This window comes from Macaca nemestrina, chromosome 5 (genome assembly GCF_043159975.1).
Source record: "Macaca nemestrina isolate mMacNem1 chromosome 5, mMacNem.hap1, whole genome shotgun sequence".
NCBI classification, from domain to species: domain Eukaryota; kingdom Metazoa; phylum Chordata; class Mammalia; order Primates; family Cercopithecidae; genus Macaca; species Macaca nemestrina.
In genome coordinates this window covers 11,777,143-11,899,917 of record NC_092129.1, presented here as the reverse complement: position 1 = coordinate 11,899,917, position 122,775 = coordinate 11,777,143, and the positions used below count along the sequence as shown (strand labels likewise).

At 43.7% G+C, this 122,775-nt stretch overlaps 5 protein-coding genes, 3 non-coding genes and 2 pseudogenes across 16 annotated transcripts; 4 read left to right on the top strand and 6 right to left on the bottom strand.

Annotated features, from left to right (window-relative positions):
- Positions 1–3,002: 3,002 nt before the first annotated feature.
- On the bottom strand, positions 3,003–38,002 carry LOC105492024 (heterogeneous nuclear ribonucleoprotein H2-like; annotated as a pseudogene).
- Positions 13,332–13,455, bottom strand: LOC112428525 (U4atac minor spliceosomal RNA). The gene has a single exon (XR_003020509.1). It is a non-coding gene; the product is annotated as a U4atac minor spliceosomal RNA (small nuclear RNA).
- Positions 20,353–50,003, top strand: WTA (WT1 associated protein). Of its 5 annotated transcripts, none has more exons than XM_011758850.3 (8): positions 20,353–20,570; positions 29,387–29,424; positions 31,799–31,854; positions 34,856–34,914; positions 36,437–36,564; positions 41,286–41,464; positions 46,509–46,663; positions 48,730–50,003. In XM_011758850.3, the coding sequence occupies exons 2-8, from the start codon at positions 29,395–29,397 to the stop codon at positions 49,311–49,313; spliced, it is 1,191 nt and encodes a 396-aa protein (XP_011757152.1). In that variant the 5' UTR covers positions 20,353–20,570; positions 29,387–29,394; the 3' UTR covers positions 49,314–50,003. The 5 variants fall into 5 exon arrangements, with proteins under 5 accessions (XP_011757152.1, XP_011757154.1, XP_011757153.1 ...); XM_011758851.2 differs by lacking the exon at positions 20,353–20,570 and adding an exon at positions 20,728–20,926; XM_011758852.3 differs by lacking the exons at positions 46,509–46,663; positions 48,730–50,003 and adding an exon at positions 41,684–42,513.
- Positions 50,004–55,481: 5,478 nt separating this feature from the next.
- Positions 55,482–69,834, top strand: LOC105492020 (acetyl-CoA acetyltransferase 2). The gene is made up of 9 exons (XM_011758847.3): positions 55,482–55,637; positions 56,414–56,548; positions 60,000–60,181; positions 61,431–61,548; positions 65,917–66,060; positions 66,898–67,020; positions 68,085–68,239; positions 68,962–69,072; positions 69,444–69,834. Exons 1-9 carry the CDS (start codon positions 55,583–55,585, stop codon positions 69,612–69,614), a joined length of 1,194 nt encoding a protein of 397 aa, XP_011757149.1. The 5' UTR covers positions 55,482–55,582; the 3' UTR covers positions 69,615–69,834.
- On the bottom strand, positions 69,284–80,479 carry LOC105492021 (t-complex 1). The gene is made up of 12 exons (XM_011758848.3): positions 80,234–80,479; positions 78,904–78,989; positions 78,588–78,716; positions 76,736–76,833; positions 76,228–76,338; positions 75,524–75,705; positions 74,813–74,939; positions 71,755–71,930; positions 71,253–71,376; positions 70,701–70,893; positions 70,435–70,598; positions 69,284–70,044 (listed from the first exon to the last, which is right to left on the bottom strand). The coding sequence occupies exons 1-12, from the start codon at positions 80,295–80,297 to the stop codon at positions 69,828–69,830; spliced, it is 1,671 nt and encodes a 556-aa protein (XP_011757150.1). The 5' UTR covers positions 80,298–80,479; the 3' UTR covers positions 69,284–69,827.
- LOC112428521 (small nucleolar RNA SNORA20) lies at positions 71,060–71,191 on the bottom strand. Its single transcript, XR_003020506.2, has one exon. It is a non-coding gene; the product is annotated as a small nucleolar RNA SNORA20 (small nucleolar RNA).
- LOC112428522 (small nucleolar RNA SNORA29) lies at positions 76,429–76,568 on the bottom strand. The gene has a single exon (XR_003020507.1). It is a non-coding gene; the product is annotated as a small nucleolar RNA SNORA29 (small nucleolar RNA).
- A 330-nt stretch (positions 80,480–80,809) lies between the features above and the next one.
- On the top strand, positions 80,810–86,482 carry LOC105492019 (mitochondrial ribosomal protein L18). Of its 2 annotated transcripts, none has more exons than XM_071096249.1 (4): positions 80,810–81,459; positions 81,760–81,946; positions 85,333–85,595; positions 86,097–86,482. In XM_071096249.1, the coding sequence occupies exons 1-3, from the start codon at positions 81,411–81,413 to the stop codon at positions 85,589–85,591; spliced, it is 495 nt and encodes a 164-aa protein (XP_070952350.1). In that variant the 5' UTR covers positions 80,810–81,410; the 3' UTR covers positions 85,592–85,595; positions 86,097–86,482. The 2 variants fall into 2 exon arrangements, with proteins under 2 accessions (XP_070952350.1, XP_011757148.2); XM_011758846.3 differs by having other exon boundaries at positions 80,833–81,459; positions 85,333–85,564.
- A 1,824-nt stretch (positions 86,483–88,306) lies between these two features.
- Positions 88,307–115,412, top strand: LOC105492017 (PARN like ribonuclease domain containing exonuclease 1). Of its 4 annotated transcripts, none has more exons than XR_011623276.1 (20): positions 88,307–88,430; positions 88,735–88,891; positions 89,170–89,243; positions 91,418–91,457; positions 92,488–92,611; positions 93,071–93,159; positions 94,505–94,605; positions 97,251–97,327; positions 97,525–97,668; positions 98,548–98,617; positions 100,572–100,657; positions 102,588–102,643; positions 104,941–105,005; positions 105,491–105,544; positions 106,015–106,057; positions 107,644–107,743; positions 108,035–108,210; positions 108,343–108,441; positions 109,524–109,638; positions 114,463–115,412. XR_011623276.1 is itself a non-coding variant. In XM_071096248.1 (19 exons), the coding sequence occupies exons 1-19, from the start codon at positions 88,355–88,357 to the stop codon at positions 109,585–109,587; spliced, it is 1,695 nt and encodes a 564-aa protein (XP_070952349.1). In that variant the 5' UTR covers positions 88,307–88,354; the 3' UTR covers positions 109,588–109,770. The 4 variants fall into 4 exon arrangements, 2 of the variants coding, with proteins under 2 accessions (XP_070952349.1, XP_011757146.2); XR_011623277.1 differs by having other exon boundaries at positions 88,309–88,430; positions 88,834–88,891; XM_071096248.1 differs by lacking the exon at positions 114,463–115,412 and having other exon boundaries at positions 109,524–109,770.
- On the bottom strand, positions 114,906–115,321 carry LOC139363273 (protein FAM136A pseudogene; annotated as a pseudogene).
- Positions 115,413–122,775: the final 7,363 nt, after the last annotated feature.

Sequence of the window (122,775 nt, the reverse complement as noted above, 5' to 3'; positions counted from 1 at the left end):
AGAATGAATCTGAAGTTTTATTCAAAATAAATTATTAAAACATTTAATAGTAGTTTAAAATTAATTAATTTTAAATACCTGACATTATTTCTCAGCATGTCAGCTGCTAGATTACTGCAGAGGTCATTGCAGAACTATTAGATGAAGTGTAAGTGTTGTATGTATTATTGCAAGGGCACAATCCCATAATATTTATAGTGATTGTGAAACTTTTATTTTTTCTATTTTTAAATATTAACCATTATACAATCATGGCTGAAAGTTAATTTTAATAATTAGGTTTTATGTACAAAGATAATTATTATGAAATTTTAAAAAACCCAAATAGGGCCAGGCATGGTGGCTCATGGCTGTGATCCCAGCACTTTGGAAGGCTAAGGCGGGTGGATCACTTGAGGTATGGAGTTCAAGACCAGCCTAGCCAACATGGTGAAACCCCATCTCTATTAAAAATACAAAAAAATGTCTGGGCGTGCTGGCTCACGACTGTAATCCCAGCAATTTGGGAGGCTGAGGTGGGCGGATCACCTGAGGTCGGGAGTTCAAGACCAGCCTGACCAACATGGTGAAACCCCATCTCTACTAAAAATATAAAAATTAGCCGGGCATGGTGGTAGGCGCCTGTAACCCCAGCTACTCAGGAGGCTGAGGCAGGAGAATTGCTTGAACCCGGGAGGTGGAGGTTGCAGTGAGCCAAGACTGCGCCACTGCACTCCAGCCTGGGCAACAAGAGTTACACTCCATCTCAAAAAAAAAAACCAAAAAACAAAAAAAACAAAAAATACAAAACAATTAGCCAGGAGTGGTGGTGCACGCCTGTAGTCCCAGCTACTCGGGAGGCTGAGGCAGGAGAATTGCTTGAGGCTGGGAGGCAGAGGTTGCAGTGAGCCAACATCACATTACTGCACTCTAGACTGAGCAACAGAACAAGACTTGGTCTCAAAAAAAAAAAAAAAAACCAAAAAAACCTAAATAGGCTGGGCATGATGGCTCATGCCTGTATTTCAAGTGCTTTTGGTGGCTGAGGTGGGAGGACCGCCTGAGGCCAGGAGTTCAAAACTAGCCTGGGCAACATAGCAAGACTCCATTTCTACAAGAAATAAAAATTAGTCAGACATGGTGGTACTCTCCTGTATTCCTAGCTACTCGGGAGGCTGGGATGGAAGGATCCCTTCAGCCAGGAGTTAGAGGCTGCAGTAAGCTATGATCATTCCACTGCCCTCCAGCCTGGGTGATGGAGTGAGACTCTGCTCTCTTTAAAAAAAATTAAAAAGCTAAGTGCAGTGGAAAGTTAATAAAGGCCATTAAAAGAGTACGTTATTAGCCAGATAACTTTAGAAAGACCATTATGTCCTTTTGAATCAACAAATGTGTATACGAAGATAAATGATATTAATCAGAATGAGATGTATTTAGCTCATTTAAAGTTATTGCATAGTATATACACATTTATATTTTAACTGACAGAATTTCACTGAATATAGAACTTAAGAATATTTTCACCCTACACTATATCTATTGACTATCTAGACATTGATATAATACAAATGGCATGGCATGTTCATATGACTGATGATGTTAGCCTGGTTGAATATGATGGTAACCTATGCTGTTACATAATCGCTCATCTAGCACAAGGTCAGGGACAGCCCAAATGACATTAAAATTATCACTTGACTCCAGCTTTCCAAAAGTCAAGGCTGAAGTTACATAGATTTTAGAAAACTACCTAGGTCAAAGCTATGCCATGGTTTATCCTTAAAACACTTATTAAATATATATTATCTTTTCTGTGCCTTCTAGTAAGATTCCTGTATAGAGTAGGCACACCTATCTGCTGACATTTATCCTGTGTATCTTGCTCACTCCCTAATTTCAGTGTTTGAGGCCCCCGAACATGCCCTGGCCCTTGCCAATCCCTTCTTTTGGGGCCAGATTCGTGTCTGTGTCCTAGCTTTCACTTACAGTCCTAGATGGAATATAACCAGCTGGTGTGCCACACAGTTCCACCTCCTGCACTCTCACTGCTGAGCCCTGCTCGGAGAATGGACCTCTGGAAACATTTGTTTGCCCGAAACATGCCTAAGTTTTCCCTGCCTTCTGGCCATAGCCTTAGACAGCCCAGTTTTCCTTATTAAGGAATCCTCTGGGGCCCTGATCATCTCCACAGCAGCTTCTTTTAGCCGCCTCCTACCCAAATCTGCCCTCATTACCATGTGCTCATTCCCGTCAGGGGCAGTGGTACTACTCAAACTTACTGGATCATTTGGCTAATGAAGCATTTTTTTTTTCTCTCACTTTTTCCTAGAGAACAAGAACAAAATGTCCTTGCCCTGTATCTAAGGTTTTTTCTACTGAGAGGGAGACTTGTTGTTCAGTTCAAAGGTTTATGGGCATAAAATAAGGATGTCCCAAATAAGGGACCTTACTTTTATCATATCAGTCTGATAAGCTTACACATACTTTAGATTACATTCTCTGAAGCTAAGTTGTGCCTTTATGCTGCTAAGCATTTGTAGTGGCTAACACCTGTAATCCCGGTGCTTTGGGAGGCTGAGGTGGGAGGATCCCTTGAAGCCAGGAGTTCAATACCAGCCTGGGCAGCAAAGCGAGACCCTGTCTGTATAAACAATTTTTTTTTATTTTTTTGAGACTGAGTCTTACTCTTGTTGCCCAGGCTGGAGTGCAGTGGTGCAATCTCGGTTCACTGCAACCTCTGCCTCCCGGGTTCAAGCGATTCTTGTGCCTCAGCCTCCCAAGGAGCTGGGACTACAGGTGTGCACCACCACAGCTGGCTAATTTCTGTGTTTTAAGTAGATGGGGTTTCACCATGTTGGCCAGGCTGGTCTCAACCTCCCAACCTCAGATGATCTGCCCACCTCCTCAGCCTCCCAAAGTGCTGGGATTACAGGTGTAAGCCACCCCGCCACACCTGTTAAAAAAAAAAATATATATATATATATATATGTGTGTGTGTGTGTGTGTATTTTGTTTATTGTTTATAAAAAAATTTTTTTTTTTTAAATCAGCCAGCAGCAATACAGGGAGACCCCATCCCTCCAAAAAAGAAAATAGCCAGGTCTCGTGGTGTGCGCCTGTAGTCCCAGTTACTGAGGTTGAGGTGGGAGGATCACTTGAGCCCAGGAGATAGAGGCTGCAGTGTGTTGTGATGGTACCACTGCACTCCAGCCTGGGCAACAGAGTGAGATCCTATCTCAAAAAAAAAAAAAAAAAAAAATCCAGGTGTTGTGGTATTTGCCTATAGTCCCAGCTACTCAGGAAGCTAAGGTAGGATTGCTCAAGCCCTGGGGTTCAAGGCTGCAGTGAGCTCTGACTGCACCACTGCACTCCAGTCTGGCGAACAGTGAGACCTCATCTTTGAAAAAAAGGGCTTCTAGCCGGGCGTAGTGGCTCACACCTGTAATCCCAGCACTTTGGGAGGCCAAGGCGGGTGGATCACCTGAAGTTGGGAGTTCAGGACCAGCCTGACCAACATGGAGAAACCCTGTCTCTACAAAAAATACAATATAGCCAGGCGTGGTGGTGCATGCCTGTAATCCCAGCTACTTGGGAGGCTGAAGCAGAAGAATAGCTTGAACCTGGGAGGTGGAGGTTGCAGTGGGCCGAGATTGCACCACTGCACTCCAGCCTGGGCAACAAGTGCAAAGGGCTTCTGTTTTTGTATGTACATATGGAAATTCTGTTGTGTGTGTTTCAAGGAGTGGACTTGAAAGCAGCTTACTTCATCCAAGTTGAGGCTTTACCTTTTTTTTTTTTTTAAAGGAAGATTTAACAAGTTTCACTTAGTACATTACTTCTAAATGGAAATCACAAGGAAAGATTTAAACGAAAGCCTCAGAATTCCATACAAATGACATGACAAAACTCCTAAAGTATTAGTATTACATCTTAAAATTGTCCCATATCTTAAAAAAAAAAGTAAAATTATACACTCAAGTGTACACTCACATGCCTTAGAGGATATTAAACCAAAAAGCTAAAATTTACAAACATGCCGAATGTTTTCATTTTGAATCGTATACACAGCCTCTATATTTGAGTTTTACAGAAAAGCATGTTTCTCAACGTGTCTCCAAAATTTTCAATGTATTTGTGGTATAAGAGCAACATTTAATATAAGTGAAACTGCATCAACCTAAATATGCCTACTGCTTAGGTACACTCCTACAACATAACTAACTTGAGGAAAGCTGAAAATTATTTCAATAGTTATGGTCAATACTGAACTTATTGTTATGTCATAGATGAATGTTTCAGTGTTCAGTGTTCAAAACTACTGAGCTCAAAGTTTTAAAATAATCTTCCACTTTTACAGTAAGCATGTAGTGTCACAAGCCTGTAATGCAAAACTGGTAAATTTTGCTTGTTTTCTTTAAAAGGAGAGGCTGGGCGCAGTGGCTCACGCCTGTAATCCCACCACTTTGGAAGGCCGAGGCGGGTGGATCACAAGGTCAAGAGATCGAGATCATCCTGGCCAACATGGTGAAACCCCGTCTCTACTAAAAATACAAAAATTGGCTGGGCGTGGTGGCGAGTGCCTGTATTCCCAGCTACTCGGGAAGCTGAGGCAGGAGAATCGCTTAAACCTGGGAGGCAGAGGCTGCAGTGAGCCAAGATCGTGCCACTGCATTCCAGCCTGGCGACACAGAGAGGCTCCATCTCAAAAAAAAAAGAGAAAGAAAGAAGACAAAGAGAAGCTGACTAAGAATAAATTATATTTCCCATTTATCCATCACACTGGATATACTAGATGTCTCTCCCATTCTATTCAACTCCCATAAATGCACATCTTTTATATCTGGAGTAGCTCTTTAGTGCTCCTTCTCTATCTGAGCAAGGTTTGACTGACAGTCACTGGGGTTTTCCTCCAGAACGTGATCATATCCACTCATATTGCTCTGACCACCATAACCACCACTCACACTGCTCTGACCACCATAACCACCTTCATAACCACCACTCACACTGCTCTGACCACCATAACCGCCTCTATAACCACCACTCACATTGCTCTGATCACCATAACCACCTCCATCACCACCACTCAGCTGCTCTGACCACCATGACCACCTCCATCACCACGAATCGCACTGCTCTGACCACAATCACCACCACTCATACTGCTCTGATCACCATAACCACCACTCAGCTGCTCTGACCACCATAACCACCTTCATAACCACCACTCACACTGCTCTGACCACCATAACCACCTTCATAACCACCACTCACACTACTCTGACCACCATAACCACCTTCATAACCACCACTCACACTGCTCTGACCATCATAACCACCTTCATAACCACCACTCACACTGCTCTGACCACCATAACCACCCGCATAACCACCACTTAGCTGTATAACTAGACTGGTTGGATAAGCCCTTCCCTCCCATCATTTAGCTACCATAAGCACAACCACTTGCCCCCGCTGTAGAATTCAAAAAAAGTTCTACAGGCTGGGTGGGGTGGCTCACACCTGTAATCCCAGCACTTTGGGAGGCCGAGGTGGGCGGATCACGAGGTCAGGAGATCAAGACCATCCTGGCTAACATGGTGAAACCCTGTCTCTACTAAAAATACAAAAAAGTAGCCAGGCGTGGTGGCAGGCACCTGTAGTCCCAGCTACTCGGGAGGCTGAGGCAGGAGAATGGCATGAATCCAGGAGGCGGAGCTTGCAGTGAGCCAAGATCGCGCCACTGCACTCCAGCCTGGGTGACAGAGCAAGACTCCATCTCAAAAAAAAAAAAAAAAAAAAAAAAAAAGGTTCTACATAGCTGTGACCATAACCCCCCCTACTCCTTCCTGCAGCATTTAAAAAGATCTCCACATATCTGAGCTGCCTATTAGCTTTGTCTTTTGCCATAGCTGCGACAGCATTCTCATGAGCAGCAAACTCAACATCTGCCCTACCAGTAAACTCTGTCATTGAGTCCAATTTCAATATGTACTCTCACGGGGTTAAGAGGTGAACAGAAATTATATCATTCTCAGTGGCTCTGTAAGGTAACCCCCTAGTGTGTACACAGTGCCCTGTGGTGCTCTGGAAACTGGACCCACCATCTCCACATCCATGATCAGACATTCCTGAAAAACAGTAAATGCAGTCTTTTCCAAATCTATCAGACCTACAGCCACATCTATCATTACAGCCACGATAGTCATCATAGCCTCTATACCCTCCACCATAGGGACCCTGCCTCATCCTTTCAAACCCAGCTCCTCTGCCAATGCTATTATATCCTCGGCCAGCCCCTGGCCTATCATTGGGACACGGCCACTGCACAGCCATGAGCTTGTGAGGGGGATCATAGTAGGTCTGAACTTCAGCTTGGCTATTCTAGACGATTTCAATGTACCTGTGCCCTGTTCTTTGCCTGTGTTTCTTCAAGGCCTTCTCAGCTACCTCCTGCAAAGCAAACTGCAAAAAGGCTTCCCCTGAAAGTCCACTCGCAGTGTTAATCCATTTGGCACAATTTCCAACCCTGAAAAGAAATGAACAATCTCTTCCTTGCTACAGCCAAACGGAAGTCCCCTAAGCCAGACGAAGCCATCACTGGCAGTATCAGGGCTATTCAGACCTGTGTGCTTCAATACCCAATCCATTTCAACACTGTTAGACTTGAATACTTCAGCGTATCTGTGTCCCATAGTTTCTCTGTCTTCAAAGCCAATTTCGCTTCATCTGCAGATTCAAGTTTAACAAATGCCTCACCACTTGGTCTGCCTTCTCTGATGTAGATGAAACAAATATCTGATGTGCCATTTTGTATTTTGCAATCAGGGAAGTGCATCACTTCATTGGCTGAGCAGGACCAGGGTAGGCCCCTGACCTTTACCACGAACCCCTCCCTGCCTTCCATGCTCAGCATCGTGGCGACTGTTCAGCTCTTGGTGGCAAGTTTGGCTGAGTGCAATTTTGGTGTAGTGGGCAATTTTCCTCCTTCTGCCTTCAAATGGGCTATAGTGAGATGACAACCAGAACTATTTATGCTCACATAAGCAAGTGATCACATGAGCACACCAGCTTTACCTCTTATCTGTGCTGCCATCTAACTTCTCTGTGCCTCTGCTGTCCCATCTGTCACACGAGACTAATGCAGGCCCTCACTTCCCTAGATGTTGGGTTGTGAGGACCAAAGAAACATTATTCCCCATCTCTTTCTCTGCCTATACCTTTTCCTCTATTCTTTTTCCCCTCCAGAAACCCAATGACCTTGGACTTCCCTGAGTCCCGCACTGGTTGACACATTACACACTGATTCTTCCCTCTTAGGGAAGATGAGCCTAGCTTCCATCGGGAACAGACCAGCACATTCCATCAGTCCCTTCTCCTGACTGTACATTCCCTACTTCACTCCCAGGCTCAGCAGCACAGCCTCTAGATGTTTTGTTCTTGTTTCATCACCAGGCGGTGCTCTTTCCCACAGTACTATAAAGCAATTCCTATTTTTCACTTTGCTGAAAAGGTGTGCCAAATGACTGCAATTCTGTGTGCCCAGATTATGATAAGCCTACCTTGGTGTCCTGCCTAATTAATCACATCACAGCCCACTGGCATTTTCATCAGGAGCCTTTGCTTGAGTGGATGGGAGTAGGCTACAGATTCTTCTCTGTTGTCTGGCTGGAGTAGAGCAGTTACTGTCTAGAGGTTTTCTGTCTTGGTAGACTGCCTCCTTTCCTGGACCTTTAGTTATACATAAGAGGCTTTTGCTGGGGGCTGTTTTTGGTCTATGCTTGTTGACGTTTACAGATTGCTGGCTTCTGGGATATATGAAGCAAAAACAAACACAGGGAGTCACTCCTGTGTCAGTCCTTGGATCCTGAAATCCATAGCCAGTTTGCCTTTTAGTCTTCTTCTGCTTGTTTTACATATAATACTCAGGATTTTCAGCCGTACTTGGTGAGAGGAACATGACAAAGTATGTCTACTTCATTTTCCCAGGAGTGGAAATCTCCCAGAACTGTGCTTAGAAAAGGCTTGTTGTGTAGGAGACAGTTTTGATGGGAAGCAAAGATGGGTGGCAGAGGACCAACTAGGGGGCGACTGTTAGTCAACAAGAAAAGCTGAAGACCTGGATTGGCCAGTAGCACTGGGAGAAAACTATTTAGAGGTTAACAAAGACAGGGAAGAGCAACAAAAACAAGCCTAACAGGCAGTCAATGTGGTCCACAGTAGAACCATTGCTTAAGGCAGAATTCCTCTGGCAGAAATACGGATTTGCAGTTTGTCAACAGGCACGTAGTTTTTGAATGGACTGTCTCCTGTTCTAGTGGGTCTTTAATTTGTGGGGAACAAAACACTGTCCTTTTAAAAACTGAAGAGATTTGACTGAGTGTTCGACCAAACAAGATCTTACTGTTGCATCCATAAGGTTAAACATAATTAGCAAGCATCAGAGGCAAACAGAATAGCATTTTGAAAAGTTCTGAAAATAGGCCAGGCATGGTGGCTCATGCCTGTAATCTTAACACTTTGGGAGGTGAGCCCAGGAGTTTGAGACCAGCCTGGGCAACATAGTGAGACGCCTGTTTCCACAAAAAATGCAAATTGAGCTGGGTGTGGTAGGTCACACCTGTAGTCCCAGCTACTTGGGGGGCTGAGGTGGGAGTGTTGCTTGAGCCCAGGAGGTGAAGGCTGCAGTGAACCGAGATCATACCACCAGACTGCAGTCTGGGTAACAGAGTTAGACCCTGTCTCAAGAAAAAAAAAAAAAAAGTTCTGAAAATAAAATGCTTCAAGACTCTTATATTTTTATTGTAGCTAGCTTTTTGTCTTATAAAAGTTTGGTTTTCTGGAAATGAATAATGACTTCTAAATTTTTGCTTTATTAAATTATAAAACAAGGGCTATGTACATCATAATGTAAAAACAACAACAATAAAGCAAAGTGTCACAGAAAAACCTAGTTTTGCTGGCACCTCTCCATTTTATTTCACCTGTTTATCATATAAATGCCCTTCCTAACTAAGTTAGAATGTGTTTGGCTACGGGTAACAGGAATCCTGATGAACAGGGTTTTAAATATAAGGACATATCTGTTTTACCTAATAAAAAGCCCAAGAACTGGCAGTCCCTTGGTGAGATTGGAAGATTAACAGGGTCATCGAGGATCCAGGGACTTTCCATTCTTGACGCTGAATTCCCAGCAGCCTGCTTTCATTTTCCAACTTGTTGCCTCATCATCATAAGATGGTTTCTATAGGTGCAAGCATCACAGCCTCTCACAGCCTAGTAAGAGACAAGGAAGGGAGGGAGGGGGAAAACATTTCATCTTGTGTGCCTCTCTCTTCTCAGGAAGGAAAATTTTTCTCAGAAACCCCGAGAGATTTCCTCTGATCCCAGTCAGAACTGCTCAACTGTCCAACTCTGCCTGCAAGAAGACTGAGCACCACCACTATTTGGTAAAGACCATGATAGCCATGCTTACCTTAGACCACGGGTTCTCATCAAGGGTATGATGGGAGGGGGCAGTATTGAAAATATAGAAAGGGACACTTTCAGTTGTCACATAAACAGAGAGGTGCTATTGGTATCTAGTGGGTTGGTCTAGGGATGCTAAATGTCCACAAAATACTTTTCACACACACACAAATTGTCTTGTCCAAAAACAACAGCACACTTGTTGAGAAACACTGGCTTACAACGGCCGTAATTCATCTCCTGGCCTGAAGACACTATGACTCAAACACAATTTAGAAGTTCCTAGATTGTGCAAGAGGAGGAACATGGCTCCCAGTAGTGTGTACTGGGATGTTGGAAGGAGTACAGCAATGCCTAGTCATTCTGGCAAGCTAAATCCTTTTCAGAAAGCTGCTGTTATTTGTACCGAATGGGCAACCAGGAAAGAATTACAGGGATCAGGACAGGGAAATTCCATGCAAAGTGTGCCTTTATTTTTCCCAGTAAAGGGATTTTTTTCCAGTAGCTGGACAAGCCTGTTTCCAAGAATAATTGACTCTGAGTTACCCATACCTCTGTTACCTCTGTTGACTAACGGATGCTCCTCATTCCCACCAAGGAGTTCAGAATGTTTAAAACCTAATTCTATATTTATTTTTTTACTATTATTATTTTAGAATTAGAGACAGAGTATAAATTTATAAAATAATTTATAGTCATAATATTATTTTTAATGGACACATAATAACTGTACATATTCTGGAGTATACTGTGATGTTTCCATACATGTATACAATGTGTAGTGATGAAATCAGGGTAATTGGCACATCTATCACTTCAAATACCTATTATTTCTTTGTTTGAAAATATTCAAAATCTGCTCTTCTATTTGAAAATATACAATAAATTGCTGGTTATTATAGTTACCCTATAGTGCTGTAAAACACTAGTACTTATTCCTCCCATCTAGCTGTACTCTTGTATCTGTTAATAACCTCTGGCTGTCCCCTCCCTACCCCCACCCTTTCCAGCCTCTAGTAACCACTATTCTACTTTCTACTTCTATGAGATCAACTTTTTTAGCTTTCAATTATCAGTGAGAACATGCAGTATTTCTGTGTTTGGCTTATTTCACTTAATATAATGTCTTCCTGTGGCTAAATAGTATTCTTACATATATACATGGATATGTACATGTATATATATACACACCACATTTTCTTTTTCTTTTTCTCTCCTTTTCTCTTTCTTTCTGGGATAGGGTCTCTCCCCTCTGTCACCCAGGCTGGAATGCAGAGGTGCATTCATAGCTCACTACAGCCTTGAACTCCTGGGCTCATGAAATCTTCTCACCTCAGCATCCCAAGTAGCTGGGACTATAGGCACACACCACCATGCCTGGCTAATTTTTATTTTTTTTTTAGAGATGGGGTCTTACTTTGTTGCCCAGGCTGGTCTCAAACCCTCCTTGAGCAATTCTCCCACTTCAGCCTCCTAAAGTGCTGGGATTACAGAAATGAGCCACCATGCCTGGCCATATATACCACATTTTCCTTATCCATTCATCTGTTGATGGACACTTAGACTGAGTCTTTATCTTGACTATTGTGAATGGTACTGCAACATACACGAGAACGCAGATATCTCATCAACATATGAATTTCTGAAATAGTATTTTAATAATAGCCTAGTAAAAATTATAAAAACCTACTTATTTTTTTTAAAAAAAAACTTAGAATGTCAGAAGTCTTTGTCGTCTGCAGAGAAAATGAAGACTAAACATTATTAGCTTTAATTATAATTTAAAAGATCTAAATGTTCACTAAATCTGAAAGATTAGATACATTGGGTTGATATGCTGCATTGCTGCTCACAGTAAAATCGCATAAGTCAGTGTAAAATCCGCTAGATTAGAAAAAGAAGACTAGGAAGTTTGGTTTGCCTTCCCTATCTGTAAAACCACAAATCTCTATGCTTGACACAAACTAAGGTAAATAAATAATGTTTCTTAGGCTAATTGCTAATGGTGAATAGGAGATAACCTGGCATAGAAGAGTAGAAAGAGCATTCCAGACAGAAAGAATGGACCCAACAGAGGTACTAACTGGTGAAACAGCATGACATGGTCATAGTCATACCAGATGTGAGTTCTTGAGAGCACTGTGGATTAACATTAATGTTTTTAACCAACAACTCTGATCTCTCCAGGATCCCTGGATTTCTGGGTGCCAATACCAAAAGCTAGACTTACTGCAAATTTTTTTTTTCCTCTGTACTTCTGCAATAGATGGAATGTTTGCATCCACCCAAAATTCATGTTGAAATCTTAATCCCTAATGTGGAGGTAGGTGGTGAGGCCCTTGGAAGGTGATTAGGTCATGAAGGTAGGGCCTTCAGGAATGAGATCAGTGCCTTTATAAAAGGGATCTCATACAGCTCTCTTTTCCTGTTTTCACCACATAAGAGATAAGAGAAGTCAGCTGGCGCGGTGGCCCATGCCTGCAATCCCAGCACTTTGGGAGGCCGAGGCAGGTGGATCACGAGGTCAGGAGCTCAAGACCGGCCTGGCCAACATGGTGAAACTCTGTCTCTACTGTCTCTACCCATGTCTCTAGCCGAGCATGGTGGCACATGCCTGTAATCCCAGCTACTCAGGAGGCTGAGGTGGGAAAATCGTTTGAACCAAGGAGGCAGAGGTTGTAGTGAGCCCAGATCTGGAGAGGTGGCTTGCGCCTGTGGTCCAAGCTACTGGAGAGGCTGAGACAGGAGGATCACCTGAGCAAAGGAGGCGGAGTCTGCAGTGAGCCAAGATCATGCTCCCTCACTTCGGCCTGGGCAACAGAGCAAGATCCTTTCTCAAAAAAAAAAAAAAAAGTTATAGGCTAAGTATTAGGCTTAAGGCAAAGAAGTGGCCAATTCACTTAATCTCAATCTAACTCAGTATTATGTTTTGTTTTGTTTTTTGAGACAGAGTCTTGTTCTGTCCCCCAGGTTGGAGTACAGTCACGCGATCTCAGCTCACTGAAACCTCCATTTCCTGGGTTCTAGAGAGTCTCCTGCCTCGGCATCCCAAGTAGTTGGGATTACAGGCGTGCGCCACCACACCCGGCTAATTTTTGTATTTTTAATAGAGACAGGGTTTCACCATGTTAGCCAGGCTGGTCTCGAACTCCTGACCTCAAGTGATCCACCCACCTTGGCCTCCCAAAGTACTGGGATTACAGGCGTGAGACACGATGCCCAGCCTTGTTTTTTCTTTTCTTTTTTGGGGTGGTGGCGGGGGGACAGAGTCTCGCTCCCTCTCCCAGGCTGGAGTGCAGTGGCACAATCTCGGCTCACTGCAACCTCTACCTCCCGGGTTCAAGTGAATCTCCTGTCTCAGTCTCCGGAGTAGCTGGGATTACAGGCGCCCACCACCACGTCCGGCTAATTTTGTGTGTGTGTGTGTGTGTGTGTGTATACATATATATATGTAGCCTGTAGAATGATACTTTGATGGCATTTCCCAGCAATCTTTCATCTAAAGGTTTTAAAGTCCATTGACAGTCCTTGTCTGAGTCAATTATTTCATTAAGGTTTACATCATGGTTATTTTCTAATTCTATATTTTATTCTATACTTATTAGCTGGCATCCTATACTAGAGTTTTTCTTCATCAACTGGGGATAAACCACATTTTTTATTTTTAAAAAATGTAAATATATGTATATATATATTTAGTAGAGACCGAGTTTCACCATGTTGGCCAGGCTGGTCATGAACTCTTGACCTCAAATGATCCACCTACCTCAGCCTCCTAGAGTGTTGGGATTACAGACGTGAGCCACCGTGCCCAGCCTGTATGTACTTTTTAATACACTAATATGTAAATAACTTTGTGTGTGTATGGGAAAGCGGTTTCTCATTTTCCCAAAAATTGCACTAAGGTAAAGCAAAGCTCTAGTTGATTTCAATGTTGTGCAGGAGTTAGTGGTACTGCCCTCACTAGGCACTCATTGAACAGTAGCACAAACCCAAGAAATGGATGGTTGTAAGTAACTTTCATCATGTACTGATATTTCATTCGAAATGGTGACTTGAAGCTGGTTAGATATTGAAACTGAGACTATAGTATGCCTAACTCAGCTGCTCAATATTTATTGCTTATAGTCTTATGACTTTTTTTTGAATAATTATCTTTGCTAGTACTATTAGATTTGCATGACAACCCTTTCTCTTGTATTTTCTGTAAACTGGAAGTTGTCCCACTATTACTGATACTAAATTTGATGGGTTGGTTCAAATGGTGACCACCAGATGGCTCCACTATACAGGTGTATTTTATCTTTTTTTTTTTGAGAGTCTTGCCCTGTCGCCCAGGCTGTAGTGCAATGGCGCGATCTTGGCTCAGTGCAACCTCCGCTCCTGGGTTCAAGTGATTCTCCTACTTCAGCCTCCCGAGGAGCTGGAACTACAGGCGCATGCCCCTGCGCCCAACTAATTTTTTTTTGTATTTTTATTTTAATTTACTTTTTAATTATTTATATTTATTTTTTTTGAGACGGAGTCTCACTCTGTCACCTAGGCTGGAGTGCAGTGGCACAAGCTCGGCTCGCTGCAAGCTCTGCTTCCCGGGTTCATGCCATTCTCCCGCCTCAGCCTTCCAAGCAGCTGGGACCACAGGCGCCCGCCATCACGCCCAGCAGATTTTTTGTATTTTTAGTAGAGACGGGGTTTCACCGTGTTAGCCAGGATGGTCTCAATCTCCTGACCTCGTGATCTGCCCACCTCCGCCTCCCAAAGTGCTGGGATTACAGGCATGAGCCACTGCGCCTAGCCTTTTTATTTATTTATTTATTTATTTATTTATTTATTTATTTTTGAGGTGGAGTTTTGCTCTCGTTGCCCAGGCTGGAGTGCAATGGCGCGATCTTGGCTCACCACAACCTCTGCCTCCCGAGTTCAAGCGATTCTCCTGCCTCAGCCTCCCGAGTAGTAGCTGGGAGTATAGGCATGCGCCACCACGCCCGGCTAATTTTGTATTTTTAGTAGAGATGGGGTTTCTCCATGTTGGTCAGGCTGGTCTCAAACTCCCAACCTCAGGTAAGCCGCCTGCCTTGGCCTCCCAAAGTGCTGGGATTACAAAGTTGAGCCACTGTGGCCTTTTTTTTTTTTTTGTATTTTTAGTAGAGATGGGGGTTTCACTACGTTGGCCAGGTTGGTCTGGAACTCCTGACCTCGTGATCTGCCTGCCTCGGCCTCCCAAAGTGCTGGGATTACAGGCGTAAGCCAGCACACCCAGCCTGTAATTTCTTTTACAATTAGGTAAGTAGCCTGTAGAATGATACTTTGATGGCATTTCCCAGCAGTCTTTCATCTAAAGGTTTTAAAGTCCATTGATAGTCCTTGTCTGAGTCAATTATTTCATTAAGGTTTGCATCATGGTTATTTTCTAATTCTATATTTTATTCTATACTTATTAGCTGGCATCCTATAGTAGAGTTTTTCCTCATCAACTGGGGATAAACCACATTCTTTATTAAAAAAAAAAAAAAAAAAAAAAAAAAAAAAACAGGGTAGGTTGGGAGCAGTGGCTCATGTCTGTACTCCCAATGCTTTGGGAGGTTGAGGTGGGAGCAACACTTGAGCCCAGGAGTTCAATACCAGCCTGGGCAACATAGCAAGACCCTATCTCTAAAAAAAATCAAAAAAAAGCAAAAACACTTAGCCAGGTATGATGGTGAGCACCTGTAGTCCCAGCTTCTGAGGAGGAAGGAGGATCACTTGAGACCAGGAGGTCAAGGCTACAGTGAGCCATGTTCGTGCCACTGCACTCCAGTCTGGATGACAGAGCAAGACTCTGTCTTAAAAACAAAAACAAATGAAACAAAAAACAAACAGGGTAAATGCTATCTCCCTTTAATAACTAATTTTCAGAGTATCGAATTGATGTAATGGACACTACTAATGAGGGAAAAATAGTTTCCCTCTTCTTATTTTCTCTTCTCTGTACTAGATAGCAGATTTTTATTTATTTAGTATTTGCAATCAATTGTATTTATTTTCTTTTTGACGCTAAAACTGCCCTAAATTTGGCCTGTGGGAGATCCTTCAAGCTGGCTCCCATGTCTCTAAAATTTATTTTTGAGAGACTGAAAATACAAATGGAAAATGGCCAGAATATACATAAAAGCAGAATTCTGACCCATTACCTGCAACAACTAGCCCAGTAAACCAACCACCTATCTACCATAAGTGCTGTCCTCCCAGCCTGAAAGCCAAACCTGCTATCAACCAGACTTGTAGGAAATCAGACTCTATCTCTGGTATCTCTGGATTGCTATCTCTGGTAGCAATTCAGGAAGCTAAATAATAACTTCTATGACAATCAGCTCAAAATGGCCAGGACTTGATTAAAAATTGACAGCTTCCCTAATTTTTGTCCCCATTTCTAGCTTATGACCATTCACAGAAAACCAAATATCCTCCTTTAACCAAGCCCATAGGATGCCAACTTGTAGTTAGCTTCCAGCTTCCCCATGCCAACAACTTCCAATCAGGCATACCTGTGAAACCTTTCCTTTTGTCCACTGTAAAGCTTTCCCACTCCTCTGCATGCCTTTGAACCTCTGCCAAAACATAAGGGATGGTGGCTGACTCCCTTGCTATGGCAAGTTCTCAACAGACTTTGCTTTTCTCATTTGGTTTGCAATAAAATGCATCCTATATAGTGACACAATTTGATGAATTTTGACAGATGTATACATCCCCGTTAACCATGACACAGAACATTTCCATCACCCCCAAAAGTTCTCCCATTTTCCTTTCCAGTCAATTCCTTCTCTCTTCCCCTCCTAGTCAACCACTGATCTGCTGTCTTTCGCTATGGATTAGTTTTGTTTGTTCTCCTAAATACAGCTGGCATAGCCTCATTGGTCTAAGCACTTCCTTTGCATTCAGGCACAATGAAATACTTGGCTCATCTTGTACTTTTCCCATCCCAGAGCTGGAATCAGCCAATTCTCCAAAGGAGCTCTGGATCTTTTTAGTGGGAAATGGAATTTAGAAACCAAGATCTGGGTGTTAGATGTGCTCACTGTTACTGTAGGGTGACCATGCCTGTACATCCTGGTTCACCTGGGACTCTTCCAGTTTTAACCGAAAGTCCAGCATCCAGAGAAAACCCCTCTGTCTGTGGCAAACTGGAACAACTGGTCACCCTAGTGCTTCTAGGCCCTTTCAGTCCACAGAACTAGGACATTATTTTTTTTTTTGCAGTTTAACTTTTTTTTCCTTTTTCTTTTCTTTTTTTTTTTTTCTTTTTGATAGGGTCTATTGCCCAAGCTGGAGTGCAATGGTGATATCACAGCTCACTGTAACTTTAAACTCCTGGGTTCAATTGGGCCCCTCGCCTTAGCCTCCCAAGTAGCTAGGCCTATAGGCACAGGCTACCACCCCTGGCTATTTTATTATTTTGTATTTTGTAGAGACAAGATCTCACTGTGTTGCCCAGGCTGGTCTTGAACTCCTAGGCCACTTTGGCTTCCCAAAGCACTGGGATTCAAGGTATGTGCCACTGCACCCAGCCCTCCAGTTTAAACTCAATATTACAGACTTTTTTTTTCTGAACTTCTTAAAATTCTTTTTTTTTTTTTTTTTTGAGACGGAGTCTCGCTCTGTCGCCCAGGCTGGAGCACAGTGGCCGGATCTCAGCTCACTGCAAGCTCCGCCTCCCGGGTTTACGCCATTCTCCTGCCTCAGCCTCCCGAGTAGCTGGGACTACAGGCGCCCCCCACCTCGCCCGGCTAGTTTTTTGTATTTTTTTAGTAGAGACGGGGTTTCACCGTGTTAGCCAGGATGGTCTCGATCTCCTGACCTCATGATCCGCCCATCTTGGCCTCCCAAAGTGCTGGGATTACAGGCTTGAGCCACCGCGTCCGGCCTAAAATTCTTTATATTAATTTTCTTCCCCCCGAGGATCAATGAAATTCTTAAAAATTGTTTAAAATTTTTTTAAAAAGGAGACAGATCTCGCTACGTTGCCCAGGCTGGTCTTAAACTCCTGGACTCTTACCATCTTCCCACCTTGGCCTACCAAAGTGCTGGGATTACAGGCATCAGACACCCGGCCCTTTTCTGAACTTCTTTGATCTTGCATTTGTATCTCATTTTCTCATACACTGCAAGTCTTTGTACACAGTAACATTAAAATACTTATGTTATCCTACCATATGCAGTACAGTTTCAAAACCACAGTAACAATGTTACCATTAATCATAAATCAGTGAAGCTGAAAGCTCCTTTGCACTTTTTTCATCCTTAGGATACACAGTTGACCCTTGAATAACACTAGTTTGAACTGCCAGGGTCCACTTATATGTGGATTTCTTTTTACCCAAACACAGTGGGGCCAGGGACGGTGACTCACACCTACAATCCTGGCATTTTAGGAGGCTAGGTGGGAGGATCACTTGAGCCCAGGAGTTCAAGACCAGCCTAGGCAACATAGCGCTCTACAAAAAAACAGAAAAAAATTACCTAGATGTGGTGGCACATGCCTGTGGTCCCAGCTACTCGGGAGGCTGAGATGGGAGGACTGCTTGAGCCCAGGAAGTCAAAGCTGTAGTGAGCCGTGATCGTACCACTGCACTCCAGCCTGGATGACAGTCAGACCCTGTTCTCAAAAAAGAAAAAAAAAGAAAAGCAAGGGAAGGAAAGGAAGAAAGGGAAGGAGGGAGGGAGAGAGGGAGGGAGGGAAGGAGGGCGGGAAGAAGAGAGGGAGAGAAAGAAAAAAGAAAAGAAATGAAAGAGAAGGAAGGAAGAAAACAAAGCAGAAGTACAGCAGGATGCAAAACACGCCTATACAAAGAACCAACTTTCCCTATGCTCAGGTCTGGGACTTTAGTATGCAGATTTCTGTATAGGCTCCCAGAAGGTCCTAGATGTAATCTCCTGCATATAAGGAAAGACTACACTATCTCAACACAGATACACTACTAGAGTACTGTGTTCAAAAGCTCGGAGGCGCCAGTGGTGGTGGCTCGCGCCTGTAATCCCAACACTTTGGGAGACCAAGGCAGGCAGATCACCTGAGGTCGGGAGTTTGAGACCAGTCTGGCCAACATGGTGAAACCCCATCTCTACTAAAAATACAAAAATCAGCAGGGCATGATGGCACATGCCTATAATCCCAGCTACTCAGGAGGCTGAGGTGGGAGAATCGCTTGAACCCAGGAGGCAGAGGTTGCAGTGAGCTGAGATTACACCACTGCACTCCAGCCTGGGCAACACAGTGAGACTGTCTCAAAAAAAAAAAAAAAAAAAAAAGCCCCAAAGAATAATTATTTTTTCTGTGTATCGCTAGTTGTATTAGTTAAGTTCATTTGTTTCTATTTGCTTTCAACCTTAGGATTTATTTTGTTTTCTTTTTTATTTACTTTTTGGCTATGTAAAACGAAAAATTCAAAGTAGAGAAGTCTTGTCTCCCCTCCACTCTTTCCCACCACTCTTTATAGGTAACTATTTTAAGTTTCAAGGATATCCTTCCAATTCCTCCCCCAAAATAAGTATATATATATAAATATTCATATTAAATATATTTTTTATATATTTAAGTAAATAAAAGCATATATGCTTATTTTTGCTTTTGAATAAAGTGAATACTTAATATACTTAAGTATTTAAGTGAATACTTGATATAACCTGAGACTCATTTCAAAGCAACACGATTATTTTATGAATCTTTTTAATGGCTGCACTGTATTCTACTGTATGGATGCACCATTCCCAATCAGTTCTCTATTAACGGATATTTGGGTTATCCCTAACTTTTGCTATGACAGCACTGCAATAACCTTGTGTACCTATTGTTTCCACGTGTGGAGCTGTACCTTCAGAATAAGGTTACGGTTAGAAGTATAACTTCAAGGTATAAGAAAAAACACAAGTAATTTTGAACTCGACAGAACTTGAACCATTTTTCCCCCACCAGGAAAGGCAATTTCAATGTGTATTTCCATTGTAAGTGAGGTGGAGCGACTTTCTATGTTCATGAGGAACATAGAATTACATAGAACATAAAAAATGACTATTTTTTCTGAGAATCATCTGTTCATGTGCTTCCCCATTTTCCCCTTTGGCTTTTGGACTTTTTGTTTTCAATTTTTGAGAGCGTTTGTGATACAAGTTGCAAAGATTTTCTCCAGACTGATCTGATTCACTGGGAACACACTATGGCCATCTGGAATGTACTTTAATCTTATCCTAATAGATCACCCTACTACAAGACACTCCTTTGGGGATGAACAGGTTCGAGAAAGCCGGCTAAGGACAGACCAATCAAAAGAATTACGTACTCCTCTAGTAAGTGTTTAGAGACTGCTTCTTCAGGTAACACCGCCCTTACTCGGCGGTCCAGATGGCAGTCTTGCTTCAGGGAGTCTACTCCACTTGCAGGACCTCTTTGGTTGGGTTCACTAAACCTCACAGGGCCGCCTTCCCCACGTTCGAGTTAGCAAGGAGCCCTCAGCCCCGCGGACACAGCGCAACCTCCGACTCCGGAGAACAATAGCTCCTTGATGCGTCTCCAGAGATGTCAAGGAGGAACGAACCCAGCGGCCAGAAGGCTGCGCCTCACGACTGAAGAGAGGGAGGACATCGGATTCTAAGTTCCCAAAACTTACAGGTGAGCTTCTGCTAAGAGAAAAGGCCCGCGGCTCGCCGCCCACCGCTTCCCTCCTGAGGTGGCACCTGGTTCTCCGGCACGCGGAAGCATCACGGATGAGCGTCGCGAACACAAAGCGGCCAATCACGCGCCGCCTTCGCCCAGATCCCTCCGCACGAGGCCGCCCCCGCAGCCGCAGGTGGCCCCGGCGAGTACGTCCACCTTCCCTTCCCGTGATGCCCTGGGGCTGACCTCCGACCTCGCTGGCCCGCCCCTCCCTTCGGCCGCTTCCCTTACCGCGCTAGCTGAGCTCCGGCGCCCGCGGAGCTCGCGCCAGGCTCCTGGGAAAGGACGGGGCGTATTACCGGGGAGCAGCTGCTCCATTGCGCCTCGAGGCCCCGATCGGGCTAGGCTGGCGGCCTCCCTCCCTTCACCTTTCCTCTCCTGGCAGGGCCCGGCGGCGGGCGAGTGACTGCGGCCACGCCTGAAAGGCGACTCTTCTGTGAGTGGGCCAGAACGCGAACATGGCGGAGCGGGGAGGCTGGCGGGAGGCGGGAGGCAGTGGCGCTGGCCTGCGGCGAGTTTGGGCCGGCTGTGGGGCGGGGCAGGGCGGAGCGGAGCCCGGTGGCGGGGCGGGGCCGGGCGGCGGGTCCTGGTTTCCTCCCTCAGCGCCATTTTGTGGCAGCGAGACCCACAAATAAAGGGGAGCGCTGGGGTTGCGGCGGGACTAGGAGTGCGGCGGGGCAGGCGCCAGAGCTGTCCGGCTGCGCGGGGGCCCGGGGGGCCCGGGCGGCAGGGCAAGCAGCGCGGCCTCGGCCTATGCGACTGGCGGCGCCGGCGCGGCTTCTGCCTGAAGAGGTAGGTGCGGGCCGGCTGGCGGGAGCGGCCGCGGGGGACCTCCGGGGCTGAGGGTTGGGGCGCAGCCGCCCCCGGCCGGTAAGAGGCTGGCAGGGCCCGAAAGGCCACTCGGGCCCGGCGCGGCACCAGTCTCGTTATCCGCTCTACCTTCCCGCCAGCGGGGAACACTTCCGCCGCGTCGAGGCCATTTTATCTCCGTCCTCCGTCCCCAGGGCCCGGGGTGAGAGGGGTGCTCCGGCGGCCGGAGAGACCGGCCACTCACGGAGGTCGGAGGATGCCCTCCGCGGGCTGAGCGGCGGCGCTCGTTTTTTCCTCACCTCGGTGTTGCTCCCTCCACCTCCCTTGGGCCTCTCCCGAGTTCAGCAAGGAAAAAAAGAAACGTTCGTTCCCTACATTTCATGTCACGCAGTAGGATGTTACTGCAGCTGCGTTCTCTTGTAGACTTCCATTTTTAAATGAGTGCATGCATTCTGAGGAAAGAAACTGAATTATTTGCAGATTTTTGTGAAATCCAAGTCTTACGTTGGATCCCTGTGAGACAGTTACTACATTATTTTTTTAACCTTTTTTCATAAGTCAGTGTACACGTAGTGGAAAAGGCCAAGTTCTTGTTTTGATAAGGAAGTCACTTGGTTGGTTGATCCCAAAGGACTAGCTTAACATTATCAAGGACTAGCATAGCTGATTATGTTAAAAAAAAAAAAAAAAAAAAACTGTTTAGTTTGGTAGGGAAATACTTCGATTAGTATGTTACAGTTAGAAGTTGTATTTGTGCCTATTTTATCTAGTTTTAGTTAATTCCATTGCTTCGGAAGATAAGTGGACGTCATAGATCCGTCACACGGTCTCGTTTTTTGGATTTTAAAATTTTGACCATTAAGTTTTCTACGATAAACATGTTGTGGTCATTTAAAACCGTAATTTAAAATTATGAGCGAAAAATCTTGTCAAGGTGGATACATTTTAATTCATTCAAGTAGCATCTGATTAGGCAAGTCCGCAGGTTGGCTTGTGATAAGGTTGAGGTTACATTTTACAGGTTTGGATAGGTGTGTTTCTTACAGTGCTTTTAGATCTTAAGGTATCTTAAGCAGACACATAGTTTAAAAGTTCACTATTTTTCGTACTTTTTCAGTGGCAGAATTTGTACAAGCTACCAGAATGTCTAACTCCTAAAGGATAAAAGTAATAATAATAGGGTGTCCCAGGCACAGCTTATTTTTACATGGCTCTTTTATGTGTAGCTTTTCCAATTCAACGTTGAGTCATGTTTGCTGAAAATATTTTTGTGTATTGTTTGTCAGAAATAAGCTGGTAGAGATGAAACAGAAAATATGTAAAAGCCCTATGATGTGGAGATGAGCATTGTCACAATTTGTACAGTACAGTAAAGCGTTCAAGGTCCCCTGTGGTCTTGTATGTAGTATTGAATCCCTTTGAATATATTGTTTAGCAGTTTAGATCATTATATATTTGTTTCTTGCTCGTCAAAATTGTATGTTAGTAGGTCCTTCAGCAAAACAAGACTAAGATAGTGTTTTTAATTTTTTTAGTTGTCTCCAACTTTGCCTCTAAATATTTTGTTTCTTGTAGTTACTAAGCTTAACACAGAAAAACTTCTCAGTATCTCCACAATAGTATACTTCATTGTGTGTAACGGTATTCCATCTAACTAGAATATAGTGCTATAAATATTTTCTGCCTTTGAAGATACAGTTAGTAGAATTTAATCTTTTCTAAGTGCACGTTGAAGTTGCCTTTTATGTTCATATTATGTTCATATTTTGTTTGAAAAATCTATTTGTAGCATTTTTATTGTGCTGAAAGCATTAATATTTGCAGCACTTTGTGAGGCAGGCAAAATTATCTTTTTGCTGACTTGAAACTGCAAGAGTTAAAAGACTTGCTTGGAATCACATATGGCAGATAGAGGGTAAGGAAAAGATGGCCTTTCAGTTCCTCATCAGTACCTTGCTCCTACAGTGTCTGAAGATTGATTTCTTACATTCAGCTATGATTTGTTTCACCAAGGTACTGTGTCTTCTTACTGAAGTTGTGTTGGCTGGCGCCTGCCTCTGTTCAGAGGGAACTGAGTTACCTGACTTTATGATGCTGAGAGCCAGGAAGGTACTGGGATCTGGGATCTTAGGCACCTAACCAGTCAAGACTGAACTCCATACTAAGCTGTTTTTCTATGTTAAGACATCAAGAGTAGATGGTTGTCCTGATATTCTGAGATATATTATCTCTGAATTATCTACATAAATAACTGAAACCTTTTCGTGTTATAAAACTAGTCAATCATGTTACCACCTTTTTGGGTGGCACCAAATTTGAGACCCTTACCCCAATTTATTAATAGTTGTTTTAATCACCTAATAGCTAATCACCTAATGACTCACAGTCATTTTCATCCTGGAAAATGGGAACTAACTTTGACTTTGAAAAGTGCTGTTATTCAATGTGTGACTCATAAGAACTGAGCATATTTTATTATTTTCCTTCAGGATTCAATTTTAATTGACTCCAAATGATGTTATGGTCATTCTGTTTTTCTGATGTGACAGTAGATTGTTCTGAAAACCTGGAATATTCATTGTCTTTATGAATCTAGAATTGACTTTAAATGGTAATTGTTTTTGTCATTTGCGCTTAAAAAAAAAAAAAAAATTGCCCTGGGGAATACCAAACTTCTCAGTACATTCTTGTGGTGTGAAAGTCAAAATTGCCAATTAGGTTCTGTTTTGACCAAATAGTTGAATGTTGTTAGATAGTTGTAAATTTTGAACCTGTTCTAATTTGATTTTGCCAGATGGTGCATTTAACTTTGTGACATATCATGGACTTTCAAGGAACGATTTACTTTTCATCAGATTAAAGTTGAGAAAGGATTTTCTTTCTAAATGCCGAGGCTCTGAATTTCCCAAGTTGGATACCCCAAACAGCTGGAGTGATCTTAAAAGGGACTCTGAGAATTGACTTAGGAAGCATACACATTTATCCAAAACCTGTATTTACTCCTGACTTACATTACAAATACAGAATTTTATTTTTAGAGAAAATTTCAGTAAAAATCTCCATTTAATTAAAATCTACTCAACATCAAACTTTTTAAAAAGAATGTAAGCCAATGTCAAGTTCGAGACCAGCCTGGCCAACATAGTGAAATAATGTCTCTACTTAAAAAAAAAAAAAATTAGCTGGGCATGGTGGCGCGCGCCTGTAGTCCCAGCTCCACAGGAGGCTGAGGCAGTAGAGTCGCTTGAACCCAGGAGGCGGAGGTTGCAGTGAGCCAAGGTCATACCCCTGCACTCCATCCTGGGCAACAGAGAGAGACTCCGTCTCAAAACAAAAAAAAAAAGAAAAGAAATTTCAATAACTGTAGGCTGGGCATAGTGGCTCACAACTGTAATTCCAGCACTTTTGGAGGTCCAAACAGGAGGATCACTTGAGCCCAGGAGTTCAAGACCAGCCTGGGCAACATAGCAAGACCTCATCTCTACTAACAAGAAAAAAAAATTAACTGGGCGTGGTGGTGCACACCTGTGATCCCAGCTACACAGGAGGCTGAGGCAAGAGAATCAGTTGAGCCCAAGAGATAGAGGCTGTAGTGACCCATAATCGAGTCACACTGCACTCCAGCCTGGGCGACAGAGTGAGACACTGTCTCAAAGAAAGGGAGAGAAAAAGAAAATTTAAGTAACTTCTGTTTAGAATTCTAAATATTGGAGATGCCAAGAATTCTGCAGTAAGTGTTAGAAACAGTCAGGATGACAGTATGACTATTATCTGCAACCTGTGAATTATCTTTTCAGGTGTTTCAAGAAACACTGAGTCTGTGTTTTTGATGGGGAGAAGGAAACTAATTATTAAATGCCCATTTTGTTCCAGTTACCATGCTAAAGATTAATGTCTGTCTTCAGAAATAGCACAGTATTTGGACCCTGGTTGCAGTAATTCTCTTTGAGGTGGGGAAACTGAGGTGCAGAGATTTTGCTACTTTTGTATTTGCAAAGTTGACACCCTGTTTTAGAATACCAAGGTTATCAGAACTGTCTTCATGTGTTTCTCAGTCCTTTTAATGCCCTTTAAAAACAGATTATCATCTCGTTGCTAACTAAGCTTACAGTTAATTTTATTTTAATGGAATAAGAATATGGATACCTGTCTTTAAGAAGAGGGTAAGCAAGTAAACTTTATGAAGAAGCAAGTAAACTTTAAGAAGAGAGTAAGCAAGTAACTTCATGATGCTGAGAGCCGGAAGGTAGTGGGATCCGGGAAGTATCAGGTTGTAGAAACATACGCAGACAATCCTTGCCAAAATCCTGGCAAAGGAATTTGAACCCTGGTGTATGAAAAGTCTGCCCTTTGCATACTCAGGTTTCGCATGCCATGAATGCTGTATTTTTGATCCGCGTACTGTATTTTTTATCTGAGTTTGATTGAAAAAGATCCACATATAAGTGGACCCATACAGCTAAAGCCTGGGTTGTTCAAGGGCCAACTATAATAACTTTCATAAACTGGAATTTATATTGAATAACATCAATGATACTTTAGTATTACAACTAAAATTGTACATACTGAGTAGGTAGGATACCAAGTAACTAGATAAAAGGTATACCACCTAGCCTTAGTGATAAATACAGCTGTTTTCAAACTGTCACTCTCTTACCACAGTACCTGTTATATGAAGTTCCTGGTTGGTTCTCAAAATTTTGTGTTTGCATATACATAGATACAGATACTGATATACTGGTTAAATATGTACAGCTAAAATAGCTAAAATTGTCTTTTAAGATTTTTTAAATTAAAAATATTGGCCGGGCATGGTGGCTCACGCCTGTAATCCCAACACTTTGGGAGGCCAAGGCAGGCGATCACCTGAGGTCAGGAGTTCGAGACCAGACTGGTCAACATGGTGAAACTAAAAATACAAAAATTAGCTGAAAGTGGTGGTGGGCCCCTGTAATCTCAGCTACTCAGGAGGCTGAGGCAGGAAAATCGCTTGAACCCAGACTGCGGAGGTTGCAGTGAGCCGAGATCGCACCATTGCACTCCAGCCTGGGCAACAAAGACTCCGGGGTGGGTGGGTGTGTAAAATTAATATTTCGCTCTAGAAAAATTAGAAGGAAATGCCATTTTTGATATCTGAGTTCTAAGACTTCTCAGTCTAATGGAGTGGATGCGCGTGTCATGCTAAAATAGAAGTAGTTAGACATGTGGAGTTAAATATGGTGATGGTTTCTCAAATGATTAAAATGACTGCCACCAGGTTAAAGTAGTTACAAAGCAGCTTTCTATAATAGCAGCAGAGATTAAAAACTGGGCAACAAGGGTCATAAAGTAGGCAGGAACCAATTTAAAGAAAAAATATACATTTTATTCATAGTACGGTTTACGTCTTCATAGGACAGAGTGACTTGCTCAGTGAAACAGACTGTATACATTTAGCTCAGAAACAAATAATATACTGAGGTTTTTATCAGTTTACTATATCCCTTGAGAAAGATTAAAGAGGGAAGGCAGGGTGCAGTGGCTCACACCTGTAATGCCAGCACTTTGGAAGGCAGAGGCAGTTGGATTGCTTGAGCCCAGGAGTTCGATACCAGCCTGGGCAGCATGGTGAAATCCCGTCTCTACCAAAAAGTACAAAAATTAGCTGAGTGTGGTGGCACATGCCTGTAGTCCCAGGTACTCAGGAGACTGAGGCTGGGAGGATCACTTGAGCCTGGGAGGTCAAGATTGCAGTGAGCCATGATCGCACCACTGAACTCTGGTCTGGGTGACAGAGCAAGACTGTCTTTTAAAAAAAAAGCCTGGCACAGTGGCTCACGCCTGTAGTCCCAGCACTTTGGGAGGCCGAGGTGGGCAGATCACCTGAGGTCGGGATTTCAGGACCAACATGGAGAAACCCTGTCTCTACTAAAAATACAAAAAATTAGCCGCGCGTGGTGGCGCATGCCTGTGATCCCAGCTACTTGGGAGGCTGAGGCAGGAGAATCACTTGAACCCAGGAGGTGGAGGTTGCGGTGAGCCAAGATTGCGCCATTGCACTCCAGCCTGGGCAACAAGAGTGAAACTCCATCTCCAAAAAAAAAAAGATTAAAAGAGAGAAAGAAGCAAGCCAGTAACCTAGATCAATTTATGATTTTTTCCTCTGAATTCTGCTTTCTTCAACACAATTTACTTAATCTGAAAACCAGGATTTAATAACAGTATGTTTAGAATGTTTCATTTATAAAGTAGAGTTGAGATTGTACATAGTATAAAAAATGCTGTTGGATGGTTATCTCCTTTTGAGGAATCTCAAAATCAAGTGGGAGAAATCAAGTAGTTTTGGTGTGTGTGTGTTTTGTTTGTTTTAATGAGAGACAGGGTCTTACCACATTGCCCAGGCTCGTTTCAAACTCCTAGGCTCAAGCAGCTCTCCTGTCCCAGCCTCCCAAAATGTTGGGATTACAGGTGTTAGCCACCACACCAGCCTCAAGTAGCTTTCGAGATGGCGCCACAGCACTCCAGCCTGGCAACAGAGTGAGACTCCATCTCAGGAAAAAAAAAAAAAATTCAGTTTAACATACCAAGCTTTTGGTCAAAGTTCTAGTAGTTTAGAATTTGTAGTAAGTATGGGTAAGTAAAATAAACCATAAATACTGTAAAGTAAAGGAACATTCGTGACTGTGCTATTAGAAATAATAACTAGGGCTGGGCATGATCCTTGCATGAATAGTCTTAGCTACTTGGGAGCCTGAGGTGAGAAGATGACTTAAGAGTTCAAGACTATCCTGGGCACTCTGGTGGGTCCCTATCTCTTAAGAAAGAAAGAATGAGAATAACTAGTGTAAGAACTAATTTCTTAATTTGTATAAATTATTAATATGCTGGTTGCAATTTAGATGCTTTTTCAAAAGATCACTGGTACTCAGAACCTGATTCAATTTTTTAATCCTCATAGAATTTTTATATAAAGATTTTATGTTTGTCAGGTTAGCGCTTCATGTTGTATGCTTCTTTTTTCCGACCTTGTATTTTAATGTGATGCTTAAGGTACGTTTATTACACATCTTTTCTTTGTCTTTTTTATATTGTGTGGATTTGTAGAGTTTAATGAATAATAGCTGCTATTAGCATTCATTCTAAAAAATAGCATAATAAAGTGTTCTCTACTTGAATTCATTAACCTATCTTTGAAATGGGGTTAAGTGAATTTTGTATAATAAAGAAGCTAATTTTGAGATGCAAAATATTTGGCATAAAATTAAATACTGTAGGAATATTTTTATTAAGGTGTGACATACCTGTGTATGTGAATTTTTGTTGTTTGTTTGTTTGAGATGGAGTCTCTGTTGCCCAGGCTGGAATGCAGTGGCGTGCCATCTCGGCTCACTGCAACCTCCACCTCCCGGGTTCGGGCAATTCTCCTGCCTCAGTCTCCCTAGTAGCTGGGATTATAGGCGTGTGCCACTACTCCCAGCTAATTTTTTTGTTTTTAGTAGAGACCGGGTTTCACCATGTTGGCCAGGCTTGTCTTGAACCTCTGACCTCAAGTGATCCACCCACCAGCCTCCCAAAATGCTGGGATTACAGGCGTGAGCCATCACACCCAGCATATACATATATTTCAAAATATAGGCCGGGCGTGGTGGCTTATGCCTGTAATCCTAGCACTTTGGGAGGCCAAGGCCGGCAGATCGCAAGGTCAGAAGTTCGAGACCAGCCTAACCAACAGGGTGAAACCCCATCTCTACTAAAAATACAAAAACTAGCCAGGTATGGTGGCTCGCACCTGTAGTCCCAGCTACTTGCGGGGCCGAGGCAAGAGAATTGCTTGAACCCAGGAGGCGGAGGTTGCAGTGAGCCGAGATAGCACCACTGCACTTCATCCTGGGCGACACAGTGAGACTGTGTCTCAAAAAAATAAAAATATATAATATATCTAAAAAAAAACTATTGGGCAGTAGTAAATTATGACTGTGGTAGGTACTGCCTTGCTTTAACAACCTAATGCTATAAAAGGAAGACTTAAGCTGGTATTACCCTTTAATAGCCCTTTAGCAACATGGCTAGGATACTACTTGAGGTCAGTATCACGTCTGTGACGAGACTTTCATAGGGGGATTGTAATAGTGTGATGAGAAATTATATTTCACTTGACCCTTTATGGCGACATCAAATGATTTGAATGGCTGATCAGCTTTTTTATGAGGGAATTTGTAAAAACTACCCAATAACTATAATAATGGAAGATGTTAACAGAGGAAGATCTGGGTGTAGAGTATATAGGAACTCTGTAATATCTTTGCCACTTTTTGTAAATCTAAAACTATTTTTAAATTATTTAAATTGTAATTACTCGACAGTAATTTAGTTCACTAATTGATTTGAAAGAGTCAGTATTTTTTGTTCCTACTTTCACTGAAGAAAATCAATTGAACTTGTTTTCCTCAACTTTTTTTTTAGGATTCAAGATGACCAACGAAGAACCTCTTCCCAAGAAGGTATGGGTTTTGGTTTTGGGTTTTTTGTTTTGTTTTGTTTTGGGTTCTGTTTTGTTTTTTTAAGCAGTTGTAAGCACTTTTTTTTAAAAAATAGACTTGAAGGATTATCATTGTTTGCTTATTTCTCATTTCTTTGCCTTTATAACAATAATAGCATTGGAGCTGTACAATGTGCTAGATATTGTATCTTATATCCAGTATATTTTTAGAATATTTTCAGATTTTGGAAAACTTTAGTTATAATAATATTCCCATGGTCTACTCTTAACGTTCATTATGTGAATATTTCCAGCTACATATATACAAATAACGTCAAAAATGGAAATCATGAGTATATTATTCTTTTCCTAGTGTAAATCCCTTTGATTAAAATTAAAAACTACTTTATTTTTAAAAAATGGTTATAGCTAGTTTTCAAATTCTACTTTTTTCTCTGAAATTTTGTTGTCTAGTCTCAATCTCTCCCTGCTGTGCATTCCTACCTCGAGTTTACTCTTACATACACACACAGTGGACGTTATAAAAGAGCAACATAGTCTCTAGGAGGAATTTGTGATTCAATTGGGAAAGCAGGGCATGTGCTTAACTAAACTGAATATTTAAGTGAATAGATACTACAGAAGTTTCCTGTTGTGGAGTGAAATTACTCATAAAATGAGTAAAGGATTGTACTATACTTTCATAATCTGAGAATTACTACGTGTTCCCTCTGGTAGCCTTTGATTTTCCTCCCTTGGAACAGGGTCTTGCTCTGTTGCCCAGGCTGGAGTGCAGTGGTGCAGTCTCAGCTCACTGCAGTCTCCGCCTCCTGGGCTCAAGTGATCATCCCACCTCAGCCTCCTGAGTATCTGGGGACTACAAGTACGTGCCACCACACCCAGCTAATTTTTGTGTTTCTTGTAGAGATGGGGTTTTGCCATGTTGCCCAGGCTGGTCTCGAACTCCTGGGTTCCAGAGATAGCCACCTGCCTCTGCTTTCCAAAGTGCTGGAATAATAAGCGTGAGCTGCCTTTGGCAGCCTTTTAATATATTACACTACGATAGTCTCCCCCATTCTATTTTATGGTAATACTATTTTACTGGTTAGTATTACAATTTGAAACATTTTTAAGGAAAAAAAATTAAGTGAAATAAGGAAAATACTAATAAAATAAGGAAATACTAATAAAGCCTTTATTTTCTTTTTATTTTTTATTTTCTAAGACAGGGTCTCACTCTGTCGCACATGCTGGAGTACAGTCGTACAATCTTGGCTCATTGTGGCCTCATACCCCAGCTTATGCAATCCTCCCACCTCTGCCCCCCCAAAGTAGCTCAGACTACAGGTGTGCTGCTACGCCTGACTAATTTTTGTATTTTTTGGTAGAGATGGAGTTTTGCCATGTTACCCAGGGTGATCTTGAACTCCTGAGTTTCAAGATATCCTCCTGCCTCAGTCTCCCAAAGTGCAGGAGGCATGAGCCACAATGCCCACCAAAGCCTTAATTTTATACTGAAGTAGGAGAGGTATCTCACCTTTACAGCCTTTATTTGGTATAGTGAATATACTGTTTCTTAATTTTTGAAGCATGTCAGCTTATGCCCTTGTTTCAACTTTTTATTTCCAAATAATTATAGATTCACAGGAAGTTGCAAATAAATGTCCAGAGAGGTTCTGTGCAGCTTTCACTGAGCCTCCTTCATTGTTAACATCTTGCATGACTAGCAGACATCTCTAATAACTGAAAATCAGGGAATTGACATTGGTACAATCCACAGAGCTTATGCACATTTCACGTTATACTTGTACTGTTTGTGGGGGGAGTGGGGAAGAGCTATATGCAATTTTATCATGTCTAGCTTTGTGTAACCATCATTAATCGAGATACATATCTGAACTATTAGCATAAAACTTCATTGAGTTATTCTTTTGTAGCCACATCTACCCCCTCCTTCCCCATGCCTGACCCCTGGCAACCACTAGTTTATCTCTATTTCTATAATTGTTATTTCAGAGTGTTTATATAAACGACATCATGTAGTGTATATCTTTTTGAGACCGTTTTACATTCTCACCTGCAGTGTAGGAAACTTCAATTTCTCTGAATCCTCACCAGCATTTGGTGTTGCCGCTAATTTTTATTTTAGCCATTCTAATCAGTGCGTGGTGATACCTAGGATTTTAATGTGCATATTCCTAATGATGATGCCCATTGTTAAGATAACAAATAGTTTACCTTAAAAAAAAAAAAATTTTGTAATGAAATAATCTTTTTTTAGTGATAAGTATGTACTGAGCTGTTTAAATCTCACACTCAGGAGATGTTTCATAGGTCTCATAGAGCTTTATGTCTTCAGGAAGATCACTCAATTCATATTGTAATTCTCTTTATAGGTTCGACTGAGTGAAACAGACTTCAAAGTTATGGCAAGAGATGAGTTAATTCTAAGGTAAAATGTTATTTGTTCAAAAATAAAATCTTTGTATAGAACATTGTATTATGCCTCTACACTGTAATTGTCTTTGTGCCAGATACTGTTTTTAATGTTGTTACATCCTCAAATAATTTAATGTACTTTTTGAACATACTATGACCTATTTCTTATATTAACACTGAGGAAAACGTAACACTTTAGAGAACTACTAGGAAGCTATAAATTTAACAAATATATGGCTTGTTTTGTGTAGTTTTTCTTTTCGTGTTTAACATTTGAAAAAAAAAGTAATCCTAAAAGATAAACTTATATTTGTGGAAGAAATACATAATTTACTAATGAAGTGAGGTTACTTTTTCTTATTAGCGTGACCAGCTCATTTAACTTCATACTCTTCATTTTCTCATCTGTAAGTTGAAGGGGTTGGGTTAAGTTATTTTTAAAGGTGACTTCCAGTTCTGAATTTCTGTGGTTATCTTATAAATGTCTTACAAAAGCAGATTGTCAGGTACAGCATATAATCTTTATAGATTGTGTAAGAAATCAGGAAGTAGGATGTTCTATGTTTTATAGCTTTGATAACTTTTAGATAAAAATAAAATGAGTATTTTAACAAGCTGAAAGCCGGGGAGAGAAAAGATGTTTTGTGAGATAGAGTAACAGATTTTGTTGTTTCCTACAGTGTGACAATTTCCTACTTTGACCTTTGCACAGCTACTGTATTATGAACACTTTATCTTTTTTTTTTTTTTTTTTTTTTGCCATAATCTCATACATAGGACAGTTTCCATTGCATACCTTTGTCTTCTTGCACATAAAATTTAAATTGTTGGTATTCTAAAACACTCTGTCTTACGCTGAAGTAGATACTTAAGATACACTACTACTCAATGCTGGGTTTTTTGTTTGTTTAACTATTAAAACAACAACACATATGTTAAAACAACATATATACATATATATAATGTACATATAAATTATAATAGAGGTGAGGTGTTGCTCAGGCTAGTCTTGAACGCCTGGCCTGAAGTGATTTTCTCACCTTGGCCTCCTGAAGTGCTGGAATTACAGGCATGGGCCACCATGCCCGGCCATGATTTTTTTTTCCCCTACCTCTGGCATTGTACACTTCTTTTTATGCCTTCTTACATAATTGCTCTGGTTAGTCTTTGCAGTCATTTTCTTGATTTAACTGTAGGAGGGGAAAAGTCAGTAATCTTAATAAAGAATCATAGAAATGTTGTATTTTAAGATACCTTTAAGGTTTCTAAATTATATGCAGTGTTATTACCTTGCAGTCAGTTTAACATCTTTCCTTAGGGAGTTCTCATGTAAGACTTTTAGGTGGATTTTTTCCTCTTTAATTTCCTTGGTGATTTTAAACCAGCTGCTACTTATTTAACTAGTCTATACCTTCTGTCCTTGTGATATACATGTTCTTGCATCAGTTTTTATATTTTTCTGTTCTTCTAAAATAAATTGTTCTTTTATAGTCTCCACTGAGACGTTTCTCTTATACATCCCCAAATATTTGGTAAACTGTACGTGTCCTAGGTTGTAAGTGCCGTAAAAACAAAGCATGACCTTAGCTTAACAGTAGTGTTTATATAGAAAGTGGATTAGTTTGGTATTAAGAAGGTTTTTCTTTTTTTGAGACAGAGTCTCGCTCTGTCGCCAGGCTGGAATGCAATGGTGCAATCACAGTTCACTGCAACTGCCGCCTCCAGTCAAGTGATTCTCCTGCCTCAGCCTCCCAAGTAGCTGGGACTCCAGGCATGCGCCACCATGCCCTGCTAATTTTTTTGTATTTTCAGTAGAGACGGAATTTCACTGTGTTGGCCAGGATGGTCTCGATTTCTTGACCTCATGATCCGCCCGCCTTGGCCTCCCAAAAAATCCCCTGTTGGGATTACAGGCGTGAGCCTTTTTGTTCATTATGTTGTAACATTATTAACTCATGGCAAGCCTGTTTTTAAGATTATAAAATGGTTTTCTAAAGCCAAATTTTAATTAACTGTACCTGAAGAGCAGCTTGAAAACATGGCTCTTAAGTATGCAGGAGAACAGACATTCAGGGCAGGGTACTTTCCATTAGGAACTGCCTAATAAGTCTAGGAAAAATCTTTATTGCTAAGAGGACTTAGCAGTGTATATATTCAGGGTAGAGAAGTATAATGAAGAAAAACGGTGCCCTTGTATTCCGATAGCGTGTGGCATGCAGGTTTCTGCCAGTTAGATGTGATTGTTAAATTACAGTCTTGAAAAATGTTGTATTCTCCCCCTGTGTTTACAGGCAGAAATGGATATTACCTTGAGAAGAGTCACATGGTATTTTCACAAAAGAGCCAAAAAACCTTCAATTCTACATAATTAGGCACATTTCTGATATGCCTTTTGTTCTAAGGGGACAACATATGAAAGTAGCAGTAGGATTTTTTTTCTATAATCCAGGATTATCCTGAACATCACCAGTGATACCAAAGTATCAAACCAAATCTGGAGTTTGATCTCACCCAGAGCACGCTTGGCATGTTCTCAGCAGAAAACACCTTCTCTATATATCTCCTTTTACCTGTTTCCTGTAAAATGGGAAGGAATAATGAGTGGACTACTTTATTATCAGTTAAACTAGATTTGGGCCAGGATGTGGTGACTAAGGCCTGTAATTTCAGCAGTTTGGGAGGCCAAGGTGTGAGGATCATTTGAGCCCAGGAGTTCAAGACCAGCCTGGGCAACAGTGAGACCCCCTCTCTACAAAAAATTAGCCATGTGCCTTTGGTCCCAGCTCTACAGGAAGCTGAGGCAGGGATATCGCTTGAGCCCAGACCCTGTTTGTGCCACTGCACTCCAGCCTGGGGGACAGAGCGAGACTCTGTCTAAGAAAAGGATTTAAAATGAAAAATCATCCAGCAGAATGCTCAGTATTACTAAAATCTGTGAGTTTATAGATATCTTCTAGTTTATTTAATAAAAGCTATTTTATTATAACAACTCATGTATGGATTTTTTTTATTAGATGGAAACAATATGAAGCATATGTACAAGCTTTGGAGGGCAAGTACACAGATCTTAACTGTAAGTTTGAGTTTTAGCTTCTTAAAGACTGAATAATCTCCTTTTGATCGTTGTTACAATCAAAAGGGTAATTGGTTTTATTAAAGCAAATGTAATTTTTCTGGTGTTTTATTATAAGAACTATACAGAGGCACTTTTGGGTGCAAGAAAATATAAAGGTGAATGAGACATAGTCATTGGAGAAGACAGACATGTAATACTCATGTAATGGCGTGACTTAGCAAAATTATATGCAAGGTTCTGAGTATAGATACAGTAACTCAGAACTACTTGAAACTTTTCTTACCTGTCCCTAACCCCTTCTACATAGGAATTTGACTTGAAGCGTGAGTTACTAGTCTAGAAGAGAAATAAATAGAAGCAACTAGTAACAGATTTATGACAGGTTAAATTAATATGTATAACTTAATTATATGTAATATATATTTACAAATTTTTTAAATCTGCTGAAAATAACAAAGTTTATCATTTTAAGCCATTTTAGTCTCAGTTTTTACTGTTTGAACCACATACTATTTGTTGAGTATAAAAACCAATATATATTGTTTTCTAACTTCAGAAGGGTTAATACCCTGAAATTCTAATTTTACGTGACTGTGTTATCCAAAGAAATCATGAACATTATGAACGATTAAGGCTGGGCACAGTGGCTCACACCTATAATCCCAGCGCTTTGAGAGGCCAGGGTGGGAAGATACTTGAGCCCAGGAGTTTGAGACCAGCATAGGCAGCATAGGGAGACCTTGTCTCTACCAAAAAAAAAAAATGAGTCAGGAGGATCACTTGAGCCTGAGAGGTCAAGGCTACAGTGAGCCCTGATTGTGCCACTGGACTCCTGTCTGGGTAACAGAATAAGATCCTGCCTCAAAGTTTAAAATACAAATTGTCCAGCAGTTACTATCATATTATTTATTTGTTTGTTTATTTGAGACAATCTCGCACCATCGCCCAGACTGGAATGCAGTGGCACAATTTGGACTTAGTGCAACCTCCACCTCCCAGATTCAAGTCATTCGCCTGCCCCAGCCTCCCAAGTGGCTGGGATTACAGACATGCACCACCACGACCGGCTAATTTTGTATTTTTAGTAGAGATGGTGTTTCACCATGTTGGTCAGGCTGGTCTCAAACTCCTGGCCTCAGGTGATCTACCCGCCTCGCCTCCCAAAGTGCTGGGATTACGGGCGTGAGCCACTGTGCCCAGACAGCATTTTTATATTAAATAGGTTAAAACATACTCATCAGGATTTTGTGCATACTGTAAAACACAAATGTTTCCTGTCTTCTGTTGGGAATAGATGAAACTATGAAAACATAATTCAGTTGGTAGTCATGGAGCACTATGACACCTTGCCTTCTAAATGAGCTGTCATGACCAGGAAATAATTTGCTTGTTATAAAAGTAGTTAGGATGGAAATTAAAGACTTGATTAATTTTTTGACCCTAGTTTTTAATTGTTCTTGACAGAAGTATTTGAACTTGATCTTAAAATTATATTTATAATTATTTTTTAAATCATCAGCTAATGATGTAACTGGCCTAAGAGAGTCTGAAGAAAAACTAAAGCAACAACAGCAGGAGTCTGCACGCAGGGAAAACATCCTTGTAATGCGACTAGCAACCAAGGAACAAGAGATGCAAGAGTGTACTGTAAGTATTTCAAGTTATATAAATGTCTTTAGTTGAGGAATTGGTTTTTAGTCTGCCTTATTGCTTGTTAATTTTAAACACCTAATACTAAATATAAGAGGTTTTTTTTATAGGTATGTACACTTAGAGCTTTAAGTATACCAGGTGAAAAATTTTGATAATGTCTCTTCATTTAAACAAATTTTTTTTTTGGCCAAGAAGGCAATAGTTTTAAGTTGTGTTTTGAAATTTTCATGCATTGTGAATATTAGTTCATCAATTCCAGACATTTTTCAGATATCCTGGTGTCTGAGGGTATAATCAATAAAAGAGCATTTGCTCCTTAATGCTTTACTTTCACTGGTTAGGAAAGCCATCTGATGACTTTACCTCTGCTCTCTTGTCCCCTCTATGTATAGAACTGTTTTTCTTAGTGCCAGCAACTTCTTCAACGTGTCCTTTTTAATTGTTAGAACTTTGATGTGTACTGTGTAGTATTTACTATGTCTATGTAGATCTGAAATCTAGTGACATAATTGATCATCCAGCTCTGGTAGTTTAGACTCAATCTTACAGTGTAATTATACAAAATAATTAGAGGCAGCTGTATCCTTGTTTCTGATTTTAAAATCTGAATGTTTCTTCAATTCTTTGGGTACTCTCCATTCATTTGATACATATTGAAGTCTTTTAATGTGTTATTAAAATTTTCTAAGGTAGTATTCTGATCACTGGAGACACCAAAAATCTATGGGCACAGTCCTTTTCCTGTTTGTTTTACCAATAGAGTGTTCCTTAAGGCTCAGTCACAGTCCTTTTACTTCCTGTACAGAGATTGTTTAAATTTCCACAAAAGTACCTATTTACTCTTTCACTTTTTACTAAATGACTTCTTTACATTTTGCTTTGCTAAAGGCTGGCTTTTATCATTTTCTTTCCTTTTTTTTTTTTTTTTGTTTGTTTTTGTTTTTGTTGTTGTTTTAGTTTGTTGTTATTTCCCCCTTTTCTTGAGACAGGGCCTCTTATCCATGCTGAAGTGCAGTGGTATAATCATAGCTCACTTCAGCTTCCTGAGTAACTGGGACTATAGTCACGTGCCACCAAGCCTAGCTAATTTTTTAATTTTTGTAGAGATGGGGTCTTCCCTATGTTGCCCAGGTTGAACTCCTGGCCTTTGGCAATCCTTACTCCTTGGCCTCCCAAAACTGTTGGGATTATAGGTGTGAGCCATCACACCTGGCCCATTATCATTTTCTCTACCTTCTCACCACATTTTGTTCTTCTGTTTCTGTCAGTTTTGTTGTAATTCTCACACCACTGATACTTTTTTCTCCAGTTACTTATGAATGTTTTTTAACAAATTTCCCTTTTCACGAAAAATGGATCTTACCTTTAGACTGCTAGCACTTGGGAGATTGTGAATAGATGGTGTTGATGGTAATATCTCGTAGGATCGGAATGTCTTTTTCCTTTTCTGTTCCAGATTCCTACTCTTGACATCATAGTTGATGTGTGCACATCACAGTGTGTGTGCTATTCATGCATCTCTGATTCTCCATCTGTCCTATATACACTGGCGGTTTTGATCATATTATGCCTGGTCAGGGCCTTTGGTGATACCTCATCACTCTTGTCTGCTTGACCTGGAATTTTTTTTTTTTTTTTTTTTTTTTTTTTTTGAGACAGAGTCTCGCTCTGTCGCCCAGGCTGGAGTGCAGTGGCCGGATCTCAGCTCACTGCAAGCTCCGCCTCCCGGGTTCACGCCATTCTCTTGCCTCAGCCTCCCGAGCAGCTGCGACTACAGGCGCCCGCCACCTCGCCCGGCTAGTTTTTTGTATTTTTTAGTAGAGACGGGGTTTCACTGTGTTAGCCAGGATGGTCTCGATCTCCTGACCTCGTGATCTGCCCGTCTCGGCCTCCCAAAGTGCTGGGATTACAGGCTTGAGCCACCGCGCCCGACCGACCTGGATTTTAAGGTTATTTCAACTATAATGGAATCTAACCTTTTCCAGGTTTTTTTTTTTTTTTTTCTTTAAACAGCTGTCACCTGCACAGGCCAGCTGAACAACTTCCTATTCTTCCAGTTATAATACAAGTGAGGTTTTGCAGACAGGGCAGGGCAGCAGGAGCAAAATCACAAGGAAAGGGCAAGATTTTATATATGGCAGATGAGGATGAAGTTTCAGGTGAGAGTGAAAAAACATGAGATCAGGCCTGGAATCTTGGGTATTCTAGAAGAGAGGGGGCCACTGAAGAATTTTTGAGCAAGAGATGTATGTGAGGGTCAGATTTAGATTCACATTTTAGGTAGATCACTCTGGCTTGAGTATGAAAGATGGATTTGAGTGGAACAGGACTTTAAGCAAGAAAACCAATTGCGAGGCTATTAAAATAGTCCAGATGAAATAAATTAAGCCACTGGTAATAGCAGACAGGACAGAGTAGGTGTTTTGGAGGCACAGTCAATAGGAATTGTTTAGTTTGGATGCTGTTGTGGAAGGAATGAAAAAAATCTAGGGAGGAATCACAGCTTCAGGCTTGTCTCGTTTGAGTAACAGTGCACTAGGATAGAGCCTACAAAGATCAAATTTTAAAAGAAGAGTAGTGTGTGGTGTTAGGAAAACTGAGGAAATCCAGCATTCCCTCCTCCTTCCCCAAAATATAAAGTGATTAAAACAAAGGCGTACATAAAGTTCTGTACAATACGAATTTAAAATTGTTCGTTAGATTTGGCAGTTAAGAGGTTGTTGGCCAAGGATGCCAAAAGATTGGATACCCCTGCTCTAGAGGTACTGTCAAGTGGGAAGTGAGAGAAACTGAATTTAAAGAGTAGAAAGAATGAGAGTTGTGTACTATAGGAGGTAGGAGGGAATAGGTTAAGCAAATGGTTGAAAGGATTGGCCCTGAGAAGGAAGGTTTCTTACCCTCTTGCGAGTGAAAAATAGTGGAAAGGTTTGTATTAGGTACTTATCCTTTAAAACAGAGCTGCTGCTTTTACTCTTGGTGTTTCAAATTAAGCTAAGCTTAGAAAAAATAAAATACATCCTCAGGAGTCAATTTGTTTTTGTAGATCTTTTGTTTGTCCAGCATACTAAATCATCTATTTGATTGTCTATGTGCAGTCTTTGCCAAGTACATCAGTAGTCAGTTTTCAGTGTAAGGCATAAGTTAGCCACATAGTTACTATAGTCTTAACTATATACTGTGTTCTTAACTATATTCTATTTTGTTGGTAAGTAAAATCTATCATTTTTGTTCACCTCAGTGGTATTTCTATTTTTCATTTAGTCTTTTGCCAACCAACGCAAAATAGATTTAGGAATAAAACTAACTTTGAAAACACTTTACTCAGTGTTCTCTTCTGTAGAACATGGAATTTATTCTAGTCAGATTCACCTCTCTTTTCATGATTGAAAGTGTTGACTATTGGGCCTTTGTAAAGCTAAATAGTAACTGAGTCTCAGTCAGTGTTGTAGACTGTTTTAATCAGTCCTGTCAGTACGTGGAGTGCACTGTAAGTCATGGTTTATTCTTGCTCTCTTAAGTTATCTTAGCAGCTGGTTTCACATTGACTATGCAGTTGTAGTAGATTTTTGCTCAATGGAACAAATATATTCCCAAACTACTTAGTATATTTGTTCCTTTACTAAATTTATATTAGAAAATTTCAACTGTAATTCTGTTTAAGCCTTAGTATGGAGTTAGATCTTGGGCCAGATCTACTTTGAGTATGAAGAAAATGATGAATTTAATGCTAATAACTATATTTCATATTTTAGAAATGTATTTTTAGTGTTCTAGTAAATAGTACAACTGAAGTCGAAATTGAAGGTTTCATATGTAAGTAGAAGGGTTCCGGTGTGATGGAAAAAGCTCTAGACTGGGAATCAGAAGGCTGGAGAACTAGAGTTCTTGTCCCAGCTATGGCACTGAACTAAACAGTTGGGTTATTTAATCTCAAAATAAGCAGTTTGGGTTAGGTTAGTTACTTTCCAGCTTTACAATTCTATGATTCAAATCTATTCAGAGGGAGAAAAAATATGAATTATACTTTATTTTGGCTTAAGGTCTTATAGTTTTGCTTTTATAAAGTTGTAACGGCAACTCTTGTAGCTATGAGTACTGTATATTTTTTCCTTTAGAAATGCAAATGTGTATTTTAAGTTATAATCTTTCACCTGATGTATTTTTAGGGGACTTTACATAGAATAATTTCCATAGGCAAAAAATTAAAATAAGCAAACCAAAAGACTTCATTAACTCTTAGGTAATTAATATTTTAAACTTTGCTTTTTTCCAGTGGGTTGTCAGCATTTTTAGTAAATATAATGTTGATTTTTGTTTGTTTTTTTGGTAATTTTGGATTGTAAAGTAAAATGTATGTAGCCCCTTTAAGATCCAGATTTGGAGACGTAATCAAATGGCCTCAATTCCTAAATGAATAACCTTAGTTATTTTTTAATTGACAAATAATTTTTGTACATATTCTAAGGACTACTAGTGATGTTTCAATACATATAATGTGTAGTGATCAGATTGGGGTAATTAGCATATTCATCAAATAGTTTTTAATCTGTACTTTTTCGAGAAAGTTTTAAGATTTTTCTAGAGAATTTCAGGATCAAAGAGGGGAGGACTTAATGAAAGAGTTGGTAAATCAAGTGAATGGAGGGAGTTTTCCCCCACCTTCTTATGTATGTTTCCTTTGATTTGGTCGTAATTGTTTCTTTTGCTTTGCACAGACTCAAATCCAGTACCTCAAGCAAGTCCAGCAGCCGAGCGTTGCCCAACTGAGATCAACAATGGTAGACCCAGCGATCAACTTGTTTTTCCTAAAAATGAAAGGTGAACTGGAACAGACTAAAGACAAACTGGAACAAGCCCAAAATGAACTGAGTGCCTGGAAGTTTACGCCTGATAGGTAAACAAATCATACTCCCCAGTCAAGACTTCCCTGACAGTCCCACTACGAGAAAGCTGTGGTGGGACAGCCAAGTACTCGTTTCCACACCAAGACTCAGACTTTTTGAGCCAAAAAAAGCCACATTCTTACACTGTCCAGCTTGTAATGGTTAATGTAAAACTTACCAGATGAACCTTGTGTTTCAGCTTTTTTCTTTTCCCCTTCCCCTTGCTTCAGAGGCCTGATGGCGTCGGACTATTCCGAAGAAGTGGCCACCTCCGAAAAATTCCCCTTCTAGAACATGTAGACACTTGAGAAATGTTTCTGTTTGAAGAAAATAGAGGGAGAAACAGAAGTCTTAAGTCTGTGGCACACTGTGTCTTCAGACAGTTTGAAGGAATGAAAACCTAGAGATTTTAAATCATGAATTGAACATGTAAAATTCCAGTAAAATGTAAAAATGGAATATGCATCGCTCTTAACCTTGAGCATAGTGACTTAGAGACACTGTGTATCAGTTTTGCCAATAAGACTGTGGACTTCATGATTGTTGTTGAACTTCTGGGTCAAAACTCAAATGAGGTGAATTTTGCCTTTAAAGGGTTTATTTGCTGAGAACCAACTTCTAATAGTCACGAGAGAATCAAATAATAGATGTCCGTACAAGTAGCGCATATATTTAACCATTTAGTTTGGGGCTCTATATTACTTGCTTGAGCCTTAATCAATGTGGTTTTATTCAATGGTTTGTTCTTTGAATGGTTGCAAAACTGTAGATTATCTTACTGAGGACTGTACAAACGTGAAGGTGTGGTATCAAACTTCAGGTTGAAACTGTTTGAAGCATTATAAACATTCATTTCACAACTAGATTGTATAAGGATATTAGCTGTGATGAGACTCACTGCATTATTTTTTTAGTGAATTTTATGAAATCCCCATTACATTCAACAGGCACATGTTTAAAAGAGCATTGTCGTTGGTGTTAATGGGGGAATGTGTTCCTTCATTGTATTTGGGCCTTTTGTATTGCACTCTTGATATTAAATTAAATGTGCCTTGAAATAGTTGGTTTTTTTTTTTTTAAGTTCAAAGAATATTATGATGATTTTGTTGTACTCTAACATTTTAATTTGGGGGGGGCCTGTGGAGAGCAGATTCATTTTGGAAATACTGTTGCTGTGCTCTTCAAAGTGAAGGAAAAGGCGCTGTGCCTCATTTTTAAAAGACCTACATAAAAGACAAGGAGACTTGACACTGGTTACTTTTATGACACTTTGTCCCAGGGTACTGCAGTAGAAAGTAATTGCGGGACAGCTTCACAGGGTGCCTGCCAGAAGATAATGTGTTGGAACTGTGGGCTGGCCTAAGTAAGACATTTTGTGAATTGAAAAAAGGTATAGTGATCATTTCTAGTAAATTCATTTAATCATTTAGATAAATGAGGCATTATTTTCTTCATGCTTCCATCCAATCCTGGAGGTGAATTTTTTCCGTCAGATCATTCTATAAGTCACCAATTCAAATTTTCGCTTGGTGATAATGGAGTCTAAGATGAGTGGAAGATAAATGTTCCAGCTTGTCCCAACGTTTAAGTGCAGTTTTAACAAGGGTGACTTAAGTTCTCTCTTAATCATTCAAATCAATTGTAAGTATCTTATATATGTTTGTGCTTTAGGGAACTGATTGTGGGGCAGAGGGTGGGTTGAAGAAGTGGTTTGTGTGACTTTTCAGCAAGAAACCTGCTTCTAAAATTCTCACTATTTGTGAGGGTTGGAGGGTAAGTAACCGGATCTGTTTGAAATTAGCTTATGTGATTGCATTAACGCTTTTGTATATATTTTATGCCATTTTAAGTTCACAGTAGAAATGGCCTAAGTATCTTTTTAGTAGAATTTAGTAGAAAAGTAATTCATAAAATGTATTATTAACATGTACTCAAATTTAGCAGGCATCTTTCTTTGCCACTTAGATAACAGTCATGAGTTCTATGGGTTTTTTTCTTGTCATTGTTAAAATTTTCTCTTTTAATAATAAGATAATACATGCTTGTATATAAAATTGAAATACTATAGAGAAAGGGGGAGATGAAAAGTGAGTGTCACTCTCTGATGTTACCTGGACATCCTCATTCTGTTCTCCAGGAGCAGTAACTGCTATTACTTTTTCTTGGGTATCATCAAGATAATTTCTATGCATATACAGTCATTTTATGTATATTATTTTAAACAAATGTGATCATACCATAAACACAGATGAGTTGCACCTTTTTTTTTAGTTGGTCTCTTCGGCATTTTTCCATTTTTTAGTGTATCTAGACTACTACATTTTTAATGGTTGCATAGTGTATTTCCATTATATTAAGGAATCATAATTTATTTAAATCACTTATAAATTGATTTTTTTCTGTAAAATTGGCTGTAAGCCAGAGTATATCAGGTACTATAAATACATCACTAATTTGAAACAAATAATGGCTCAGGCAATCCCCTGTCTGGAATATTTCCAGTAGTGGAATGGGTTTTGCTTTGGGGTGTGTGCGTGCGCACGTGTGTCTTCGCTTTACTGTTTTTTTTGTTTTAATTTTGAGGAGGAAAGATTCTCAGAAATAACCTGTCCAGTTCAGTTAAAATATTTCATTCATGTGAGAATGCACACATTTTAGAGTGTTTAGAGGTATATCTTTCAACGTGCTTTCTATTATGTGTGTGGGTTAATTGATTTTAGGAATGGGTTTTTTTGTTTGTAATTTTAAAAAATTATTTCAGAAACAATTACTTGTAATTAAATTATTTTTTCAAAACTGTGGTTTTGTTAAAATTTATTTCAGTAATCACTAGTTTTAAATGTGATACGATTATCTTAGCTTAGACATTTATTTATTAAAAGGTATGACTTTTTAAACGAACCCCTTTTTTGCATTAGAATTTGTGACATTTTTATATGGGGTTAAGTCAGGTCACAAATTAATGTCTCTTATAGTTGTCTTTTTCCACTCTTTAAAATTCATATAATAAGAAGGTTAGTTGTAAACACCAATGAAATAGATATAGTTTGCAAGAAGATAGTTTTGAGCGCATAGGCAGGAATTCCATCGCTTTTGACAATCTTGCATATCTCTCATTTTCCCACTGTTTAATTTCTAAGTGGATGTTCAGTGGAGGCTAACGCCTGAGAGTGCTTATGGGAAATGGTGGAAATCTGGAGCTACAGTTGCAACGAACAAGAACACCAGCTAATAATGTTATGAAAGAATAAAGCCTTTACCACATGCTCACTGGTGACCTTTCACCCTTCGGCTCCTCTGAGCAGTAGTAACCCAGGTTTAACTCTTCACATATTTTCTGGAAGAAAGCTTAATTACAAACTTCCTTGAATTACATTAGGTTAGAAAACATGAGGCCAGGCACGGTGGCTCATACCTGTAATCCCAACACTTTGGAAGGCTGAGGTAGGCAGATCACTTGAGCTTAGGAGTTTGAGACCAGCCTGGGCAACATGGTGAAACCCCATCTCTACTAAAACTCCAAAAATTAGCTGGGGGTGCTGGTGCACACCTATCGTCCCAGCTACTCTTGAGGCTGAGGTGGGAGGATCATTTGAGCCTGGGGACATCAAGGCTCCAGTGAGCTGAGATCACGCCACTGCACTCCAGTCTGGGCAACACAGTGAGACCCCCATCTCAAAAAAAAAAATTATGCTGTAGGTGAAAGAACCGTGCAACACTTCTTCAAAGACTGACAATTATTTACAAAATGCTCTCATTTTTAAAGTTCTAAGGCATACTGAAGTAGTGTGTCAGGCAAGTGAAAGCCTCACTAGGAGAAGGAAAGACTAGAATTTAAAAAACATTTTAACCAATAAGGTCATTCTGAACTTACCCCAAGGACAAGAATGTCACACTGTCTTTATCCAAGTCTCAAAGGTAAATATCACAATTATTAGATCCCTTTAAAAGTGATCATTTTTTTCTTCTTGTCTTCATAAATAATTACAAGAACAAGCAAATAATTTCTCCTTTTATTGCTGAGGCTAAAGAAAAGCAGTAAAATTTTATTGGGAAACATTTGAGCTTTTCATTACATATTTGCAATTGCTCTGTATGTGCACATAGGTTCCACTAGCATTTGGAACTAATTTGTGGAAAGTGTGACACTCCTAGATTGGCAGATATTTGCATGTTTGAATTGTGGTACGTGACCACTGGTCTTATTTTTGTGTCAAAAGGATGATCTTTTCTGTTAATAAAGTCTTAAAAAAAAAAAACTTAATTGTTGAATGTGCCTCAATTAATATAATAGATATATTCTTGAGAGTTATGGAAGATGGATGTACCATAAACTTCCCTCTTTCCTCCTCTTTTTTGAGACAGGGTCCCTGTTTCCCAGGCTGGAATGCAGTGGCATGGTCACAGCATCAACCACTTGGGCTTAAGCAATCCTCTCACCTCAGCCTTTCCAGAGGCTGGCACTACAAGCATGTGTGCCTGGCTAATTTTTTAAAAAAAATTTTTGTAGAGTTGGGGTCTCACTATGTTGCCCATGCTGGAGGACTTCCTGTTAAGGAAAATCCTTATTAAATTTTTTTTCTAGCAAGAATAAATACACTCTCATGCATTTTTATTTGTAGGTACTGATTTTCATAGAGAAGCATTTGTGATTGATGTTGCATGTACCTTTTCAAGAACTTTTCTGATAAAGCACTAGATTCCTTAGTGTAATAATATTGGTATAGCCAAGGTGTGTGTTAAAACTGGCTTTGTTTCCATTTCAGATGATAATTTGAGATGAAAACAGATGGATTTCAGAATTGATTATTGATATAATAGAAACAAGGTGTAGCTGTTTGGGCACTTTTTGTTTAGGGTTTATTTTTGCTGCTGTGTTGGCAAAATACTGAAATGCAGAAGATGGATGTGTCCCAGAAAAGAAGATGGTAATTATGGGGAAGCATCTGCTGTGATATAGTTATGTTTGTATGTGTGACATCTATCACTGTAATAATTGTAAGCAAAGACAGAGTTTTGTCTTCATTTTGTGATGGATGGCTCTTTCCTTTGTAGCCAAACAGGGAAAAAGTTAATGGCGAAGTGTCGAATGCTTATCCAGGAGAATCAAGAGCTTGGAAGGCAGCTGTCCCAGGGACGTATTGCACAACTTGAAGCAGAGTTGGCTTTACAGAAGAAATATAGTGAGGAGCTTAAAAGCAGTCAGGATGGTAAGGGTTTTTTTGTTGTGTTTTGTTTTGTTTTGTTGAAAAGTTCTCTTTGCATTGGCTTTTTAAAACTGCCAGTCATGAATATTATAGGTTAGATTCTCTACATTGTTAACCTCTGCCTGTGATTGTATATTATTGTGAATGAAACATTTTTAGTTGAGTCAGCAAAAAAAGCCATATAATTTTATTGTGTTTATCCCCACCCTCCTAATTCTTTATTGTTCAAAATTTCTTAAGTTTTTGTTTTTAGTCGGGGGTAGGAGTTGGTAAAAGATAAAAGGGTGTTGTATTATTTAACAAGATGGATAAATTTGTATTCAGTGTTTGAAAGGAAGATATATCTTTAACCATTTCTCATTAATTGTGAATCTTAGAAACATGGGCAGTTTTCAGCGATCTGAAAGTAATATAGTTGATTGTATCTGTGAAGATTTTATTAGTGAATAAGAGATTTAATCTTTAAATTTGCTGAGATAAACAAAACTTGTCAGCCTCCATCCTTTTTAGTGCAAGTGTAGCTGCATCTCTCCTGTTTCTCCTCTCTGTGTTTTTTTTTGTTGTTTTTTTTTTTTTTTTTTAAGACAGGGTCTCACTCTGTGTTACCCAGGCTGGAGTGCAGTGGCGTGACCTCAGCTCACTGCTACCTCCACCTCCCGGGTTCAAGCAATCCTCCTGCCTCAGCCTCCCAAGTAGCTGGGATTACAGGCGCCCGCCACTGCTCCCGACTAATTTTTTGTATTTTTAGTAGAGATGGGGTTTCACTATGTTGGCCAGGATGGTCTCGAACTCCTGACCTCAGGTGGTCTGCCCGCCTCGGTCTCCCAAAGTGCTGGGATTACAGGCGTGAGCCACCGCACCCAGCCTCTCCTCTCTGTAAGGTGCATTATTAGTAAGGAAAATATCCAGATTCTTTGAAATTTTAAATTGAAAATTAGTGTCTCAGGTTAATTGCAAAGATGATCAGTAGCCAAGTAATTTCTTCTAAACCACCTACCTTTTCAAAATCTTCAGGAATTATTTCCTGTGACTTTTGTCCTTATATGTATAACAGTCCTTGGTTGAGAACATGGGCCTCTTTGGAGTGTTATAGAGGACCACGCTGTCCTTAAGGGCCAGAGCTGCATGGAACTAAGGCACTGGGTCAGGAATATGGGGACTGGCCATAGTGGGTCCATAGGTAAACGTGAGTCAAACTTTGGGGCTGTAATCAGGCATATGGCAAGATGGACTAAAACAATTTTAACTTGGTTGCTTAATACAGTTGCCCTCGGTATCCATGGTGGATTGGTATCAGGACCTCCCACAGATAAGCCCCTCATATAAAATGATGTCGTATTTACATACAAACCGATGTACATCTTCCCATTTGAGCCATCTCTAAATTACTTAACAGTACCTAATGCAATCTAAATGCTATGAAAATAGTTGTTTTACTGTATTGTTTTGGGGATAATGACAAGAAAAAAAAAATCTGTACATGTTCAGTATAGACCCAGTTTTTTCTTCCTTGAATATTTTCCTTCTGCAGTTGGTTGAATCCATGGGTGCATGTGGAGGGCCAACTGTGTATTATTTTAAGTATCTGACTTCCCTCAAAACAAACTCAGTCATATTTTAAGATTCCAAGCAAAATTGTTAAATGTAGTGCGATTTTAAAATTGTATTTGTTGGCCAGGCGCAGTGGCTTAAGCCTGTAATCCCAGCACTTGGGGAGGCCGAGATGGGCGGATCACGAAGTCAGGAGATCGAGACCATCCTGGCTAACATGGTGAAACCCCGTCTCTACTAAAAAATACAAAAAACTAGCCGGGCGAGGTGGCGGGCGCCTGTAGTCCCAGCTACTCAGGAGGCTGAGGCACGAGAATGGCATAAACCCAGCTGAGATCCGGCCACTGCACTCTAGCCTGGGTGACAGAGCGAGACTCCGTCTCAAAGAAAAAAAAAAAAAAGAATTGTATTTGTTTACTTAGGCATTTATTGACTGCCTTGCTTTGTGGCAGGCACTAAAGAAACATTTTTCAATGTTATAAGCGATATTAAACTTGGTTTGACTCTCCTTTGCACAGAACTGAATGACTTCATCATCCAGCTTGATGAAGAAGTAGAGGGTATGCAGAGTACCATTCTCGTTCTGCAGCAGCAGCTGAAGGAGACACGCCAGCAGTTGGCTCAGTACCAGCAGCAGCAGTCTCAGGCCTCTGCCCCAAGTACCAGCAGGACTACAGCTTCTGAACCTGTAGAACAGTTGGAGGCCACAAGTAAAGACTGCAGTCGTCTGACAAACGGACCAAGTAATGGTAGCTCCTCCCGCCAGAGGACGTCTGGGTCTGGATTTCACAGGGAGGGCAACACAACCGAAGATGACTTTCCTTCTTCTCCAGGGAATGGTAATAAGTCCTCCAACAGCTCAGAGGAGAGAACTGGCAGAGGAGGTAGTGGTTACGTAAATCAACTCAGTGCGGGGTATGAAAGTGTAGACTCTCCCACGGGCAGTGAAAACTCTCTCACACACCAATCAAATGACACAGACTCCAATCATGACCCTCAAGAGGAGAAAGCAGTGAGTGGGAAAGGTAACCGAACTGTGGGTTCCCGCCACGTTCAGAATGGCTTGGACTCAAGTGTAAATGTACAGGGTTCAGTTTTGTAATATTTTTTCAGCAAATTTTTATACAGTGTCATTTAATTTGGGAGAGGATACTGTCCAGAAAATTAATGCAAACTTTTGTCACAATTTGCCTTTTTGTGGGTGTACGTTTTGGTTTTTTGTTGTTGTTTTCTCTTTGTTTTTTCTTTTATTTTTTCTTTTTTTTGCTTCAATACCTCTGCCACTTTGGAAATTGTAACAGTTAATTACTTTGAATGTTGCTAAAAGAACATTTTGTGTAGGGTCAAGTTATTTTTATATGAGTTAATGTGAAATTGTAAATGGAAATTTTTCCTTAAAATATAACACAATGACGTCTGTATAAATCTATGTCTGTTTAGAACCTGTGCTGTGTAAGGGCATTCTTCCTCATGCTGTTACTGTACTTATGCACCATTCAGACTTGTTAGAGTAGATGTGGGTTTATGACTGCCAAGTTTGCCCAGTACAGTAGTTTTTTATCACTAAAAGTTGGACTCATTGATGGAGTCCTGTAGTAGTTTCAGTGTTAGATACAGTTTTTTCCACCATACATCTGTGCATTTTCTCTTTAGGTGACTGAATGTTTAAGAAATTTGTGTGCATAGTTACTCAGTTTTTATGAACTGTTGTATCCTGTTAATGCATATTGCTCTGTGACTCCAGTATATCTTACCTGTACTGACCAAACCTAAATAAAGATTTTTATTGTAACTCCTTAATTAGCGTTTTTGTTTTGTTTTGGGTGTCTGTTTAGCATTTGTCATTGATTTTCACTGAGTCACTGAATTTCTACTCATTATCTTTCAAGTACTACAACAGTGAAACTTAAGACTAAGCATCGATTTTGATTTTGCACTTAATTTTTAATGTATGCCTTATTTTGCAAAATGGAGCTGGAGTTTAGGTCTACACTTAAAATTTTTTCTTGACTTATAATTGTTACAAAATATTTGAAAATACAGAGAAGTATAAAGAAAATAGTCATCCAAATATTTCTTAGGGGTTTTTTAATTTTTATTTATTTATTTTAAATTGAGACAGGGTCTCACTTTGTCACCCAGACTCAAGTGCAGTGGTGCAGTCATGGCTCACTGCAGCCTCCAAGTCCTAGGCTCAAGTGATCCTCCCACCTCAGCCTTCTGAGTACATGGGACTATAGGCATACACTACCACACCCAGCTACATTTATTTTATTTTTAGTAGAGACAAAGTCTTGCTGTGTTGCACATGCTGGCCTCAAGGGATCCTTCTGCCTTGGCCTCCCAACGTGTTGGGATTGCAGGAGTGAGCCACAGCTCCTGGCCCTTTTTGAGTTTTAATTGAAAAGCAGGATTTGTTTTTTGTGACCTGATTTTAAGTAGAGGATCTTTGTAGTCAGTGATGTTTGTTTTAAAACACTTGCCAGTACTACTGATTTTTACTAACAACATACCTGGTAATATTACATGAGTAAGGGGTGTTAGAATGTAGGTAGGAGAGAATGTTTTTAAGGTGGAAGAATCTCAAAGTTTGCTCCATTTTCTCAGAGGTAATTAAGTATAAAGTCTATGATATTGAATGGCCTTAAAAATGTGTAGCTTTCATATATGGTTGAAATAAAATTCCATTTCTGCTAAAAGAAAAAAGTATTGTTTTAGACATAAAAAGTATTGTTATGTCTAAAACATAAAAAGTATTGTTTTAGACATAACTTGTAATACAATCCAGGAACCCTAGAAGTGGAATTATAATACTTGAAAACTGAGGTACAACTTATTTGAAAGTAACTGCTGCTTTTGCTTGTTTAGCTGATACAGGTATGTCCAGTCTTCAGAAGTATATTAAATACTGTACTGTCTCTTGATTAACCTTTTCTTTTCTGTTTTTTGTTTTTTGTTTTTTGCAACAGAGTCTTGCTCTGCCACCCAGGCTAGAGTGCAGTGGCACCATCGCGGCTCACTGCAACCTCCGCCTCTCGGATTCAAGCAATTCTGCCTCAGACTCCTGAGTAGCTGGGATTACAGGCACATGCCACCATGCTTGGCTTATTTTTGTATTTTTAGTAGAGACGGGGTTTCACCATGTTGGCCAGGCTGGTCTCAAACTCCTGACCTCGTGAGCCACCGTGCCCTGCCTTGATTAACCTTTTCTACAATGTGCTCGAGTGCGTAAAAAATCCTGTATTTGCATATGATTAAACATTTTGGTGTTTGATATATCAAATATTGTGGCTTTTGTTATGTACATCCTTCAACTTGACCAATTTAAACAAAAATGGAATTTCTCTGCCCTGTTGGTGTAATCATGAGTTGTGACAGGAAATTAAATTTTTCAACAGTGATATAATTTTATGACTGAATTTAATATTGACCTGTTAATGTGACATTTTCATGTTTCTGTTGAGTCTGCCTTGATGAATAACTCAGAGCACTTATGCTGTGGTACATAGTATTTCTCATTTCTGGAATTGGATGCTTTATTTTCTGGTATGACTATGATAAGAGAGGTGATAGAGTGGCTTCTGCATCTAATTGGTTTGAATCCTGGCATTACACTGATTTGTGGCTCGATGTTTTGTTCTTCTCCCCTGTAAGAGCACTTACTACTGTCTTAGCTCGGGCGGCTATTGGGAAAAAAAAAAGACTGGGTGGCTTTTACACACTCATTCCTCACTATTTTTGGAGCCTGGGAAGTCTAAGATCACAGTGCCCCAATTGGTGCCCCAGTTTGGTTCCTGGTAGGAGTCTTCATTCAGAGAGTGCAATAGATGTCAGTTTCCTTGGCTCCTCAGCTGTATTGGATTCAACTAACTACTCCAGTTTTTGAGACACTTTTGCAAAACGATGTAAAGCCATTCCTTCTGACAACTTTGTCTCTCGGATGTTCCCTCTTTTCATGAGTAGTTATGCCCTGTACTCAATCATTGCCTGCTGCTCTACAACACTGTCTTGGGAGTTCACCTATCCCTGTAGTTACAGTGAACCTTTCATAGCCCCAGGTAATGTCATTAACTCTGATCTGGACCCACCATGGGGTGGCTGTGCTGAGGCAGTGTTGAGCCACCCCTAGTGGTAAGGAGCACATTGCTGACCTCCATCCTATGGCAAATCCAATTTGGTGATTCACTGTTTCCTTCATGGAGACCAAGGAGGAATTTGCTACATGGTAGGTTGGTGAATCCAGCCTCTGGCTAAGACCTGGCCTGGACTCCTGCAACTCTTTATGAAACTTAACCAAGAATGACTGCATCTTTACACGGGGCGGAGGGGGAAGATGCTGAGAAGGCCCCTTCAGGATAAACTGGCTCCATAGCTCTGCTATAATGGTGGCTCCTCATGAGTAAGCACTTGGAGATTTTTGTGGCTTCCTGCCCACTCACCCTGCTCACCAGTCCAGGTATTTATGATTCGAGATCTAGACATAATTTTTTTTTTTTTTTGAGACGGAGTTTCACTCCTGTTGCCCAGGCTGGAGTGCAATGGCGCAATCTCGGCTCACTGCAACCTCCACCTCCCGGGTTCAAGTGATTCTCCTGCCTCAGCCTCCTGAGTAGCTGGGATTACAGGCATGTGCCACCACGCCCAGCTAATTTTGTATTTTTAGTAGAGACGGGGTTTCTCCATATTGGTCAGGCTGGTCTCGAACTCACAACCTCAGGTGATCTGCCTGCCTCGGCCTCCCAAAGTGCTGGGATTACAGGTGTGGGCCACCGCACCCAGCCAAGACGTAATTTTTAAAATTACCTTCCAGCTGGCTGGGCGCGGTGGTTCACACCTGTAATCCCAGCACTTTGGGAGGTGGGCAGACCACAAGGTCAAGAGTTTGAGACCAGCCTGACCAACATGGTGAAACCCCGTCTTTACTAAAAATACAAAAATTAGCTGGTCATAGTGGCACAGGCCTGTAATCCCAGCTACTCGGGAGGCTGAGGCAGAAGAATCACTTGAACCTGGGAGGTGGAGGTTGCGGTGAACCAAGATCGTGCCACTGTACTCCAGCTTGGGCGACAGAGTGAGACTCCCATCTCAAAAGAAAAAAAAAAATTCCTCTTCTTTCCTTTATTCGTTATTCTTAGCCCCCATCTAGCCCATATAAGTAGGTAATAATATGAGTAGCTATAATGAGGACCCCTCAGGGAACAGATGCTGTTTGGCCACTCAACAGAAGCATGCAATTACCTTCTCAAGATTTGCTCCTAAACTTACTCTACATAGAGCCTTGAGGCAGGAAACAATATATTTCTTGTCTCCAGAAGAATATATTCATACTCATTCAAATGTGCTAGGCACTGGCCATAAAGAATGTATTGGTGTTCATTCATAATAAAGCAGTGTAACAGGATCATCTTGCAAAGCTTATATAGTCTGGTAGAGGAGACAGATAAACGAGGAATTATATGGTAAGTTGAAAGAGGAAGTTAGGGGTAAGATGCTGCACCAAATCCAGGAGATTGGAAGGTTTTTCTAGAAGAAGTAATGTTTAAGAGGAGTTTCAAAGGTAAATTTCTGGCTTGGTTAACAGAGAATAGTTACACTGCTCACTGAGATTAGAGAAGAAACAGGCTGGAAGAGTTTGGTTTCAATGTCAAATTTGAGGTGCTTATAGGAAATTTTATTTGTTTGTTTATTTATGAGACACGGTTTCTCTCTGTCGCCCAGGCTGGAGTGCAGTGGTGTGATCTCGGCTCACTGAAACCTCTGCCTCCCAGGTTCAAGCGATTCTCCTATATCAGCCTCCCCAGTAGCTGGGATTACAGGCGCACGCCACCATGCCCGGCTAATTTTTGCATTTTATGGTAGAAATGGGATATCACCATGTTCGCCAGGCTGGTCTCAAACTGCTGATCTCAAATGATCCGCCCTCCTCGGCCTCCCAAAGTGCTGGGATTACAGGTGTGAGCCAGGGTGCCCGACCTGCTGCGCTTGTAAGAATTTAAATGAAGAGGGTCAGTTTAGGAGACTAGGTTAGATGTAAAGATTTCAGACTTGTCAGTATACAGGTGGTGACTGATGCTGTGGGAAGGACTGGTATTACCCAGGGAGCTGGTGCAAAGTAGGAGCCTTGGGGAACATGTTAAGGGGATGTCAGAGTAACCCCACAAAGCCTCAGAAGTGGCCAGAGAGTAAGGGGAAAATGGGATAGAATAGAGCAAAAGCCACGGGAGGCATTCCTTGAATTCCTTGGACTCAGATATGTTAGGGGACAGGAAACACATTCAAGATAACTGAAAAGAAGAGACTTAAGTATGCTGCTGAGTTCTTAGCAGGGGAGGCAGCTGATTTCACCACTATTCCAGACCCTAAAGATTTCTCCTGAAATTGCACTGTTATGCAACTTTTTTCCTTCTCTATTGCCCCACCTCTGGGGCGTACACTCTAGTTTATCTTCTCTGATTTATCTGACTCATCCACATATCTCTGCAAAGTCTTAATGTAGGTTTCCAGGATTTAATGATTCTTTCAATCTACTTTAAAGTTCTTCAGGAAGATTCTCCAGGTCCGTCAACAGTTTTCCCCTTCATGACTTTGTGACCAAGTTTTCTTGTTCCACTATCCAGGTGTTCCCAACAAGTTGCTGTAACGGTGGCCCTGATAAGCTTGCCTAGAACCCTAGAAAGCTCAGAAAAATTATGAACTTTGCCCAGTAAGAGGCTGGGAAGTCAGCAAGGGTTTTAAACAAAACTGACCCCACTTGTTATATGCTTTCACTGTCCAAACGTCAACCAAGGTAACTTTTCACTGTGGGAGGTTAAGACGCTGCCGGCGTCCTCACCCCTTCACCGCCAGAGCTGATCTTCGAAGGCCAGAGGGCGCCAGACCCACGGGGGCTCGCACCGAGACGCTCCCAGCAAGCCCCGCACGGGCCGGGCTCTCACTCGAGATTCTCGCCCGTGGGATTCCAGTCCTGGGCTGAACGAGAGTGAGTCTTTTGTCACACCCCACTCTTTACTGTTTCGAAAAACTCTAAGGTTAAAACAAAAAAGCCCAAAACGTCAAGACGGGGGACTCCAACACTGGGGTGTCTAGAAACACTGGGGTCTTCAGAAGCTCTGCACATGCGTCCGAGGTCCCCGGTTCTGCCCGCAGCCCCAGACCCCAACCTCACTTCCGCACTGCGCCCCTCGAGCCTCGGCCCGCCCTGGCTCTGGCCTTGCGCCTGCGCACAGTGGGATGCGCGAGGAGGTGGGGGGCAGGGGGCGGGGCTACCTCAGGTCCCGCCCGTGGCGCGGCCTGTGGGCTGCGAGGAGGAGCCTTGCCTAACTTGCAGGCAGCGCAGGGCAGACGGCGGCAGGAGAAGCGGTCGTGGGCAGGATGAATGCAGGCTCAGATCCCGTGGTCATCGTCTCGGCGGCGCGGACCATCATAGGTGAGCGGCCGGCGGGCCTCGCGCAGAGTCCAAGGCGCCTGCTGCTTCGGCAGGAGCGCCGAGGGCCGGACTTGTGTAGGAGAGGAGCGTATGTGGAGGAAGCCGCTCAGGCCAAGCCTGGAGGACCTGCGGGATCCTTGGAACCCCGGGCCTCCCGCGTTCCCTGACCTGGCGCGACAGCCCCACCTTCTCCTCTCCCGATGTGCGCACTCCGTCCCTCGTGCTCTGATTGGCTCCCAGGGTAGAGCCATCGCATGGCCTGCGCCTCCCATTGGTTGGCGTAGGAAGGCGTTCTTCTGCGGGTCCCCTGATTGGCCGACTCCGGGAGGCGCCATCGGTAATGCCTGTGGCAGGGGCGGAACTGCTAGGTGGTCTGAGCCGGGCTTTGGGCTGGGGTCGGGCTGCCACACAATGGCTGGAAGTCGCGACTTCGTCTCCTTCGTGCCACATGGTTTTCAAAGCCCTTGATCCGCCAGTTCCTTTTGTTTGGGAACCATGGGGCCGCATCCAGTCCTTCGGATTTGGGGAAATAGAAGGGGTACAGCGGCGTCCCTAGGCCGTTCCGAAGGTCGCTTGTCTGGCCCTCGGCCACTGCGAGTCCTGGCACCCACCTTGACCTTTGCTCAGACCAGCAGGTGTGGGAACGTGTGGGAGGAGGGGCACTGCCTCCTCGCGGTGGCCTTGCCAAACAGCGTCATGAGGCCCCGCTGCTCCTCGGTGGTTTCTACATTACCCACAGGTTTGTGATGTCGGCGCTCTCCGCCTTTCTACTGCAGGTTCCTTCAATGGTGCCTTAGCTACTGTTCCTGTCCAGGACCTGGGCGCAACTGTCATCAAAGAAGTCTTGAAGAGGGCCACTGTGGTTCCAGAAGATGTGTCTGAGGTCATCTTTGGACATGTTTTGGCAGCAGGTAACTCTCCGTGATTCCAGGAGAAGTCAAGCTTATTAGAAACAGCCCATAAACGCGCACACACACACACACACACACACACACACACACACACACACACTCTCACTCAAGTTCTTGCCTCCATGCTTTTGCTCAGAGTTCCCTCTGTTAAGATTCCTCTTGTGGCCCCTTCTTCCAGCCCTGTCAGTAGCTTCTATCCAGTTTGAGACTCAGCTTCTTGGCCAGGCAGGGTGGCTCCCACCTGTAATCCCAGCACTTTGGGAGGCCGAGGAGGAAGGATCACTTGAGGCCAGAAGTTTGAGATCAGCCTGGGCAACAAAGCAAGACCCTGTCTCTACAAAAAATAAAATAATTAGCCAGGCATGATGGTCTGTGCCTCCCAACTACTGGAGAGGCTGAGGTGGGAGGATCACTTGAGCCCAGGAGTTTGAAGCTGCAGTGATTGTGTCACTCACTGCATTCCATCCTGGGTGACAGACTGAGACCCTTTCTCTAAACAAACAAAAAGACTTCGCTTCATTAATATGCTTTTTGTGAATGAACTTAGACCACTGACCTATACTGCCTTTTCATTCTTAAGACGCAGGGCCAGCCAGGCATGGTGGCTCATGCCTGTAATCCCAGCACTTTGGGAGGCCAAGGCGGGTGGACCATGAGGTCAGGAGATCAAGACCATCGTGGCTAACACGGTGAAACCCTGTGTCTACTAAAAATACAAAAAATTGGCCGGGCGTGGTGGCGGGTGCCTGTAGTCTCAGCTACTCGGGAGGCTGAGACAGGAGAATGGCGTGAACCCGGGAGGCAGAGCTTGCACTGAGCTGAGATTGTGCCCCTGCACTGCAGTCTGGGTGACACAGTGAGACTCCGTCTCAAAAAAAAAAAAAAAAAAAAAAAAAAAAAAAGCAGGGCCAGCCTGATGCATTGGAAAGTATGCCTGCTCCTCCTTATTACCTCAGAGTGTCAGTCATTCACCAAAAACTTATTCAGTTCCTCCTGTGTGCCCCATATTGTGCTTAGTGCTGGGAGTATGGCTCCAACAATACAGGTAAGTTCCCTGCCCCTCTTAGGACTCAGTTCTGAGCTTGGAAAATAGGTGCCACATCATGCCCCTTGCAAATGGGGCATAATACTCCCTAGAGGAATATAACTGAGTCCTGAGAGTGCCCCCATCTTCTGATTCTTTGGGTTTCAACACTCCTAATTAATTATTATTATTATTTAAAGAGACAGGGTCTTACTCTGTCATTGAGGCTGGAATGCAGTGGTGTAATAAATCAGAGCCCACTATAACCTCAAACTCCTGGACTCAAGGTATCCTCCCACCTGAGCCTCTGGAATAGCCTGGATTACAAGAGCAGGCCACCACACCTGGTTAATTTTTAAAATTATTTTGTAGAAGTGGAGTCTCTGTCTGTTGCCAAGGCACGTGTGCAGTGGCTGTTCACAGGCACAATCATGGTGCACCATGGCCTTGAACTTCTGAGCTAACTGGGACTACCGGTGCATGTCTACTAAGTTTAAGGCTTTTAAAGCACTGTGCTGAGTGCTTTCCTTTCATTACCTCATTTAATCTTCCCCACAAGTCTGTTATATCCTATTATCTTCATTTTACAAATGAATAAATGAGAGTTTGAGAGGTTAAATGACTTACCAGGGTTGCAGTTTGAAGTGGAGCTAGCACTTGAACTTAGATCAGTCTTATTCCTTAAGCCAGATACCTTCTACAATCATGTAACAAATGTTTATTGAGCACCTACTTTGTGCCAGGCACTATTTTAGCAGCTGGAGATAAGCAGTGCTCATATCAGACAGAAATTCTCATTCTCATGAAGCTCATAGTATGCTAAATGTTAGCATTATTAATTATGTTAGCACCTCATTTTTTTTTTTTTGAGATGGAGTCACGCTCTGTCGCCTAAGCTGGTGGAGTGTAGCCGTACGATCTTAGCTCACTGCAACCTCCGTCTCTCAGGTTCAAACAATTCTCCTGCCTCAGCCTCCTGAGTAGCTGGGATTACAGGCATTTACCACCATGCCCAGCTAATTTTTGTATTTGTAGTAGAGACGGGTTTCACCATGTTGGCCAGGCTGGTCTTGAACTCCTGACCTCAAGTAATCTGCCCCGGTTGGCCACCCAATGTGCCGGGATTACAGGCGTGAGCCACTGCTCCCAGCCTAAGGCACTGCGCCCGGCCTGTCTTTTTAATATGTATGTGATCCCGCATATATTTTCAGTCTCAAGTAACCTTACCTGTTTTTAGTTTCCAGCCTAATCCCAGATTGATAACATTGTGATGAATATAATCTCTAAGTTTTTGTCAGTAACTTATATGCTAGTTCTTCCCCACAAACTCACCAAGGAAGGGTGGTAGGTATGAATATATCTGAAACTTGGAATAGAGTAATCACTGTATAGACATTTACCGTTGACTCTGATAACAGACAATGGTGATTGAGAATATTTGAAACTTTTAACTCCATTCTATTCTGTGCTACTTTAAGTAAATTATGTATTTTTTCCCAACTAAATGAAGTCCCGTAGTTGAATTATAAAAAGGTATTTGTGTTTCAGTACTCAGAATAAGAAAAAAAAGGTATTTGTGAATTCTGAGTTTGTATATATCTTGTTATATAACCATTTAAGCATAGTGTGATGGATACTAAGCAAGAACAGAACTGCTTATTGTCAAAGGTTTTCCTTTTTAAGTAACCTCTTTTCTTCTCAAGTGTCTTAAGCCATGATCCTGGGAGCAAATGGCGCTAGTTAGAAACACTGATAATGCCTAGGTTATATCCTGTGTTTATTAGACATAGGTTTGATAATGCTTATTTAAGCCCTATCTTTTTTTTTTTTTTCCTTTTTTTAAGACGGAGTTTCACTCTTGTTGCCCAGGTTGGAGTGCAGTGGCGCAATCTCGGCTCACCACAACCTCCGCCTACCGGGTTCAAGCAATTCTCCTGCCTCAGCCTCCCAAGTAACTGAGATTACAGGCATGCGCCACCACGCCTGGCTAATTTTGTATTTTTAGTAGAAACAGAGTTTCTCCATGTTGGTCAGGCTGGTCTCGAACTCGCGACCTCAGGTGATCTGCCCTCCTTGGCCTCCCAAAGTGCTGGGATTACAGGCGTGAGCCACTGCGCCTGGCTATTTAAACCCTATCAAAAGATGAGGATGACACCTCTTTCTTAAGGTATTAATGACTTCTTTATGGAGGAGAAAGCCTACATCTATGAAATACCTACAGAGCAGCACAAGACAGTATATATTCAAGGGCTAGAGTATGACAGGTGGAGATTGTAGACAGGCCTTTTTGCCTCCAGTGGGCACTTACCTGACCTGTAGGCTTTCAGAAGTGGCAGGTAACCCAACTGGTAATTTTACACACACTTTCACTGTGACATTTTGTCTTTCTCCCTGATTGCTAAGAGTTCTCTGTGTTCCTCTTTCTAGGCTGTGGGCAGAATCCTGTTAGACAAGCCAGTGTGGGTGCAGGAATTCCCTACTCTGTGCCAGCATGGAGCTGCCAGATGATCTGTGGGTCAGGCCTAAAAGCTGTGTGCCTTGCAGCCCAGTCAATAGGGATAGGAGACTCCAGCATTGTGGTTGCCGGAGGCATGGAAAATATGAGCAAGGTAAGGCCTCTCTGATGAGATGGCTTTCACTGACCTCACACCAAGAAACTCATGTCTGTGCCAGAACAGAGTAAACTGATGCGTATCAAAGCTGGAACCAGTGAACAAATGCACAGAAATGACAACCTTGATCCCTACTTGAATGTGAATTATTCTTCAGTTTGGGTGGGAAGTCTAGGTTAATGAAAAAGTTTATCAACCAGTGTGATTGGAACCCAATATACTTTTTCTAAACTATTAATGAAGCATATAATATTTTCTGAATTAAATTCATAATATTAGTTGCTTGATGTCCTTGGTTTTAAATTTCTTTCCCATTGTGAGTAAAAGGCAAAACACAAATGTTGCCACTTACCTTCTTGGTGCCCTTCTCCAGTAGGTTTGCCAGGCACGATTTGTTTCACCAAGTTCCATACCTCAAACTGGCATAGCGGTTGAAAGAAAAAGTATATTCCCTCCGTCCTACTGAGGCAGCTCAGGGGCTGAGCAGCACATTCCCTAGATAGAAGCTGATTCAGCCCAGCCATTGCTGAGGTTCAGGAGGAGGCAGGCTAATGGTAGCAAAAATCATCGGAATGATTTTGATGGGATGAAACTGACATCTGTGTAGCACTTTACCAGGTGCTCTTGTACATGTATTCACAACAGCCCCACATAGGGTAGATGATATCATTCCCAGTTTACAGGTTAGGAAACTGAGGCCCAGAGCCAGCATTCAAATACAACTCTTCCAACTGGAAGTCCCATCAATAACTCTTTCCATTCTAATATACCTGCGATTGAGTTGGTGAGAGTTAAGACTGGCCGCTACTCAGAAATCCCTCCCCATCATTTAGTTAGGCAGCCTGATTATTCTCACTGTAGATATCATATCATCCATTAAAATGGGAAACACATTGCTGGCTTTACTTAAGCCCTTAGAAGGTTTCTTCATTTAACAGATAATTAATTGCCTCGATGGAAAGAATAAATGGGACTCTTAAGGAAACAGGACACAGAATGGGTAGTTTTGAGGGAGAATTGGAAATGGGTAGGTAGGAGACTAATGGTTCCCAACAACAGGAAAGATGAAGTCTGCTAACTCCAGGGGTCTTTAGACCCTGGCCTGGCTGAGAACCTGGAACTGGGGAGAAGCGCTGCAAAGGGGCCTAGATGAAGACTTAGGAAATATTAGATAGTTTTGAGTTGTGGTCTGGGGAAAAGACTAATTACAACTAAGCCTAAATCCATTTTTATTTCTGACTTCTAGGCTCCTCACTTGGCTCACTTGAGAACAGGAGTAAAGATAGGTGACATGCCGCTGACTGACAGCATACTCTGTGACGGTCTTACAGATGCATTTCACAACTATCATATGGGTATTACAGGTAAGGCAGACATAGCTGAAACTTTATTCACTTTGAAAAGGTTAAAAAGACCATATAATCATCTGCTTCTTAGGTGCTTTCATCCTTATCGCCAGAGACTGTCTTAAGGATTTTTGTATCTCTTCTTTGATTAACTGAAGTGAAGTGAGTATTCTCTTCTTTGTGAACCCTTGATTATCAGAGAATGTTAGAAGTGGGAAGTACCTCAGAGTTCTTCTGGATCACCCCGTCATTTTACCAAATGAAGGAACAGGGCCCACAAATAGTGAGAGGTAGTAACAGAGATAAACCAGTTTTTGTTTTTGTTTTTGTTTTTTTGATACCTAACTGTATTTTTTGTACTATACAGTTGGGTTATTGGTCATTCATGTTGAAGGGTCCTGTGGTCTAGGTTTAAGGCAAAGCAACTGGGAAATCAAAGGAACTCATTTCTTTAGTATACATGTAAAAGTTAGGAAACAGAATAGACATTTTAGAGTTAAAGAATCCAACCCTGAGAACTTAAGCACCTTGCTCCAATGCTTGCAGCAGTGGTTCTGGTTCCATGTAACATATAAATACGTGAAAAAGGTAATAGGGAAAAGTACAAGATTCCAAGAAGAGGGAACTGTGTGCATGAATGCAAGGAAGGAAGGAAGGGCTTAGAGATATGGGAAGCAGTGAGAAGCTCAAGGCATCTTGGCCACTTCTCAATTTAGAGCCACAACAGAGAAGGCTATAAGAACACAAGCAGACCATGGAAGATACTGTGTGACCAACTGCCTCAACCATAACTAGAGGTGGTCATTAAAAATGCTGATCCCGAGCCCTTTCCAAGGTGTACTGTGGATTGAATTGTACTCTTCCAGCCTCCAGAACTGTGAGAAAATAAATTGCTCGTTTAGAAAAAAAAAAAAAGCGGCCGGGCGCGGTGGCTCAAGCCTGTAATCCCAGCACTTTGGGAGGCCGAGACGGGCGGATCACAAGGTCAGGAGATCGAGACCACAGTGAAACCCCGTCTCTACTAAAAATACAAAAAATTAGCCGGGCGCGGTGGCGGGCGCCTGTAGTCCTAGCTACTCAGGAGGCTGAGGCAGGAGAATGGCGTGAACCCAGGAGGCGGAGCTTGCAGTGAGCCGAGATCGCGCCACTGCACTCCAGCCTGGGCAACAGCGTGAGACTCCGTCTCAAAAAAAAAAAAAAAAAAAAAAGAAAAAAAAAAAAGCTCAGGTCATGATGGAGTAATTGACAAAGATTAGACTTCCTACTATAAACAAGTATAAAATTTGTGAAAATATATGAAGCCACTGCTTTCAGGTTTTGACTAATACTCATGTAAGACCGAGATCTTGAGAGAAAGGAAAACCCCACGGTCACTGTCTCTACCTGGGACACTTCCCAAACTCATGGAGAGGCAGAGCCTGAGCTGGGAACAGCGGTCTCCGTGACCTGAAGAGGCAGAGAATTTGAGGCTTCTGAGATGGCTGGAGTTTGTGGGGCAGAATAAGAGGGAGAAGAAAAAAAGAACCCCAGAAATCTGCAGAAGGGTCCCCTTAAGTCTTTGATCAAATACTAAACTTGTAGATAACAGCTTATAAGGCCTAGTAGAAAAGAGCTACAAGGGAGAGGTGAACTGGAGATTTTATAGATGATAGCTTTTATAGGGTGCAGTGGCAGGTGCCTATAGTCCCAGCTACTAGGGAGGCTGTGGTGGGAGGATCACTTGAGGCCAGCAGTTTGAGGTTGTGTAGTATACTATGATTTTGCCTGTTAGTAGCTGCTACACTCCAGCCTGGTCAACATAGTGAGTCCTCATCCAAAAAAAAAAAAAAAAGAGGAAGAATAGCTTGGTAAGTAAAAACAAGACATGGAACGCAAAGCAATAACTTTTTTATTTTTTGGTGGAGACAGGGGTCTCACTCTGTCACCCAGATTGAAGTGCAGTTGCTCAATGTTGGCTCACTGCAACCCCCTGAGCCACCTCAGCCTCCTGAGTAGCTGGGACCACAGGTGCACACCACCATGCCTGGCTAATTTTTTGTACTTTTTGTAGAAATAGGGTTTCACCATGCTGCCCAGGCTGGCCTCAAACTCCTGAGCTCAAGGGATCCTCCTGCCTCAGGCTCCCAAAGTGCTAGGATTACAGGTGTGACCCACCACACCTGACCAATTCTCACATTTGTAGAAGAGAGTTACAAATATGGAAAGAGAGAAGAATGTAGCTTGTGGTGTGAGGTTGCATTTTGGAGAACTCAAAATGCAGTATGAACTCAAGGTGAGTGTGTGTGCATATGTAAAATTATAAATTACACATATGGAAGTTTCTACTGAAGAGACCTAGAAACAATGACAAACCATTCACAACAAGCGGTCCTGACACCCAGATCTTCTAAAAACATTTCTCCACTAAAAGGAACTAAGGTTGTTTGGAGAAATGACCAAATTTTCCAAGGCTGGGGAAAAAATGCTAAAAAATTAAGGACATGCTCGGGGACATGTCGAAAGTACACAGGAGGTGGCCTACAGGGCTTCCACTTTCCTGTAGTGGAATTTTGAACAATGTGAGCATCAAAGTCAGTAATGATAGTAATGGGTTATAACTGCCCAAATTTTGAACAATTTCAGCATCAAAGTAAGTAATGATAGTAATGAGTTATAACTTGTTCAATAAAATGAAAATGTATGAGTCCATCCTGATATAAATAACTGAATAAATGGGAGAAAAGGAACAGCTTTTTTTTATGGTAAAATGCAATTAATACCTTACCAATAGAAGGAATGTTGGAGTTAGAAAATCATGAATGAATGCTAAAACTAGTGGGTGAAAATATGATGGGGAAGAATATATTTTGATAATCTAAAAAGAGCCTCCCATAAATTATTGATTACTTATAAATGAAAAAATGGTACCTTTAAAAGCTAGAAACCTGGTGAATACCAAACTGTTTTAACCAAGTGATCAAAGATGACATCACCTGGGATAAACTGATTGTCATTTATGTCCTAATAAGATTCACTGAGAAGGCCAGGCGCGGTGGCTTAAGCCTGTAATCCCAGCACTTTGGGAGGCCGACACGGGCGGATCACGAGGTCAGGAGATCGAGACCATCCTGGCTAACGCGGTGAAACCCTGTCTTGACTAAAAATAAAAAAATTAGCCAGGCCTGGTGGCGGGCGCCTGTAGTCCCAGCTACTCAGGAGGCTGAGGCAGGAGAATGGTGTGAACCCGGGAGGTGGAGCTTGCAGTGAGTGGAGATCGCGCCACTGCACTCCAGCCTGGGTGACAGAGCCAGACTCTGTCTCAAAAAAAAAAAAAAAAAAAAAAGATTCACTGAGAAAAAGCATACTATCATTCAGTGGTATACCTCCCTTTTGGCAGAATCTTAATCTAATCCTGAGGAAACATCAGACAAATCAAAATTGATATCCTTAACAAAAGAACTGGTCCATGTTCTTCAAAAATATCAATCTTAGGAAGCATAGTCTGAAGAACTGTTACAGATAAAAGCAAACTAGAGAGATTGGTAGTTGAGTACAATGCATGCTTCTTTATTGGCTCCTGGACTGAACAAATAAAGGAGCTAGAAGGACATTACTGGGATAATAGGTGAAATTTGAATGTGGACCAAAGATTAGATAATAGTGTTTGATTCATGTTAAATTTCCTGATTTTTGTTTTGTTTTGTGAGACGGGGTCACCCAGGCTGGAGTACAGAGGTGCGATCATGGCTTGCTGCAGCTTTGAACTCCTAGGCCCAAGTGATCCTCCTGCCTTAGCCTCCCAAGCAGCTAGGACGGCTAGCTACATGGCACACACACCGTGCCCAGATAAGTTTATTTTTAATGGAGACAGAGTCTCACCGTGCCCAGGCTGGTCTCAAACTCCTGGGCTCAAGTGATCCTACTGCCTCAGCCTCCCAAAGTGCTGGGATTACAGGTGTGACCCACCACACTTCGCCCAATTTCCTGAGTTTTATAACTGTGCTTATGTAAAAAAGTGGCCTTGTTTTGGGGAAGTATACACTGAAATTAAAATTTAAGAGTAAAAAGGCATTGTATCTCCAACTTTCTCTCAAATGATTCAGAAAGAAAATGTTAAAGCAAATGGAGGGGAAATATACCTGGTGACTCTAGGTGAAGGAAATGTCTGTTAAGTTTACAATTATATAGAAAGGGAAGGAGAGAAGTATGACTCCTGAGAGTCTCTGCAACACTTCTAGACCCACTGTCGGTGGCAGGCAGGGCCACCCCACACAGAGCATTGCACAGGCCACCATGAGCCTGCTAGCATGTGTGGTCAGTCAGCGCTTGGTCAAATATGGGCAACTTGATCTATCAAATGCCAGTTCATGAAAATGTTGGTTTTTTGCTCTTTTTCTCCTTTCCCAGCTGAAAATGTAGCCAAAAAATGGCAAGTGAGTAGAGAAGATCAGGACAAGGTTGCAGTTCTGTCTCAGAATAGGACAGAGAATGCACAGAAAGCTGGCCATTTTGACAAAGAGATTGTACCAGTTTTGGTGTCATCTAGAAAAGGTGAGTATATCATAATGGTTTAATTAAACATCAACCTATTTATAGGTAAGAGTAACATCTAAAAGAGTAATACGTAGGAATCTTTAGAAATTATATCTTAGTTATATTTTTCAGGTTGCAAAGATATGTCCTGGATACATGAAGGTAGGGAGGGGGTATGCTGGGTTTACAGGACACGGTAACATGGGAACTGTGTCAGCGCTCAGGCACCCTTGGTTCCAGAGTGTCCATGACTGCTGTGCACGTACAGCAGGTTTCATGAGACACTGGAGCACTGGCTCATGGTTGTTAGGAGGCACCAGCTGACCTGTTTCCTGTATAGGCTCAACCTCCTCAGAAGTGGACACCCATTACTTCTCGCTGCTTCTGTGTGATCTCCCTTTCCCATTTCTAAAGGGTGGATCTTTTGGGGTCACTTGCTATTTTCTAATACAGAGTGCTTCCATCAAGCTCCCTTATTGATAACTGACATCTCTTATGTCCAGCCAGCAGTGCAGGATTGACTTTGAGACTCCCTGATCCACTCACTTGTAACCAGTCAAGTACTATGACCCAAACCATAGCAGAATTTGGCACAAACAGGTCCCTGGTAGCTACTTTCCTCAGGAAGGCCTATGGATTTGGAAAACACAGGTGTCTTATAAGGACATACTCATACATTGTTTTCATGTACAATAATTCTTGTGTGTACTTTCCTCCTGTTGTAATCAAAGTGGTTATATATTAAAACTTTTCTGCTAAATATGAATCCTCATGTTTCATGTCAGAGAAACCCACCATTCCCAGCACACTTCTGTCCCTGGACTAATCTTGAGTAATTGGTTTTCCTTTGTTTAGGTCTTATTGAAGTTAAAACAGATGAGTTTCCTCGCCACGGGAGCAACATAGAAGACATGTCCAAGCTAAAGCCTTACTTTCTTACCGATGGAACGGGAACCGTCACCCCAGCCAATGCTTCAGGTTAGATTTTCTGAAGGAAATACTTCATCTGGGGGAATACTACGTTCTATAAGGTCTACCAAGTGAATATTTTTCTCTTTATTTATATACAAAAGTACTGTTTTTTTGAGACAGGGACTCACTCTGCCAGCCAGGCTGGAGTGCAGCAATATGATCTTTGCTCACTTGCAGTCTCAAACTCCTGGCTGGGCTCAAGTGAGCCCCTGCCTTAACCTCCCAAGTAGCTGGGGGACTACAGGCATGAGCCACCACACCCAACTCATATTTATATACAAAATTATTCTTAAAACAGTTTAAGGAAACATATCATTTCTCTGTATTTGATCATTGACTTAACCTATACTGAAAGAATTAATTTGGTTTCTTGACATCCCAACTAGACTTGCAAATGAAGAAGTAAATTAGGGAACTTGTTTATCTACCTTTGTATTTTTCCAGTACCAGAAACTCCCAATACTTCCTTGTGAGGCCCGGGCTTATTCTTCCATTTCCTGTCAGAGATCTCTCCTCCCCAACTGCTGTAATTTTTTTTTTTATATATATAATTTTTTTTTCTTTTTTTTTTTTTGGAGACGGAGTCTTGCTCTGTCGCCCAGGCTGGAGTGCAGTTGTGCAATCTTGGCTCACTGCAACATCAGCCTCCCAGCATCAAGCAATTCTCCTGTCTCAGCCTCCTGAGTGGCTGGGACTACAGGCGCACGCCACCACGCTGGCTAATTTTTCTATTTTCAGTAGAGACAGGTTTCACCATATTGGCCAGGCTGGTCTCAAACTCCTGACCTTGGGTGATCCGTTCTTCTCCACCTCCCAAAGTGCTGGGATAACAGGCGTGAGCCACCACGCCCAGCCCTGACTACTATAATCCTATCACTTTCTCTAGTTGGAAAGTTTTGTGGGCACTCTAATTGCCAAACATGATTTCTGTGTATAAAGTCTGTTCAGTTACAGTAAATGCCTTAGCCAACAGGTAAAACCATTTAGCTCATGTCTTCAGGTGGTAAAGACACAGATATGTAACTGAAGTTAATAAGCACTGTAGAAATCAAGTCACTCATATTTTACAGGAATAAATGATGGTGCTGCAGCTGTGGTTCTTATGAAGAAGTCAGAAGCTGATAAACGTGGGCTTACACCTTTAGCACAGATAGTTTCCTGGTCCCAAGTGGGTGTGGAGCCTTCCATTATGGGAATAGGACCAATTCCAGCCATAAAGCAAGCTGTGAGTATAACCCTGTTCCCCTTTATGAAATTTGTCTTCCTGTTAGCCTTAAATGAGCTTATTCATGTAGTTACCTTTCCCTACCAGAAGAGTAACCAAGAGCATTTATTTCTATTTTTGACACAAGGTCTTGCTCTGTTGTCCAGGCTGGAGTGCAGTGGCATCATCACAGCTCACTGCAGACTCAAAACTCCTGGGCTCAAATATTCCTCCTGCCTCAGCTCCCCAAGTTACCTTGAACTACAGGTGCACCACCATGCCTAACTTCTTAATTTTGTAGAGACAAGGTCTCACTATGTTGCCCAGGCTAGTTTTGAACTTCTCAGTTCAAGTGATCCTCTGGCCTTAGGCTCCCCAAGTGTTGAGATTTCAGGTGTGAGCCACTACCCCCAGCCACTGAAAGCATTTAGATCATATGCTTTTTAGGGGAACTGATTCTGTTACATTACCCTTAAATACATGTAACAGATGCTACTGGTTCAAAATTTAAGACAATTTAGAATTTCTAAGGGATCTTTTAGATCACATCCTTAACCTTTTGGATGGAATGGGTGTCACTAAGGCAAAAATGTGTGAGAATGTCACTGTATTAACCTAAGAACAAACGAAAGTAGCAATTAAGAGATCAGTATCAAGCAGCATATTTCATATTTATGTTGACAAAGGATGTTTTGGCCTTTCCACCCAAGTTTAGACATCTTTTCTATGAATCTGTCTTCTAGGTTACAAAAGCAGGTTGGTCACTGGAGGATGTTGATGTATTTGAAATCAATGAAGCCTTTGCAGCCCTCTCTGTTGCAATAGTTAAAGAACTTGGATTAAACCCACAGAAGGTAAAGATGCACAAGTAACCCTGAGTGCTTACCAGTGAATTTCACAATGCTATTTTAAGATACTATCTTCCAGGTGTTGGCCATGTGGGTAATAAAGAAATACTAGTTACTAGGACTGAGTTCACGTATTTTGTTACTTCCCATGGTTAAAAAAAAAAAAAAAAAAAAAAGCTTACTTGGCATAAAAAGAATAAGGTAACATAGGCAGGGATGAATTTTCACAAAGGTGTAAATTTATTCCTAAACAGTTAAAATGAAAATTTGAGTTTGAAAGGGTAGCATGCTGATACATTAAGAGAAAAAAGACAAGTTTAGGATTTTAAACTGTGCCCACAGAAGAATAAACAATCTAAATCTTTTCTTCCCCTTAGGTCAACATTGAAGGAGGGGCTATAGCCTTGGGCCACCCTCTTGGAGCATCTGGCTGTCGAATTCTTGTGACCCTGTTACACACACTGGAGAGAACGGGCGGAATTCGTGGTGTTGCGGCCCTGTGCATTGGGGGTGGGATGGGAATAGCAATGTGTGTTCAGAGAGGATGAATTGCTTAAACTTTGAACAACCTCAATTTCTTTTTAAACTAATAAAGTACTAGGTTGTTATATGTGAAATCAGAGGACCAAAACACAGATGGAAACCATTTCCTGTATCACAAAAACCCAAGTTTACAGCTTGTTGTACTTTAATGTGTAATACTTAAGTCAAGGTACAAGACAATTCCATTTAACATTGTTATAAATAAAAGAGACATCAGATCAATCATTAAGGGCTCCAGAGTGAACAGCATCTTCATAACTTCCATGTTTATCATCTTTACTTTCTGGATGTAATTTAATAAGATCATCAATTCGAAGAATGGTAATTGCAGCTTCTGTTGCAAATTTCAAACTCTTAACTTTAACTATGGTTGGTTCAAACACCCCTGCTTGTTTGTTGTCTCGAGGTTTACCATTGCTCAAATCAAGACCAATCCTGCAATTAAGAAAGAACTATTAAAATGGCCGCTTACAACTTAATTAGGTGACCCATTAACTCCAGCATTTCATTCAAGTATTAAGCTTGATTTTTAAGTCAGACTAGAGATCTTGTAGGTTGTCTTTCTACCCAAAGCAGCAGGGAGAGATTAGCAATCAGAGTTGTTAACTAAGGCATACCAGTGCTAATAATTAGTCATTATCCCTTGAATTACAGTGACTAACAACAAATGCTTGCTGTGAAGTTTTTCATGTTAAGTAGTTGACAAGTCTGTTATTTATGTTTGCTGACATGTAACTGACTACTATCCTTTTTAATGGAAACTGTTTTGCAGAGGTTAACAAAGGGCTAAGAAGATGTCTAAAAAGAGGGAAATTGTATGCTTACCATTTTAGATTTTTACGTTCTGGGTTAACCTGAGCCTCATTATGAAAAGCTCTTAATTTTGCAACCAGATCTGTGGAGTCCTGGGCAGCATTAACTGCTAGTGTATTGGGAATAACAAGAAGTGATCTTGCAAACTCTGCAATAGCAAGCTGTTCCCGAGACCCCTAGGAAAAAAGGACAGTTAGGTGACTTCACAAAAGGGAAAAAAAATTAAAGCCCACAGCTACTGCTCTCGGGCCTCTAAGACAAGGAATAACTGTTCTTACCATGCTGGTTGCATAGTTTTCAAGGTATATGGAAAGGGCTGCTTCTACAGCACCTCCACCGGGAACCACGGATTTTGACTCCAAAACTCTCTTCACTACACAAAGTGCATCATGTAACGAGCGCTCCATCTCATCACACATGAAATCATTTGCCCCACGTAAGATAATCGATGCAGATGTACGAGCCTTAGTGCTGTTCAAAAAAAAAAAAAAAAGTGAAATTCTTGTAATAGCATTTTTTAAATGTTTTTTTTTTTTCCAACACCATCAATTTCTCCAAAAAATGGCATTTTAATAAGTCTACATAAAGTGCCCTTAAGTCCTGCCTACACAGGATATTTAGATACACTATACAGAAACAATGTCTAGTCTATGCAGAAGAGATGAAAATGGTTACTTCATCTCAATTCACAGTGACCCAATGTTATTTTATCCCACGCGTATAACTGCTCATATCACTGTGAGACTATAAGCAGCAAATAAATGGGAAGAAAACCTACTTTTACTTAACAAAATCTGTATAACTTTACAATTTTAGAAAGTAGCTCTTACTTTTTGATTAAGATCAGCTCATCATCGCAAATTCTCTCCTGTACCACTTCTTCTGCCTGTCCCAACATTGCAGCTTCAAAAGTTTCTTCACCTTCCAAATTGGCCAGGGTTGACAGAATAGTTGCTATTAAGAGTTACAAGGGATCTGTAAGTATCGCTCTTTCGTGATTTTAATATCCTTTAGACTCAGTAGCATTTGTGATAGAAGTGCTATATTACAAGTTTAGAATTTAGTTAGGCAGCACACACTAACTCCTTTTATCCTAAGATAGAACTACATCATTTTTGAAGTGAACAAATTCAGTTCATGAATTTCCAACAAACTTAATGAATTTCTCCAGTTACATGAAAAATGGCTCTATAAATGTGTTGGCAGCACAAAGCATTAAGAGGATATAAACGTTTTTGAAGCTGTTTCTTACCAATATTCCAATGTAAAAAGACCTTTGATGGGGTCAGGTATAATGAAAGTCTTTCACGTGACAGCCAGCACAAGACATACCTCCAGAAGCTTTCGCAATGCGTTTAAGGTCCCTTTTTAAAACTCTTCTAACTGCCATAGCACCAGCCTCCACAAAATACTTCAGACACATATCATCAATTCCACCAGTGGTTAGAATAACATTGGCACCAGTCGCCAGGATCTTCTGAATTCTCTCCTTGGTGATATCTGATTCTCTGCAAAGTATTTTTGTAACCCAGAGTTACCTTCTGTGATTTTTAAAAACAATTTAGCTTTAACTTCCATTAAGTATTTATCACAAGATAATCATAGACTAAATTGTATTAACCTTTGTTATCTCTGACCAGAATTTACATTAGTCCAATTCATGGAATATTAGAAGGAATTAAAAATTACCACTTAGCTCTCCCCAACCTGAATTTGAATTACTAATCGAGAACTATGGTAAAACAGGGAACACAGGTCCTGCCTGCCTTCAAGGATCCAGTGGGGAGAGGGATTACCAATCACACTCCAGGGCAAGCGTCACTAAAGTGGTATGCAGAGACTACAAGCACATAAAAGACATAAATTTAGCCTAGGAGGCAGATAATGAAGTCAAGAGGAGTCCAGGCCGAGGGCAGTGGCTCACACCTGTAATCCCAGCACTTTGGGAGGCTAAAGTGGGCAGATCACCTGAGGTCAGGAGTTCGAGACTAGCCTGGCCAACACGATTAAACACTCTACTAAAAATACAAAAAATTAGTTGGGCCTGGTGGTGGGCGCCTGTAATCCCAGATACTCAGGAGACTGAGGCAGGATAATCACTTAAACCCAGGAGGCGGAGGTTGCAGTGAGCTGAGATCGTGCCACTATACTCCAGCCTGGGCAACAAGCGCAAAACTCCTTCTCAAAAAAACACCAGGAGTCCAGAGTTGGAAGCGCAAAAGAAGACAGAACCAGAAAAGTGAAAAACCTTGTAGGTTACACCAAACAGTCTAGACACTAAGAAGCTTAACATTTTTAAGCAAGACTAGTATAATGTTATCTGCGTTTTCAAAAGGATTCCCTGGTATCAATGTGGAAATTGCACTGAATGGCTTAAGACAAGGAGATAGTAACATCAGATATAAGCTGACAGACAACCTAAACAGAAGTCAAACTTAATGGCTTGGGTGACTCCTGGAGTAAAATAAATAGCAACAGTTCGGGGGGCAGGATGCGAAATCAGAGTTCAGTTTGGGACAAGATTAAGTTTGAAGTCTCTGTTGTTACTCAGATGAAGCTCCCAGAAGGTAGTCACTTAACATCATGGAAACCACAAACTATGGGAGATACAGATTTGAAGAGACAATATGAGTGAAGCCATGTGAATAGATCATTCGAATAATTTTTAAAGTAAAATGAATTACAGATCAACCTCAAAGGCAGCTTATCTACTCAACAAGTACTGTGTGCTATACACTGTACTAAGGATGGGGCTACGATGCCAATGGAATCATTCTGTCTCTACCATTAGAGCTTACAATTCATGAGTTGTATAAACTCACAGTAAAAACTGTAGTAAGCCCCAGGAAGATAAAATACAGGAAGTTACAAAAGAATATAATTTAGATTGCAGAAGAAAGAAAAGTTTCTCTAAGAGACTAGCTTGGGTGTGTTTCTACAACAGTCTAGGCAAGAAAATGAAATGTAGGTAAATTTAATTTGGAGGTAGAAATCAAGTGGTGTTGGTGACAGATTAGGAGAAAAGGTGTTGGTAAAAAGGAGGAGTTAAGGACATTTCCTAGTTTTCTGCCTGTGTGGAGAAGTCCCCATCACTAAAATGGTCAAGAGCAGATTTGCGGTATTATCACAAGTTCAGAGACATGTTTACTTTGAGATGCATGAAAAGCATTCTATTAGAGAGGTGTGTGACTTTGGAGCTCAGAGAAACAGCTTAAACAGTCTCTGGCATAGAGAGATAATACATGAAGTCATGGGAACAAGGGGCTATTCTGGAGAATATTGTGAGATGGTGGCCCAGACAAAGCAGTATCACAAAGCATTTCAAGAAGGACGTAATCAAAGGGTTGCTAAAGGTCAAGTAAGAGGAAGGCTGAAAATGTCTTCCGAATTTCACACTAGAGACCTTAACATGCAGTCCCTCAAATGGAGAACAGGGCTGAAAAGGGATGAGAAGAAAAGCACCAGAAAAGTTTTGTGTAGTAAATCACTCATGACATCTGGCTGTAAGGATGTAGGATAGGGAGTACCTACAGCAGGAGGATGTACAAAGAAGCCTGAAGGGACAAAAGAGCCACATGAAGATTCCAGGAAAGAGCATAATTAGTAGGTATGAAAGAAGAATCAAAGACAAGGCTCTAGAGCAGAAGGAAACAGATTCTGGAACACTTACTGTAGAGCGACTGGCTTTGATGGAAGAAAGGACACTTTGTTGTATCAGGAAGGAAGGAAAAAAGAATACGCATGCAGATTGATTTAAAAGATGAGAGCACATTTCTTACCCTCGGCAAAGCTTTCTTGTAGGTTTGGTTTAACTACTGTTTAAACTATTCATTGTGGTTTTTTTGTTTGTTTTTTTAGACAGGTTCTCGCTGTCACCCAGGATGGAGTGCAGTGGTCCAATCACAGCTCACTGCAGCCTCGACCTCCTGGGCTTCAGATTCTTACCACCTCAGCCTCTCAAAGTGTTGCGATTACAGGCATGAGCCACTGTGCCCAGCCTAAACCATTTATTGTTTTAAGTGACTATTAGGCAGTCAAATCTATAGCAGTGGTCACACTACCTCCACCATTAGCTCTTCAACCACTAATATCACCTGTACCTCCAGTATCTAGCAAACAGTAGGCTACAGTCAATACCACACTGCTGAGTTCTGTACTGCTGAGGAAATTAGATTCCTGTCTTTTATATCTTTAATATTAACAGACTCATACAATCAAAATTTCACAAAAAGACAATCTTCATATAGGTTGTATAACCCCAAATCCCTCTAAAAACACCACCAGGCTAATTTTTCTGGAAGTTTAAGTAAAATAGTTTGACTTGGCTAAAAATGTTAAAGTCCTCCAAGACACTCACACTTAAAAGCCCAAAAATAATCTCTCAACATACCTCTGTCTAATTTGGTCCAGTTTTTCAGGGTCTGTAATGACCACCTGTACACCAAGCTTCATTTTTGTTTTTTGCAGGCTAAAGTCAAGGCAAGCAATTTTTGCATTTACGATTCTCTTGGGCATGCCTACAATAGAACATAAGATTAATACGTCTATCCTTAAAAGCATAATAAAGAGTACCCATAATTGATTGTATGTAAATACACAAATTTAGACTGTAATTCATTACATTTTCTCTTAGAAAAACTTTATGGCATTACATGCACGTAATTTCTTTTAATTCACATTCCTTCTAACATGTTGTATGTGCTTTAAATTACAAAAAGATGTACTGCACATAATCCACAAGTTAGTTTTTTTTGAGACGGAGTCTCACTCTGTGGCCCAGGCTAGAGTGCAGTGGTGTGATCTTGGCTCACTGCAATCTCTGCCTCCCAGGTTCAAGTGATTTTCCTGCCTCAGTCTCTGGAGTAGCTGGGACTACAGACACGCGCCACTATGCCTAGCTGATTTTTGTATTTTTTACTAGAGATGGGGTTTCACCGCATCGGACAGGCTGGTCTCAAACTCCCGACCTCATGATCCACCTGCCTCGGCCTCCCAAAGTGCTGGGATTACAGGCAGGAAGCACTGCGTCCCGCCGAAGAAAAAAAAAAGCTAGTTTTAATCTGTAGCAATCTCATTGTATAAACCAAATCCCAAACCTTACCCTGGGATCCCACCACACAGTTGAGTGCATAGCCACTGATGAGCATACTCTCCATTTGACTTCTCCCATGGGCTTTCAAAATATTAACAGAATTGACTGGATAGCGTGGCTGGCCTCTTGTGTCTGTGTATTTAATAGCAAGTACAGCATCTACTACCATGTTAGCAAAGAAATCACCATTTCTAAGCCAAAAGTTAAGGACGGTAACAGGCTTGGAATGGACAAAGGGTACACAAGTGAAAAATCAAGGATAATTTGAAAAGACTTCCTTTTAGTAACCTAACCTATTAAAGAAGCAAGCATTACGTCACCAAAATATTACATTATCACTATCTGCAATTCTTATCACTTTTAGACATGCTTTTCATTACCTTTTCACCCTAAAAAAGCAGGGAAAGCAACAGGCAATTTCAATACAGCATTACTCCTCCCTATTGATATCAATTTGCATAAAATTGGTATTTAAAATTTTACTGCACAAAATTGATTGCTGCTGCTACTACAGGCGCGCGCTTATGCACACACCCCCACTCCCGAGACAGGGTCTTGCTATGTTGCCCACATTGGACTGAAACTCCTGGGTTCAATTAATCCTCCTGCCTCAGCCTCCATAGTAGCTGGGACTACAGGCACACACCACCATGCCCATCTCAAAGTCTTACGTTTTAAAAAGCCTAAATTTTATCTGACAACCACAAGGATACATTCCAATGATTTTGGAAGACATGGATGTCTTAGCAGCATTAATCAGGCAATCTCTTCCCAGTTCATCTGTGTTAACAATTAGGTTTTCATTGATATAACGCACTGCTTCCCTGTTTAAAAGTATGGGGGAGAAAAACGTTTACAAAGTCACTACTCAAACTCTTTGCAATCATCATGCTTAACACAGAGCCAAAATGTCGTAATATCTGTTCAGCCATTTCATATAGGAGGAGGACATGAAAAAACCCTCCCTCTTCAGATCATGGCAAGTTTAATCTATCCCATAAGCATAACCACTAAAATCTATGATTAGGAGAAAATGTGGTAGTCAAATGGGAAAAAAGATACCGGTCCAAGTTTTTAACTTCAAATATTACTACTTAAATGCTAAAACATTTAAATAGAATGTTTTCAAATTAAAATTTAGTTATTAATCAAAACATTAAGACAACACACTTTACAACTATTACATCAAAAAAAATTTTCTCTCTATGCAAACAATCTTACTTGCAAGCAAGTCGATAGCCACTAATAACTGATGTGGGATGAATTTTCTGTTTGACTAATTCATCTGCATTTTTTAGGAGTTCTGCGGCAATAATAACCTGTTGAGAAAACATTCACTGATCTGAGTATGCCAGATATTCAACATGCGCAATACACATGAAATGACACTAAAATGGCCATCTATTAGCCAAAATGGTGGTGGTGAAATGAATTAACTGGTTATTAGAAACCTGGGGGGTGAAGGGAGAAGAACGCTACAAAACACTTGAAGTCCTCAATGTTACTCATAAATTCTTGGAAACTGCCACTTTAAGCAAAACAACGGACAGCAATTTCTCAAATACAGTTGTTTATTGTTAACGCTGATGGGGGGAGGAAAATTTATTTTTTTATACATCGTTTTTCCTCTTAAAGTCAGTTTCCACGAATCCATTGTGGAGTGAGGTCTTACTGTATTATAAATGCAAATGGCCAAAACTGGGTAGGAGCCAGAAAAACATTCTAAGAAACTAGTACACCCAATACAATCGTGAAAGACAACACACCTATTACCTTTAGAGGGAGTGCTCAATAGAAGCTAAACCGTGTGTGACTATTCATACGACCTATATTAGGCTATTATATTATTAAAAACAGTTCTTATAAGTTGATATGAAACAGTAACAAATACTTTTAAACTAAGAAGACTTAAAATCTTGTCAGCTTCTTATGGGAAGAAAACTACACTTGTTAAGTCACATTATCATAAGTTAGACAAAGATCATATTCATATTTTAGGAGTACATTCCATTCTTTCATGGCTGAACTTTAATCTAGAAATACATATTCCCCACAAACTATCTCGTTTCTCCAGAATTAACATCTTTCTCACCAAACAAGTGTTTCTACTATACCAGCATGCTGGATGATCTATGAAGTTTATACTGTATATCACGTTTACTGACTCGAAAAGATCACACTGTCCTATCATGATGTATTTATTAATTTCTCACACTCCTATTTTGAATTCCTGAGATTACCTGTCAGGATTTAAAAAATAAAACAGGCTTAGTGCAGCAGCTCATGCTTGTAATCCCAGCACTACAGAGGCTGAGAAGGGAGGATCACATGAGGCCGGGAGGATCACGTGAGGCCAGGAGCTCAAGACCAGCCTGGGCAACATAGTGAGACCCTGTCTCTACCGAAAAAAAAGAAAAGAAAAAAAAAAGATTTTTAATTATTTGGTTGTGGTGGCATATGCCGGCAATCCCAAGCACTCTGGGAGGCTAAGGCGGGAGGATGACTTGAGCCCAGGTGTTCCAGGCTGCAGTGAGATATGACAGCACTGCAGCACTTCAGCCTGTGCTACACATGGTCTCTTAAAAAAATAACACAAAAACATTGTTTCTCCCCCAAATTGGTAACATTTTGTTCTCTAAATAATTATACTTTAGAGCTTTCCAAGTCTCAAGGGGTGATGCGGGAGGAAACAAGATTTTTTGAGAGACCATAAAAAAATCTGTGTGATGTCTGAACACTGCCATAAAGGGAAAAATAAGCCCTCAAAACTTGTGAATACCAACATTTAAAACAATGGGGCTATGTTAAATGAACTCAAATTCTTTCCTACTTAAACTGTACAAACAAGCTATAACTACCAACTTACAAATTGTGTTTCTGAATCTGTACCTAAGAAGCTTATTTTCCCTCTTAAATGTGTAACTTCTTTTGTTTTTTCTCTTTGCTCAATCATCTGGGCATTCAGAATATGTAACTTATTTCTGACCCAGCACAAATGACCCACTTATGGCTTCAACTTTCTGAAAGTCGGTTGTTTTTAGAAAAATGATCATTCTTTAGCCAGTCTACCTACCACTGATGTAGTTCCATCTCCAACTTCTTTGTCTTGCAGATCAGCCAGCTCACAAAGAACTTTAGCTGCAGGATGTTCAACTTCCAGTAACTTGAGGATGGTTGCACCATCGTTAGTAATGGTCACATCCTAAGAAATTAGCAGGAAAAAATATGAACCACTCATAGAAATCAACACAGCCCCATTATAATACACATTCACCTTTAATATCACCTTCCAGTACCTGGATTCTGATAAAATCAAAGAATGAACACAGCAAAACACTGAAAATAGTTTTACTTTAAGGCAACTAACAAAACAGTTAACGTGTACTTACACCGATATCATCCACCAGCATTTTATCCAAGCCAACAGGACCAAGAGAACTTTTTACAATATTGGCAATCGAAGCTGCAGCCATAACTGTAGACAATTAAAAACACAAATAAAAAAGAAATAAGAATCCACAACTCTGAAAGACAGTAATTTCAGCCTAAAGGTAAATGACATCCAACAGCCCCTGTATTTCCCAAATGTACAAATCTGCGTTATTTAAAAACCACCTACTAGGAACCTAAATGGGGCGGACACTGTGGCTCACAACTGTAATCCCAACACTGAGATGCTGAGGCAGGAGGATAGCTTGATGCCAGGAGTTCGAGACCTCCTTGGGCAACACAGCGAAACCCATTTCTACAAAAAATAAAAACAAAGCCGATGTGGTGGCGCGGGCCTGTGCTTGGAGACTGCAGTGAGCTATGCTGGCACTCCCGTCTGGGCGACAAGTGGGACCCCGTCCCTAAATAAAGCGAGCCTATTTGGCACAGCTTTGATGAGGGGGTGGAATCTGATGGCGGGAGAAAAAAAGTAATAACCACAATTTCATGTTCTGCCACTTCGTACAGCTATGCCAGCCTTTTCCTTCAGATCCTGCAAGTTTTTTGCTCATTAAAACTCTTTTTATCTGTGAGGAGAGAAATCGGTAGCCAACGGGGAAGGTACTTTGTTTACGAAAAAAAATTACGAATCTATCAAAAAACAGTGCGCTCTGTAGGTATACAAAGGCCCGACAGCAAACGCTCTGCTAAGTTGGCGCTGCCGTCTCCTGGGATCAACTGCACTCCAATGGCGTTTCCTGTGCTAACTCTACTTTAAGATGCTATCAACCGAGAGAGAGCCGGACGCCGGGCGCCCGACCCCGACTGCAGCTACGGGCGGAAAGGGCACCGGGCTCATCCGCAGGGGCGCGGATGAACCTACTTTTTCTGGTAAATGGTCCTGAAACGAAACCCGGCGTTTAACATGGACGCTCAAGGGGCCGCACTGAAACAAAAGAGGATGCGAGGCGTGGCCCGCACGTGCAAGTCCGGGAGGCCCGCTTTCCCGCGGAGGGGCGCGTTTCCAGCGCCGCCCCGGACACCACATCCACGCGGTGCCGGTCTCAAAACCCTGCTGCGCGCTCCGGGGCTCCTCCCCGCTGTGGGGAGAGGGGTCGACAGCGCCCTGCCCCAGAGAACGGCAGGTGGGCCGGGTCCGGCTGCGGGGCCTCGAGGCCCTTTCTGCAGAGATAAAGGAGAAGAGGCACGAAGCGGTCAGCCGGGGTCCGGTCGCGATGGGACTCGGCCCTCCCAGCCCGCCAGCCCGACCCAGGCCCGGCCCTCCCTTACCGTTCTGGGAGCGGATCGCTTCCCCAGTGCTGCGGTCACCGAACACGGACAAAGGCCCCTCCATCTTCGCGGCAGCGATACACGTTGAATTCTGCTCACAACGCGGGCGACCAGTATCGCGGTCCCTCGGCTGACCGGCGACCACAGCAGTGGCTGCGACGGCGTGGAGGGTACCCGAGCGATGCCCCAGGAGCTGCTGGGTAACACCGCCCTACCCGCTTCCCGGCTGCCCCGGCCCGGCCGCGGGGCACGGCGGGAAGGAAAAAGAGGCGGGGGCAACAGGAAGAGAAACGGGAGCGTGCCGGAAGTGAGGCTCTAGGGAAGGGGCGGGATCGGCATTTTTATCCAATTAGATAGCCGATGGGAAGGGCGCGAAAGCGGAGAACGGAAGTCGGATCTTGGACCGCTGGAAAGAGGCGGAACCTTCGGTGCAAACAACCTTGCGCAGACGCAGTGGGCCATTCTAGTGCCTTCTAGAAAGGTTGTAGGCGGGTGGAGCTTGGAGCTGGGGTGTAACTGGAGGGGCGGGCCCTTCTCCAAGGTAGAGTTGAGGTTCTGAGCGAGTCTTGCGTTTTAGCTTTAATGTCTTTTCCTCGTCCCTGCTCGGGGAGCGTAAGGCAAATCGGCCGGCTTTGCTCCAGGCCTCAGGAGTATAAGTTTAGGGGCGCGAACCTGGGTGGGACGGGGCAGTTTTTCCAGCGGGCCATACGGGAAAATTTTTGGTTCGAGGAAGACAACTACCCTTTTTAAAGCGAAAACTGCACCGTGCCCTGCCTCATTTCTACGCGGTGCCCAGTAGGGGTGTGTATGGACCAGTCAATGACCGCCCAAGATCTCTTAGTAGACAACTCAAATACGGTTAGGTGAAGTTGTGGGTGCTTTTGACCCTGGACTTCAGCAAAAAGCGTGGTCGTGGGCGTAGCCACGAGGTGATTGGTGGGTTCCAGGGCCTGCGTGCCCCTCCACGTGAGCGGTGATTGGCGTTGCTGGATAACAGAGCCTCCTCCTGGCCACTCAGTGGCGGAGGACTTTCTACTTCCGGGTCGGGGGCGTCTGGCGTGGAGAGTTTGGGGATCTACAGCAACCAAAGGCTCTGACTTCGTATGATTGCGGCAGGCGAGCGAGTGAGTCGTGCGTGAGGAAAAAGAGGCAAGGCTTTTCCGAGATCGTCTCAGCGATGGCGCTTCGGTCGCGGTTCTGGGGGTTCTCCGTTTGCAGGAACCCTGGTAATTAGTCTTGGCCCCCTTCGCCCAGCTGATTGGCCAGGGTCTGCACAGTACTTTGGAACGTGCGGATTCTATTGTATATTCGACGTGCCGGGTCGAAATAAGAGTTTGCAGCACTGCGAACACCTCAGTAGGAAGTTAAGGACGGGGTCAGTGCTGATTCCACCCTGTGGGCACACGTATTTTTCGTCCCCTGGGCCTGAAGACTGGGGGTGTGAAAGGGGATAGACGTTAGAGCGAGTTCTTGCGCTGTCCGTATCCGTCATTTTTAAGCCCCGTGCGGTTGTTTCCGTTGCCCAGGGTGCAGGTTCGCAGCCCTGTCAACCAGCTCCAAGCCGGCGGCGAAGCCTGAAGTGCACCCTGTGGAAAATGAAGCTGTCGCCCCAGAGTTCACCAATCGGAACCCCCGGAACCTGGAGCTTCTATCTGTAGCCAGGAAAGAGCGGGGCTGGCGGACGGTGTGGCCCTCCCGTGAGTTCTGGCACAGGTAATTAAATCTGCTTGTGATTGACAGAGAAGGACACTGCACCCTACGGACTATTTTAATTCGTTCAACGCCAGGCTGTCTCCCAGGTAGCTGCCATGCGGCGGGTAGAGGCAGGGTTCGCGGAGGGGCTGGAACAAACAGCAAATAGGTGTGATGGCGGATATTTAAAGAGGATGTTAGAGTAGCGGACAGGATACCTACTAAGGCCTGTCTGAGGAGGTGACATTTAAGAAGCTGAGATCTGAAAGGAAGAAGCCGAGTCATCTGCCAGAAAGAGCATTCCTAGCAGAGGAAACTGCTGGGGTGTTTGAGGAACTGAAGGGCTTGTGGATGTGAAGCTCAATGGGCAGAGGGTGAATGGCCTGAGATGAACATGGAGGGGTAAGGAGGCGACAGATCATTAACTTTGTAAGTCAGGATGAGCACTTTAGACTTTATTTTCATTGTAGTGGGAAACGACGAGAGGATTTAAAGCTTGACCCCGAACTAGTTTTGCAAGATCTTTCTGACTGGGCGCGGTGTCTCATGCCTGTAATCCCAGCACTTTAGGAAGCCAGCCAGGGAAGGCGAATCATCTGAGGTCAGGAGTTTGAGACCAGCCTGGCCAACATGGTGAAACCCCGTCTCTACTAAAAATACAAAAATTAGACGGGCATAGTGGTGCACGCTGTAATCCCAGCTACTCCAGTGGCTGAGGCACGAGAATCACTTGAACCCAGGAGGTGGAGGTTGCAGAGATCTGAGATCGCACCAGTGCACTCCAGCCTGGGCGACACGGCAAGATTCTGTCTTTAAAAAATAAATAAATAAATAAATAAAAATCATTCTGGCTGGTTTTTGGAAGACTAAATTTTTAAGAGAACAGGAATAGAAGAAAGACCAGCTAGGAATCTAGCATGACATGAGATACTTTGTTATAAAGGTGGTTGTTTAATGAACACTTATATTTGCCAGGAATTATGCTACTTGCTTTATATTTTCTCATTTAATCCTTAAAATTACATCATGAAGCAGTTATTGCCCCCATTTTACAGGAGCAAAGAAATTGAGGTTTAGGGAGACATGATTAATAAGTGCCAGAGCTAAGATTCATGTATGTTCTGACCGACCTCAGAGCCAGGACGTTAAGTTATTACGACTATACTACAGCATGTAGGTGTATATCAGGTTTCTATGCTGCTGATCTCCTTGGTGAGGGTTTGTTAGAATTTCTTAAGGACTTTAAGGGCTATATAAAGGTATAAGAGTAAGTTGGAAATCATAACTATGTGATGTATTATTTATTTATTGACCAAACATTGTACCTATATCACTTGCTGGGCATTGTGTTAGATTCAGGAGGTACAAAGATAAAGTAGAAGTTATCCCTGTCACCAAAAGTCTTAAGTTTCATAGTGGAAAGTGGAATGGGGATAATGATGTGTTACAGTTGCTGTGATACATTTTTACTCATAGAGGAGGGAGTCTTTCAAGAAAGGGATAGGCAGTTCAATTTTTAAATAATCTGGATCTTAAGGCTAAAGATCTTTTGAAACACCCAACCTATTACTTTCTTTTTTGTTTGTTTTTGAGACAGGGTCTGGGTCTGTTGCCCAGGCTAGAATGCAGTGGTATGATAACCTGCTTACTGCATCCTTGACTTCCCTGGGCTCAAGCAATCCTCCCACCTCAGCCTCCTGAGTGACTGGGACTACAGGCGCATGCTAATTTGTTTTATTTTGTTTGAGACAAGGTCTGGCTGTGTCACCCAGGCTGGAGTGCAGTGGTGCAGTATCAGCTCACTGTGACCTCCGCCTCCCAGGCTCAAGCAATTCTCCCATCTCAGCCTCCTGAGCATCTGGAACTGCAGGCACGCACCACCATGGCCGGCTAATTCATTTATTTATTTATTATTATTATTATTTTGCTATTTTTTGTAGAGATGGGGTTTCACCACTGCCCAGGCTGGTCTCGAACTTGTGAGCTCAAGAGATCTGCATGGCTCAGCCTCCCAAAGTGCTGTGATTACAGGCATGAACCACTGCACCCAGGCCCAACGTATTACTTTCACTTAATATTTGGATCATTTAAATAACTAGAGATATATTTTCTTTTTTTTCTCTGTCTGCCCTACTCGCAATATTAAAAGCAGAGAATTTCAGAATGTTATAGTAGGAAATGACCTTTGACATAATGAATCAGGCCCTTCATTGAACAAATGGTTTAAGATGGGTCAGCAGACTATGGCCCATGGGCCAAAGATAGCTTGTGAGCTAAAAAATAGTTTTTACTTTTTTAAGTTAAAAAAAAAATCAAAATAATATTTTTTGACTTGTGAAAATTAAATGAAAACCAAATTGCATTGCCTACAAGTTCTTAGAACACAGTTAGGACATAGCTGTACCCATTCTCATTTGTTTACACATCACTTGGCTGTTCTAGCACTACAGTGGCTGAGTTGAACAGTTTCAACAGAAGCTGTGTGGCCTAGAAAGCCTAAAATATTTACTATTTGGCACTTTGTGGAAAAAGATCATTGACTCCTGGTTTAAGAGATTGTGATTTTTCTCTACCCTAAGACACAGACAGACCCTGTCTCAAAAAAAAAAAAAAAAAAAAGACCATATGAAGCTGGACACAGTGGCTCATGCCTGTAATCCCGGTGCTTTGGGAAGTTGAGAAGGGTGGGTCGCTTGAGGCCAGGAGTTTGATACCAGCCTGGGTAACATAGTGAGACCTTGTCTCTTCAAAATAAAAATTAGCTTGGTGCAGTGGCATGCACCTGTAATGCCAACTACTTGGGAGACTAAGGAAGGAGAGTTGCTTGAGCCTAGGAGTTTGAGGCTACAGTGAGCTGTGGTTGCACTACTGTACTCCAAACTGGGTGACAGTGAGAGACCCTGTCTCTGAAAAATAAAGCCATATGACATGGTTTGATGTCATATTTAAATATGCATACCTGAGATTATTTTAAAAAATCTAATGTTTTCTGCTAGTACTGTTATGATTTCAGTTTTTACATTTAAATTTTTGCTCTGTCTTATATTTATTTTGGTACTAGCTGTAAAATAAAAGCAAGGAGTAAGTATATCCACATCATGCGTAGGTTCAGTAACTTAGGTCTGCCTCTTCAAATCTCTTTTTGAAGTAGATCTGTAAGTAAAAACTCAGCTCTTCAGAAACAAATTTCTTCATGATAATTGAACTATTTAGTTTGTTATTATTGAGTATATTCTCATAAAGGCAGAGGAAAAACACTTCCTAAGCAAAATCCAAGTTAAATATGTTGAAGTAAATTAACCAAACGCTGGATTGTTGAAAAATATTTAGTCATTTATTCACCTGAATTAATGTAACTTTAGGATACAGATTCTTCTGTGATTTTTTTATCTTCTCACCCCATTTAGGTTGCGAGTTATAAGGACTCAGCGTCATGTAGAAGCACTTGTGGAGCATCAAAATGGCAAGGTTGTGGTTTCGGCATCCACTCGTGAATGGGCTATTAAAAAGCACCTTTATAGTACCAGAAATGTGGTGGCTTGTGAGAGTATAGGACGAGTACTGGCACAGAGATGCTTAGAGGCGGGAATCAACTTCATGGTCTACCAACCAACCCCATGGGAGGCAGCCTCAGACTCGGTATTTTTGTTTTCATGTACTTATTGAAAAGGTATTGTGTTAATTCTTGGCATTAGATAACTTACATAATAATAACAGTTTTTACTTAGCAAATACTTTCCATGTGTCAGACCCTTTGGTGAGTACTCAACAGTGCTACTTAATTTAATCCTCACATCAGTCCATGGGGTAGGGACTAGTATTCTCATTCTATACAGAAATAAACTGAGGCTTACTTGCCCAGAGTCAATGTATGGTGGATTTCAAACCCAGGGTGACTGAATCTGTAGTCCATGATGTCAGCCACTATATTTCCTGTTCATATATTGACATCTTGTCCATACGATATTTTGAAATGCTACTGAACCTTGACATCTCTACATTTCCTTTTTACTTAATTATGTCATTATTAAGATTACTTTCTGAAAAACCATTGTAGGCTGGGAAGTTAGCAAGAACAATTTATTTCTGTCTTTTGGAAAGTGAAAGTATTTTCAGCCTACTGGTGCTGCTGACTTAATCTTTTCTTTTTTTTTCTGATCTTCAAAACCAGATGAAACGACTACAAAGTGCCATGACAGAAGGTGGTGTGGTTCTACGGGAACCTCAGAGAATCTATGAATAAATGAATAAATGGAAGCATTAATTGTTTTGAACATGTAAATATAAAACTGTCAGCCACTACAGCCATCAAAAGAGAGCATCTGGAAGAACAGCCAGCTTGGAAGTTTTACAGCAATAATGTTGCAGTGGAATATTATTTGTAGTTAAGGTCATCCTCCTCCCCTTTCTGTTTTTTTAAATCAAGAACTACATTCTGCCCTTGTCTTGGGCTTCAGAAGCATCTAAGAAAAGCAGTCATCAATTATAATTAACTTTCAAAGGGCAAGTCAGAAGTTGTTTATAAATTACAAAATAAAGGCATCTTATGAACTCTTATTTTCTGGTTATATGACATTTTGTGTCTGAGCTCACTGTGGCAGTGGAGCATATACGAGGTTTTATGTAAAGTACTTATTACCGTGTCTAGTTCATGGCGAGTGATCTCAGTGAATGATAGTTGTTTGCTGCTCAGAGTGTGGGGTGTTTTTTAAAATAGGAAATGTCAACATCAGTCTAAGCTTATTATAGAACAGGCAGTATGTGAAGATGAAAGGACCAAATGCCAACCTCACTTGGACTCTTGGTTCCCAACAGTAAGAGAAACAAATTTGAAAGTGGAAGGAGGTGGCATGAGGAACTGAAAGCAGAGGTGGAATGGATGGGGTTAGTGGGCGCTCAATTTGCCATGAAGTGAACATTTTATTAGGAGATGAAACTTGAAATGCATGCAAGTTAATCTAAACTTTGAGCTTGGGTCGATGGGAATCATGGCAGTTCTCTGAAAGGAGCTGATGAAGGTGTTAATTTTTGGCTATTTGATAAATGTGAGGAAAAAACCTGTAGGCAGTTAAGGTGGCTTCTAGAGCATTATTTTCCAATTTTTTAAATGTATACCCCAATTACACGTTTATTTAGAAGTGAAATATGTTACTTCTGCCAATTTGAGTATTCATTGTGTTATTTTAAATATAATACAAATCTCTATGAAGTAGGATTGGTTCTGAGAGGCCTCAGAATCATATGGCTTAATACTCCCCTTTTGCTTACTTAATGTCCCGGGGAGGCATTTAAAAGTATAACTGAAGATCGGATGCAGTGCCTCACACCTGTAATCCCAGCACTTTAGGAGGCTGAGGCAGTTGAATCACTTGAGGCCAGGAGTTCGAGACCAGCCTGGCCAATATGGTTTAACCGTATCTCTACTAAAAACAAAAATGAGTTGGGCGTGGTGGTGCATGCCTATAATCTCAGATGTTCCGGAGGCTTAGCTGAAAGAATCGCTTGAACTCAGGAGGTGGAGGTTGCAGTGAGACAAGATGGCACCACTGCACTCCGGCCTGGGTGACAGAGGGAGACTGTCTCAAAAGGAAAAAATAAAAAAGTATAATGGTAATGTTTTCTCCCCTAACCTTAAAGATTGATTTGAGCACCTCACTTTGAGGACCATAGTTCCAAAATAATAGAAGCCTAGAATTCAAGGCAGGACACTGTAAGGAAGACCATAGACTAGTTGCACTGGAAACAGTAACAAAAGTAAAAATTAAGTTCACATGTAAGTGAAGGTGTAGGTAGGGATTTCTGCAAGGAGTGAGTGCACGAGATAATCCCTGGGGACCAAGGATTCCTTCAATTTAATGGGCAGTTCTTGAGGCTTTGCAAAGTTTGATTGCAGGTGTTAAGACAGTGGTAAGGTGGACAGCAGAATGAGGAAAAAGATGTCCAGGGGCGTGGGAGAGGGAATGGGGACAGACTAATATTGGAAGTGATGGAGAAGTTGGGAAGAGGTGATTTAGAAGACCGTGAGCTGCAGCAAAGAATCTGCTTGTTGCAGTTGCGTTCGGGGTTGTTCCTGCTCCGCTTTTCTGCTTTCACCCTTTCTGGGGACTCTGTCTTCCTCTCCTGCCACGCCTCTTAACATTCTAAGTCCATGTAAATGACATTTTCACGTTAAGGGCTGCAAAGAAATTGCTGAGGAGCCAGGTAAACAGGCATTGATTGCAATTGCAATCAAACTTCTGTAGCAAACCGTACAATTAAAACACCCGCAAGCAGGTGTGCGCGACGCCAGCCGCAAACCGGGAAGCTATGCACGTGGGGCGGAGGCGCCTGCCTGGTTTCCACGCGCGCGCCCTTTAAGACCCGGCTGCGCGACGGCAGCGCGTGGGCAGCACGTGATAGCCCTGCGCGACTCGGCAGAGCTGCGCGGCCATGGACTTGGGCGCCGACGAGTTCGAGGAGAACCTTCCTCTGCTGCAGGAGCTCGTCCAGGAGGCGGACTTCGTGGGTGAGGTGCCTGGGATTCGCGGCTGTGCTGGACAGAGCCCCTTGCTCCGGGCGAGCTTGGGGAGGGGGTGGCGGGACGGTTGCCAGGCCACAGGGGCTCAGAGAGGGCCTCAGGAAGGACGGGGGCTTCCTTCTCCAGCCCCGGGGCGGTGGGACTTTGAGCAGCAAGTACACTCCGAGCCCCACGTGTCTTTTGGCCAGAGCCCGGTGCGCCCAGGTGCAACCCGGGGCGGGGGTGCCTGGCTGCTCCTTGCCTCGGTTCCTCCATTTTCCCTTCCTGACCTCCCCTGGCTTCTTGAGCACAGGGGTGAGCCCAGGTGCCTCGGCCGCCTGCAGATCTACAGTGTGTGGAGTGCTGGCCATGTTCTGCACCCGAGGGCTGGTATTTTTTGCCTTCCCGGCAGGTCTGGACATAGAGTTCACGGGCCTTCGATCCAACCTGTCTGGACCCCAGCAGATCAGGTAAAACTAAAACTGTGTCCCCTCTGTATAAGATCCTGGCCAGACCAGCATTGTTTCTGGCCAGCAGCCTGTTGGCATTTGGGGGGCAGGACGTTTTGTGTGGCTTGCTCCTACGTGTTGGGGAACCTTGCTTTTTCCACTCAGTGATAGTAGTGTTCCCTAGTTGTTGTAACAAGGAAAAAATCCTCCCCGGTTGAGAGTGGTGATCCTGCCGCGGAGGCCATAGTGCCGGGATGGGATGTCATTGCTCGTGGAATGAGATGCCTGTTTGTTCACAGTCTTTTTGATTTGCCATCGGAGTGGTACCTAAAGACCCGTCAGAGCGTTCAGCAATTTACAATCTGTCAGATTGGTGAGTTTAATATCCAGCTGTTAGAGTTTTTCAAGAAGGTATTTTTATTGTCTTTGTGTTTCCTACTGTAAAAACAGCTCTGAGATTTTTCAAGAATATATTGACTTTGCGTTTCCTACTGTAAAAACAGCTCTGAGATTTTTCAAGGATATTGAGTATCATTTTGTATGCTTGTTTTGTTTTGGGCCATTTTATACATATGGAATGTTTTGGGCCATTTTATACATATGGAATCAACACTTCGGAGCAAACAAACTTTAGCGGCATTGATTCCATGCTTAAATAAGTCAGTGTTAAGGAACAATCACTGTTACTCTTTCAAGTAAAACTGTGTGTGTGCGATTTTTATTTTATTTTATTTTTTTGAGACAGGGTCTTGCTCTGTCACCAAGGCTGGAGTGCAGTAGCATGGTCTCAGCTCACTGCAGCCTAGACCTCCTGGGCTCCAGTGATCCTAGCATGTCAGCCTCCTGAGTAAACTGAGACTACAGGCTCACCACCACCCCCAGCTAATTTTTAAAATTTTTCAGGTAGGTTTTTGCCATGTTGCCCAGGCTGGTCTTGACTTCCTGGGCTCAAGCAGTCTTTCTGCCTCTGCCTCTCAAAGTGGCGGAATTATAAGCATAAGCAACCACACGTAGCCTGTGATTTTTTTCTTTTAAGAAAATTTACACACAAAAATAATTTTTTTAAGGTCATCCCAGCTTCAGAAACTTTTTTTTTTTCCTTGATGGGGTTTGGAGATCTTTCTATATCAGCTCATACAGGTCTGTTTGTTGATTTATTTATTTATTTTCTGAGATGGAGTCTCGCTCTGTTGCCCAGGCTGGAGTGCAGTAGCGTGATGTGGGCTCACTGCAACCTCCACCTCCCAGGTTCAGGCAATTCTCCTGCTCAGCCTCCCGAGCAGCTGGGATTACAGGCATCAGCCACCAGGCCCAGCTAATTCTTGTATTTTTAGTAGCCGTGGGGTTTCACCATTGTTGGCCAGGCTGGTCAAGACAGAGCTGTTAACAGTTGCATATTGTGATTTCTTTTACAACTATTCAATCCTGCTTTTGTAATGTGAAATTAGCTGTAGATAATACATGAACAAGTGAGCATGGCTCCATTCCAGTAAAATGTTGTTATATTTACAGAAACAGACCCTGGGTCAGATTTTACTTTTCTGGGTTTGTCTGTGCCCTCCCCTGGCACCATGGGATTTTGTTATGTTGCCCAGGCTGGGCTGAAACTTTTGGGCTCTGGATATCCTCCAGTCTCAGTTTCTCAAGTAGCTGGGAGAGCTGCCATGCCCAACCCCTGCTTTTACTATGAACGATGCTGAACGTGTGTGTGTGTTCCTCTCTATCCTGATCCTTTACTACTATTCTGTTATAGTTTTTTGTTGTTGTTGTTCGTTTGTTTTTAATTATAAGACCTCTTTGAGAAGTATGGGAAACAGTTGTAGTTATGTTTCCATTGTTGTACCCAAATTTCAGGTCCTTTTTTGGAGGGTGGTGGGAGAAGACAGAGTCTTGCTCTGTTGCCCAGGCTGGAGTGCAATAGCTCAATCTGGGCTCACTGCAGTACCCCCACCCCCCAGGCCCAAGCGATTCTCCTGCCTCAGCCTCCTGAGTAGCTGGGATTACAGGCGTGCACCAACACACCTAGCTAACTTTTGTGTTTTTAGTAGAGACAGGGTTTCACCATGTTGGTCAGGCTGGTCTCGAACTCCTGACCTCAAGTGATCCACCTGCCTAGTCTCCCAAAGTGTCAGGATTACAGGCGTGAACCACCGTGCCCAGCCTGAAGTCTTTTTTTACTTTGCGTATGGTTTTCTTTGAGAGGGGAGGAATAGACATTTTAAATGAGTTAAATATATACATCTTAATGGTTTTTGGTATTTTCTGTGGTTAGTTTTAAAACTATGAGAATGTCACTTTAATATTTACTTCTGTATTTGAAGAACAGGCCACGATTAGACTTTAGCAAATTCAGTGTGAATTACAATTTGACATTTCTCATGCTTCCAGTCTGTCTTTTCTTGTTTGTTTGTCATTAAAGATGTTATCCTGTTGTAGAGCCCACCTAGTATCTGTGGGCCCAAAGTACCGTTTGAATTGTTTTGTCTTTGTAGTGAAATTCAGGGCGCTTTTCCTTGGCATTCATTCCCTCTACGGTCATTCTTTCAGGATTGTCTGTGTTTTCCGCTATTGAAGGAGAAGCAAACAAGTACGTATTAAGAGCTTCTGCAAAGGATGTTGCTTGCCCACTTACATTCCACAGCTGCCCCCTTCAAATTCGGCCTCAGGTGCCCCGATCACTTTTGCCCTAGATGTTCTGTCTTCTCTCCTGGGTCTGTTTCTCCGCTCGCTCTGCCCTCTGTGGATTCCATGTTGTCTTTGACGTCTCTCTGGAAGCCGTACCTTTCGCGCCAGATTCGCTGTGTACCTTAAGTGCTCCTGTCCCCATTTCTATCGTTTCCAGTATGCACCTATATTAATAAAAGCACCTGACACAGTGTTGTATAATGAAAGGGATGTTTGAACTGCCTGACACAGTAGGCAGAAAGGATGCCCCAACTATCAGGATGTCTGCTCACCCCCCATGAGTAGTTGAGGGTGCCAGCCTGCATGCCCTAACCTGGCATCCCTGGGCGACTTGTGGAGGGGCTGTCTCTGTGGTAGGCCCTGGCCCTGAAGGCAGGCTCTCTGCCTTTTTCATTTAGCACCCCCAGTGCCAATCATAGCTCCTGAAACACAGCAGACACTCAGGCACACTCCGATTCTTCTTACCTAAAAGAAAGCGCCAGATTCGCTGTGTACCTTAAGTGCTCCTGTCCCCATTTCTATCGTTTCCAGTATGCACCTATATTAATAAAAGCACCTGACACAGTGTTGTATAATGAAAGGGATGTTTGAACTGCCTGACACAGTAGGCAGAAAGGATGCCCCAACTATCAGGATGTCTGCTCACCCCCCATGAGTAGTTGAGGGTGCCAGCCTGCATGCCCTAACCTGGCATCCCTGGGCGACTTGTGGAGGGGCTGTCTCTGTGGTAGGCCCTGGCCCTGAAGGCAGGCTCTCTGCCTTTTTCATTTAGCACCCCCAGTGCCAATCATAGCTCCTGAAACACAGCAGACACTCAGGCACACTCCGATTCTTCTTACCTAAAAGAAAGCGCCCACCCTGAAGCCTGCCCTGGGAACCAGAGTTTTTTTAGATGGTTGTGACTTTTTTCCTGTATGTTTCTTTTATTATAGGTATATAGCCCATTCGTGTAACTTTTTTCTCTTCCCCACAACGTTTGGGATTTTGGACTCAGAATTCTCTCTCCAGGCTTCCAGTGTTCAGTTTTTGAATCAGTATGGCTTCAACTATAACAAGGTATGGCATTGGAGGAGGGGAACGGGAATGTCTTTTGTTTGTTTGTTTGTTTGTTTTTTGAGATAGAGTCTTGCTCTGTTGTCCAGGCTGGAGTGCAGTGGTACAATCTTCGCCTCCCAGGTTCAAGTGATTTTCCTGCTTCAACCTCCTGAGTAGCTGGGATTACAGGCATCTGCCACCATGCCCAGCTAATTCTTTTTGTATTTTTAGTAGAGACGTGGTTTCCCCATGTTGATCAGGCTGGTCTTGAACTCCTAACATCAAGCAATCTACCTGCCTCGGCCTCCCAAAGTGCTGGGATTATAGGCATGAGCCACCGCACCCGGCTTGGGAATGTCTTAAAAGTGATCTAGACCAACTGGCCTATACAGCCCGTCTCCTTTCCCCTTTCTATCTGTCCTCGTGAGATCAGGCACAGAGGATCCCTCTGACTTGTCTCCTTGTTCTGTTTGTCTTAAGTTTCTCAAAAACGGAATCCCATATATGAATGAAGAACAGGAGAAGAAAATTCGACACGATATCCTGACTGGGAACTGGAGAGTCCGCAGGTATGGCCTGTTTCTCCAGGTGCCTTTTGTTTCCTTGTTGCTGTTGTCTGCGTTTCCCGTGGGCAGGCATGCTGTTTCCAGGAACGTGGCGACCTCCATCCATACCCGGCGGGGATGGCTTCAGTCGCCAGTGCAACTGGTGCTGCTCTCCGTGTGGCTGAGCTGAGAACGGCTTTCACCTGTCTCCATCATGTGCCACTCCCTCATGAACCTCTTACTGCGTCGAGTGTGAGTTTCCGTGTTGAAAAAGAAACTGACTCCTAATCTGGAACTCAAAGGAACAAGAATTCCATTCCAGTGCTAGAGGGGAAGAAATGGCTCTGTTGGACTTGCTGTGAGATGTTATGTTGATCCCCCACGTGATCTTCTGAGGGATTTTTCAAGGATATCTCACGGGCAATCTTGACTGTACCAGTCATACTGGGCACTGACTTCAGATGTGTGCCTTAGTTAGGCTGTGTCTGCCCCACCGTGCCTGACCCTGCTGCCCTAGGCCAGAGGCCGGGAACTCTGCCTTTTTACTTTGGCTATCTGTGCCGGCCCAGTCTCCGAAACCTCGTATTCCTGTAGAGCTGGGGTCAGGAGTGACCACAGTGAGAGCAACAGCATTGTGGGTAGATGGGCCAGGGGCCTTGGTGCTGGCACCCTCACCTGGAGCCAAGTGCTGTCAGCTAGGTGTGGGTTTGAACAAGGCATGGAAGCTCTTTGCCTTTATCAGGAAAGGGGAGATTAAATGAACAACTGAAATGAGATGAGTGATGATCTCTTCCAGATAATTCTGTTATGTTGGAGGAATTTTTGTCTCTTTGTATTTTTCCTGCTGGTTTTCATATAAAAATGTAGCTTTTTGTAAGGGAAAAACAAGTTGAATTTTTAACCTTCTTTTATTGTCAAGAGTTAGAGAAAGCCTTTTCCTTATCTCAAAATGACATTAGGTTCTGTGTCTGACGCAAGAGACGATGTGTTTACCAAAGTCCTTGTCTTTTCCTGATTGACCCAGATAGGGACTTTATCACCCCTGAAAGCTGAATAAAGAAGACGGTCCTGATAGCAATGCTTGGTATTGGCTGGATCCCAATAGCTTTTCCTCCACACATCCTAGTGAAGCAGGAGGGGATTGAATATATGCCTGGATCCTATGGAAGGGTGTGGGCTATTCTTCTGATTGTTTGGCTTCCTATTGCATAAGACCATCAGAGAAGAAATCGTCTTCTTTGGGTTCATTTTCTTTGTAGATTGCAACATGAAAACTAGAGGGCTCAGAAACTGCTCTCATATTAACATAGTCTTGGGTTTCTGATGTGTTTTTCTCTGACATTTTCACTTTTCATGCGCCCATTTTCAGCTCTCCGGATAAAGACCAAATCAAGGCGGTGATTGACAAAGTGACACGGTGGCTGGACCTGGCCAAGGAAGGTGACTGGATGACTCTTCCTGGGATCGCTGGTAGGCAGGGGCTGTTCCTCCCAGCGCAGGAGCATTGGGACAGGTCACTGTCACCTGCCAGGAGTTGGGGGAAACACACCCTTTCTTGGGATCCTGGTCCCAAATGCCTCATGACTGAGTCTGATGCCAGCCAGCATTTGTTCGGGAGATGCATAGTCTTTGTGGTTAAAGCTCTGACCTGCATTCACATGTTGAAGGCTTTCAACATACTTTGGGTTTCAAGACTGAGAAGGTCAAGTTCCATTCCTGAGCCATCCCTTTTATCTCAGTCCTGCATACCCTGTATTATTTTGACTTTTGTTAATCTCTAAACTTTTCCCCCACCATGTGGTGTGGAGCCACAGTGAATGTGCCATAGCTTAGCAGCTCTCAGAGGCTGGTCTGTGGATCCTAGAGTCTCTGGGACCTTTTCCAATGGGTCTATGAGGTCAGAACAGTTTTCCAAGCATCCCTCAGCTGTACTTGCCATTGTCATTGTGCCATTTTGGTGCCCAAGCAATGTCGGACAAAGCTGTTGGCACCTCAGCACAAATTAAGGCAGGAGCATCATACCATGTTCTTCGTTACCACTTACTCTCAGTTAAAAACGGAAAAGCCAATCTTACTAGCAGCCTCCTTAGTGAAAAAGTAATATTCTTGGTTGTATTAAATCTCAATCTTTTGATTACTCATCTTTTAAATATTATATGTCAATATAGGTATGTAAAAAAAAAAGTATGCATAAAACATTGCTTGGCTGTGTGCCAAAATACAGTGATTGTGTCAAGGAAAAGTGCTTGTGCATGCAGTCTTTTGAGTTGAGAGTTGAGAGCTGAATTAGCTGCTTTTTTTTTTTTTTTTTTTGATATAGTTTTGCTCTTGTTGCCCAGAATAGAGTGCAATGGCACGATCCTGGCTCACTGCAACCTCCGCCTCCCAGGTTCAAGTGATTCTCCTGCCTCAGCCTCCTGAGTGGCTGGGATTACAGGTGCCCACCACCATGCCCGGCTAATTTTTGCATTTTTAGTAGAGACGGGGTTTAACCATGGTGGCCAGGTTGGTCTCGAACTCTTGACCTCAGATGATCCTCCCAAAGTGCTGGGATAACAGGCATGAGTCACCGCACCCGGCCCCATGAAATATCATTTTTACTGGAAAGAACTGATTGGTTGCTCAGACTTGAAGGTTTCACAATCATTTTCTCAATGAAAAAAGCTTGTTGGCCGGGCACAGTGGCTCATGCTTGTAATCCCAGCATTCTGGGAGGCCGAGGCAGTGAGCCGAGATGATGCCACTGCACTCCAGCCTGAGCAACACAACAAGACTCTGTTTCAAAGAAAAAAAAAAAAAAAAAAAAAAAGCCTGTCACTTCAAGGAAGATAACTCGCAGTATTTCCTAGTGATAAAATCACAGCTTTCAATCCAAAACTGGAATTTTGAAGAATTTACATGTGCCTCCATAAGCTTGACAGCTTCCCAGTGCCACAGCCTTTCTGATGAGATCAGTGATCATATTTTCCAGCGTCTTCTGTTGTTCCAGCTATTATTACACAATAACATGTGCAAACATTCGAGAGACCTACATAACCCTGCCAACCAGTATTTTCCAAACTACTAGCACATGATGTTACTATTGTGCACTATCTTTTCTCATGGATAAGAGATCTATTCTAGGTATGAGATAGGCCAGTGGATTGTAATGTAGCAGTACAAGAAAACTCTTTAATGATGGTTTCAGATTCCACATTGCAATTAATCTTTAAGAAACTACCACTTGTTGAATTTGGTACAGTTTTAAAGAATATCCAAAGTCATTTAATAAGGCTGGTAATTCTGTTCCCTTTTCCACCTACATATCTGCTTGAGGCTGGATTTTCTTTTTCTTTTTCTTTTTTTTTTTTTTTTTTGAGACGGAGTCTCACTCTTGTTGCCCAAGCTGGAGTGCAGTGGCACCATCTCGGCTCACTGCAACCTCCGCCTCCCAGGTTCAAGGGATTCTCCTGCCTCAGCCTCCTGAGTGCTGGGATTACAGGCACCCGCCACCATGCCTGGCTAATTTTTGTATTTTTAGTAGAGTCAGGGTTTCACCACGTTGGCCATGTTGGTCTCGAACTCCTGCCTCAGGTGATCTGTCCTCCTTAGCCTCTGAAAGTGCTGGGATTACAGGCATGAGCCACCACGCCCAGCCTTGAGGCTGGATTTTCTTCTGTTTCAACGATCACATTCCAGCCAAATGTTAGAGATTTGCAAAAATGTAAAACAGTGTCACTTTTCTCTCTAAAGTTTTTGTTTTAGAAAATAGTTATTTTTCATAAGTGTTACTTTTGTTCTTGTATACTGGGTTTTTGTTATTTAAAAAACATTTTTTAAATGTAAGAGTTTTAATTTCTAACAGGCTTAATATCAATAGCTGTGACTCACATAAACACAGACTCTATGGCATCCCCTACTTAAGAGTGGCCCTGAGATAAAAAACTCTTAGAATGCTGTTCCAGATCCCGTCATGACAGGCCAGGCCCTGCCACATGGCTCGTGGGCTTAGACACCCTTCAAGCTGCCTTTCCACCTGACCTCTCCATTTCTCAGCTTCTGCTCCTCCGGGGCTTCTCTTGGGAACATGCCATAAGGTTCCAGGTACTGTGTGCCCCTGTGTTTCCCTGCTGCAGGCTTCCAGGCCTTTGAGGTCCAACTGGTGCTGAGGCAGGCCCTCCCCGACATCTGGACGGTGCTGAAAGATGAGGGGGTGAGTTTTCACCTGAGACCAGGGCGTCAGTGGCTCCATCGTTTCTCTCTCATTTGGCCAAATCTGGCCTCTGAAAAGCTTTTCTCTTGCACGCTGTTAGTTTTTCCCCCTTTCCTTTTGTTTTGAGATGCAGAGCCGTTTCTTTAGGCCTCATTCCCAGTAACCCAGGATTCAGGGCATTTGTCCCTGCTTTTCAGGTGGTAGTGAAGAAAGTGAGTAAACAACATCGCTGGTATCTTCAGAACACCTCTTGTGACCGAGAGAGCTGTTGGAAGGAAAAGATTCTTCTCTCTGCAAGGGGTTTTTCTGTCTTTTTCCAAATGCTGGTGAAAGCCCAGAAGGTAGGAAAATATGTCTCTCTTCTCGGCTTAAAGGCAAGTATCTTTTGTATTTCTGGTCAGAGATACTGAAAGCTCCTTCAACAACAAGATAAAATTCCTTAAGATAAGTGATTCCTTCTCATTAATGTTTTTCACGTTTTACTTTCAGACAGGGTCTCACCTGTCACCCAGGCAGGACGGAGTGCGGTGGCACGAACACGGCTCACTGCAGCCTTGAGCTCCCAGGCTTAAGTGAGACTCACACCTCAGCTTCCCGAGTAGCTGGGACTACAGGCACATGCCACTATACCTGGCTAATTTTTGTTCTGTTTTTGTTTTTGTTTTTTTTTGTAGAGACGGAATCTTGCAGTGTTGCCCAGGGTGGTCTCGAACCCCTGGGATCAAGTAATCTACCTGCGTTGGCCTCCCAGAATGGTGGGATTACAGGCGTGAGCCACTGCACCTGGCCTTCCTTCTCATTTATAACTAGCTTCGTGGATCTAACCTTGCTTTCACCAAATCATGATAGGTTAATTTGGGGCAAGAGTATCCATAAGAAACAGTACTACTTCTTTGCTCCTTTCCGTAACGCAGGAATTTCAGTACTAACTGATCTAAAACTACTTGGGAAACTGCAAGCACCTGCCTCACAGTATAGATTTCCAGCGCAGACCCTGCCTTACGTGCCTCCTACTTGCGAATTATTTTCTTTTTTCTTTTTGTTGGCATTTAAGCGGTTGAACTACCTTTCATGGAGGCAAAGGAAGGTTAGGATGGAACTGTCAAGTGATCAGAATTGCAGTGGGTTCTAATGCTACATCTTTTGCAAGAAACTGTTAGTCTGTAGTATCTGTATTACATTTTTTATTTTCTCTCACTTGTTGATTTACTCCCAAGTAGCCCTTAGTGGGACATAATATGATGATGGACCTGCTGCACCTCCATGAGAAGTTCTTCAGACCCCTCCCAGGTAGGGGCAAACCTGTCATTTCTCTTCCTTCATGCTAGTTTGCCATCTGGCAGAGGGACGGGTCCAGGATCATACTCCTGAGGCAGCCCCTAAAATGCACATTCCTCCCCAGTGTCTGCAGGTTTCCGAAGAGTTCGGGCAGAGGCCTGTACTCTGATCTGTTACTGTCTCCACAGAGTGGAAAACCAAGAGACTTTGTCAAGGGGAAAAAAAAATTCAATTTGAATTGATACCTCTCTCCCCATTAGTGAAGCTCTTCAGAGTTACTGTATAAAACTTGACAAAATCCGAAATGCGTGAAGTCAGAAGTCACCTTTAATCAGCTAGTAGCCTGAATTTTTTACATATCTGATTACACTGTAAATATGTAAATATATGTAAAAATGTAAATATGTATGTAAAGATTTGATTTTTGTTTGACTTTTTTTCACTTACCCAAAGCATTATTTTATGTTGTTAGAAACCTAATAGGCCGGGCGCGGTGGCTCAAGCCTGTAATCCCAGCACTTTGGGAGGCCGAGACGGGCGGATCACGAGGTCAGGAGCTCGAGACCATCCTGGCTAACACGGTGAAACCCCGTCTCTACCAAGAAATACAAAAAACTAGCCGGGCGCGGGCGCCTGTAGTCCTAGCTACTCGGGAGGCTGAGGCAGGAGAATGGCGTGAACCCGGGAGGCGGAGCTTGCAGTGAGCCGAGATCCGGCCACTGCACTCCAGCCTGGGTGACAGAGCGAGACTCCGTCTCAAAAAATAAAGAAAAAGAAAAACCTAATAAGTGCTGCTTCAGTGTCATGTGACACTGTCTTCTGGCTGTCCCCTGCTCTTCCATGGTTGATTCCTTTATTGGACACGCAGTGGTGCAGCCTAGTGGGTAAAAGTGGGGACTCGAACCTTGGTAATCTCCTCCGTCCCACACTCACGACGTGTGTAGTCACCAGCGAGTTGACATTACCTTAATTGTAAGATTGGGATAATAGTGCCAATATCAGAGTGGTTGTGAGATTAAATGGATTAATATACAAAGAACACTAATCTAGATTAAAAGGGGTAAGAAAGTTTTAGGAGACATTTCCCCAAGAAACAATAAAACACCTGAGTTTAGGCATATTGAGAGAGTTGGAGGAGAATTAGTGGTGAAATTAATAATATGTATTCACCAAAAAACTAAGTACGACAAAATAATCGCTGGAGAACAAAAGCTGTGCAAGAAAAGAGAAGTCATTGTAGCCACCACAGAGCCTTTTGTGAATGACGTGCGTGGGGGCGACAGAGATGAGCATGTGGTTGGAGGTGGAATGAGAGAGGTCATTACCCTGTCAGCTGGTGGGAGGTCAGGAGTGAGGTGTCTAACACTGCACCGCACATGTGCTAGAGAGATGAGAATAAATACCAAAAAAAGGAACGGCAAGTGGTTGCCTTTGGGGAGTAGGAAATGGGAGAGTAGTGGGAAGAGAACACAGGGTTTTGTTTTTTAGTGTGTGTTTTGCAATAACCCTCTTTAGATGCAGGTATAATTTTACCAACTGAGTTCTTACATAAATTTTCTTTTACCAGGACACTTTGCTAGTTATAATTTTTAGTTGATTTTTTTTCTTGGATTTTTCTCTGAGCAGTTATTTATAAAGGATTTCATGTCTGTCTTTCTGATAATACTTCTATTTTTAAGTCTTACCCCATCGGCTAGAACTTCACAAACTACGTTAACTAAGGTTGGCAATAGAATGCATCCTGAATTTAAAAGAAAACCATTCAGCCTTTACTATAAAAGTGGTGATGGCAGGTTGATCTGAGTTTAGAAATCCTTAGTGGCTAGGATTAATGGTGTTTTCAATTCCTGTTTTGTTTCAGTTTGCTTTATTAATCAGTGCCGGTGGCAAGCTAGGTTCAAGACGTTCCTTCCCATTTTTGCCAACAAACAAATTCACTGTTGACTACCTGGGTTTTTCCCCTCAGAAAGCTACGATCAATTTAAGCAGAATATCCACAGCCTATTTCCTGTTCTCATTGATACCAAGAATGTAACAAAGGATATCTGGAAGGTAATGAATAGAATTGCTTCGGGTTAAGGACTGTTTTTTCCATACCAGTGACACTTGGCTTTCTCTTTTGGGTTTTTTTTTCTTGTTTTTGTTTTATTTTGTTTCCTGGTTTTTTTGGTTTTTTTTTTTTTTTTTTTTTTTTTTTTTGAGAGGGAGTCTTTCTCTGTCACCCAGGCTGGAGTGCAATGGTGCGATCTTGGCTCGCTGCAACCTCCGCCTCCCTTGTTCAAGCGATTCTCCTGCCTCAGCCTCCTGAGTAGCTGGGATTACAGGTGCGCACCACCATGCCCTGCTAATTTTTTGTATTTTTAGTAAAGACGGGGTTTCACCGTGTTAGCCAGGATGGTCTCCATCTCCTGACCTCATGATCTGCCCGCCTTGGCCTCCCACAGTGCAGGGATTACAGGGGTGAGCCACCACGCCCGGCCTCCCACAGTGCTGGGATTACAGGGGTGAGCCACCGCGCCTGGCCTCTCACAGTGCTGGGATTACAGGGGTGAGCCACCGCGCCCGGCCAGCCACTTGTGTTTTTTAAAGTTGTTCCTTGATGCTTTTCTGTCTTCAAACCAGTATCAGTTGCCTTTTGTATTTTGGCACCTGTGGGTCATTGTATTAGCTTATGTATGACTTTTATTCCCTTCCTCTCATTCCAGTGGAAACATTTTGTGGAATGTGGAAACATTTTGACTTATTTGTATAGAGTTTCTGTGTTTAGATCAGACAACAGAACAACTTATTTTAGAACCTGATGCATGCCTTGGGAATATTTGCAACATGTGTACAGAGCACAGGGGGAGGAGGTTCCCTCCTGAAGAATCTTGAGAAAACCTCTTCTTTCTTGAGCCCCCCAGCCACGGGTTCTCAGCCCCAACGACATGTTAGAATCACGTGGGAAGTTGAAAATGCTGATGGCCAGGCTGCACTGGCAGCTTCTTGTCTGACCTAGAGTGAGGCCAGGTGATATTTCTAAAGCTCCCCCGGTGATTCTGTTGTGGGATCGAGGCTATGTACCATGTGTAGAGAAGAGAGACCCAACTGGTTTACATAGTGCTTAGAAATGAAACAGAATAGCCAGGCACAGTGGCTCACACCTGTAATCCCAGCATTTTGGGAGGCGGAGGTGGGTGAGTGGCTTGAGCCCAGGAGTTTTGAGACCAGTCTGAGCAATGTGGATGAAACTCCATCTCTACAAAAAGTACAAAAATTAGCGGGGCATGTCGGTGCACGCCTGTAGTCCTGGCTACTTGGGAGGCGTAAGTGGGAGGATCGCTTAAAGCCCGGGAGGCGGAGGTTGCAGTGAGCTGAGATTGCACCACTGTCCTCCAGCCTGGGCAACAGGGAGACCCTGTTTCAAGGGGGAAAAAAAAACAACAACTGAGGAACAGAGAAGGGAGCATCAGATCAATGTTGTGAAGCCTTAGGGTGATCCCTTAGAGTGAATTATCCAGGAAGGGAGCCACACAGATGGGAGTGGGGTATGTGGTCTGTGTCTGCCCAGAGGCTGTTATTATTTGTACTTGGCATATTTCCAGCTACTATGAACTTTTAGGGTTTAGTAACTAGGCATTGCCCCTAGGCTCTCGAGGCCTTAGAATGACTGTATTCTACATGTATGTCCCTGGCCTTTGTCCTAGTGCCTTGCTTTCCTTTGTTTATAGATAATCTCTTGAACACATCTTCTGAGGGAGATGGTGTGTGTAGAGTTTTTTCCTAGCCTGGGTTTTTGGGAGCCCTTCTAGGAAACCCAGGGATACTGGGGTACCCTGACCTCTTAACTAAGGAATAAGGATAGTTGCACTATTTGAAGAGAAAGAGGAGGTTGTAGGAGCGAGCATTTTCCAGGCTGTTTTAATGACCATTTGGTCCTGCCTGAAATAGAGAATAACAAAAGCGCAGATGTTTTCCTCTGGTTTGTTTTCCATCATTGTAGGAGATGAATTTCCCGAGGGTGTCGAATCTTTCCGAAGTCTATGAAGTCCTGAACAGGTGAGGACGGCCATTCCTGGAGCTGCTGCTGGAGCAGGGTCTGCAGCTGTGGCGGCCTCCCTGTGCCCCACAGGGCTTTGGGCTCTCTAGGCACGCTCACCCTTCACAGTGATGCCTGCTTGGGACTTGGTCTCCTCCAGCTCCTCCTGCTTCGTGGCCCTCTTCCTCCGATGACCCTCTTGCCTCAGTTTCCAAAGAGAGAGAAGCCAGAGACAGGAAATCTCTCAACCCCTGCCTCTCAAACAGTTGTACGTGCCCCTGTTTCATTGTCGCGCCCCTGTCACCAGCAAGTGGGGCACCTTCCCTGTCTGAGGCCAGGCAGGAGGAGCTGCCACCTACTCGTCACCTTCACCCTTGCTGGGTGGCTCCCCACCCCTACCTGCCCCTTCCTGGGGTGTCTCCACCTCTTTTTGTCTCCCTCTCATTTCCTTCCACATCAACAAGTGTTCTCCTAACTTAACAACAAAATGCCTTGAACTCTTCGTGCTCTTCTTGCCCACAGCCTGTGGCAGGCAGGGCCTTGTCTCCTTCACTTCTGCTCTCTGCAGGGGCACCCAGAGCCACGGGTCTGTCCCCACTCAGCAGGACACGGCACAAGAGGCGTTTGGAACAGGGGTGGCACCCTGTTCTGGATGTGCGTGTGCGATTTTTTAAAACCCATTCCTTGTGGTTCGTGTTCTCTACCTGTCTCCTAAGTTTTCCCTCAAGGGCCCCTCCTCAGCCCTCTTCCTGCTCATTCCCAGGCTCCCGTGTGGCCTCGTCCACCCGCTGGGCTTCAACTCCCAGCACCTGTGTGTGGCTGCAGTCCAGACCTCAGCATCTAGGATGCTGCGTTTACAGTGTCTTGTTGATGTTCCCACCCTGCATGACTTACAGGCATCTTCAACCTGACACTCCTGTCTGTCCCTCAGGCACACTCCAGTGCCTGGAAACTTGGAAGTCTTGATGGTACCAGGCGTGATACTGGAGGCTGTGTGTGCATGAGAGGGTGAAGGGCAGAGGGAGTTTTGTTGTAAATGCACAGGCTCTGATTCCAGACTTCCTAGGTTTAAATCACAGCTTTGCCACTCACTGGTTTTGTGAGTGACCTTGAGAGAATTACTCAATCTCTCTGTGCCTCAGTTTAACCATCTGTGAGATGAGAAAATCGTGTGTCACTCCAAGGTTGTCGTGAGGATTAAATGAGTTCGTAGATGTGGAAGGACTTAGCCCCTGGCATGGAGTCCAGGTCTGTTGAATCTTAGCTACCGCTGTTGACAACTATCCCGATCCTAACGGACAGCTCAGGCCACACCCACGGCGACAATGCCTGTTTGACAGATGGGGACATTAGGGCTCAGGGAGGCTAAGCACATGAGGTTCCAGAACATCTTATTGAAAACCAGTGAAATGAAGGTTTGCTTGTCATACGCCATCTCCATTCACCCAGGTCCCGGAGCCAAGACCTAGAAGGGGTCACAGAGCTGACTTGCTCACGTCGATTGAGTCGAGTTTTATGGACTAGACCCTGTAAATCTCTCAAACCTCTCCTTTCTCTGCATTCTCAGGATTATTATCTTTTCATTCCAACCATGGAACTGTGGTAGTAGCCCCGGAGTGGTGTCCCAGCCTTGTGGCCTGCCCTCTTCATACCCCACACCACTCTTGAATGATGACCTAGAATGTGAATTTGAATGAGCTGTTTTTTTCTGGTCAGAGTCTTTCTGTGGCTTCTGAAGTCCCTGTCTGTGGTAGGGGCTCTTCCCTACCCTCTGGCCCTCCCTTCACACACAAGCTTCAGCCCCACTTCTCACCTCATAGCTCCTGGGGTCAGACGTCCTTCTTTTCCTCACTGCCTTTGCCTGCTCGAAATGCCTGCCATCTTCCCATTCCTTGAACCCCGTTGATTCCTGTGGTTTGGAACTCTCCATGAGTGCTGTCTGCTTCCAGAAGCCTGCAGGGTCCTGGCATGGCTGTCATACCTCAGGCCTGGCGTTTACAAGAGACAGGCGTAATTGTCTCTGTAGTTGTCACTGGACAGGCCACTGGACAGCTCCGGAGGACAGAGACAGTGTCTTGTCTGTCTTGGTGCCTGGGCTCAAGGGAAGCATTTGATAAATGCCCCTCCTGCACCATTGTTCTTTCCCCTGTCCTGTTGCCCAGTTACCAAGACGTTACCTGTCCATGCCTAGATGCGCACCTTGAAGATATGTCCCCAGTACATTTAAAAAAATTTATATTAACTTAAGGGACTGAGGAGAAAACAAGGGATTACTTTCAGCAAATTGTTTTTTTATTCTATTTTTCTTTTCTAATAGTGACTTGAATCCCACCAAGAATTCTGGACCAGAGATTGTTCACGCAAGCAGGTGTGAGAAATACGGTACGTTCCCATGAGCCACACTCCTTGCACGGTCGGCAGAGTGCTGAGGTGCTCAGCTGAGCTTGTCCTTGACCCTGGTTCCCCCGCCCCACCCACCCCCTCGCCCCCCACCCCCTCGCCCCCCACCCCCACCCCATCCCCGGCCCGGACAGCAATGGAGCGGGAGGTTTGTGTGGGGTTTTCCTTTGCTTACTCCACGTAACTCCTGCCCCAAATGAGCGAGCCCAGAACGCATCCAAGAGCCCTGGGAGTTGTCCGTTTCCTCCTTAAAGACTAATGGTCTTTAGTCTATAAGGCAACTCTGAGCTTGGGGCTTTCTCCACCACGGGGAGGACCAAGGTGAATTTGGTGTGTGGGCCCGCAGAAGGGTGTGCAGGACCATGGGGAGGTTGTATGAGCTGCTGCTGCCGTGGATAGTGAGCTAGGATGGGGCGGGTTTCTCATGACTGCTCAACTCTCTCTCCTCCTGGTGGAAAATGCCTCAGTTAAGACAAAGTGCCCCCACGAAGCTGCGTACGATGCCTTCCTCTGTGGGTCAGGTAAGGATTGTGGTTCCTTTAAAAGGAAACTGTCTTTCTTTTTTTTTTTTTTTTTTTTTTTTGTGAGGCGGTCTCACTTTGTTGCCCAGGCTAGAGTTCTGTGATGAGGATCTCGGCTCACTGCAGCCTCTACCTCCTGGGCTCAAGCAATCCTCCCGAGTAGCTGGGACTACAGGTGCATGCCACTACACCTGGCTAATTTTTGTATTTTTTGTAGAGATGGTTTCACCATGCTGCCCAGGCTGGTCTCAGACTCCCGGGTTTGAGCAATCTGCCTGCCTCGGCCTCCCAATGTCCTGGGGTTACAGGCATGAGCCACTACACCCAGCTGGAAACTTACTTTTTGTTGGCACTATGCCCCTGCTGTCCCTAGATTCTGCGTTTATTTCAGATTGGCTTGCACATAACGAGAGAAAGCATGAGCACGCACACTTTGATAAGCTCTGTTGCACTTCTTTTTTCCGTCCTAGTTCTTTTGAAAGTGGCACACTTGCTTCTACAGAAGATACATGGGTAAGTGTTCTTCCTTTTCATCCTGCTATTCAATCAGTGGTCAGGATTTATTGAGCCTTTGCTGGAAGCCAGCACCTCCCCAGTCCCAGGGTCCTGCCAAAGAATGGAGAATGTGAAGTGTCGCTGGTATAGAAATCTTGTCCCTGACTGGGCAACAGCCCACAAATGGCCCTGTGCCACAGGAGTAGCCCTTCCTACCACCCCTGCACCTGCCTGTATGAGTCGCGGCCCCTCATCCCCACAGATGTCAGGAGGCCAAGGCAGTGGGGTTAGGCTTAGGTTCTGACACCTGTCTCAGTCCTTCCCAGCCTGGTGTGTGTGCTTTATCTGTTTCTGACTTGTTTTCTTATAGCCACGTAAGCAACAATGAGGTACGAGGAGAAAGTGTTCAGGTCAATGAATGACATATCCATTGTTGGGGGGCACATAGGCTGGGGAGAGATGAATGGAACCCCACATTGGAATCTTCTGTGCATTTCCCCATGGCAATACCATCCTTGATGCCTGCAGCCCTGGGCACATAGGCACCAGAAACACATTTGCAGTGTACACGCTACAGCACCGTCCTTGGCACGCACATTTGTTATGTAGGACTTAGCCGGCCAGGTGAAGGAGCCGGTCAGAATTCTAATGTGTGCTTTGGGATTGATGTAGAAACATCTTTTTGGATTATAATCTATTAACTTGGGTCTTGCCTATATTTGTCCATTTTGGCAGTGGATGTTATAAATACAAACGTTCTGTGACACATGGATGGGAAGCTTATTTCTTAAATAAGAAATGCGCCAGCCTCACCCTCTTTCTTGTGGTTTGGCTGTTTATGGGCCCCTGGTGAGTATGTGTGTGCTGGACAGGGAAGGCGCTGGCAGTAGTGGAGCACCTCAGTGCCCCGGGTCACACATCTTCTATTTCTTTTAATCCCCGTGGCCTAAAAGCCCTCCCTGCCTGTCTGTGTGGCCCGTGGTTTTGCTGGGGCCTGTGCTCGGGTGTGTGTGCTCCCTGGACACTGTGTGGCCTGTGGTTTTGCTGGGGCCTGGGCTCGGGTGTGTGTGCTCCCTGGACACTGCATGGCCCGTGGTTTTGCTGGGGCCTGTGCTTGGGTATGTGTGCTCCCTGGACACTGCGTGGCCCGTGGTTTTGCTGGGGCCTGGGCTCGGGTGTGTGTGCTGCCTGGACAGAGGGGGCGCTGGCAGTGGGAGGAGGCTGTGGGATGAGGGATGCCCTTTTGAAATCAAGGTTGATGTCATGCCAAGTGGGGACAGCATGGGGCTTTCTCTGAATCGTGGTCTCGCGCTGATTCTCTGAGCCTGTTGCTGTTTGTCAGCAGTGGGACCCTCACCAAGCCATCACCAGCAGATGGTGACTGTCCGGAAGCTCTGTTTCCGTGTGGGCCACTGAGAATGCTTTAAGGTTGGCCAGCTGGGGAAGCACCCAACCAGAGCCCCAAGACTTGTGAGGGCGGGAGGGGCAGAGAGCCGTCCGAGGCAGTGTCCTTCTCCTGTTCTGTCACCGGATTCTTGGCTGTGACCGAGGAAATGGATGAACTTCCATGTGCCCAACAGCTTTGGGGTTTTCTGTCCTTGCAGCATCGACCCCGTGCCTGAGTCGTCCTTTCCTCAGTACCTCGACGTGCTGGCTCCTTACGTGAACCAAGTGAACCTCATCCGCGCGGGGGTCCCAAAGATCGTGAGTTGGTCTCATTTAGCCCCCTTGCCCTGTTCAGAGTTCAGAGCCTTCGCTGAGAAGCGGCCAGTGCTCTCTGGTACTCGTGAGAGGGATTTCAGTGGTTGAAGAAATAAGAGCTGGCTTTTCCTTTCCTCTCATGTTTCTCCACCAAGGCCAACATGGACTCATCCTCCCTTCTCTTCCCCTCCCCACCCCAAGCAGAGCCTTTCCTAGTTTCTCTTGAGATCTTCGGACTGGATAAGAAGTCAGGAAGCACTGTGGAAAATCTCTTGTGTTCTGCATGTTTTCTAGAATTTTTCTGGTCCAGATTATCCCAGTATCCGACCTCCCATCCTCATCCTCAGCATCAAAAGGTGGCCCGGGGTCAGCGAGCAGCAAGTCTACCATAAGTTTCAGAATCTCTGCAAGTTTGATGTCAGGCGACTCACAAGAAGCCAGTTCTTACTCCTGACCAATAAGTTTAAGGAGTAGGTGCCTCTAAGTCCGCGTCCCCCATGCCTCCTGCATTCATCCCTGTATGTCTCTGACTCCACCCGCCTGATCACAGCAGGCGGCGTGATCCTGTTGCCTGGCTGACCACGGCAAACTTGTTTTGGCAGCGCGCGGAACGTCCTGAAGGAGTACCGGGGCCACCCGACCCTGTGCATCTCCCTGTACCGCTACTGGAGGCACTCCCCAGACGTCAACTGCGTGCTCCAGTAAGTGCTGGGCTGAGGCCGCCTGCCTGTCCCGGGGTCCCAGCATCCCAGCATGGTCTGACTCGAGCACAGCTCGCTCACTGGTGTGTGTTGCCAAGGGGGTTGTTGACGAGTGTGGTGCCCTGAGCGTCATTCAGTGATACTCACCGCTTGTCTGTGGAGCACCGGTGTGCTGGGCACCGTCGTAGTTCTGGGGCCTCGTCAGTGAAACAGAAGATCCCCGCTCTCATGGAGTTTACGTGCTGGGGGAGATAAACAGGATAAACAAGTGTACCCTGTAACGTATTGGGTGACAAGTGTTTATTAAAAATGAGAGAAGGGTCAGGGGTGGGTGGCAGGCTGCAGTTCGGAGGAGCTGATGGGGGTCCCCATTAGAGACTTGGAGTGAGCCAGACAGAGGGGACAGCAGGGCGGGGCCTTCCAGTCAGGAGGCGCCAGGAGAGTCACAGGGAGAGGCCGCTGTGAGCAGAACAGCAAGGAGGGGACACGGGAGAAGGAACCGGGGCCCCCCAGGTGGGGGCCACCCAGGGAGGACTGGGCTTCTCTCAGGAGAGAGGGAATTGCGGAAGTTACGGCAAGAAGGTCGATGACCCGACTCAGGTTGTCTTCCGTGTGGGGTAGACCGTAGAGGCAACGCCGTGAGAGCGGTCAGGAAGGAGATGCTTCAGCTGGGTCACAGCTCAGTGCAGCCGGGGGCAGCGGGGTGGAGTCAGCGACAGACCAGAGAAGGATCAAGTGGGAATCCAGGGTTCAGGTCCTGAACAACTGGAAAGGCAGAGTTGCTGTCAGTTGAACTTGGTGAGGTTCTGGCTCGTGGGTTAGGGGCCACATCCGTTAGAAAACAACATTGCTGAAGAAACACACTGAGCTCCACTGCAAACCCTTTTTCTTTCAACCTGCGGTTTGCATCCCAGAGCCAGCCTAACCTCGAGAGGCAGAAGTTCAGCGTTGGCACCGGGAGAGTGACGAAGAGGAAGAACATCTGAGTGCACAGGGCTGGGAAGGAAGAGAGGCGAGCCTGCGTCGGTGCCTCTTGGCCCTGCTGGGTGCCCCAGCCACTGATACGTGTCATTGTCTTGCAGAGTCTGTGGCATAGTGACTGCCTGGGCCCTTCTCGCGTTCATCTTCGGAAGATCTGGTCCCTGAGCGCAGCGAGGCCTCCTGCGGCCACCCTCAGGTCCCCGTGCTCTCTGGAAGGTGTGCTGTGTAAATCAGATTCTGTTTGCAGATGGATCTGTTTGGTCGTTTCTAGAAATTCTGTTATGTCCTGAACACGAAATTCTGTCAGCACTCTCAATGATAAATCAGCCGTTGGGTATCATACCTGTATGTGTGGCTAGAACTTTTCTTTCTGTAAATGCAGGCAGAGCGGTCAGCACCTTGGGATTTAAGCTCATGTCTCACAAGCAGGTCATTGTGCTAGGCGATGAAGAAAAGGCGACATTATTTCTGGGAGAAAAACTAATGGCTTATTACTGGCTGTTGTTGACTTAGTTCTGAGAAATGGGCCTTCCTAAGTTTAGTAAAGGAAGGAGGTGAAGCTTGGAAGAGGGAAAGTCGTGTGCAGTGGGGACATTTTTGATAAGCGTTATAAACTGTAAAACGTTCACATGCATTTAGAAACAGTGACCCGCAGGCAGCCCCAGTGTGCGCCTTCGATGCCGGCACCGTCGGACGCTGTGTCTCCTCCGCAGCGGTCTGCACTACACTCAGCTTTCTTGGTAGCTTTTCTCTGTGGGGATCTACACTCGGCTGGGCTCTTTGCTCAACCTGGAGCTTCACTTTTGAGGGCTCTGCAAAGCTGATTTAAATTCAGCCTGGGAGACATTTTTCCTCTAGAAAAACAAGCATTAGTGGTAGTAGCTGTCCACAGGAGGGTGTGGGAACTGCTTTTCCAGAGTTCACACCCCTTTCCTGAGGGATGAAGGGCCCAGTGGCCCCACAGGATCCTCTGCAGCTCATTGTCCAACCAGCCATGCCACACCCCAAACAGCAGCTGTTTCCTCACCTGCTCAACCCGAATCGTCGGGGCAGTGTCAGGGTGTTGGTGTTTTTGTTTTTTGGGTTTTTTTTCACTGAATGTAGCTTGTTTTGAGACAGGGTCTCTGTCACCCAGGTTGCAGTGCAGTGGCACGATTGTGGCTCACTGCAGCTTCTACCTCCAGGGCTCAAGCAGTCCTCCCACCTCAGCCTCCAGAGTAGCTGGGACCACAGGTACATGCCACCACACATGACTCATCTAAAACAATTGTTTTCGTAGTGATGGGGTCTCCCTATGTTGCCCGGGCTGATCTTGAACTTCTGGCTTCAAGCCATCCTCCCGCCTCAGCCTCCCAAAGTGCTGGGATTACAGGCGCGAGCCACCACGCCAGGCTGATTGAATGTAGCTTTGCTGAAGATAATTCCACTTTTCTTTCATGGACTTTGGGCTTGACTGTTTGGGTAAGCCCTGCATTAAGTAATCTTGCAAGTCCCTCTCAGAGGCCTGGCTTGAGGGCTGTTTGGCATCCCAGCGGTGGAGCAGGGTTGGGCACGTTAAGCTTTTCCACTGAGCTCTGGAGTTGGAGGCACTCAGCACTTTTGTAAGGCCTTGTTCATTCACCTCTTCTCTGTCCAGCGTGTCTTCACTGGACACCTGTTGCATGCCCTTCTGTGCACCACACTGTGGGCAGGGTCCTCATGTCTGTGGTGACCTGGCTGACCCCACAGCCCTGCATCGCACCTGCTGCTCCCCTCCCTAGGACACCCCTGAGCTGGAAGAGCTGGAGCTGTGCCACAGCCAGGCTTTGTTGATCAAGTTTACTTTCTGAGTTTACTGCTGACCAGGGCACTGCTCAGAATTGCTGAGTGGTTTGGGGCCTCCTGCCCTTAGCAGCTCTTGCCTTGCCTAGGTGGTGGTAGGGGGACAAGGCAGGCTCTGATTCTCTCCCAAGGTGTTCTCCCCGCTCCCGTAGCTCTTCAAGGCTGTGTTTTACCTGCAGGTCTCTCTCCCATCATTAAATGAATAAAACCAAAACAAGGCAAAAAGCCAGCCGTTCTTCTCTCCTTCCCTAACTCTGTCCCCTCTCCCTGTGGCCCAGCTGCTCTTCCCTTTCCGTTCAGGCTTTCGAGCATGTGCTTTCCATCTTTCCCGCCCCTGCGTGCCCGGTGGCCCATGCCAGTCATTAGGACCCCCTGGCTTCCTTCTCACTCCTCTACGGCCCTGGGTGGTGCAGCTGCTCTGGACGTTCTCCCCGAGTCTCTGGTCACTCTCTTCTCGGCTGCCCTCAGCTCTTCCCTGACCCTTTAGATGTTGATATTCAAGGAACTGGCACCGTCTGCCGTGACAGTGCCAGGCCCTAGCATGACTCTGAAGTTTGTTCTCAGCTAACGTCTGTCTCCTGGGTCCCAGTTCACCTACTGAGCCTCTGGATTTTCCCAGACATGCCAAGCTCCACACAGGCAGGATGGATCACTGTCCTTCCAAGTCACCTGCCTTGATGGAGGTTGTGAGCATCTCCCCAGCTGTAGCCTCCAGCTCCTAAATTCTCCCCACCTCCCTGCCCCGCTTCTGAGCAGCCACCCACCTGTAGCTCCTAGACTCTCCCCCCATCCCCGCCCCTCCTCTAAGCAGCCACTCACTGGCAGCTTCTGTCTTCCTGCAGTCCTCCTGGCTGTCCAGACCCCCTTCACATTACCTAGACAGTTTCAGGGCTCTCCTCTCTGGGAGAGCCCTGCCTGCCTCCTCGTCTCCCTTTCCTGCTGTGGCCCTCACGGACATAAGTGGGCTCTGGAAGGCAAATCTGGTCATCTCTCCTGCCCAAGGTCCTTCTGTGGATTCTGCACCAAGTCCACAAGCCCTTTCTGTCTGCATTTGGGGTCCTGCTGTCTCTCTGGTCCCCCACGAGTGTCTGTCCTTGGGCTCACTGTTTATTTCTCTTCCTCTTCCCTGAGTCACCCACTGCTCAAGACCCAGCTCAGCAGACATCTCCTCTAGGTTCTAGGCCACTGTCGCCTGCTGTACCTGTCAGGTGTTGGGGGCTCACCCTGCCTCTGAGCGCCTCTTGCCTGTCCCTGCTGGAGCACTTGGTGCTGTGTGGCAATGTCCCCTGGCCTGGCCCTGCACAGGCGGGCACTGGAGTCCTGGAACCTGCAGGGGCTCTCAGTATCCTCACAAAACAGTGCTCCCCGTGGCTGGATCCTCTGCTGCGTTTTTCGACAGGGATTTGAGTTTGTTGCTGCTGCTCAGGTGAGGTGCTTTGAAAATGGCATTGAGTAATGCCATCAGTAACTGATGTGCTTCTGCTTCTGCGGCAGAGGGAAAAGACAAATGACAGCCTCCAAATCTCCCCAGCCCACGGTGTTCTCACTGACCCACACAGCCTGATCACTTAGAAGTGATGTGATTTCATGTCCTTGTTCTTATAATTTTAGTTCTTGTTTGTGGTTTAAATTATTTCCATGAGGTTTTTTGGTATGAGAAAGAAGTGACTAGAAATAGCCTTAAATGATCTTAAAATTAGCTAATCTTTCTCTTTACATCCTTCAAGTACTAAGTTCGGGCTGCTGTAACAAAAATAACCATAGACAGGGTGGCTTTAAAAACAGAATCTTATTTCTCACAGTTCTGGAGGCTGGGAACTCTGAGATCCGGCACCAGCTGATCCGGCTCCTGGAGAGAGCTCTCTTCCTGGGCTTGCAGAGGGTGGCCTTCTTGCTGCGTCCTGACGTGGCAGAGACAGCAAACATCTGTCTCACGTCTCTTCTTATAAGGGCACTAATCCAATAAGAGGGCCCCACCCTCATCACCTCATCACCTCCCAAAGGCCTCACGTCCTAAGGCCATCCCCTTAGCGGTTAGGATTTCAACCTAGGAATTTGGGGAAAACACAAACATTCAGTCCATAGCAAGTATCTTTCCTTTTCTCTGAAAGATACAGAGGTTCATGCCACTTATTGTTACTACAGAAACCTTTTCTCTTTCTCTGTGGTCTTTTTAGCTCATGAGACAGCAATACTAATTTTCTTGGCATGAAATATGTGGTAGAGGTTGTAAATTTTGAGATACTTTCTGACTAAGGGGGAAAAAAGGCTGTTACTTTCTAACCACGAAAATCCTTGGTGTAATTTTCTATAAGTTTGTCTGAAAATCCACGGTAATACTTTTTTTTTTTGGGGGGGGAGAAAATTAAACCTTATTTATTTTTAAAACCAAACCACTAAGAAAATATGTCACAGCCTAGAAACAGCAAATGGACAGGCTATAATTTCAAGTAATAAGTTGGTGAAAATACAACGAAGTTGCTATCAAAACAGTAAGTTGCCATGCCAGGGCAGGAACACTGCCAGCTGCACAAGCCCCAGACAAAAATGGTATTTGGTAATGGGGGCTGCCTCTCCTTTGCTCTAAGGGAGTCAGCTCATCCTAGCCCAAGTTGCTTACTTTTTCTCCCTTGAATTCCTATTGTCAGGGGTTTGTCTCAATTGGGCTCTGTTAATTCAGGGGGCTAAGTAGGCAATGTTAGGTTTAGGCTTTCATTCCATCTGTTCTAATAAAACCAGGTTTTTCCAAATCCAGTACTTCATTACTCTGTTATAATAAAGTAGCCAACTGCTCCTCTTTTACTGTTCATTCCTAGATACTAGTATATATCACAATCAAAACCCCCTTCTCTTCAAGGGAAAAGTGTTACTGCAGGATTGTCCTGTCATTTTGCTATACACAGCCTCAGGGGCCATCAGCCAGTAATTCTGCTTCCCATAATTAGTGTGTCATCACCTCTCATGTTTCTGCATGGTCTCCAGGCTGAAAGATGCAGCATGTAATAACTTTAAGAAACATACATCCACATCTTGATGACCAGAAATGGGGATCCACAAGGAACCTTTCAAAGTTCTTATCCAAACTAGTCTCCCTCCCAATTCCACATCTTAAGATCAACTTGTATGTCCTTGTATAAATTACCCAAAACCTACAAAACAAAGACCCAGAAAACTTTCTTTCCCTTCTAAGTTAGTGACCTCATTGATTTTGTTTCACAGCTTATGGAAAATGGTATGGTGACAATTCTGGTAAACAGGATGTTGGCAACAAAGAGAAAATATTTCTTCTCAGACTCCACCAACTCTAACCTGCCAGCCTGTTACTACCTGTGCAGTAAGAAGAGTCTGGTACCTTGGAAGGCTCTGGCTTGTTACAGGGGAGAGCCTTATTGCCAGGACAAGCGCTGGCCACAGGAAATAATAAGCTCTAAAACTCTCCTGTAATCTCTCTGACCCGATTTAGCACCACTTTTTTCCATTTCATTTTTTTTTAGGACTGAAACATAAAATAACCAGTGTCCAGAGGCAAGTGACATATGCCTTACACTTGTGGCCATCCTTCATTTCTTCATTTGTAAACCTTGCTTAAAAGACTAAAATTCCCAATTCCTTATAAAAAATATATTCTTGCCCTCAGCCCCGATGGCCACTGGCAAAGACTTTTATTTCCCAATGGATAAGAGAGCCTCCTTCATCTTCTCGGTCATAGTTGGGATGAGGTGCGTGTGGTCATCCACACACTTGGTCACACAACGGTCCAGCTGCTGCTTCACCTGAAGCTTCTTACTCCTGCATCTATTGAATCTTTGGCTTGGTCGTTGCAATGCATGGTGCACCGGGCCAGGCGGTCCTGGAACTTCTCCAACTCACTGGTGACCAAAGCCTGGGCTTGAGCCAGAGGCACATGGCAGCGCTCGATGCACTGGTGCACCTGCTGCATGGAGGCCTGGCTGTCCTCACAACAGCTGGCGCTGCATCGGAACATGAGACCCTGCATCTTCCGGATGTTCTCTCTTTCCAGACTCTTCACCATGGAGTCCACCGCCTCCTGCACCCTCAGCTGCTGCAGCTCCGCCATGGCTACCCTGCGCTTCCACGGTAATACTAATTAAAACCTCATTTTTTTGTGTGGTGGTGACTTGCCAAATTAAAAATTATCTGGGGCCAGGCATGGTGGCTCACGTTTGTAATCCCAGCACTCTGGTAGGCCAAGGCAGGTGGATCACATGAGGTCAGGAGTTTGAGACCAGCCTGGGCAACATGTTGAACCCCTGTCACTGCCAAAAACTACAAAAATTAGCTGGAAGCAAGGCAGAGTGGCTCACACCTGTAATCCCAGCACTTTGGGAAGCTGAGGCGGGTGGATCACCTGAGGTCAGGAGTTTGAAACCAGCCTGGGCAACATGGTAAAACCCTATCTCTACAAAAATACAAAAAATTAGCCAGGCATGGTGGTGGGCACCTGTAATCCCAACTACTCAGGGAGCCGAGGCAGGAGAATCACGTGAACCCAAGAGGCAGGGCTTGCAGTGAGCCGAGATCACGCCATTCCACTCCAGCCTGGGCAACAAGAGGGAAACTCCGTCTCAAAAATAAATATAAAAATAAAAATTACCCAGACGTGTGCATGCCTGTGCTCCCAGCTACTCGGGAGGCTGAGGCCAGAGAATCGCTTGAACCCGGGAGGCAAAGGTTGCAGTGAGCTGAGATCATGCCACTGCATTCCAGCCTGGGCAACAGAGTGAGACTCCATTTAAAAAAAAAAAAATTATTTGGGAAAAATAAACATAACAATCGGGAAACTTCTGAAAAAGAAAAGTGATGAAGATGACTTGTCCCACCTGCCGTATGGCAGTACATTGATCAAAGCTGTGCATTTTCTACCATTTTCACATCGCTGAGATTGGGTTATTTCTTACAGTCAATGGTGTGTGTTAATTTAATTGGTGTTTTCTTAATGTGCACAAACTGGTGCCTCTGTGATTACATGTTGATGAAACTGGCAGAAAGTTATAATTAATACATTGTGAGATTGGCATAGTAATAGAATATAGGTAAGAAATAGACTGTGTCTGGGAATTTTGCTGTGATAAAGGTGACATGAAATCTGGGACAAAGAGGCATTTAGAAAAAAAGCCAATTCTTTAGTCCTTACACCAGAATAAATTAGACATGTCATATACTTAAGGTTAAAAAAGGCAAATCATATAAAATGAAATGAAACGATTTAATCTTGGGATGAAGAAACACTTTCTAAGCAGAAAACAAAAGCCTCAAGTGGTAATGAAATAGTTGATTGATTTGGTGCAACCGAATCTCATGTTGTCTGAGATATCTGGAGAGGAGGGACCACTGTTTTGTGTTCCACTAAGGGAAAAATGCTGCTGGGGAGGTTTTTGCCTGATCCTAAGATACACCCTGATCTCAAAGATGTTGAAATGGAGGGAAAGTACGTCTTGGAATGGGTGAAATACAGAAAAATAAGCTTACTTACAACTAAAAAACTAAAAACCACCCGAAACTACTTGAACATGGGAAGCAAGCATTGTCACGGTGGGTTAAGTTGCAGGACAGTTTTGGCAAAACTGGGGTGTCCTTTCTGCTGCCACTGCAACTCTTAGTCTAGTTTTTGGCGGTTTACCCTGAGGAGGGGGTTGCGGGGACAATGCTGGTGGTGATGGACGAGAAGCAGGAGCCCGCGCCAGGGCCGGGCAGTCTGCAGACTCTTGTCCTCTCCTGTGCCGCCTCACGTCGGTTAGAGCCAATCGGCTCTCCTCTGTCCTCTTGTACTTTCGAGTGCTTATAACACAGAGTGGTAGGTTTGTGTCCCTAACTCCACACTGTGTGTCTTCTCTACAATGCAGCTTCGCTCCAGAGCAGGGCGCCTCCTGCTCATGTGGGCTGGCAGCATCATTGAGGGCCTGGGGCTGGTCCAGTCCCTGCCTACTGTCTAGTGGGGCAACAGTACACAAGCAATGGCTATAAAAGTCAGCACGTCCTGGCTAGGGAGGGGCTGGGGCGTCCCTGCCAAGGGTCTAATCCAGAACAGTTCCTAAGGATGAGTGACAGGGAGGGTGTTTTTGTCATTAGCGCAGGAAAACCACTGTGTTAGTCTGTTCTCCCACTGCTATAAAGAAATACCCAAGACTGGGTAATTTGTAGGAAAAGAGATTTGATTGGCTCACAGTTCTGCAGGCTGTACAGGAAGTGTGGTGCCAGCATCTGCTGCTGGGGAGGCCTCAGGAAGCTTTTACTCATGACGGAAGGGGAAGCAGGAACAGGCTTCACATGGTGGATGCAGGAGCAAGAAAGGGTGGGGAGGGGAAAGCGCCATATTACTTCTAAACAACCAGATCTTGGGTGAACTCGGAGGCAGAGCTCACTCATCATCCAGGGGATGGCCCAGGCCATTCATGAGAACTCTGCCCCATGAGCCGGACACCTCCCACTAGACCCCACCTTCCTTCAGCATTGGGGATTACAGTTCAACGTAAAATTTGAGGGGGGACAAATATTCAAACTGTATCAACCATATACAGTGTGATCATGAGTACACTGGAAAAACCTGAGAAGGTTCACCCCAAAACGTTAGGGGATGACATTGCTGAGCAATCACTGCACACCAGATGCTGAATAAAGTACTCTGTGGTTATTAATTCATGTGTTCCTCACAGTAACCTTCCAAGTAAATACGGTAACTGCCCAGTGACCTTCCAAGTAAGTACTGTCACTGTGCCCGCATAGGACGGAGACACTTGACACCCACAGGGCGGGTGGTTGGCCTCGGCATGCCCCGGCCGGAGGTGGGCAGCTTCTCTTGGTGCCACACTGCCTGCGGGGTCGTGAGTTATTTCAATTTCCTTATTTTTTTTGTTGTTGTTTTATATTGGAGTTGTCTATCGTGAATATAGTGTAATTTCAAACTGGTTTAAAAAAACAAGGCAAGTCAGGCAGCATCCACAGGACTGCAGCTCACGCCTCAGGCTCAGGCTCAAGCTCAGCCCCGGCGCCTCCTGGCAGAGTGTGGCCCTGGGGTTCTCCCGGGCTGCTCTTCGACTGCAGCTTCTGTTCCAGCTGCAGCCATATGGCTCTTGTGTCCCACCTGTCATCTTGAGACTCAATCCAGCTCTTGAAACCACCGTTGGTGCTGAGCTGCTCCAGCACTCAGTCCAGGTATGGAGGGAGAAGTGGTTCTCAAGACTGCTTCTCTTCTCCATAGGAACAGAGCTATAGAGTATTTGTCCATTCTTGTCCTGCTATCAAGAAATGCCTGCTGGGCGCAGTGGCTCGCGCCTGTAATCCCAGCACTTTGGGAGGCTGAGGCATGCAGATCACTTGAAGTCAGGAGTTCAAGACCAGCCTGGCCAACATGGTGAAACCCTGTCTCTACTAAAAATATAAAAATTATCCAGGTATGGTGGCATGTGCCTGTAATCCCAGCTACTCGGGAGGCTGAGGCAGGAGAATCACTTGAACCCAGGAGGCAGAGGTTGCAGTGAGCTGTGATCACGCCACTATACTCCAGTCTGGGTAACAGAGCAAGATTCTGTCTCAAAAAAAAAAAAAAAAAAAAAATCTGAGATTGGGTAATTTCTTTTTTTTTTTTTTTTTTTTTTTGAGACGGAGTCTTGCTCTGTCCCCAGGCTGGAGTGCAGTGGCCGGATCTCAGCTCACTGCAAGCTCCGCCTCCCGGGTTTAGGCCATTCTCCTGCCTCAGCCTCCCGAGTAGCTGGGACTACAGGCGCCCGCCACCTCGCCCGGCTAATTTTTTGTATTTTTTAGTAGAGACGGGGTTTCACCGTGTTAGCCAGGATGGTCTCGATCTCCTGACCTCGTGATCCGCCCGTCTTAGCCTCCCAAAGTGCTGGGATTACAGGCTTGAGCCACCGCGCCCAGCCGAGATTGGGTAATTTCTAAAGAAAAGAGGTTTAATTGACTCATTGTTCCACAGACTGTACAGGTAACATGGCTGGGGAGGACTCAGGAAACAAAATCATGGCAGAAGGCAAAAGGGAAGCCAGCACATCCTACATGGCTAGAGCTGGAGGAAGAGAGAAGGGGGAGGTGCTACACACTTTTTTTTTTTTTGAGACAAGTCTCACTCTGTCGCCCAGGCTGGAGTGCAGTGGCGAGATCTCGGCTCACTGCAAGCTCCACCTCCCAGGTTTACACCATTCTCCTGCCTCAGCCTCCCGAGTAGCTGGGACTACAGGCGCCCACCACCATGCCTGGCTCATTTTTTGTATTTTTAGTAGAGACGGGGTTTCACCGTGTTAGCCAGGATGGTCTCCATCTCCTGACCTCATGATCCGCCCGCCTCGGCCTCCCAAAGTGCTGGGATTACAGGCGTGAGCCACTGCGCCCGGCCGCTACACGCTTTTAAACAACTAGAGAACTCACTATCACGAGAACAGCATGGGGGACGTTCACCCCCAGGATCCAGTCACCTCCCACCTGGCCCCTCCCCCAACACTGGGGATTCCAATTCCACATGAGATTTGGGCGGGGCACAGAGCCAAACCATATCAAGGGTCGGTCATCTGCTGCCTGTTTCTATGGCCAAAGAACTTGAGTGATCTGAATCTTTGGATAGCTGACCTTTAAATAACTTGGACTGTTGTTTTGTGATGGAATCTGGGGGGGATAGTGGTGGTTGGCAGGAAACACTAATAACCTATCATCAATCATCTCCTCCCTCTTCTAACACCTGTGATTATTCCTGTGTAGGCAAGAAAAGGTATACTGTATAAGCTATTCTCCGTTATCCTTTAAAAAGACTAATAAAATATGTTAAAGTGTTATCTCTCGAGGGGCTCCTGGTGGTTTCTCATTTCTCTGGCATGTATTTTTCTGTACTCTAAAAATTTTCGTGAGTGTGCATCCCTTCAAAACCAGAAATGTGCTATTTTTAAAAAATTAGTACGTATAACTTAGCATCTGAGTGATGACAGTTATATTTTAAAAGTGAACTCAGCCATGCATGGTAGCTCTCGCCTGTAATCTCAGCACTTTGGGAGGCCGTGGCGGGTAGATCCCCTGAGGTCAGGAGTTCAAGACCAGCTTGGCCAACATGGTGAAACCCCATCTCTACTAAAAAAAACAAAAAAAAATTAGCTGGGTATGGTGGTGGGTACCTGTCATCCCAGCTACTCGGGAGGCTGAAGCAGGAGAATCACCTGAATTCAGGAGTGGAGGCTGTAGTGAACCGAGATTGCGCCACTGCACTCCAACCTGTGCGATGAGCAAAACTCCATCTCAAAAAAAAAAAAATGAAAGTGAACTTAAAGGCTGGGCGCAGTGGCTCACACATGTAATCCCAGCACTTAGGGAGGCTGAGGCAGGTGGATTGCCTGAGCTCAGGAGTTCCACCCCAGGCTGGGCAACATGGCAAAACCTCGTCTCTACCAAAAATACAAAAAGTTAGCCAGGCATGGTGCCTACCTGTGGTCCCAGCTACTCGGGAGGATGAGATGGGAGGATTACTTGAGCCTGGGAGGTAGAGGTTGCAGTGAGCTGAGATCGTGCACAACTCTACTCTAACCTGACAGAGACCCTATCTCAAAAAAAAAAGTGAACTTAAAACTGAAAGAAAATGCACAGAAGTCTCGGTGGGGGCTGCCCCAGAACAGGTGGACCATATGGTTTTATTTTCTGTAGTTTTACGGACCTTTTTACCTTTTTATTTTTTATTTATTTATTTATTTTTTTACAATAAGCATGTATTTCTATCATGTTAATCATGAAAATGCATTAAAATTTTTCTGTTGAAAATAGAACTCTCGGCCGGACATGGTGGCTCAAGCCTGTAATCCCAGCACTTTGGGAGGCCGAGATGGGCGGATCATGAGGTCAGGAGATCAAGACCATCCTGGCTAACATGGTGAAACCCCATCTCTACTAAAAATACAAAAAACTAGCCGGGCGAGGTGGCGGGCTCCTGTAGTCCCAGCTACTCGGGAGGCTGAGGCAGGAGAATGGTGTGAACCCAGGAGGCAGAGCTTGCAGTGAGCTGAGATCCAGCCACTGCACTCCAGCCTGGGGGACAGAGCGAGACTCCGTCTCAAACAAAAAAAAAGAAAAGAGAGCTGTCTTGTCCTGCTTGCAGGGACAGCCCTATGACATATTTTTAGTTTTTATTTAAGTGCATTTTAGTCATGCCTACTTCTTTACATTAGTTTCCTATTTCCTGCTGTAACAAGTCATCACAATGTAGTGGCTTAAAATAGCACAAAATTACCATTTTGCATTTCTGGAGGTTAGAAGTCCAACACAGGTCTCAGGGCTAAAATCAAGATGTTGGGGTGAAGGGCTGGCGCCTTTCCAGAGGCCTCAGGGAGAAGCTGCTTCATCCCCTTTTCTGGCTTCTAGAAGTCACCTACATTCCCAGGATTGTGGCCCTATTCCTCCATCTTCAGCAGCAGCGATGTGGAATCTCTCTGATCAATCTTTCTGTAGCTTCATCTCCTCTGACCACAGCAGGGAATGCTTTGCCATGCTTTAGGACCCATGTGATTAAGTGGATCCTCCTCCCGGGATGACCCTGGATAATCTCCCCATCTCAAAGCCCTTAATTATGTCTGCAGAGTCCCTCTTGCCACATCAGGTGCCATATTCACAGGTTCTGGGGTTAGTCTGTGGGCATTGGGTGTCTTTGGGGAGGCATTATTCTGCCTGCCACGTTCTCCAGTGACACATGATGAAGCACCTGCCCAGGTAAGTGCTATGCCTACCTCATACTCCCCAGTGAGTGGGGTTAGCCCTGCCCAGGAAGCAAGGTCTGATGTGGCTGAGCTGGTTACAGTCCTTGCAGACTGCACGGCCACCGCAGTGACCCAGCACCCACCATCCACACAATCTCCTGCAACACTGTTCTGGAAGCTCTGCCGTGGTGCTGGATGGCTTCAGCCCGATTTCAGCACTTGGAAGCTCCCCCAGAGGTCCCTCATTCTTCCCCATCCCTGCCCCAGCTCTTGCTGTTGTTTGTCTTTATCCCTTTTCCCTACAAGAAGAACCAGATTAAAACATTTGCCTGCTGGCAATAGCATTTCTGAGGAGGATACTGCGAGGGGAACCGCAGGCCATGTGTGCTCTGAGCACAAGATGGTAGGAGAGCTCTCACACACAGCTGCCCACTATGTCCCTACTCTCCCCTGGGAGAGAATCCCCAGTGTAGACTTAGTCCCAATCCTCAGAAGAGCTCCTCCAGTGTGTGCTGTGGCTCTGCCAAAGATTGTGAGAAAGGGGAGATCCAAAAATAAGTATTCTCTGGGCAGCACAAGCCAGATAAAGTTGTTCTCAAGTTGGCTCTGGCTGGCCTGTGGAGGGCATGGAGGTTTTGACATGTGAACTTGTAAAGATGCTTTCTTTCCTATCCCAGGGAGCTGCCTGACCGCTCCTGGCTGCCGACGCCCTGTTCTCAGCCCAGTGGAGCAGCAGCAGTGGCCACTGCCTGCATGACCCTGCTGAGACCTGTGCTCGTGGTTAGATGGGATGTTCTGAACTCTTGGAAGCCAGAGGTTACAGTTTTTTAAA

Coding starts and splice junctions, on each gene's coding strand:
- WTA (XM_011758850.3), top strand. CDS start 29,395: ATGACCAACGAAGAACCTCTTCCCAAGAAG. Junction 29,425..31,798: donor AAGAACCTCTTCCCAAGAAG/GTATGGGTTTTG, acceptor TTCTCTTTATAG/GTTCGACTGAGTGAAACAGA. Junction 36,565..41,285: donor AAGAGATGCAAGAGTGTACT/GTAAGTATTTCA, acceptor TGCTTTGCACAG/ACTCAAATCCAGTACCTCAA.
- LOC105492020 (XM_011758847.3), top strand. CDS start 55,583: ATGAATGCAGGCTCAGATCCCGTGGTCATCGTCTCGGCGGCGCGGACC. Junction 55,638..56,413: donor GGCGGCGCGGACCATCATAG/GTGAGCGGCCGG, acceptor TTTCTACTGCAG/GTTCCTTCAATGGTGCCTTA. Junction 66,061..66,897: donor TTTGGTGTCATCTAGAAAAG/GTGAGTATATCA, acceptor TCCTTTGTTTAG/GTCTTATTGAAGTTAAAACA.
- LOC105492021 (XM_011758848.3), bottom strand. CDS start 80,297: ATGGAGGGGCCTTTGTCCGTGTTCGGTGACCGCAGCACTGGGGAAGCG. Junction 71,931..74,812: donor CTGGACCAAATTAGACAGAG/GTATGTTGAGAG, acceptor AATACTTTGCAG/AGAATCAGATATCACCAAGG. Junction 70,045..70,434: donor GAACGTAAAAATCTAAAATG/GTAAGCATACAA, acceptor TCTTAATTGCAG/GATTGGTCTTGATTTGAGCA.
- LOC105492019 (XM_011758846.3), top strand. CDS start 81,411: ATGGCGCTTCGGTCGCGGTTCTGGGGGTTCTCCGTTTGCAGGAACCCT. Junction 81,460..81,759: donor CTCCGTTTGCAGGAACCCTG/GTAATTAGTCTT, acceptor TCCGTTGCCCAG/GGTGCAGGTTCGCAGCCCTG. Junction 81,947..85,332: donor TCCCGTGAGTTCTGGCACAG/GTAATTAAATCT, acceptor CACCCCATTTAG/GTTGCGAGTTATAAGGACTC.
- LOC105492017 (XM_071096248.1), top strand. CDS start 88,355: ATGGACTTGGGCGCCGACGAGTTCGAGGAGAACCTTCCTCTGCTGCAG. Junction 92,612..93,070: donor ATGGCTTCAACTATAACAAG/GTATGGCATTGG, acceptor GTTTGTCTTAAG/TTTCTCAAAAACGGAATCCC. Junction 102,644..104,940: donor GTCTATGAAGTCCTGAACAG/GTGAGGACGGCC, acceptor CTTTTCTAATAG/TGACTTGAATCCCACCAAGA.